This window comes from Aulonocara sp. 'chitande type north' Nkhata Bay, linkage group LG1 (genome assembly GCF_057382095.1).
Source record: "Aulonocara sp. 'chitande type north' Nkhata Bay isolate Kocher_YH1m ecotype deep benthic linkage group LG1, A_spYH_male_GT1.1, whole genome shotgun sequence".
Lineage (NCBI taxonomy): Eukaryota > Metazoa > Chordata > Actinopteri > Cichliformes > Cichlidae > Aulonocara > Aulonocara sp. 'chitande type north' Nkhata Bay.
The window spans coordinates 13,053,645-13,170,585 of record NC_141344.1 but is presented as its reverse complement, the minus strand read 5'-3'; the positions used below and the strand labels follow the sequence as shown (position 1 = coordinate 13,170,585).

Genomic DNA, 116,941 nt, shown 5'->3' with positions numbered 1-116,941 from the left:
TCCAGTGGGCTTGGCTTTGCTTCTCCGGTATGTATAAAATGACCTTTATAGTGACAGCAGAGGGGAAAGAAGCAGAACCAGAGACCCCAAGAGGGGAGGTAGGTGTGTGTGTTCACACAAAGGGGAGAGAGGTTATTCTGCTTGGTCTTGTTGGCACGGTTCTAATTCTTTAATAAAAGATGACCTTAAAAACTTTTTCAATTTAAAAAGAAAAAAAGCCCCTCTTGATCCTTATTTCTAGGATGCTTTTCTCAAAGTCAACATCTACAGGGTCAGTCTTCTTGTTAAGCTGCATATTGAATTGTTGTTGGTTAATGTTGTGAATTAGCGTTGGTGGTTTAGTGACACTGCTCATTCTTTTGTACTTGTAGAGTTTGTGTGTTAGAGTTATTTTATTTTAAATACTTTGAAATTACACATTAAAAATCTAGGCCTTGTTTAGTTGATTTATAGACACTTGGAGTTGTGTGAATAGTGACTTTTATATTGCTAAAATTTCTAACATTCAGGCAGTTTTGGAGCTCACCGAGTAACAAATTATACTTTGAAATGAAATGAAGAAAATCCTGCTCCCTTAAACCTTCCTCTGGTAAACAGCAATAGTTGAGATTAGGAATTACTTTGAAGTACAGAAACAATAATCAACTAAAGTGTAAAATTCACAGAATTGGTCTGAAGCAATATATTGTTTAGTTTTCTCTCATCTACTTATTACTTCATAACTTTTTTATGAAAGCAACATTAAAATTGCCTGGACATCAAAATTGATTCTCCCCAGACTTTTGAGGTCAGGCTTAGCTTTGCCTCTTATCTCATCGTCTTCTATCCAAATTATTTATCTGCTATCTTTCGACATCGGTCCCGTTATCTTTCAACAGAATCTCACGCTGATATTAATAACTCTCAACTTCCACCATGAAAATTAAATGATGCCCTCCAGCTGGTTGGTAGAGTCTGATGCCAGACTTATCACCATCACAGCTGTATGTTTATCCGTTTGAATGGAAGCTGAGACCTTAGCCAACCATTGCCTTGGTAACGGGTTTAGCATATTTAGCTTATTTCTTTTGCTCCAAATTGTAAAATCAATGCTGATGCTTGAGCACTGTTGACTTGCTGAAACTCGCGTACCATGCTGCTATTAAACAATCTCGGATTTTAAAGACTAGTTCCCCAGGATGAATTCTTTCTTGCAAAGTGTTGTTACACCCTGTGGAAAACATCACTTTCTAATAATTATGCAAATTGGCTGCTCTATTTAAATGGTGTCAGCAGTTGCCAACAGGCTGATGACAGCTGCAAACTGCACCGACTCGAAACCGGTTACTAACAACATTTTAACTCTGATTAATGCTCTTGGAGCACAAAATTAGTTTTGTTTTTGTCTGTGTGCTCGTGATATATTGGGTTGCAGTGACTTCTGCCAGTAGCATCAGTGAGGTTAAATATTTCTTTAATGACATGTGTTGTCATGCACACCTTCCTCTCTGTGTAGCTGCAGGTGATGCTCCCCATTAATTAACTTAATGGCAGAAGGCTGAGCTTTCTCTCCAACAGCAGGAGACGGGAAGGTGCGAGTACCCAGTAAACATGTACCGCTGTATGTATAAACAGGAAGATGGAAAAGCTTCTTGATATGAATAAACAACAGCTCCTGACATTTAGCCGTCTACAAAGAAATGATTGTTTGCATCAGGTTGAGCAGTGGGAAAGTCATTTTCAAAGATTTCTCGGGACTGGACGTTCTAAGATTATTTCTTCCTGCCTTGCCTATCTGTCATGTATAGGCTTATCTGTGTGTGTGTTCTCAGGGAGCAGCAGCCTACCCAGAAAATGAAGACCAGCAGCAGAGACTGAGGGAGGCTGCAGAGGGGCTGCGTGTGGCCACTAATGCTGCTGCTCAGAATGCCATCAAGAAGAAACTGATCAACAGACTGGAGGTCAGCAGAGCAAAATTAGCAGTTGCACATCGACCCAAGTGAATAAGCTACCACAGACAGATGATATTTCTTCCTGAATTTAGCCTGAGAGGTGATATCGTGCTATCTCCAGCACCAATTCTAAATGTCACCATCTCTAAAGTTGTATTAGTATTAGGATACTGTGTCACCGTCTACAAAGTTCAAATGAGGCACCAAAGATTAGGGAAGATGAGATTTTGATGTTTACTAAGCTGTTTTCACCATTTAAATGTCAGGTTTTAAATATTTGCTTCAGTTTGTTTATTTCTTTCTTTTTGCCTGAAATGGGAAAAGAAGTGCAATCGAAATGGATCGAAAGTTGCTCGTATGCCTTAAGGTTGCTTGACTCACAACTCAATATCGCCTCAAATAATAATGTTGAGCTCGTTCAGAAGGATTTCTAAAATTCACCTGATTTTGTTTATTTAATTTCATTTTTTAAATGCACTTTCCTTGTACATAGTCTTTTTACATAACGCCTTTTTTTTTTTTTTTTTAAATATAGGAAGAAAATGTATGGAAACACAAGTCCCACTCTTAATTATTAGTCTTTTATGCTGCATATTTAGCAGCATATTTACCATTTCAGCATCCAGAAGCAGAGGAGTGAAGAGAGTGTGACACCTGACTGCGAAACCATATTCTACATGTGACGTTTGTGTGGGTCTTGTCATTATTCCTCAGAATGCTGCCAAGCAAGCTGCAGCTGCAGCCACACAGACAATCGCCGCTGCTCAAAACGCCGCCGCCTCCAACAAGAACACAGCTGCTCACCAGCAGCTGGTGCAGAGTTGTAAGGTGAGGGATGTTGCTAACAGCAGGGTGCCATTTATTTTTGGTGGTTTTGGCTTCTTTTTTTTTTAATGTGAACTGCATTGAAACTTTGTGCTTCATACTATGTTTCTTTCATATCTTTATGGTAATGTGTCTCCATGTTTGTGTGTGTAGGCAGTTGCAGATCACATCCCACAGCTTGTCCAGGGAGTCCGTGGCAGTCAGGCCAAACCGGAGGACCTGAGTGCACAGTTGGCCCTCATTATTGCCAGCCAGAACTTCTTACAGGTGCAGCCCTTTATGATCTTTTGGTTTGCCTGTTTTGCTGGTGTGGGGATTGTTAAAAGTTTATGTGCCCGCACTCGTACTGGGTAACTTCAGTCCTACATTGGAAACCAGGCTAAAAGTATAAATAGTGCTTCTGTCATGTGGGGACGTTAAAAATAGGCCGGTAACCTCTTTTTGGTGTTAGCGGGCGGTTACAGAAATGCTGGTGTGATGGTATTATGTGTTAAATACCTAACTGGGGTTTCAGAGCCCCACATAATACCCTTTGAAGAAATATCAACAAGTCTGTGAACTACACAGTGCACTGGTTGCTTGATTCTCTAAGGGAACGCGTTCCGTTGAGCCCTATACGATTTAAATAAATACAATTTTATTAAAATTTAAATTAATGTTTTTTGGGGGGTTTTTTCCCCACATCTCTCTCTCTCTGCAGCCTGGCAGTAAGATGGTGACCTCGGCCAAGTCATCTGTTCCCACGGTGACTGATCAGGCTGCAGCCATGCAACTGGGTCAGTGTGCCAAGAACCTGGCCACCTGCCTGGCGGAGCTGAGGACGTCTGCACAGAAGGTAGAGCATAGACACGCACGGGAATTCTTGCATTCCCATGTGTGCATGTAGGAATTTATTCTTGCATGCATAGTATTCACAAAATGACTGGATTTTGGACATGCAGATCGCATGTGCAAGAAAATATTTTACCTTTGTGGTTCATATACAAATTTTAGACCTCATAGGAACAGACAAAAAGCCATATAGACATATGCCATATACTTGCTTTTGTTTCTAGGCTCATGAAGCTTGTGGCCCCATGGAGATAGACTCTGCCCTTACAGCCATCCAGACCCTAAGAAGTGAGCTACAAGATGCCAAGATGACTGCTGTGAATGCCCAACTAAAACCACTTCCTGGAGAATCAGTAAGAAACACTGTAGCCCCATAAAGCAGAGTCGGGACTCAGCTGCACTAGATTCAAGACATGCTCATGCTGCCAGTGCATGAGCATGTCAGAAGCGAGTTTGCAGACTAATATTTTGTTTTCAGTTACTAAAATACAAAGCCCCCCCCCCCCCCCCCCCCTTTCTCTAGCTGGAGAAGTGTGCTCAGGATCTGGGAAGCACCTCCAAGTCTGTGGGATCCTCTATGGCTCAGCTGCTCACCTGTGCTGCACAAGGAAATGAACACTACACAGGTTGGTACTGCTGACATCATTCTAGTAAAAAAACCGTCAAACCGAGGCAAGAGGAAGAAATCTTTATCGTTTTAGGAAACCACATACAACCTTTCATCTATTGCCTCAAGAAGGCCTACTTCTTTATTATAAACCAACTAGACCCGCAGCTTGATGTCGCACCTTAATGAGCTGAATTTATGGTCACTAGTTGTCTTGACCTTTCTCAAGTTCATCCTGTGCTATTTTCTCTTGCTTTGCTCTCCAGAATGTAGCACACACAAGGCTCGCTGGTGATTTCATTAGCTTTAACAGTATCCTCGGTTAGAGCACAGCCCAAAGAACCAGAGGAGAAATGCACCCATCGCCTGGAACCCGTTTTTCCTTTTTCCTCCCCCTTGAGTAATCTTGTTATCCGAACCATAATATGGCTTCATTCCATTTGTTTTATCCTATCCAGCTAATTTGTTGTGGATGAGATGTCACATTTCTCATGAGACTCTCATTGTCGGTTCCTGTCTGTGAGGGGAAAGAGCCTCATGGCACCTTGTTGCTTGTTGCTTCACATTTCTCGAGACAGAAGAATTACTTTTTGTGCCTTTAACAAATGCCATTACAAATTTTTATGACTCGAAGATGACAGTGAACACTGTCTTGTCACAAAGTGTCATAGCTTTAATAACGCACTGTGATGCCTCTGTGTCAGTTACATTTGTACTCTCTCTTACCTCTGATCATCGTGCGTGTAGGAATAGCAGCCAGAGAGACAGCTCAGGCTCTAAAAACACTCGCCCAAGCAGCCCGTGGCGTTGCTGCTTCCACCACGGAGCCCAAGGGCGCGGCTGCCATGTTGGACTCGGCCCGTGACGTTATGGAGGGCTCTGCGCTTCTCATACATGAGGCTAAGCAGGCACTGATTTCCCCCGGAGACGCTGAGAGCCAGCAGAGACTGGCACAGGTGAGATGGTTCAGAATTGCTCGAGGTTATGGAGTCCAACACTGCAGATGGCAGGAAGGCTCGGTGCAGCCCTCGGCTTCCTTTCAGATTATGGCACCTGTGCCTTAAAAGTAAAGTCATCAAAATAAACTCCTGAACAATCATGAACTAAATGAAATACACTGTTAAAAGTAATATTTTTCCCCTGGGACTCACGGAGGAATTGAACAGGAAGTTTAATAATAGATCTTACTGAATATGTTGTGAATTTACACGATGTGACTTTTAAAGATGAAACCAGGTTCTGTTTTTGTTTAATATATTTATTAATCAGCCTTTCTTTCTTTTGGTTAATATGTTTAGTTGAATATTTACGTTTAGAAGGATATCTACGTCTGCTTGGTGATGCAGTCAAGTGAACACCTGTCAAATTTAGCAAGTAGCTCTATAATAAACCAGGTGGCAATTTAATTATTTATACCTCGTTGCCCAGGTGTTTTCCACTCAAAATGAATAAATGATGTGGTATCAATGGAGAAAAATGAATATTAGAATAACCAAATAGTGTTATCTAAGACCTTTTGGAAATGTTTAGTAAAACAAATAAATTTTGGATGTGCGAGCCTCTCTGTTATCTTTGAACTGCTTCACTGAGATGTCATGTTGTTGTGTGCTTCAGGGGTCGCTATGTGATATTTATGATGGAAAAAAATTCTGTTATTTTCCATGAAGAAACATGACAGAATGAGACAGTTTCTTAAGACTCAGGTCTATGAAAATAAGTAATGGCTTAAATAAAATATACAAATAAAAGTAGTACAACAAATGAATGTAATAAAAAAATTCTATAAACTAATCAACTATACAATAAATGACCCTTTAAAATAAAAATAATGGCCTGCTCCATAAGTCTATTAAAAAGTGCAGCAGTTTGAAGTGAAAAATGTTTATTTTCAGAGGCGTGACAGCTGAACAGTCTCACTACATCTGACAAAAACCTTTTCAGCCTTATGGACAACTGGCACTTTTTGGGGATAATTGCTATGCTCATTAACGTTTTGAGTTTGGATTTCTAGATTAGCTTGTCCACCTGTGCCCACCCTCCTAACCCAGTTTGCTGTGTGTTTCAGGTGGCGAAGGCTGTGTCTCATTCCCTAAACAACTGCGTTAACTGTCTACCTGGCCAGAAGGATGTGGACATGGCTCTCAAGAGCATCGGAGAGGCCAGCAAGAAGCTACTGATTGAAACCGTGAGTCATCGGAGCTCTGCCGGCACAACATCGGCATCACAGATTGCTTTCCGTTCCCACGGCGGGAGGGAAAAAAAGAAACAACCTCGAGAAATATGTGATTAATGACGCGTACAAGTTAAGAGCAGGACTGACCTTTTAAATATCATTTCAAGCATTCTTTAGTGACCACTTTTAAATCATTCAGCAGCGTTGTTCATCTGACGGGAGTGTAAACCTGATTTCATTTAAGCATGCAAGTCAGGAAAGGGGCATGATTTACATTTCTATTGCTTTTTAGACATTTGTCAAGTTTCAAATTTAAGACTGAACATGTTTTGGTTTACAGACAGTTTTCAGTTTATAGGGTTAGCACTAAAGTGACATCATTATTGCTGATACACCTGCTGTAAATGCATTGGGGAACTGTTAGATATTACTCTGACGCTTACAAATAATTTAATTTCTTTCATCTTGAATCATTCTATTTTGTGCTGCCTTCAGATCCCACCCGCCTCAAAGTCATTCCAGGAGGCCCAGAGTGAGCTCAACCAAACAGCAGCTGAACTAAACCAGTCAGCGGGCGAGGTGGTCCACGCCTCCAGAGGCTCCAGCAGCCAGCTGGCTGTGGCCTCTGGAAAGTTCAGCCAAGACTTTGATGAGTTCCTGGATGCTGGCATCGAGATGGCTGGGCACACTCAGGTTGGTTTTGTATCTCAATTCCAACATCTGGTCATCAATATTAAGACAGTAGTAGCACGTATCACAACTCAGATATCCCAGTAAAGAGACAAAGACTTCAGACTCCTTTGAAATGTATTTTCACACGCTTGTGTGTGTGTGTCATTCTAGAAAAAGGACGACCAGGTGCAGGTGATTGGTAACCTGAAGAACATCTCCATGGCTTCTAGCAAACTGCTGTTGGCTGCTAAAAGTCTGTCTGTGGACCCAGCAGCAGCAAACGCCAAGAACCTGCTAGCTGCTGCAGCAAGGTACTACAACTGGCCCCTACACACACCCACAAACCATGATTTTTAATATTTACAGCAGATTTGATTGGTAGTATCTCATGATAGATCTTAAGATCAAAGAGTCGATATAAGGCTCAAGGTCCAGGGTTCGGTAATAAGACTAACAGCAAATAATTAGCTGTTCAAAGCTATGAACATAATAATTCTATTTTATTGCTATTGGTTTAGATCTGTTTTTTAAACTACCACTTTACTCATTCGGTAATGAGCATATGGTAAAAGCGTCTATCAAGGCAAGTGGGCTTTGTTATGATTTTCACATTATCAGCAAAATGCACTCAGAAATCTGCTTGCTATGATAACATACTCATTAATGGGTTTAATGGGGCCAATTTCAGCTGCCAACCAAAACGGGTCATTTAAAAAATTAAAAGCAAACAAAAAGAGAGATGCAAACAAAATGTTGAGACGATCAGATAAGGGGATGAAATTGATAAGCTTGCACAAACAAAAAAGACGTAGGTATTTGCAAGGGTGAGTGTATAAGCTGTGTTATTAGCACACAGAAACAAGCAGGAATAATTCTCACATTTCAAAAGCGACGCGCACAGAATAAAAGCCTGTTTCCCTTACGCTCTCGTGGACTGGAGTGTGATGTTTGTTCCTCTTCTCTATGCCAGAGCTGTGACTGACAGCATCAACCAGCTGATCACTCTGTGCACACAGCAGGCTCCAGGGCAGAAGGAGTGTGACAATGCCCTGAGAGAGTTGGAGGTAAATAAAACTTTTCCACCTTGCGATCAAGCATTCGCGATCAAGCATTCGCAATCATCAATGGTGTCAGCGAGTTTCAATACAAGCTGTGGATTATAAGACGCCTCTCTTTTCTGGCACTGACTAATGAGAATAAAGTGAAAATAAAAGCCTCTCAAACTTCTTTAAAACCTTTATTCATCTCCCAGGCTGTCAGAGGAATGCTTGACAACCCTAATGAACCGGTCAGTGACCTCTCCTACTTTGACTGTATCGAGAGTGTGATGGAGAACTCGAAGGTAGGCTTTTGACTAAAGCAGACAGACACAAAGCACACGGCACACTTCCAATTAGGCATCTTAAGCGTACCATTTCTTCTCTGCCGACTCTCTGTTCAGGTCCTGGGAGAGTCTATGGCTGGCATTTCTCAGAACTGCAAAACCGGGGATGTGTCTGCATTTGGCGACTGTGTGGGATCAGCGTCTAAAGCCCTGTGTGGCCTCACTGAAGCCGCAGGACAGGTACAGAGTGTTAGAGCAACGATTGTCACGCTCCCTGGGCAAATAAAGAAACAGCAGTCGGGGTGATTATGGGGAATGCTGTTTGATGAGTGTTATTTTTCCACAGGCTTCTTACTTGGTGGGTGTGTCAGACCCTAACAGTCAGGCGGGACACCAGGGTTTGGTGGATCCCATACAGTTTGCTAAAGCCAACCAAGCAATCCAGATGGCCTGTCAGAATCTTGTTGACCCAGAAAGCAGCCCCTCCCAGGTATATCCACTGTTCTGCTCATATACAACCAAAGCCAGTTAATTATATAAAAGTGTAATATACAGTGCCAACATAGCACTGTGGTTACGCTGTTCTGCAGAGATGTTATAGTATGATTCATTATCAGACCAGTGTGTTGGACTGATATGTGTTCAGAATAGCATTTCTAGAAAACAGAATTATTGAAGCAGACGGTTATCCGTTTGCTCAGAATTGCTTAATATTCTGTGCAGAAGCATCCAACTGTTTGGTAGCCAGATGCTTTCCCTGCAGATCTGGAAGTCTAATATTAATATTTGCTCTATTATTGCCTTTATTTCCATCAACAACTGTCTGCGTTGAAGATTAACATCTTTTTGTCTAATTATGCAACTTCTTAAGCACTCTCACATAAGTCACATTTCAGCTCATCGGTCTATACCAGAGATTTTAATGAAAATCTTTTATTAGTAAATGATTTTTAGTTCAAATAAATGGAAATGGCACAAAACTGCATACATACCACATGGGCGTCTGCAGGGAGTTCCTGAGTCAATTCCCTGCTAACCAGACCTTAACTGCATTCTCCTACTTTCTTTCATCTCATTTCTTCTTATCTCTGCGGAGACTGTCTGATGAAGCCAAAAGTTCCAGAAAACGTTCAAAACAAAAATAAATGCTGTACATTTGGGCCTCTTATATCAAATCTAGTATTTCCAGTAGTCAGCTTTGATCTGATCTATCGCTACAGATACTGTCCTGAATTTATGTTGTAAGATTGCCCATGCCTGCAGTATCACTGACAATTGACCATTTTACTGTTTTACAGGTTCTCTCAGCAGCCACCATCGTTGCTAAGCACACCTCGGCATTGTGCAATGCCTGTCGTCTCGCTTCTTCTAAGACAACCAATCCTGTTGCCAAGAGGCACTTTGTGCAGTCTGCCAAGGAGGTTGCCAACAGCACTGCCAACTTGGTCAAAACAATTAAGGTATGTTTCTATCTTGTCAAAAGTTTGATAACTTTAATACAGTCAGTTTTAATGCTATTTGTTTCATACACCCTTTTTAAAATTCCATTCTCTCACTTTCCAGGCTTTAGATGGTGATTTCTCAGAGGAAAACAGGAACAGGTGTCGAGTCGCCACGGCTCCACTAATTGAAGCTGTTGAAAACTTGACAACATTTGCTTCCAACCCAGAGTTTGCCAGCGTGCCCGCTAAAATCAGCACTGAGGTGTGGCTCTGTTAACATTAGTGCAGGACTGTTGCGCGTTTTTACAGTTTACCGGTTGAAGAAAAATTTGGAAAATTATGCAAAATTTAGATTGAGTTTGTTTTTTCTTTAGGGCTCTGCAGCACAGGAGCCCATCCTCCAGTCGGCACGGTCTATGCTTGATAGCTCCACCCATCTGCTCAAAACCGCACGCTCATTGGTTATCAACCCAAAAGACCCGCCCACGTGGTCCGTCCTGGCCGGTCATTCTCGTACTGTCTCCGACTCCATCAAGAGTCTCATCACAGCCATCCGGTTAGTTAACAATGATTCAGTGAGACTTGCAAAAGACAAACTACAGCAGGAGTGTTTATGCAAAGGTTTAAGGAACACTTTGACATTTTGGGTGATAGGTACATTCACTTTGTTGCTGATGGTTAGGTGAGGAGATCAATACTGCTCATGTCTGTTAGATAAATATGAAGTTGGTGCCATCATCTGTTCAGATTTAGGTTTGAAAATGGGCAAACAGCTAGGGCAGCAGAATTTAAACAAAAACAAAATAATATCATGATTTGGCAGGGATTGTGAAACCCTTTCAACCCAGGAAGACTCCAAATCACCAGTTTTTTTTTTTTGTTTTTTTTTTTTTAAATGACATCAGAAACAGCAGTATGCGACATTACGTGATGGCAGAGCTTCAGTTCATCCTTTGTCATTTTTTTTTTTTTTTTTTTTTTTTAATAAATAGGACAGGGGGAATGAATGAGAGAGAGAGGGGGAGAGAAAGAAAGAAAACCAAAGGGGAGAAGAGACGGTGAGAAGGGGGGGAAGAGAGACAAAAAAAAAAAAAAACTCCTGGGTCACCTGTATGGAGAAAAAAACAAACAAACAAACAAACAGAGGAGACAGCAAACAACAAAGAGCAACATAATAATAGAGAAAACAAAGCACCATCACAATAAACTAGCTAGTCATAGATATCAGTATTTACTAAGTAATAAACGATATTGTGCAGCACGCAAGATAGACAGCGCACAGTGTGCTTTGAGGCAGCAGCCAAGAAAGCTTTAGTCCGCGTCTGTGAATACCCATGTGTGCATACCTGTGTGGATCAGCATGCTTGCATTCCAAAGGTTTCTCCGTGTAATGATCTGCTAGGGAGTGTGGGGGGGCCACAGCCCCGTCCTCCTTGGCGGCCGCTTGTCGGGGCCTGGGGCCTGGGGCTCGCTCGGGCCCCTTTGGAGGTGGGGTGCCCCCGGCCTCTCGGCCTAGGGCTCGGTCACTCAGGCGCAGCTGGGGGCCGGCGGAGCTCACGGGCGCGTCACTGCAACTCCCCCTGACTTCTGCTCCGCGGCTGCTGGGCGAGCCCTCATCTGGGACTCTCCTCAGCTCTTACTGGGACAGTGGCGCGGCTGCCCCTCTGTTGGTCTTCCATGGTCTCTTGTGTTCTGGGGGCCTCTGGATGTCTGGAGTTTCAAATCACCAGTTTAATAATTTATCGCACTTCAACACCACTGTAGTCTATTTCCGTGCAGTGATGAATTGTGCGTAACACAGTTTGTGCTCCCTTTTTATCTGCTTGTATTGCTGTATAAAGCACCTTGAGAGGGGGCAGCCAAAAGCTGTAACCTGGGGTTACGTACACTTGTGTTTTGTGCAGCTCACATTTTTAATCTCCTCTTTCACACAGTTTTGTACCTGACCTTGATCAGAACAAAACTGATGCCCATGAGAGGCTAATTCCATGAGACCAAACACACTGAATGTTAAGGTTCTCATTCGTCTCAGAACATCTGCACATTAGCATTCATGCGTAGCCGGCTTAGCGTCGCTTTCAGTTCTGATGCCCTTATCGCCCGTCTTCCTTTTTAGACTGCAAATTCAGTACTGGGAGTGTAATAGAATTCAGTGATATATTTCAGGCCAAAGAATACACATAGCATCCTGCAGCAGCCGGGCTCATAACTTTGTCAGCCTCATTAAGCACAGAGACGAGGTTTTATTTTAGTCTTACTTTTGGTGTGCCACCGTGCATGGAAATGGATGTTTAACGAACTTAATCTGCCCATGAGGCCGGAGCCACAGACAAATCAAAGGCTTCAAAGCTAATTTTGCTGCCTGGCTTGATCTCCCTATGCAGAGACGAGACCCTACAGGCCACAGTTTGGCAGATGTGACCTGAGCATCAATGAGACGAGGAAGCCAGTAGAGAAAGGGGGGGGGGGGGGGATAGAAATCCTGCAATGTGTCTGTGTTTTAATAATTCCAATGTTAACATTTCTTCTTCTGGTCTTTTCCTTTCTTCATTACTCATTTTTGTCTTTCTGGTTCCCTTTTTCTCCTCTCCTGTTTGCAGGGACAAGGCCCCAGGCCAGCGGGAGTGCGATTCGTCAATTGATAACATCAACAAATGTATCCGGGACATTGAGCAGGCCTCTCTGGCCGCTGTCAGCCAGAACTTACCCAGCAGAGACGACATCTCACTGGAGGTAAGCGGCCATCGGAAGATGGCTCCGAATCTTTGCAGACACAAACTTTGTCTGTGTTTTCATTTGTTTTTTTGTTACTTGCGTAGATATTAATCTGCTCCTTTTGCCTTTTCTTTTTTCCCACTTCCACTTTTCCCACTTTTTTGTATGCTAAATCTGTCGGTTTTGAGTCTATTTTTAGTGGTATTAATGAGGTTTTCTGTCCTTGTCCTTCTCTCAGACCATTCAAGAGAGACTAGGGATTATTTCTTTCTTTTCCTTTTGTGTCTTTGAGTGTAACAAAACATTTGAATGGCAGTAGTTCTTCTTGCAGTAGTCCTTCAGCACAGTATGGGCAGAATGTGAGTCTTATGTTTAACACCCTGACACTGGCTTTAATGGGGAAGTTTTGGCACCTGCTAAATAATAAAAAGTTTAAGCTCGCATATTAAAAGTCAGAGTAGCTCAGGGCAGTTATCCTTCTGTTATGTTTCCTGCTTTTTAGCAGGTCCCAGCTGCCTTCTTTGAATGCACCTCTGTCTCCCATAAAAAGCAACACAAAAACCAATTTCTTTTTATTTCCTCTCTTCAGGCACTACAAGAGCAACTGACGTCCACCGTGCAGGAAATTGGCCACTTAATTGACCCCGTTTCCACTGCTGCCAGGGGCGAAGCTTCCCAACTAGGACACAAGGTATATAGGGCAGTGCCTTAATTATTATTATACTGCAACTGTGGAGCAACAAAGTTGTCTTTGTCAGCAGCAGGATTCAGTGGCAGGAGTGTTGCCTATATGTTTAGGTTAGCTGTGGGCTGTTATAATTATCTCAGCATTATCTATCATTAAATAATAGTGATTTTTGAAACAAAAAGTTGATGCATTGTTCAAGCAGCAGGGTTAGTTTGACTTTTATATGAGTAAACTTTCACATCCCACTAGAATGCTCTGTGTCACTGTCCATCTTTGCAAACTTATCAGCATTTCTTCACGTGTTGTAAAGAAGATTATTACTGCAACATATTCCTTTTTTATTCTGTCTGCACACCAAATAGTCTGCTTAATGGCCTGAAATTGTGCCCAGTAAGTGAAATGTATAAAAGGTTTAACACTTATATGACCGTACCATTTTGAAATAATTTGAGAAGCTGCTCATTTTCTGAAACCGTGCTTCTTCACGTGTGAATGTGACACTTAGCACTTCAGCCTACATATCGCTGACTCGTGCTGTTTCTCTGGACTCATTAAAAACTTTTCTTTTACCTCAGGTGACTCAGTTGGCTGGCTACTTTGAGCCACTGATCAAGGCCTCCGTGGGTGTGGCGTCCAAGCTGAAGGACCACCAGCAGCAGATGACTTTCCTGGACCAAACAAAGACGCTGGCTGAGTCGGCTCTGCAAATGCTCTATGCTGCCAAAGAGGGTGGAGGAAACCCAAAGGCACGACCATTTTATGCTTTATGCACCTTGTTTAAAGTGCTCCTTCGCTTCCTTTACACATATTGGAAAATGATCTCCATCATTAAGTTTTCCAGTGCATCAACAAGTATAATTAACTGTATTTATTGCACACTTATGATACACAGTGATGTGTCAAAAGGGTGGAGCAAAGGGTGTCACCATTTAGGCCTTTTTAACTCCTCCCAAACAACGGGAGCAAAAGAGTATCACACATGCGTGACGAGGGAGAGACGGGCCTGTGTGCCACCACAGTTTTAATCAGTTGATCAAAATACGATTAAAGTGGAGACTTTCAGCTTTAATTAAAAGGGTTTTACAAAATTTCTGCATTAACCATTTTGGAATTACAGATATTTGGTGGAAAAAACAAAATAAGTAAATAATCCCAGAAGAAATAATAATCTGCTAAATTCTTTAAAATAATGAATGCACACTGACCAGCTCGGCAGCACAAAAAGGTCTGATTACAGAATTATTTCCATGGTTAAGTAAAACAGTTTCACGGCATCTAACCAATTCTTGAAAACTTGGTAAGCACATAATTGTCTTCAAAAACTGTAATGAATGGAAATAAAGAGGGTTTACAATAAAGTGCAAACCACTGGTTACACTCAGAGACAAGATTTTGTATATCTCTAAATAAAAAAGAAAAATCTTTGGACAGATGAAACCAAATGGAGGAAAGAAACAAACTGTTATGTCAGTAACATCTGTTCCCTGAAGGGGTTGAAGAAGATATAACACATATAGGATGAGATATAACACTTCCTGGTTGAAGACACTTCTGTTCACGCCATTAATGCAAACGATATGTGACATATGTGAGGCCCTGCCTGCATATAATACACCCTTATCATCACAGTCATCCCTCAGTTTTGATAGCCGCTCTTCACCGAGCCCAGCTGCACAATGGCGGTGTATCTAATTCCTCTCCTTCAGGGAACAGAAGTTGAGGACAGAACAGTTTGTACCCTTTCAGGCAATTCACTCTGTACACACATAGTATCAAATATATATACATCTCACAAAGCAGCTGCTGAACCAGAGTCAGACCACCATCATCCGACTGCAGGGTAGATCCAGCCGAGAGGACACAATGAACCACTGACGGGACTGCCAGGTCCAAATGATAGAACCAAACAAAAGTGTGCAGTGATGATCAAGTAACTGCAGCACAAACATCATTCACAGGAATACCTGTAAAAAGACCCCATGAGGATGCCATTCCTCTGGTGCAATGTGCTTTCACACTTTGAGGAAAAAAGAGAGTCCCTTTGCCAGGGAGATGGACTCCATAATCCGGTAGGAGAGCCTCTGTTTAGACGGAGATCTACCTCTGGATGGATTAACTAAGCAGACCAACAATTCATCACACTGAGTATCGTCAATATAGGTAGGAAACACTGCACCAGACATAGAGAATACAGCCTACTCTGCTCCTCAGATGGAAAAGTGGGGTGACAAAAGCTCAGATTCATAGAGCTATAAGTTGTAGGAATAACCTCAGGTAAAAACGCAGTATTTGGCCATAATATGATGGGCAAATGGCGCTCGCCTCATGCTAGTCCACATCCAACAAATCTCATGATCCAAAGCATACCACATTATCTGTCAAACACGCTAGAGGCGATGTTATGACATGGACATGCATGGGTACTAGTATGTCATGGCTGCTAGTGTTTATAGTGTACAGAGCTATACTCTCTGCTCAGATTCAGCCAAACGCTGCAGAAGTGACTCGATTTCAGTGCAAATGGATAATGTTCCAAATACATATTGCAAAAACCTAAATGTTACTAAAGGCAAATAAATCCTGATATCCTGATATATGGGTTAGTTTGACAAGGTCATTTTTAAACCTCTGAAAATGGGGGTGCGTGTATTTCACATGTGCTTGTGCTATGTCACATTTCACAGGCATCCCATACCCATGATGCTATAGCAGAGGCAGCTCAGCTCATGAAGGAGGCGGTTGATGACATCATGGTGACACTTAATGAAGCTGCCAGTGAGGTGGGAATGGTGGGAGGAATGGTGGAGTCGATCGCAGATGCCATGGCCAAGGTGAGTGCAGCCGGTTACAGTGTGTCGTCATTTGGATCAGAAGCCACAGAATAACATCTACACCAATTTAAAGATATGTTTAGAGTTTTATTTGGTTAAATTAATTGCACTCTCTGGTTCATAAATAACAGACATTACTGCAGCTCTAAAAAAAAACAAACAAACCTCCACCTTTAAGCTCTTTGTCCGCATCAGCGATTGTCTGCTTTTCACCATCATCTATTTCAGCTCATCACCAACTATGTGGTGATTGACAGCTCTATTCTGTCTTCATTTGTGTTGCAAGACAGCATGGCTGCTAGTCAGATAATACATCATCCAACATTATCTTACAATGAGCAAAACCACCTGCTGTCCACCCTGTTCCCAACATCCAAAACAGGCATGGAAAATTAAACATAGACTAAAAACTAAAAATGCAGCAACTTGATATTTTATTCCACAGTTAGAGTCCATTTTAGTATGAATTTTTAAACCTGCGTAGTGGGAAACATCCTGTTTTGAAAGATTTCCCACCTACGGAAGCCAGAATGCTATAAAGAAACTGAGTGTGTGGTAAATGGATTAAAAGTTAATAGCCATAACAGAAGTTGTCTTATGGAAGCAAATGTTACAGAGCAATCAGCATCTAATTAAAGTTTTATTCTTTTCTTGTGTTCATTTGACCCATGACTTCCCGTTGCTCTGTGTAACATCTTGATTACAACCATAATGTTTCCCAGGCGTCATTTAAAAGTCACTGATTAACATATTAATACAAATCACGAGCAACTGAAGCAAAGGAACATTGACTGTGAACGCAGCCATTCTTACTCGGAGTCAGATAATTTGACCTATCTTTCCAATTAACAGTGAAACTATTGGCTTGAAAACCAAGAAAAAGCCTTTTATCTCGAGTACAGGCAGCAGCTAGCATCAGCTAATTATATTTCTCCTTACCGTGCTGAGTGAGGAGCATTGCAAAGGTGAAGAAGCGTCTCAGGAGTGTGGCTTCACCAGAGGGAACAGCATCTTTGCATCAACTTTGTGTGGCATGTCATGAATAATTTATGAAAACGGTTCATTTTTAGTACATGTTGAGCATGCAGGTGCGTGTTTTGTCTGCGTGTCAGTCAGTGCAGTTGATTAAATGGGGATAATCCTCCCCAATAATCCCATTGGCGTAATGGTCACCCTCCATTGTGGTTTTTAGCAGCGGCGATTTAAACAGCTTTTCTGATTAACTTTGAGTCACCTAGTCGAGGCTGCAGATTTTAACGTATTATTTCTATCAGCAGGAGGTGCAAACATCATGCACTTGCAGTATTATGCTATCTTGCAGTACCAGCATGTTTTTCTGGAATCTCTTTTGTCTTCTCTGCCTTTTCCGTGATATTACAAGTAGTCTAATTTGGCAGAAATGCTAGAAACGTATAATGTTTGAACTGCAAGCTGATGATCAAATGTTTTTGGGGTTGATGCGGTTTTAAAGCTGTAATTACAGAGTGCATAATTCATAATGAGTGTTTATCATTCATACAGAGGGTTTCCCTGAATAGAAAGCTGCATTAATGTCGGTTTGCTGATGCCTGCACACCTGACAAAATTGGTATAATTGAAGGGTAGATTAGATGTAACGTGCCATTACAAGTTAAAGAGCTGAAAAATTGATTTCCTTCACGTTTGAAGATGTTTGTTCCTTTCGCGAAGGACAAACCGATCGTGCCTAAAATGAAAAAATGCAGTGGCAATTTAACTGTGTGTTGATGCGTGTGTTTTTCCTTAGCTGGATGAAGGTACACCACCTGAACCTGAGGGCTCATTTGTGGATTACCAGACCAGTATGGTGAAATACTCTAAAGCCATTGCTGTCACTGCTCAGGAAATGGTAAGCTCTCAAAATAACTCTTAAGATTTTTGTTCCTGAAGTACACCTGTGACCTACGACTGGGTTATTGTTGATTATAAACGAAATACTTTGATTTACATGTCAATTCTGAAATCAAGCTTTTTTCTGATAATCCACGGTTTGATGTTGTAGTTTATCAGCCATCTGCGGTTAGTAGAAATTGTCCTGTCGTGTGGTCCTAATTCTCCATCTTTGTGAGATGACTAGTCGGTTAAATCGAAGCGAATCAAGCTCATTTATAAAAGAAAAATTGATTTTGACTTCACAGCATTTCATAGCGTAGTTAGTAAGTGAGACAGACTTAATGATTTTATCTACCTGGGAGAATCCAAAGATCTGATTAAAATTATTTATCCACCTGCAGTCCCTCGTTTATTTTAATGTTCTCCATTTGTCACATCTCTACTTTCGTCCTCTCATTTGATCACTTTGGTAACCTTGTGATCATAGCCTTGATTTTACTATGAGTTAATGATTTTTGATAGTTTGTTGAAGAAAAGTTAATCTGGGTTTTTTTAGTGCCGAATTTCTTTTTCCCTCCATTTATCAGATGACCAAATCAGTGACTTGTCCAGATGAGCTGGGAGCCCTGGCATCACAGGTGACTGTGGACTACAGCCAGCTCGCTGTTCAGGGACGACTGGCTGCTCACACAGCTGAACCAGAGGAGGTGAGGAGGACTCTGAAAACAGTTTTTACTTACAAAAGAGCTCTGCTCCTTCAATATGGGAATTTTCTTTTTGTGACCTTTAGGCTGCTGTGGATTTAAAGAGAACCTAATGTGCTCTTCCTTATTTTCTGTTATTCATATATAAATATATTTACTGTAGGTGAATTTTCATCAAAACTCTAGTTTCAGGCTTCTCTAAACACTCTGTTATGTTTTTTTTTTTTTTTTTCTTGGCTGTGTGCATTGTGAACACAGAAGCTCCATCCACCTGCTCAATTCTTATTTACAAAGGGCAGCCAGTCAGATGAAAGTTGGCTTGAAGGGCAGGGGAATGGAGCAAAAAAAGCTTGTTTCAAACAATACATGAACTGAGGGGCTGAACCATGACCTGTATAATCATGCAAAGCTTCTCTAGTCCAGGAACATAAATGTGGCATTTTTTTCATACATACATACTTTTTTTTTAAACTATTATTTTAATAATAATAAAAAAAAAAAAACTCCTTTATGTTCTTGCTTTGGTTTGTGTTTGTAGATTGGTTTCCAGATCAAAACCCGAGTGCAGGACCTTGGTCACGGCTGCATCTTTCTGGTACAAAAGGCCGGAGCTCTGCAGATCACCCCGTCTGACAGTTTTACTAAGCGGGAGCTCATTGATTGTGCCCGTGCAGTCACAGAGAAGGTATTGTTCTGTCAATAAAATGGGACCGCCTTATTTAATTAAAAACACACTGTGCTTTTTTAAAATTTTGTTCCGGTTTTGTTACAATAGTTCTGCCCACTACTGATCTTAGTTCCCCCATCCATTAACCCAAACCCATCGGGCTAATTGTTGTCGATTGTTTGTTTGCTTCATCTTTAGGCTGCAGATATTTCTGCTTGGCCGAGTATGTTCCGCTCTGAACTCTCTGTGTTGTTCTTTCATTGAATGTTAGAGTAAAATTGTTTTTAGCGATGTAGTTCACATGAAGTGATTCGGCTCTGGTGGGTTTTATCTGTGTGTGGTTTAATTATAGGATTCCAAAGCATGTATAATGTATATGTATTATACACATCATACTTTTCTTATCAAGTTTTCTCTTGTCTGAGCTTTTCACAGCTGTTATTTCTAATAATTCAAGCGTGCCAGTGTTTTTAATACCACTTACACATAAGAAGGAAATACTTCAAAAACATCACACATACTTATTTCAGTGACTTAGCACATTGCAACGTACTGACATTTTTTCCCCTCTTGCTCTTCTCTGTTTTGACCAGTAAAAATATACTTTACTCAAACTGAGCCAAAAGTAACACTACTTTGCTGCAAACTGCCAAAGTTGTTTGTCCTTATTAATGTGCATCATAAAATTTACCAACCTATCCTAGATGGGCGAAAAAAGCCTTCATCTGAGCATCCTCACCTGTGTGGTTAATGGTCTGCTCACGTCCCCAGGTGTCTTTGGTGCTTTCAGCCCTCCAGGCAGGCAATAAGGGCACTCAGGCTTGCATTACAGCAGCCACTGCTGTGTCTGGGATCATTGCTGATCTGGATACCACAATAATGTTTGCGTCCGCCGGCACACTCAACGCAGAGAACGAAGAGTCCTTTGCCGACCACAGGTTAGTGCTTGAAACGCACCCAGTGGTGCAAGACATTTCTACAAGACCCAACAGGAGTCTAAAATCCACCCTGTTGTTATCTTTCATCCCAGACTGACAGAGTGACATATTACCTGCTGAACGGGGAGGAAATCTCTGCTGATAGAAACAATAAATTATCCTAAGGCTTTGAAAAATGCACAGAGTGACACTTCTCTTATTGTCCTGCTCTCACACTTGTCCGCTCTAAGGCAGCACTTCCGCCGTTAAATACTAGTGCGTGAAGAAAAATACAGCAAAACGGGTAGAGAATAGACGTGTTCCATTACTTAATTATCATTGTAGTTCCTTACAGATGGTTGTTTGTGATGTTTCACTGTATCTCACTGAAGAATCTTTGAAGTGTAGATAAGCAGTCTCGGGACACGATGAAAGAAAACAGAATCACTTAATCTCCGAGCATAGCTCACACAGCTACCTCAGAATAATAGAAGAAACTCTGCAGCTGCTATAATCTCTTTTGTCAATTTTAGGAAAAGAATAACTGACATGACTTGTTATATAACCTTAGCAATCCTCCTAATGTTTGCACAAGCTTTCATGAAGAAATGCCTTTAATATTAAAAGAGATGTGCAGCAATATGTATGTCCTTTTCACAGCAGTTCTCACACAGTTGATTTTTTATGTCTTTTTCCCCCTTGTTTAATCTTTCCTTTTCTGTTTCAGGGAAAACATTTTGAAGACTGCTAAAGCTCTGGTTGAGGACACAAAGATGCTGGTGTCCGGCGCAGCTTCCGGTCAGGAGAAGTTGGCACAGGCTGCTCAGTCTTCTGCCAAGACCATTACCCAGCTCACAGATGTGGTCAAATTGGGTGCTGCCAGCATTGGCTCTGATGACCCTGAGACACAGGTTGACCATTATTGTGTTTGTAATCCTCTCATTTCTGTTTGTCCTTTGTCCAGTGTGCCTGTTTAATAGGAGGAATTATGGAATTATGAACTGCGACTGGCAATAACCTTTCAGTGTTTCTGCTTTCCTGGACTGCGCAGTGATTAGTCAGTGTCTTTCTGTCCTTTCTCTAGGTGGTGCTGATAAATGCTGTCAAAGATGTGGCCAAGGCATTGGGTGAGCTCATTAGTGCCACCAAGTGTGCCGCTGGCAAGGCAGCCGATGATCCATCTATGTACCAACTAAAGAGCGCTGCGAAGGTGAGGAGATCAGTCTGCAAGTGCTGAAACTGTCATCTAATTTAACATCCTCCAGTGGGCTCGAATATAGAAATCTGGATATTGGAATTTTCTTTATTTTACTCAACAAAAACAATCAGAGATCTATTTGATTTTTGTTGGTTTCTCTTATGTTCATATTTTCTGATTATACTAATGGAAAACTGAAACTGACATCAGTTTAAATTGATGACAATAATTCCACCGTCCTACATCCTGTATGCGCAGACATCCTCCTCTTACTCAGGCCGAGTCATTAATCAGTAAAATCACCCACAATAGTTAAACTGGAGACTTGGTAATGGAAATTGTCAGGCTGTTCGGGATAGCAGGAAGCGTCTAATACTTCTAACCAAGATGATTATGCTTAGTGCTTTGCTCCGGCACACATGCGCTGTAAATTTTCAGAGTCACGGCTCATAACTCACCGATGACACTGTCGACTGCTCATTATCACCTCAACCTGTAAAGCCTGGGAAAAAAAAAAGGTCAGTTCTCAGTCAGCAACACCACAGAGTGTCATGAAGTCTCTCTGAAGATCACAACATGCCTCACATACAATTTTAGGACCGGAGGTGGGGTGGTGGGGGGGTTAACTCTGACAAATCAGTCTTTCCTTTATGGGGCTTGTGTGCCCCCTATCTTTCAGTATGGTGCATTACAGCTGATTTTAACTGGATGTGTTCTGTTTTTATGTCCTCTCATTGTTCCAACATAAGTGTGAAATTACGGAGCTATAGAAATGTCATCTGAATTAAATTAGTTCAAACTATAAATGAAGACACGATGAGCCAAGGAAATATATATATTTAAAAAAGTGTGTCACCCATATATGATGATCGTCAGGGCTGTGTCCACCAGTGTAGTGAAATATCTTGATTGGGGATGTGTTTATATGCTCAATTACTTATAAAATAAACAGTCCTAGATGTTTTTTGTTTTTTTTTTAAATAAATTACAACTACATATACATTTATTACAAAAACACAACCAAATACTGAACCTCCTCGTTGGCAATATTATCATAGTAATAAGACTGTTGTCTTAAATATTCCATAATGTCAGTCATTTGCAGTTTGTTCTGTTGTCCTTCCTCTATTTCTAATTCAGAGCTTGGATGTGGCTGAACACGATGTTCTTTGTTTTCTCCAGGTGATGGTGACAAATGTGACATCCCTGCTGAAGACGGTCAAAGCTGTGGAAGACGAAGCTACTCGCGGTACCAGAGCGCTTGAGGCTACAATCGAGTGCATTAAACAGGAAATGTCGGTAAGGACGAGTCGAGAGGCTAAGCTTGTGAACGTTAGTTAGCAGTATGGTGGCATCACACATTTCAGAAAGGGGACTGATCAGTTTGGAAGTGTGATGAGTAATATTTTTGTAATTATTGAAAATGTCGCATGAGTGACAAAGTAAACATCTTTCGTTTTTTTTTTTCCACAGTTAGGAGTTATTGATTTTAATATTCCCTGAATTAAGTTTGTGATCTGAAATGTCCACAGGTGTTTCAATCCAGGGATGCTCCCAACAAGACAACCACACCTGAGGAGTTCATTCGCATGACTAAAGGAATCACCATGGCAACTGCTAAAGCGGTGGCTGCAGGGAACTCTGGCCGACAGGAGGACATCATCCATACTGCCAACGTCAGCCGCAAAGCCATGTCAGACATGCTCACTACCTGCAAGGTGCTCTATTGCCACAAACAAGTCATGCATGTCTAAATTTGATTTATTGTGGTACTTCCAAAATGTTGCAAAAAAAAAAAGAAAATGTGTCCATCTACCCATTATTTCCCACTTATCTGAATTTGGTTGTGGTAGCAAAGGCTAAGCAGGGTATTCCATCTTTAAGGCTGAGCCCAGCATCATCAGCATCAATCGTTTTTGCCACTACAAATGCAAACCAAAAACTGAAATTAGAATTCTGACCCACAAATGTCATCCCCACACAAATTTATAAGTGTGTGTTTGTGTCTTTCAGCAAGCAGCCTACCATCCCGAGGTCAGTGAGGAGGTGAAGAACAGAGCACTGATGTTCGGAGCAGAGTGTACAACTGCTTACATTGACCTACTGGAACATGTACTGCTGGTAGGTTGAATACTGCACCAGCAAGTCTGTAAAAATAAAAGACTTGTACAAACGCTAATCTCATTATTTGATACTTTAAGCATCTTTAATATAAGCATCCACCATTGCAACACTATTTATGTATCTATATATAAAAAATAATAAGGAAAAGTTTCTTTTAAGTTTACACTGTTGCACCCGTGTGTTTGTAGGTCCTGCAGAAGCCTACTGCAGAGCAGAAGCAGCATCTGGCAGCTTGTTCCAAGCGAGTAGCCGGAGCAGTAACAGAGCTCATCCAGACTGCTGAGGCCATGAAAGGTAATGCACACAGTGCATCACCACATGTTACACAAGGAGTCCTTTTGAGATGTCATGCAATAAACCCAAATACATATGAGTAAAGCTTTTATTTACTTTCTAATAAAGATCCCAACAAATATTATATTGCTATTAATAGTAGAATGTATTTTTAAAAAGCTCATGTAACAGAAAAAAATATTTATTTACTCAAACATTTGGTAATATTCCTGTCCTCCTTCTCTTGCTACAGATGGAGGTAAGTTAGGGCCGTTTTCTGTTCTGTGCCAGTTGTGAGCTCTTAAATAATTTCTCTCCTCAGCGCTAACATCGATTTTATTTAATCTCATCAAATCCAGCTGCTCTCAGGCTTCTCAGTTACATCCATCTGCTCTATCCATCATGCTTTCTTTTATGTTCCATTACTCTGTCTCCATCGCAGTGAATGATGGTTTGTTGTCAACTATGCATGGGATGTGAAGATACATGGCACACTTTCCTGTGTGTGGTCACGGTGTACTTGTTTTCTTTGGATCACAGCGTGAAGCATGTTCGGTCAAAACACTGCTTTGTGAAGCATTAATAAAATCCTGTTTGCAAATTCAAATCTTATTCATGAATATGGGTGTGCTTGCCTGCCTCAGGTTCAGAGTGGGTGGATCCCGAGGATCCAACAGTGATCGCAGAGACGGAGCTGCTCGGAGCAGCGGCGTCCATCGAAGCAGCAGCTAAGAAGCTCGAGCAACTCAAACCCAGAGCCAAGCCAAAGGTGGGTGACTGTATGGTGAATAAATGAGGAGAGAGGTGAAGGAGATAATCGTGTCAACATAATGTTAAAGAGAAAGACAACCTGTCAAAAGGCCTTTTTCCATTTTATTTACAGTTTAAAGCTTTCTAAGATATTGTTTCTGTCAGCAGTCTCTGGAAATAAAGAAGAAATATTCATCATGAAGCTCATAAAAGTCTTTCATCATGATAGATGATGTGCGGATAGAAATACTCTGTTACAAGAAAATGTCCTGACTTGAAAATTTAAAGAATGAATGGAAAATCATTCCTAAACAATCCATTTACTATTTATATAGCAAAAATTTAATGGTGACCAATAAAAGGTCAGGTCCTCTGCAAAGAGTCACAGGAGGCATCTGAAATGTTATTGGATGTGGTTGATAGTCTCACTGTAAAACACCTGATATTATGATGTTGCCCAGCAAGCACCTAACAACAAGCCAACCAGTGCTGTAATGTGGACATGTGTTAGTTTATTTAATGTAAAAACTAGTGATTTAGAGTAGAGTGCACTTTGATCGGAGCGCTAAATATTTCACCTTTTCAGATTACAGCTCATCCTTGTAACTGCCAAGTGATTTGTTGACTTTTAGATAAAACTTCTTATTTTGATCTTTGGACTGCAGAGTGTTTACAGCTCTGTACATTACATAAATGAGCTTTGTAGGAATACGTTCAAGTATATCCTAAACAGTGCTCTGTGCATGCCTGTAAACATCTTTTTGTGTGGTTTATATCCAAGTTTCAGTGTTATTATTGGAAGTTGTACAAGGAGCAATTTTACGGTAACAAAATAGCACATTTTGTTTTGTTGCATTACTGAAAGGGTGCTCTATCGCTTGTCCTGTCTGTAAAGCTGTTGTATTCAGAACTGTGCAAAAATCTTGAGCCATCCCTTATTTCTTTAAATTTTGCTTCAGAGAAGCAGCCTGGCTTATATTTTTCTTAACTGATCTTGAGCTATAGTTCTCCAGGTTTTCAAAGTTTTTCTTTGTTTATTTTCTGGCCAGTCTTGAAACCTGACAATTTTCAGAGGACTTTTTTAAGCTGCTTAACATTGACCTATGAATTAGACTCATTTTTTATGCTTGCATAAGTCAAATGATGAATCTGAATTGTGTCTACACATAACAGACACGAACCAATTTCTAGTTGTATCTTGAGGCACTTTATTATTTGCCGCTTATCACAAACTTGTAGTTTGTTCAATTCAATTTTATTTACATAGCACTAAATCACAACAGGTGTCGCCTCAAGGTGCGTTATAGAAATCCCAACAATCAAACAACCCAATTTGAGCAACCACTTGGCAACAGTGGAAAGGAAAAACTCCCTTTTAACAGGAAGAAACCTCTGGCAGAACAAGGCTCAGAGAAGTTTTTCTGCATCACTCTCAGACAGGATGTTTCCAATTTTAAAGAGATGAGGCCTCCAATTTTCCATTTGTCCCCATTTCTTTAGTTGAATCTACAAAAATGCCAAAGACAAATTTTGACAGGTATAAAATAGTATTTTTACAAAAACATGTTTCCCAAAACACTGGCACTGTTTTAAATTGAGGAAACTGGACAAGAGGAGGACAGAAGAATTGTCCTAAAAATTGTCTACAGCAGATGGAGAGTATCTGAAAGTAATGTCTTAAGTAATGAAGAGCAATCCAGCAAATACCTGACACAAAACCTGAGAGATGCATCTGGACCTTCAGTTGATTGATCTACTGATCACTGAAGCCTCAGCAGAAATGGTCTCAGTGGAAGGGTAGCTGTCAAGAAGCCATTCTTAACGAAGGGAAACCAGGATGAACGGCTGAGGTATGCCAAACTATGTATGTACAGAGGTCAGGAGAGAAATTCACAACAGTAAGCCACCTTGTCAAAACTCATGGAATTATGAATGCAGAATTGTGATCCATCATGCAATACCAGGAATAAAGCATGACAATGATTCCCGAAACGATGCCAATGCAGTGAAACCATACTTGGACAGAAACCACACAATGGGAAACTGCGTCATGGACTGGCCTCCCCAGAGCCCGGACCTCAACATTTTTGGAACAGTGTTGTCTCATCTGGACAGAAAACAAAAGGCAGCCAACATCCAAAGAAGAGACTGAAGAACTTTTCTTGAAGAGAATTTAAAGAAATTACAGAAAAGCTTACCTAAGAGAGTTCAGGCTGTGCTGAAGAATAAAGGCGGTCATAACCTCATTAGAACTGTCCAAACTAAATTACATAATTCAATAACCCGTTTCCACCCATTTTCTATTTTCGTGCAAGTTATGAAGAAATGAGGGATGGCTCAAGAGTCTTACACAGTACTGTGCGCATATGTGCATATATATATATATATATGTATATGTATATATATATAATTGCATATTCATGTTCATGGAAGTATTAATGTGATCTCTGTAGCTGACACTTGTTATATTGACAAACTCACTAAAATTCATGATACTATACATAATATTGTCTTCATTCAGATCGATTCAAACACCATCATGTTTACTGTGCCCTCCCTCCTGTTCATCCCACTCCTCCACCACCCACCCTGCCACCGATCCAGCCACCTGTGTTAGTTCATTGTAGTTCTAGCTTAAGCCTGTCCCAGTCTGTGTCTTCTAGCTCCCAGTTAACCCCCCGCCCTCCCTATTCCTTCCCTGCCTGCCCCCACCACCGGAGGCCTTCTCTGCAGGGCTCTGTCTGATATGTTTGATATATTAGGTTGTTATTCAGTCCCAACTATATATCAAACATATTCCTACAGTGTCCCGCTCTGTCTACAGACATGTAGTGTGAATGTGTTTGTGTGAAAAGTGTGTGTGCGTATGTGTTTAAAAGAAAAAGAAAAGAAAAAAGCAGATGAGTATAATAGGATGCTTTCTATAGAGTCTTGCTTGATGTTGTTGTATGTAGCTCCTTATCAGCTCTTGCAGTTTGAGAAGAAGCTCTGTATCTGGATGAATCATCATTTTGTTTCTCTTACCAAGTGTCCCAGCCTTGGTCACTGATGATCAATCAAGTCCTGTCTAAAAATGTGCATACAAAATGTTATTCAACAGAGTAATAAATCCAAAGTTCATCTGTTTCCAGTGATAAGTACTTCAGTTTGAGTAGAGGATTAATCAACTTTGATATTTCTTTAAATTTCACCCTGGCGAAAGACTTAATCATTTGAATGGTTCTCTTCTCCCTCAGCAAGCAGACGAGACCCTGAACTTTGAGGAGCAGATCCTAGAGGCAGCTAAATCCATTGCTGCAGCCACCAGTGCTTTGGTTAAATCAGCCTCAGCTGCCCAGAGAGAGCTGGTGGCTCAGGGGAAAGTGGGCTCTGTCCCTGCAAATGCTGTGGATGATGGACAGTGGTCCCAGGGGCTGATCTCTGCTGTAAGTGCTGGAGTGAAAAGTGTTGTTTTACACAGGTTACAATCACATCTGCCAGAAATTAACTTTAAATAAATTAACTTATTTTTTCATGAACAGGCACGTATGGTAGCAGCAGCAACTAGCAACCTGTGTGAGGCAGCTAATGCCTCGGTGCAGGGTCACGCCAGTGAGGAGAAACTCATCTCTTCAGCCAAACAGGTGGCAGCCTCTACTGCTCAGCTGCTGGTGGCCTGTAAGGTGAAGGCTGACCAAGACTCTGAGGCCATGAGGAGACTGCAGGTAAACACAGCAGGTTAATTTAAAAGCGTTGATATGAAGAGGATTAGCGATCATCTTCAATAGCTTTTTACTTTACAGGTGTGCATTTAATTAGAAAATGTTTATGCTCGTCTTTGCACCAGTTAAAAGGAACTGATTGCTTTTAGTCAAACACCGTAGTTTTCTCATCTTGAGCTGCTAGTACTTGTATATTTTTGTTTTTATGTTGTTGTTCTGTTCTGTAAATGATGTATTTGCCCTTTAGATCGCTGGAAATGCAGTGAAGAAAGCATCTGACAATTTGGTGCGGGCAGCTCAGAAGGCAGCATTTGAAAAATCCGATGAAGACAACGTGGTGGTGAAGACGAAGTTTGTGGGTGGAATTGCGCAGGTAATGCTTTTAAGCAGCATTTAATTTTGAAACCAGTTTCTGTTGCATTAAAAAAATTAATCTGTTCTGGTGTGTTTAGCAGTTTTATTGTTAGTGAAATTTGTCCTTCATATCCACTGGTTCACACATCTCTAGTCACCAGCTTTACAAATAATTTCAGTTTCTCATTCTTCAGCACTGCTGGGCAATTATTGATTTGATGCTGCTGAAAAATGCTGACAAGCTATTGAAATGCCCTCTACTTGTTAATTATTTCACGTCTCCTGATGGTTGTCAGTGTTCTCAGAAAAGATTTTTGTCTTCTTCAGTCAATACATGGAATTCAAATCCCCTGTTTTTGTACACAAGTGCATTCACACACATCTTAAGTTAGACCATACAACCAATAAACACACAGAAACATAAGGCATAAAGACACTGAGGTAGTAAATGTTCTAAAAATTGCGATTACATTGCGACAATTACATATTTTGCAGGTTTTGGGTCGTGTGTGTATTAAAAAAGGTTAAAATGATATATGCTCTGACATAAAAGTTTCCTCACTGTCTGTGTAGATCATTGCCGCCCAGGAAGAGATGCTGAGAAAGGAGAGAGAGCTGGAAGAAGCCAGAAAGAAACTGGCCCAAATAAGGCAGCAGCAGTACAAGTTCCTGCCCAGCGAACTGCGAGAGGACAGCAACTAGTTATTCAGCCTCACCTTTGCTGCTACGTACGCTTGCACCAGTGTGAAGAGCACATCTGTTTTTGTGTGCATATTTGTATCCTGCTAATGGCACACCTGGACCGGTACGCCGTCCTCCAGTGAATCCAGATAAGTTGTGACTGATTAACAAACCCAGGTCTGCATTGAACACCACTGACAACATGTAAGGTCATCTTCTAGCACGTATTAAAAACTACTGCGTGATACTGACTACTTTGTGAAAACAACAAAAAGATTGTGGTGATCGCCTGAAGAACTCCTTCATGTCCTAACGTATAACTACTTCAAACTGATGTGATCTAAACCAGAATGTGACATGCTTAGTTCAAACAGCACATGTGCTCTCACGTTTGTTCTTAAGCGCCATTTTTGTAATGTTTAACAATTTGCAGCTCTTGTGCATAAACTTTAAAGTGAAGAACTGATTGTATTGCTGTTCACGTCACATAGCCATTTAACTGCAACGACACCCTGAAAGCAAAAACATTTCTGCTTGGTACTCTGATATTGTATGAATGTTTGCCTGTATACCCCAATCTGGCACCTTAATGTCTGTCTGAATCGTGTAAATCACTGTGGCATGACTTGACTTTAATTCAGTGGCCATAAAACCTAATATGAAGGAAGGCCAGATTTTGCATATGGATGTTTCTTGGGCCATTTCAACAATGAAAGTGTTTTGGGGTTTGTTTTTTTTGTTTTTTTGGCAATCCTCTCTTCGTGTAGAGAGTTACAGTATATAAGCGTCTTTGTTTCCTTTCTTCTCATTTTTATACTCTTTGTTTGCTCCACGTGCAAAACTTCTTTAATGCAACTTGCAGGAAATTCTACGTTTGTCACAACCCTTGACTTTAGGACCTCATGTGCAGCCTCTAAGACTCAAATAGAATGTTTTACATTATGTTACCATGTAAATGCTTTCCTACGCAGGGCATGTTACCATAAAATGGATATTTATTACTCCTGAGTATTTTTAGCAGAGAGGGGTCTCTTTCAGGGTCGCAAACGGTCTCATTTATTTACTACCACTAGCAGAGTCCTGGGTGGCTTCTTGGCAAGATATCAAATATCTTCAAAGACCTTCAAAAGTCTTTTTTTTTTTTTTTCCCCAATTATTTGTCATTTCAGGTAATGGGACCTATATACAGTATAAACAGAATATGATCATGATGCAATAAGATGGATGGTGCTTTAGGGGGCAGTATTAGCTTCCCTTCTGCCATGTAAACTTAAAGTAATAATCCAGAGCTCTGCCTATACTTTTCGTGCAGAATGGAAAAGTTTGCGTAACCCTGCAGGCCGACTACTACGTAATGCATGTTTGGAATAACTGGAAAGATGCCAGGGATCAGTTGAATTAGCCGAATGCCATGCAGAGTGCCACTTCTATGCATGCACTTTTTCCTGATGATTAGTCCCAACAGATTTACTTTGGTCCTTATATGTTAGTATTTTTTTTTTTTCTTTCATTTTTTTCCAGCAAAATTCATCACTGCCAGGGACTGATGTTATTTATCTCCACATTTCTAAATTCGGGAAACAACAAAATTCAGAATCTAAAAGATGAATGAATAAATAAATAAATACACGAATAAATCTTTAACATGAATGGCCTGAAAGTGAAGAGCCTGCAACACTAATCCTTCTCCTGTTCTGGGTGCTCCGTTACTGAACTTGCTATTCGCTGCAATAGAACAACCTTTTGTTTGTAATGTGTTTTGTTCACATGTCTTACTATATGGACTCTGTTTCAATATTACAGTAGATTGTGAGAATAGGTCCTGCTGTGAAAATGCATGGCTTTGTGCTTCGGATGCAGATAGTTTCAGACCTCCACGTGAGACCATCACCTTTAAGTTTGTTTGTTTTGAAGCATTGGAACTGAATTCAGAGACATTTTCTGCCATTGTGTTTTTTTTTTTTTTTTTTTGTGTGAGCGTGAGAAGCGAGGGGTGGGTTCACTGCTTTATCAGTCAAGTCTGTAGTGTTTTTATTAGTGCCTTAGTCCGTAGCCCATACACTGTTTGGTCTGCTTATGTGACAGTTTCACCTCAGTGGTCAATAGAAGGTAGTGGACACGCTATTTTTTTTGGTTCTTTTTCTTTTAAATGTAGGTTCATGTCTGTGGATTGTTAACATTTGATTTCCCACTCGCTAGCGTACTGTTCCTCTAAGTGCTGAAAGCAACTGCACCCCCTTTATTTTCCTCTCTGCCACATGCAAGGCCTTTTAGGGATGATGGAGGAACTGTCTGCCAGTCAAAAAAAAAAAAAGTGTCGTCCTTTAAAATGTATTATCAGTATGCCGTAGATACTGAATATGTATATTACACGGATGAACACATTCCATGGGCATGTACCACAGTGCTTCTAAATGACGACAGACTGGACACGTGAGCCTGTCGACTGCTTTATTGTGTGTTATGAAGTCACTGAAATCTTATGGGTGGGCTTTCTTTCCTTGTGCTTTTAAAACTATGAACGAAACATGTGATAAGAACATTTCGATATATCTGTCACCATTAAGATGTTGTGATTCATTTTCAATGCTGTGGACAATTTGAAGTGTTCTGTATGTTTTGTTTTGGTTTTCGCCCCCTTCCCTTGACAGAAATAAAATTAGGAATTCGCTACAATAAAAGTAAATGATAACATACAATATAAAAGATATTTATCTGGCCTCGATAAAAACTATTTTTTGTATTCACTGAAAATAAAGCATTTCAATGTAATAAAAATGTGTGTGGTTGTTTTACTTGTAATGTGCACGCAGTCAGATCTGCAAGTTTCTGTATAGTTGCAAAACCAAAGAGCCAATATGTAACTGAAATGCAGACTTTATATAGACTATATATATAGAGAGATGTGTATATATAGAGTGATAGATATAATAAAACTCCACAATTCATGGGAGCGTGCAGCTATATCCAGAGTGCATGAGTGATTGTTACACCATGCAGGGCTTCTGACTTCTAAAATTGCATATAATTTCCAATATTCTTGTAAATAAAAAGAAACTTTTAATACTTAGAATTAACCTCAACTGCTAAAACCTCACATTCGAAACATCTTTTTCGCTGGTATGCTGAAAGTGCAGCTTCCTGGAGACAACTGACACCAAAGTCTGTCCTCAGAAACTGTCCATTTGGGCTTTTAGTGAGGACAAAATTGAAAGAAACTAAAACATTTTGTAAAATGCACTGGATCTCTATTCTCTGACTGTTTAAAGGAAGGTTCAGTAACAATAGAAACATTTGCATTATGAAACAAAAAAATATTTTTTGTGGGCTAAAGTTTACTCTAGTTTCAATTGTAAAGTACAAGATTATTGTGAAAAGAAACTGAAGTACTGAAGTTACTCCAATTTGTCATATAGCTTGTTGATGGTTTATCTCTGAATATATCTGAGAACTCTGATCACACGTAGATCATTACTGGCTGCCAAGATTGCACTTCTATTCTGGCAAAACCCTCTGCCAATAATAATAATATTTATCTGGAACACACATTGAATCAAAGGCGTCATAAATTAAAATATCTTTAACCAAATTAGGTGAGAATAAGATCGTACGTGTACTTCTTGACCATTAATAATAATTATAATAATAATTTCTAATTTAAACATATCACGTTCAACTTTGACCACGCAGTGTTTAATCCTGTGTGTCAAGAACTCGTTTTAGTGTGTAGTTAAAATGCACTGAGGTTCAGTATCATGCTATATAAGGACTCTACCAGAAGTTTATTACCAGCATACTGTAAGACTTTTATATTGGGATCTCATATTTACAGAAAGCAGAATTTAACAGTCTGCTGATAATGTAGAACATCAGATTCATCATGTCTGTTGCATCCATGTGTGATGTTGGAGCTGCAGAATGTGAAACCACTCTAAGTGAATAACAAGAGGGGTAACTTCTGGCGAACAAACAAGGTCTCTTTAAGTGTCTGTGTCAGGACAAGTTGGTATTTCTGAGTCAGCACTAAACCTGACTCTATATTGAGTCTGGACTATAAAATGAAGCCTATGCTAAATTTGTCCAGCACTAAAATTTGAGGAGGCAAAGTCAATTGCAGTGACACAGCTGCTCCTGGCACTGTTTTAAAGCCTGGAGTCCTTTTTTTCCCTGATATTTTCTCACTAAATCAGCTTTTAAAGCAAATACCTCGTGTTTTTCTATCTGGCACAAATCTGAAACTGTGTAGCTGCTAAAACATTTCTGTTAACAGTGGGTCTGACTTGTAACAAGAGGCCCTGTTGGCTGTGGACAAGACAGCAAAAACCCTGGCTGAAAGGACGAGGGCATTGCATTTAATGTGGACAAGCAGGTGATAGAAGACAGCTCATCCATTATTTTTATGTCCTAAATCTAATTATAATTGAAGTCAGCTACAGTTACTGATGACTACAGCATGCTATATAGCAAGTCTTGACGCTTCAGTTGTGCTCAATGTAAGATTACCCGTCGTTAGTTAGCGGTGCCTTGGGGACAAACGGCATCTTGATCTCCTTCTTCTCATCTGCTCTTTCATCCCATCTCTCTACATTCACTACCTCACGTTCACCTTTTCTTTTCAATAAAAAGATTAGGGTCAGATCAGCTGGTTTTTGTGGTGTTATTCCACCGATGCACTAAAATGGATTACCGTGATGAGAACGCTGCACACTCATACACACTCCTTCATTTGCACGGCCTCACATGTGAATCTGTCTAAACCCTTTTGATGAGCTTCATTAAGTTTGTCTCACCAGGTTTAAGTGAAACGCCAGCAGTATGTGTGGGTATCTTTTAATTATTGAGGAGGAAGTGAGAAATTCCAGTCTAGACATTCACAGTGATATCATCACCAGACTCCCATATTTTATTATTTTTGTTTGTCAGGGAGCTCCTTACACAGCTGTCTCAACAGATCTGTGACGAAGTTTATATTTGTGGTCTGACACCAAACTGTAAAAACACTGCTGAATACCTTTGGCGTTACAAAAGTACATAAATAAAAGAAGTCAATTACAAGATGGCGCATAAGCCCGGCTGATCTTTCAATCATAGTGCGTTTAGATTTATGAGCGCCTCGCAACAGCAAACAGGTCTTAAGCAATCACCACTTAATGAAATGAAATTGCAGCATTTAAAGTCAAAGGAGCTTGCAAAGAAAAGCGAGAAGCTTCTTCAGTTCTAAGGTCAAATGGTGGAGAGTCCCAGATATAAACCTAGTGGGAGTGACCCCCCACAGAGGGACAAAAGGACCCCCTGATGATCCTCTAATCGCCTGAGCCAAGGTGTGAAACTGGGTGTGGGTCCCAATCAGCCAGACTCTCCACCATTTGACCTTAGAACTGAAGAAGCTTCTTGGATGAGAGGTGAAACGTCTTCAAGCAACTTAAAGAAGTCCAGACGCTTTTCTTTGCAAGCTCCTTTGACTACGATGACCTGGATGACTGAGAACCTTCACAGACATGCAGCATTTAAAGTTCACATGCGGCTCTTCACAGGACTGCGACATAATGGTAACAAGGCCATGCACTTCTTTGCATGTAGGGACTTCTGGAAACACTGAGGTTTGATTCAGTTATCACACCTGTCTGCCTTAAAGCTTTAACAGGTTTGACAGCACTCATTTAATATATAATTTAACTAGTGACATTTTTTAAAAGTCTTTTTTGAACTGAAACTTTTCGGATTAATTATCTATGTGTGTCCTGGACCCAGACAGGAACCATTAACTGAGCATGCATCTTTTAGTGCATACCCATGCATACATGACAGAATGTACAAACCCCCACACAGAAGGTTCAAACCCAGGAACCTCTTGCTGTGAGGGAGTAGTGCTAAACACTGAGCCATGGTGCTGCTAATTTTAGGTCTGGTGGTAAAAACAAAAGGTCAAAAGGACCCAAGTGATTAAGAAAATGATCACTTTGGCTGATAGCAAAATGGCTGAAAATGTTGTCTGAGTATCAAGGCCATGGAGGAAAATAGCTATATTTGCTAAAATCAGAAGAAATAAAAAATACATCATTCTTAATTATCAAATTAATACATTTCTGTCTCATGATTCAAATTCCCTTAACCTAACCTGAAGAAATCATTATTTGTTGGACAGGTATAATGTGACGATGTTCGTCTCTCTATCTATCCAGGGTGCTAGGGTGACATGGATTGCACCCTGAGCCTCTCTGATCTCTGTGTATGACTGGTATGCCTGCCTGGCTGCTGAACTGTCCACAAACACATGGCAGAATGACAACACAGTGACAGCTGACTGCCTTAATAAAGCTCCACAGGAAGGATTTCAGGCCAGATCACCAACAAAATAAAATGCAAAGGTACATCACAGAGATAAAGGGAGAGAATTAAAAACATCAAGATTTTACCATAATTATTTAATGATCTTGTAATCTCTTCTTTAAGCATGTGAACTAACAATCATTCACATAATAAAATTGTGGTTGATCAAATACAGTATCAGTGAATCATTTGGTGAGCTTGTGCTTTGCTTGTTTAAAAAGTGTTTGATGCCTCTCTTCTGAAAGTCAGACTGTAAAGAGTATGGGGTCATGGACAGAGTCCAGCAGGTGCTGTCCAAGCACCAAGATTCCAAAATATGCACTCAACAAATAGCATAAGGGACAAGGCGAGTAGGAGATGACAAAATATTCTTAGAATGCTTTGTTATTTGTTACGATGTAAGACGAGGTCAATGATGTTCATACAGTATTACACAACTTTCTTTTTCGGGTCCAGTTCTTCTTACATGCAAATAATCAATCACTGTAGTCAACAGTAGGTTAAAATATCATTCCTCAACCGTCCTGACTGTATGTTGTGTGTGACAGCTGCAGCAGTGCCAGTGGCTGTGTGAACTCTCACTAAGGCGCAGGGAGGGGGTGATGTTGAAATTCCAGAGCTTCTGTATGTCCACACCACTGTACCCACTGTGGCAAATCTGAGCTGGAATTATCTTGCATGTATTAGCTCAGAGAAGAGTTGGACAGGCTTGATGATAGAACTCTACCGAAAGCAAAGCCTATCTGGTTGCTGCTTGGATGTTGAACTATGTTGTAAGGGAGCTGCTGAAATGATCCCTGAGCAGCAAACAAGCCATACTGGCTAATATGACAGCCCTCCAGGGGAGAAAAACTTTTGCAGGGGCTTAACCAATCAGATATATTTGTTTTGTGGGAATAGCTTTGATGCAAGAACTGGTACCATAATTCTTTAAGTGTTTATTTCTGGATACAGAACAAAATGTTTGATTAAGTAAGCAAGTAAGTAAAATTGATTTATATAGCAAATTTTAAGGCAAAAACAACCACAAAGTGCTTTGGAAAGGTATTAAAAATGTGGTTTTGGCCCAGTTTGGTGGATGCAGTTTGGCTCTGTTGTGTAAAAAGTAGGTTTTAAAATAATTATAGGATAAACGTCAGTTGATGTCTTAAATGTACATTTTCTCACATGTATTGTAGTTTGTGGCTTATCCTTCTGGGTGCTAACTGAGTCGTCATTACCAACGCATTTATTCCAAATAACCCCCCTCAGAGAACTACTCTTTGAGTCCTGACACTTTACTTCCACTTGGAAGGTGTTAGAAACAGGAGTGGACGTCTTGCTGTGAGAGGGTAGTGCCTTCCTGACGTCTGTACCCCATGTATAGTCATAGAAGTGGTCAAATGTCTCGGAAGAGCGAATCAGTGAAGAGATTTAGGAAAAAAAGAAGGGTCTCCACGTTGGCAAGCAGCTGTAGTTCATTCCGAAACTGTATTCGGTATCCAGTAACTGCCCAGCCAAAATACATATTTGACTCACTACAGACTAACCGAGCTCGCACTCCAGCTTGGCGTTCAGAGTGGTCCAGACGCTCCGATCCCTTCATTCAGTTTCTTTTGTTTGGTTTACGCAGAGACCGCCGACACTAACCAGCCATGGATGCCATCAAGAAGAAGATGCAGATGCTCAAGCTCGACAAGGAGAATGCCTTGGACAGAGCTGAGCAGGCCGAGTCAGATAAGAAAGCATCTGAGGACAGAAGCAAACAGGTCGGCATCCAGTGTGAAACTCGCTCTGATGCTTTTACGCAGCAGTGCCATTGGCACGTTGCGCAAGGCGCTGCATGATTCTTTCCGATGATCTCCCACTGAGGATTATTATTTGATTAAAAAAAAAAATCACTTTTAAATAATAACCTTAAAAATAGCTTTTCTTTTAGCGTTTCTTTACTCCATATGTTGACTGCATGAGGTTGGCACGATTGGAAACTGCACATTTCTAGTTGGATCCTTTATTCATTAGTTATGCTGTTAAGCAATGAGTTAAATATCAATTTCAAGGGCGACCTTGGCTCAGGGGGTTGGGAATCGCATCTGTAACCGGAAGGTCGCCGGTTCGATCCCTGGGCTCTCTGTCCTGGTCGTTGTGTCCTTGGGCAAGACACTTTACCTTACTGACAAGACACTTTACCTCCCACTTTACCTAGCCACAGCTACCCTGGGCCGATGCCCCAGGGCAGCTGTGGCTACAACTGTAGCTTGCCTCCACCAGTGTATGAATGGGAGAGTGAATGAATAGTGTTATTGTAAAGCGCTTTGGGTGCCTTGAAAAGCGCTATATAAATCCAATCCATTATTATTATCATTTAAGAAATCCTTAAATAATAGTAATTAATAGAATTAATAGAAATAATAGTCTTTTAATAGAAATTCATTCGTTTAGTAACAAATATATATGTGTGTGTCCCTTTTTTAATTAATAAAAGCGTGTTTTGATTCCGCGTTGTTTGTGTTGAGAATTAATCTGAGAAAATCATCCTCACGTAAATAAAAATCTTCTCGTTTCTCTGCGTACCAGCTTGAGGATGACCTGGTAGCACTGCAGAAGAAGCTGAAGGCAACTGAGGATGAGTTGGACAAATACTCTGAAGCCCTGAAGGAGGCCCAGGAGAAATTGGAGCTCGCAGAGAAGAAAGCCACAGATGTGAGTTTGGGCCGAAGGAACCCATTTGGCGCACCCACTGCCTAATGATATGACCTTGATACACTCCTTTTGAGTCCCGTCTGGAAACTAAGATCACCAGCCATGAAACAGACACCCTAATGCTTAAGTTATGCATTAATCAATTATAAGAGAGTTGTGGGCTTCATAAGAATATATGGATAGTTAAATTTAGCTCTTGTGCTGTATAAGGTAAAGTCACAGCTCACTGGCTTACCGTTGCGTTCCACCACCATTTGGACGAATCTGAGGGCCAGTGTCTGATTTCAGTCGTGTATTTTACAAGCATATTATGAAGTGCATTTTGACAGATTTGTGGCCCTGTTGGCCACAGAACGTACTCCGCGGTTATACTCAACCCAGATGAAATTACCAGTTTATTGGCAGCGTTCATTCTTACGCCAATAAAGCCTAATTGATGACGTCAGGAGCAGAGACGACGTCAGCAGCAGCAACAAAATTTTTAACATCCGTGAGATAGACTCATGTTGACTGATTTAATGACAGAGTATAAACATAGCAATATATTTGAATATTATAGACTACAATAGAGCATGGGTGTCTTCTGTGCTCTTTAAGCCAGTTTAGTGCAGGAAGACAAAGTTCTGCAGGTCTAATTAGCACAATTATGAATATCGAGAACATTAATAACACTGTCCGAATAATTAAACTTATAATGTGTGTATTATGTGTGTATAAGTGATTTAAGGCACTCTCTTGCTGTCTTTAGATTAAGTTGATGTTTGGAACTGTGATTTTGAAAGGCTTAGCTCAAATTAGCAGTAGGGGACGCACTTAAACTAACTGGTTCATAATGTAGTTTTGTCGTAGCCAAAAAGCATTAAAATGGCTTGATAAATATTTTAAAAGACCATTACTAATAATTATGATCCACATATTCAGTTCACTAAATTTATTCAACTATTTTCGAGTAAAATGAGTTACTTCCGGGGTTGGTGGCACGTCCCAATCCTCATCAGCGGTTGATTAAAGGCGGTGGGGGCAGGGATCAAACGCGCCGCATCTCCAAGTGTGCTTGTGTCTGCGTGTGGGGAAGCACGCAAAAAACGGAGAGAAAACTAGCTTAGCTGAGACAAACAGAGCAAAAAAATGGCCGGTGGGAGCTCCCTGGAAGCGGTGAAAAAGAAAATCAAGTCATTGCAGGAGCAGGCCGATGCGGCGGAGGACCGGGCGGCGTTACTACAGCGGGACCTGAACCAGGAGAGGAGTGCGAGGGAAGCAGTAAGCGGCTAATGACTCTATAAGGCAATTAGTCCCCGGGGAGCCCAGAGCATTAGGAGTAAATCTGGTCAAAAAGCATGGTTGCTAAGTAGGCCCAGACCGCCTCGGTATATGGTCGAAAACAGGTAGCAGGTTGGCGAGTTTGAAATTAGCCCACCGATGGATGTGAGTAAGGGATGGGTGGATGCGAAAGGACTCCACCCGGTAGATCCCGAATAAACAAAACGGTCCTTTTCAAGTAAGCTAACGGCACAGCAGCCCCGCAACACCGCAGGTCCAGTGAGATAAAGCCCTCCCTTGTGTGACTGGCTAGTTTAGGCACAGGGACCTCCATTTATCCACCTTGCGACATAACAAAACGTAGCCGTTTAGCTAATTTGTTTAAGACTAAATCACAGCGAGCCACGAAATTACAGGTTTGGCTGGGAAAACGCCAGAGAGGGTGGATAAGTTTGTCTCCTTTAAGAAATCCTGTTGTATTCTAACCAAAAAAAAGGTTAGAATAAAATGTGTTAGAAAAAGAGAAATGACGCACACTCTTTAACTGGTGTTGGAAAATGTACATAAACAACCTGCATCCCTCTATTGGACAAGCTGACCCAGGCCAATCTCTCCAGGGAGAGCATGAGTTATTTTATCTGCCTAAGATCTCACAGCAGCTGAAAGCCTGCAGAGCCAAACATAACACACGAATTTCAGTTAAATGAATAAACTTGTTGTGCCTGTAGATGACTGGTGTTGTGCTCTCCTAGGCTGAGGGTGATGTAGCTTCCCTGAACAGACGTATCCAGCTGGTTGAGGAGGAGTTGGACCGTGCTCAGGAGCGTCTGGCCACAGCTCTGACCAAGCTGGAGGAGGCTGAGAAGGCTGCTGATGAGAGCGAGAGGTGGGTATTTTGCATCTGGAAAACTGGCACTAAACGGGCACCGCTCTCCCACCCCTCTTATATTATTCATACTCATTTGCAGAGTACTGTAATGGAAAAAGGGTGACAAAGAAGGGTTAAGACAAGCTCGGAAAAGAAAATCCTGCGTTGAGTCTCTTGTTGTTGCTAACTTTTAAAAGGCAAGGCAAGTTTATTTATATAGCACAATTCAACAGCAAGGTGATTCAAAGTGCTTTACAGAGACATTAAAAAACAGAAAGCATGATTTAAACTGGAAAAAAGAGGAAGGAAAGGTAAATAAAATCAGTAGTTAAAATGTAAGTTTTGAAATTTAAGCTTAAAAGTTAAACAGTGTGGATTTGGTGCTTTATTCAAATGCAGCTGAGAACAGGTGAGTTAAAAGCATTAAACATAAATGGAAATTTAAGTATGAAGCGCTTTAATACTGGATTTTGCTAAACTTTATTATATTATAAAACCAAACATTTGCACATGACACATGCTCTTTGAGTGTCACTTAAGATTGGGCTCACTGCTGCCACCGGTGGCTTGAAGTTGTATTGTATCACTCTTCACAAATGTGCAGGTATTTAAATAATTGCATTTAATTTAATTGTTGCTTTGTGTAATATTATAATATTGAGATGGTTACTGTTTCTTTATGATCGAAAATGCATAGCTCCTGATCAGTGGCTAATCCACACCTGTGGAAATTTAATAGAACATTATTCCGGTTCATGCCCATGATTTTGTGTTGTGCTTCATTTGGTATTCAATTCATCCTTATCCTCTCAGACAGTTGCCATGTGCTTGGCAGAACATGACAGATGAGGATGTGTGTTAAGTATTTAGACACTTTGTCCATATAGTCATGTAGTGGTCTCTCTCTCTCTCTAATTTTATCTCTACTTCACTAATACAAGGTATTGGTATGATCCATATGCTTTGCACTAAATGTTTCTTTTAAGAGTGGAATTTCCTGTTCCTCTATGACGCATAGTGTAAACATTACTAAGACTCACCTTATACCACTTCCCTTCCCTCAGAGGCATGAAGGTCATTGAGAACAGGGCAATGAAGGACGAGGAGAAGATGGAGCTGCAGGAGATCCAGCTGAAGGAGGCCAAACACATCGCTGAGGAGGCTGACCGCAAATATGAGGAGGCGAGTTTCTCAGCTGTTCAGTGCACCCTGAACTTTGACAATTGTTCAGTTATTTACTTTGATGCAATGCTTGACATGTCTGACCAGTATAGGATGCACTAATGTGTTAAGCTAGTGTGGGACTAAACTTAAGGAGTTGTGACTTCAGGTTGCCCGTAAGCTGGTGATCATTGAGGGTGACTTGGAACGTACAGAAGAGCGTGCTGAGCTGTCTGAGAGGTAATGATCACATTTTCCTCACACCTCTCTTGCTTTCTGTGGTTTTTCTCTACGTGTTTAATCACACCATAACTCTGCAGCAAATGCTCTGAGCTTGAGGAGGAGCTGAAAACTGTGCAGAACAACCTGAAGTCTCTGGAGGCCCAGGCAGAAAAGGTAAGATTATTGACAAATATTCATAGTATAAACCTATAAAGTTTGTTTGAAACTTATTTTTGTTGCATTTTCATGTTTTGTATATTTGAGTGACTCTGCCCTGTGTATGTAACCACAGTACTCACAGAAGGAGGACAAGTACGAGGAGGAGATCAAGGTCCTGACAGACAGGCTAAAGGAGGTGAGTTAGAGTTATCAGTGAGTCATACGTTTATGTATCCTAAATTAAATTTTAAATAGAAGCTTCTCTTGAAACTGAAGATTGAATCGATTGCATTACTTAATTGAATAAATATGCTGTGTGTGTGTATATATTTTTTACTCATACTTAAGGGCTTCCTTTCCTCTGGGGCTGTGGTTATTAATTTCCATTAGGAGGTTTACATTACCAATGTTTTATTGCTGTCCTCCACATAGGCTGAGACCCGTGCCGAGTTCGCTGAGAGATCAGTTGCCAAGCTGGAGAAGACCATTGATGACCTTGAGGGTATGAATGTTTTACACTTGGTTTTTAGTCTTTGGTGCAGCGTTTCATGTTCATTTTCCATATAAGCAAACATCTGTTACTCTTATTACAAAATTTATTGATGCAAAAAGCAACCCAGTGACAAGTCTTCGTCTAAAGTAGAGTCCTGGTTTCTGAAAGGGAAACTAATAAAAGGCAAATCTCTCATGTGGGGCTGTTTGAGGTATTTATCTGGTCAGCAGGTTGTTAAATAATCCCCAGGACAAATATCTACACTGTCAGTTGTCTGCCAGAAGAAAAACAAAACTAATAAGCAGAACCTGCCATGATATGATTCATGTTAGCATCAACATTTCTCACTGCAGTACAGTTTGGCATGGTGGTGTATTGAGCGTTCAAGGCCAGCTAGCCCCGAGAAGTGTTCACAGGGTCACGGAACATGTGAGGCAGTTTCTCGGTGACTCCTCAGGAATTTGACACGGTGTCAGCAGCTGTTCATGTTCCTTCCTATTTCTGTCCTGCCTTTTTATTTCAGTTCCTCAGTTTGCATTTTCTTTTGGCTTTCATTTCTTGACGCTGTTATTTTTCTGTTCACTGCCCCCTCACTGCCACTCTATAATAATTACAACTCTATAGATGAGCTGTATGCCCAGAAACTGAAGTACAAGGCCATCAGCGAGGAGCTGGACCACGCCCTCAACGACATGACTTCCATGTAATTCACAACACGCTTGTTTCCGTGCTGTCTTAGAGCTTTATCTCCTTAACCACAGCAACAACATACAGTAGCGCCCTCTTGTGGCATGTGTGAGTGCCGTGACTTAACTCTGCTAAACTACAACTTTAAATCCTTCCGTGCTTGTCTAACACTAATTTATGAGTGACCTAATCATGTTTGATTTCTTTTTAAAAAAAATATATTTTAATACAATTTTTTTTGCAGACCTTTTAACATGAGTGCTTACTTAGTAGAGCTTGTTCCCTGTCTCAGTTCTCTTAGTTCTGCATCCATTTTTCTCTCTCATGTCATATGTTTTCATTCTTTTATTTCTCCCTCCAACATTTTTGTTCTTTTGTTTTTGTTCACAGCTAAATTCTCACACTCTTCACTCCAGAAGCTGCTTGAGCATCATCCTTTCTCTCCTGTGCAGCACAGCCCTACTTTCTGTCTCCTTTGTCTATTTATTTCTTTACTGCCCTGGCAGTACTGCACATTGGGCCTTGGCTGCTGGAGTACATTTGTCCATCTGTCTATCAGACCTTTGAGCCACATTGCTTTATATAAAATAAACATTTTTCCATCTATGTCATCCTTTTCTTTTTCTCTCGCAATGCTTCTTCATTTCCATTTGTCCTTTTTTGTTATTGTTTTACCTTCTTTGTGTTTTAATTTATACTGTTTAGTAGCTTTTGAATAAACTCCTGAGTTACTTGTAGTGGCAGTGAATTGTATTCAATTTTTTAATCAGCTGATTGGGGATTTTATCTTTAGTTATATTTTATTGTTTTAAGGCTTCCTCACACCTTCAGATTCAGCTGTAGTTAAATGCAGTTGATGTACTTTAGAAATAGCAAGTTAACATTTTCAATACTCATTGAGTGTTTGCAGATGTGAACGTAGCCAAAAAAATAAAACCAAAAAATAAACACTCCTCATATTGTAGGTCTAAATAGCAAATCAACTAGACTCCAAGCCAGTATTGGCAGACATGGTCACTAAAACTACTACTATAGATTTTTTTATTTTATTTTATTTATTTATTTATTTATTTATTTATTTTTAATTCTTTAATTTAAAGAATGCTAATACAGTCACAGGGGCTATTGCAGAGAAATGCGACTGTAAATTATAAACAATTGAGTAGGATAAGATTTGTTTAGTTTCACTTGCTAAATTAAATCTATTGAAACTCGAATGGGATTGACCACAAAATTGTAAGGCTGTTTGGGGTGGCCCAAATGTCTTATGTCATAGTCACAGTAGTTCACATGAACTAATTGCATGCAGATCGAACCTCATAGATTTAAAGTAGAAATAGAAAGTTCCCCACAAATGGTGACATAGTTGCTACAGAATGGCAATTTAACTGTAGAATTACATGCTCTGCAATGTTCCCTTTATATAGGAATATACACAGAGTTCAACTAGGTGCCAACCGGTTGAGTCAAGTCCACTGCTTCAATGAGGTGACATTGTTGCGCAGATAAGATGTGTTCATTGGTACAGGCTGCACAAACTGTCTGCAGTCAGAGTTGGACCAGGTTAACTCCCATCAGGTGACCTCTGCAGTTCTCTGGTGATTGAAAGTGGCTGCTGCAGCTAGATGCAAAAAGATCCAGTACAAACATGTGCATCATCATTATTTTTCTATTTGTGAGTGTGTTGTTTTGTCCCCTAACTAATCCCAAGGTGGTTGCAGTCTTATCATTCTAGTCTAAGTAATTAATAAGCAGTGAAAAGGAAACAGTGTTTGTAAAACCAGTAGTGTGTGTGAGTTTTCTGTGGTTAGCCAAGATGGCAGGCTTATGACTGTCTTTAAAAAAACAAAAACATATTTCTTGAGCCTTCTGTGTTCATTAGGTCAGGAAATCAACAAACTTATTTTGTGATTACCTTCAAAGCGTCACTCTTTATACTAACCTCCTTTCTTTGTCTTTCCTTTTTCTCCTACCTGCTTTCTGACTGTCAAGACCACCTATACAAGCAGCTTGAGAAAAATCGTCTTCTCACCAATGAACTGAGAGTAGCTCTAAACGAGGCATAAACTGGAAGGGAATCTTGTATGCTTTAATGTTTCTGAAATTCCAGTCACCAGGAATGTTGTTGTACTGTTTATTTAAATAACTATACACAGCAGCAGTTATGTCTTAAAAACAAAACAAGTTACGCTTTCAAAAAAGTGGGAATACAAGTGAGAGATTTTCACATGCATGTTCCAATAACTGCTTCAAGTGGAAGGTTACACAGGTTCAGGAGAGGGACGAAATTCAGTTGATATATTTTCTCAGTTATTGTCAGGGCTACATAATTGAAATCTGGTCTGCAATATGTGCTTCTATCCATGAAAAGGAGGCCTTGGAATATTGCAATGGACTGAACAAATATCATCACTTTTAAAATTACTTGGATTATACCCAGATTTTCCTTTTTGTACTTGGGTGAGATGGATGGTTGGACAGGTGTGTAGTTTTTACTTGTAGCATTTCAGCGAAGCATTCACATTTTAATTATGAATTGCAATAATTTAATAAATTCAATTATGTAGCACTAGTTTACAGCAGCAGTCACCTAAAGCACTAAATATTATAATGTAAAGGCCCTGAAGATTAGAGGGAAACCCCAACAATCAAACAATTCCCTTTGAGGAAGCACTCTGTGACAATAGGGAAAAGGAACTGTCTTTTAACAGGGAGATCTTGGGGAGGATGGCAGCATACTGTGATTGGTTGGGGTGTGAGGAGAAAGATGACTAAACGCACCAAGAGAGACTAGATGGAAAAATAATGGTATACAATAGTGGCATGTAAATGCATCAGGGGTGAAGAGGGAAGTGAAGAAATCCTGAGTGCGTCATTGGACGTCCTCCAGCAGCCTTAACTTGTAGCAGTATAAATAACTAAAGCTTTATTCAAAATAATTTTGTTTTTCAAATGTAATCTTAAAAGTAAAGAGTTTTTTTCCCAAACTTCAACTGGGAGCTCATTTGATAGGAGAGGAGCCAGATATCTGAAGGCTCTGTCTCCCATTCTACTTTTAGAAATTCTAGGAACAACAAGTAAGCCTGCAGTCTGAGAGCGAAGTGCTTTGTTGGGAACTGTTCCCACAAACCTCATAGTTATCTGTAGAGATGTCTGCCTTCTCCAAGAATATAATAAAACTACATGGTGCTCACCTTGCGATGCTAAAAGTGCCAAATAATTGGGTTGTGACTTCAGGAAAGAAACATTCCAGCTGAATTTTTCCCAATGTTTATTTTGGGGCGCTTTAAGCATCACAAGGCAAGATGTTGCTTGCCTTGTGATGCTTAAAGCAAGGCAAGCAACATTTAGTTTCATTATATATCCTCAGGAGATAGCAGCTTAAGCCAAAACAGTGTAGCTGGATAAAGAGAACTTCAAAGAAAAGGTGTGCAGTTTTATTTAGCGGCGAACTGTTTGTTAATCGTAGCACAGGAGGAGATTGATCATATGATTCACCTGTAGCAACAAGGAAGTGTTGGCGGTAAGGAAGATGTGAATAACAGATTTCACAGTACCCCCTGTATGATCTGTCAGTAATTTGTCTAAGTGAATGGGGAAGAAAAAAGGACGTGGAGTGTGCATATACAATAAAAGTAAAGTGATACTGGTCCAATAGTAAAAGGAGACAATTATTAGTGCTTAGAAGAGTTTTCAGTTTTTTCCTCAAAAGTGCTAGGGTTTTATACTTTGGTCAATTCCACTGCCAAATCATATATTACAAAAAAGGAAAGCTTTCCCCCCCCCCCTTGCATAAACTCACCACGTCCATTCTTGACCACAGCCCTGTCAATAGTGTGAGTTTTTACTATTTCTAGTATACTTTAAATAAAAGTTCAAATCTGATTAGTTATATCAGAAAATCTAAATAACTTGAGGATATCGACTCCGCTAATAAGTGCTGACCTCTTACTGGGAAAAAAAATATATACTGGGGTATGTAACGATATCCAGCATATGTTTGTCACTGTACCTGAGGTAAACCTTTGTCTGACTATATTCTGTGTCTCTTGCAACTGTTTTTCTTTCTTTTTTTTTGGATTTTAACTGATGCAATGCTATATTAACAGATAAACTCACACGTGCTAAAGAAGAGGGCCTGAGCATAAAGCAGATGCTGGATCATACTCTAATGGAGATGGTTAACCTTTGACCTAGCTCTGTTCCCCTCCTCACATTGCCTCATCTGCTCTGAATATGGCTGGCTCCCATATGACTATGACTGCTACACGCAAAGCTGGAGCTTGTGTTTGTCTCCTCTGACCGTGGCATCTTGAAGACACAAGCTCTGCGCAAGTTAGAAGCTCATCTACAGTTTCCTTTATGCACTGTAGTCAAAGGTCATTTAAAGTTTACTGTACATCTTTAATTGTTTACATGTACGTGTGGGGAATTTGCACTTTTTTGGGGAATATACTGCACATGATCGTCATGAATGAAGCCATAATTTAAGCCAAGGTTATGAAAGGGACTTTTATTATGTGTACTTTTGTAAAGTTGCTTATGTGTTAGTTTCTTTTTGTATTGTAAAAATGTATTCACTGTAAGTGATATTCTCTTCCAGTTTAGCAAGGAAGGAATTCTTAGCACAGTAGCGAAACTCATTATATTGTTTCAACTAAGCAAACTAAATACTTGTGGCGTACTTATCTATGTAGGTGTTTTCTTTTTGAAACACTCATTTTTGTTTTTTATCTTGGAGATGTACAAATCATAAATAAATATGCGAATCAACCTGGCTGTTGCAATTGTTAATTGTTCTTGGAAGAAAGAAGCTTGAGTTTCCCCCAAGACCTTGACTGCCTGCTTCCAAGGAGTCAAGGTCTTGGAGTGATGAATCCTCAGAACCTGGACTTGAACATTATTGAAGAAGTGTGGGATCATCAAGAAACCTGGAGAACTCTGAAAACCACTTCAAGAAAGTTTACATACAAGAGTTCAGGCTGTTTCTCATTTTCCTAGCAAAATTTAAAGAAATAAAGGGTTACTCAAGAAATTTGCATAGTAGTGTTAAAAAAAAAAGTTTTCTTGATGCCATCTCAACATGCAAAGGCAAACACAAGATTAAACTTTTCTAGCTTGGGGGGGAAAAAGGCAACTGGACCTCCCTAAACTTGTTGTTACAGCTCTCATCCAAAGGCATATGGGTCTAGAGATGAAAATGCCCGAATTGTACCTTTAATAAAAATAAATTAAATCATCTTTATCATCCAATTATTTAAGGTTTGATTATGTGTTGGATCAAAGTGAAAGATTTTCACATGCCTGTAGGGGTGCCTTAACTGCTATAGTTCCTCCTCGCCGCAGGGAGGCGCCAATAAACAGGCTATCCCTCTATAGCGGTGGGAGTGCAGGGGTCGAAGTTCGTAGTTGGAGTCTGTGTTGTGAGTCTCACGACTACTACAGAGCGAAACATGAGCGAGAACTCAGATTTTGTTGATTTTTTTCCGGATTCTAAGGCAGAGTACGTACTCAGCAATGTTGCGGAAGTGGTTGAGAGGATTCTTACGTTCATACCAACCAAATCGCTTCTCCAGCTCGCGAGGTAGGTGGTTGATCTTTGTACGCATCACTGTGAGCTAACGCTAATGGCCGCCGATAGAAGTGAAACTCCGACGCAAAAACTTACGGAAGAGCTAAAGCAGCAGCTAGCCTAGCGGTTGTTATTGTCTGTTGGACTCTAATCAAGGGCTTGCTTTCAGCTACTCTGCCTGGATATAAAGACGAGCTGAGTCTTTCTTTTTTTTAACTAAGCGATTGTACCTGGTCAGCAAGTGAGACAGAGTTTATCTTTTACCGTTTCAGTGTGTGCAGACTCTGGAGAAACTGTGCTCGCAGAGTGCTTAGGACTCAGCAACAGCTGACCTGGGTGTCGGCCTCTGGACATCCCAGCACGGAGTCCCATGCCCTCAATAGCATCTTAGCCGAAGAAGTGGAGGTAAACTTTAAAACTCTCATAGAATGGTATTTAAATAATTAGTGACACTAAATGAAAACGTTAAAGATAAATGTGAGTAGACAGCTCTTGGTTAATAGTTTTAAAACAGCATACCAGTACCCTATATGCTACCCACTCCTTGAGTAAGCTATCCATCGCGCAAAAAATTTGTTCAGCTTTATTTCAAACACTTCCCGAGAGTTCACCATGGGCCTCACACTTGTATAAAGGCCGTACATTAACATCTGTATCAAACTGACCCCACCCCCTCCTTTCTTGTCACATTGGTGCGAGCTAGATCTCCTGCTATAAGCAGGCACCAACCTGCTGTCCTCCCTGGAACACCCTGCTGTCTTCAAGCAAAAAGGTGTTGCATCAAGCCAGGAACCTTCCTTATTATGCATACCTCAGAGAATTTCTCTGTAACGTCCAGAGGTGTCTCAGGGAGAACATTTGCTCCAAACAATCTGAACTGTGGTCACCTTACCTGATAGATTTGGCTACTTACAACTTCATCCTCAGCCCCAACATAGAATTTAAGTTATAGGGTTGCATTTTTGACACAATGGAGAAAATCCAAAGAGCATCACAAATGCGCACGTGCAAGCAGTATTAAAGATTTCAAGTTGAAGTGGAGAATCTCAAAAGATATGTAGCCTTTATGCTACTAAGATTGCTATGATATGAACTTTGTGTTATACATATCCTCCTGAGACCCAGCCTATTCACTTATGTTCTCTGTAATGGAGGGTTGTTTTTGGTCTATATCTTTTGACTTATTTGAACTACCCTACTATGTCCTGATGTACTGAATAGAGGACATCGTGGCCTTTCCAATGATATCTCATGTGCTTGTGTAACCTCTTTTAGCTCCAAAGAGGCAGGATATCACACAAAAAAAAGTTAAGCTAAAAGAGACTTTATTGTTTGGTTCTCAGGAGGGTATGATCAGGAACTGTTTTTTTTCTAAAAACTCTAATTCAAATAATTTTACAGAAAGTATACCTGCTGCCTAAAACAGTTCTGGTAATGGCAGACTCTGAGATCCTCAATGGAGGAGCCTTTTGCTACAAACAGAACAAAGGTTGGTACAAAATGTATTTCTTTTGTAAACTGTATACTTCCCTTAAGGCACAACTCTCTCATACATTATTATTGACTTAACTGCAAGGTGCAAATAAGATAAGATAAGATAAGATAGAACTTTATTAATCCCTCGGGTGGGTTCCTCTGGGAAATTCGACTTCCAAAAAAAGCACAGCAACGACCGAAGTTACAGTTACAGAACTGTTATATATATATATACACACACACACACACACACACACACACACACACACACACACACACACATATATAAATACAGAGACAAATATAAATAAAATATACAAAGGGGATAAATAGAATAAATAGGAATAAAAAATAAAAATACAAGTGAATTGCACATTTCAAGTATTGAGTCTATTGCACTGTTGACTATTTACAAAAAGTATTGCACAAGGTATTGTACAGTGAGGTGCAGAGGCACTGCAGCTTAGTTGTTCCCCCCTCCTTTGTCCTCCTGTTTCCCCTCCCTCTCCCCTCCAGAGAGGAGTTAAACAGTCTGATGGCGTGTGGGACAAAGGAGTTTTTAAGTCTGTTAGTTCTTGTCTTGGGGAGAAGCAACCTGTCACTGAACAGACTCTTCTGATTGTTTATGGCCGTGTGCAGAGGATGCCCAGCATTGTCCATAATGTCCATCAGTTTCTTTAATGTCCTTTTCTCTGCCACTGTCACCAGAGTGTCCAGCTTCATGCCGACCACAGAGCTAGCCCTCCTGATCAGTTTCTCCAGCCTGGATGAGTCCTTCTTTGCTGTGCTGCTCCCCCAGCACACCACAGCATAGAAAAGTACTCCAGCAACCACTGACTGGTAAAACATCCTCAGGAGCTTCCTGCAGATGTTAAAAGACCTCAGCCTCCTGAGGAAGTACAGTCGGCTTTGGGCTTTTTTATACAGGTGCTCTGTGTTGCATGACCAGTCCAGTTTATTGTCCACCCACAGCCCGAGGTACTTGTACTTGTTGACCACCTCCACCTCCTCCCCCTCTATCTGAACTGGCAGTGGACCTTCTCTGGACCTCCCGAAGTCCACAACCAGTTCCTTAGTCTTTGAGGTGTTGAGTTGCAGGTGGTTTGTGTGACTCCATGCGACAAAGTTCCTCACCAAATGCATAATCCTCTAGGAAAGCAGAAGTGTCTTTACAACATATTCTATAAATAAGTACTTCTAATAAGAGCTTATTTTAGTGTCATTTTGTAACAGTAAGTCTGTTTGTATAAACATTTGCAGGCTAGTGTTTGTTTGGTATCTTTAATTACCTGCCATACTTCCTTGAAATGATATTTGAGGTGCACCTATTCTATCCATATAGACAACGTTGCACGTGTTTTTTAGAAGCGTTTGTTTGAAGAGAGCATACAGAGAACATTGTTATTTGAATTCTAGAAAACTTTAAAACTGTTGCACCCTGAACAGTTTTTGAAAGGTGAAAAACCTGCCCAGTTTCTCAAATGAAGCTGTTCAAAGCATCTTAGATAACTTAATTACAGTTCTTTTATGGATTTAGGTCCACTATCTTCTGTCTCCTCTCCCATTAGTCACACAGGCCTAGAGATCGCTTGATGCCAATGGCAACCTTTCCCGTCCATAGGGAAAAACTGTGTATTCCACAACAGGTTGGCGTGTGATTGCTTGCACTCACTGGGTGAAATTGCACCACAAACCTTGTTGTGATTGCCCTAGTTTGCATGGAAGTTGTGCATTACCCCTGAAACCAATGAAAATGGTGACTTTAACAGAGAAAAGCATTTCTTTTTATGGTTTGTGTTACAGTTTCACTACTGCCTGGTAAGTATTTTGGAAATTCTGACAGACAAGTCTTCGTCTTCTATGCAAACTACTACTACTGCGACTACAGTAACCTGCTAGTCACCAGAACAATTACAACAAGGTTTTTGGAGCAGAGCTGTTAACTTCTTTGTGGCCAATTTTATGATAGCGAGTGTCAAGAACTTTTAGCAACCATTCACCAACTAGTTGTGGAATACATTATTTCACTGGTGACTGCTGGTTATCAGGAGGGGGTCACTGACTGACTGGTCTCTGGGCCGCCATGAACAAGGCTTTAAAGACTTGATTTGTTTTTTTTGTTTTTTTAGCGACTGCTAGCAGTCTCCCATAACTACTTGCAACTGGTTGGGGAATACACATTTTTCATTAGCAGGTGGTGGTCACTAGGGGAAAAATGTGTGCTGTGTGACTGGATCTTAGAAAAAACTATTTTGATGCTTACTTATCTTTGTTAACCAAGGCTTTTTTCCTCAGGCTCCGTGCACACTCCTGTAAATGATAGTATATGATGTGTCACTTATATGGCATCCATAGTGTTTTCGTATTGTTTATTATTTAGTCAAATCAAAAATTCATTTTATGATGGGATATTCTAAATAATATTAATAGACTAGTCAGTTTATAATCTGTGTACTATTAAGGAGCAATTTCAGCGGTGTCAAACAAACTGGACACAAGTCAGGACTTGTTTACGATGAAGTACAAAAAATAAAAAGCCATATCAAAAACAATATAAAGCATAATAGAATAAAACATAAACCAGCGAGTCAAAATCTTATCTGTATAAATAAAAAATGTCTTCAGTTGCTTTTAAAAGAATAAGTAAAGTCTGTACAGTGTAAATATAGTGAAAGAAAATTCCAAAACCAAAACCCAGATCCCCAAAAGTTTTGAACAACAAGGTGGGCAAAGAGCCCTGCAGCAGAGCAGTTGGGGACATGGAGACTCTTAGTCCACTTTGTTGCTATGGCTAATGCTTTGTCATTCAGACTGTATGTTTGGAATCGTCATGCTATAAAACAAAATGGACATATATCACATGCTGCCCTAATGGTATTAATCACAACGTAATGTGTTTCCACAGTAGTACACTTGTGTGGCCTTTCTTCTCATTAACATGTTTTTTTCCCCACTGAAGCAAAAAAGAGTCGCAACAGTCTCGACGCAGAACTGAACGAGCTCTTCCCCAGAGGCTGTGATGTCATGGGCGTTGCTACACCAGGAATAGTCTGTAAGTGTTCCTTATTTCTGTCTCTCATATTTCTTCATTTATGAGGAAGAAAATAAAATTTCCCCCTCAAACCAAAATAAATCATGTGATTTGATATAAAACACTATTATTTTTAATGAGTTTCAAAGCTATCATGATACAAATGTGGCTTTTGGTTAATATACTACCATGCTCTAAATATGAAAGCTAACCACTTTTCAAGCATATTCAAGGAGAATACTTCATATATCAGCAGGGAGGACTCGCATTAATCCCCACCACTGCTGCCTAGTTAGAAAGTACCACTGGTGGCTTGCATCTCTGTGCCTCTCTCGCTGATAGATTGCCTAGTCTGCCTGATGCTGTGCTCCCCATTTCTCTATATAATCACAGTCCTCTGCAGAAGTGACACTCCATCAGCCATGTTCTCTTTCCTCAAGATGATGGCTTATCAGGCTCCCATCGTCTATCAGGTTTAATGGAAGCCTCAGCCGTTTGTGATAACACTCGCATTTTGTGATATAGTAGCCTAAGGTCACCACAGGGTCAACACGCCCAGCTAATTCAACTAAATTAGATCTTTAATCAGATAAGGCTGAGAGTTTGTGTAGTAACACTTAAACATTGGTTCTATGTTTAAAACTGTTCTCACCCCTGTAGCACACACCCAGTTCAGTGCTGAATCCACTACCAGCTGCAGTTCCTCTCATAGCCACTAGATGGTGACTCTTTGAAACTTTAGATACATTTGGTGAACTTCTTACTTCAAATGAAAAATGAAAGAGAATTTCCTTGAGGTGGCTTTAGTTAATTTCTTCTTTGGTTCTATTGATGGTAATATCAATTGTCAAAAACTGTAAAGCTTTAAGGGTTGTTTCCTTCATTAGTAGGTCACCACTGGTTTCCTCTTGTGTCATACCTCTGCTCAATATTTTTTTTCTTTTTTAAACATTTGAGTTTTCAGTACATCTATAACTAAGTATAAGGATAAACAATGCTGCTGATGCTGGTTAACAAATAATCCATTAAAACATGCATAAAAACGTATACTTTTATGGTGCTTCATGATTGGCTCTCTGTACAGTGACACCCAGCGGCTCTTGCGGCAACCCTCCCCAGGAGTACCAAGATGGGGGAGCTGGCTTTGCAATCATGCTTCCAGCTATTGAGGGTGTCCAGATCCAGCCTTTTCACTTTTGTAAGAGAACCATCTCCCCGACAGCCCTTAAAGAAGCAGGTAAGCATCGACTACCTGCTTGTTAGTTATTCAATAATATAAACTTCAATAAAATCTTTAATGTTTTGTTTTGTTATTTCTTTCCAGGACTAGTTGACAACCCAGAGCTACGTGTGATACTGATTTTCTTCTATGAGGCATATAAACCAGGAGGCGCACGCTTCCTTAACCAGATACTAGAGCCGCTTTCGAAGACCAAAGCTCTGATTGCTGGAGGCCTGGTAGAGAATGCCTTCGCTCCTTCCAGATACTGGTGAGTTAATTTCCCGAGTGTAAACTAGATATTTTATGGGGTAAATGTAGTAGTGGATTTCCTGCAAATATTTTTGGTCTGATCCTGTGGTAGTTTATCAAATGGTATTTCAGTCTGTATATGGAAAAATACAAGAGTATAATTGACTGCCCCCACTCAGAGACAACAATCACGATCTACTGCTACAGGGTAAATATTAGCTGTTCAAAACAGAAGTTTGACATCTATATTTCTCCATTGGGTATCTCCTTTATCTCACTACCAATAGGATGTAATTGATTTTGATAATTAACTGGTAGTGTCTGAGGTAAATTATGAATAGCCTTTTCAGTATGCACTCTACAATACTCACACTTTCCATGATCTCTCACTCTGTAGCTGTAGCCAGGGTTCATATGGTGTGATAGGCCTGGCCCTGAGTGGGCCTAAAGTTCAGGGGGCGTCTGTGCTGTTGGAGGAAGACGTCATCAGCGCAAAAGCGGCTGAAGCCACAATCCGACGACTAAAGGCAGCCAAAATTCCAGAGAAAAACACCCTGGGATTTATGTTTGCCTGCGTGGGGAGAGGGCAGAACTACTACAACAACCAGAGCAATGTCGAGGCAGATGCTTTCCGCAAGGTGTTCCCCAACACCCCGCTCTTTGGGCTGTTTGGAAACGGCGAGATTGGCTGCGACCGAATCATAAAAGATGACTACACACTGTGTGACACTGACACGGACAACCTGCAGCACGAGTACACTACTGTCATGACCCTGGTCCATCTAGGCTGAATGTCCCGCAGCAGCGGTCAACACACAGGATGAAAGATGACACGTCATGCTTTTGTTTGTAACAGCAGTCGAGAGCAACAAACATTGTGTACAGAGTAACGGTACAGCATAGAAGAATATCGCTGTCAGTATTCCTACTCATAAAGACGAACAGTAATCTTTTTAACCCTCAGTGTAATGGCAGCATGTGGCATAGTATCCCTTGGAGACTGTGTGGAAACCCAGGCTTTATATTAAAACCAGTGCATTCATACAGTTCAGACATAACAATACAAACTCGGAAGAATGTGATATAGCACATATAATAAAATGCAAGAAAAAGGGCCCCTATTATGCTCACTTAGGAACTGCAATGTTTACTTTGTATCTGAAGGAATTGGCTCACATGCACTATGAAGTGCTGCAGAACTGTTTCTTACCTCATATCTTTAATAGTTTGTTAGGAAAATCCCAGATGGTCCTGATTGGTCAGATGGCACTATGAACGTGAGGGCGTGCTTAGTACACACAGAGCAACATAAAGTATTAGCCACATTATGAAGAGGTTCTGACATTCTATGTGAATGATCATTTTATATGTAAATAACTGAAATCACAACACATCTGTTTTCTGTAACTTGCTTATGTAAATGCTTTTTTTTTTTTCTTTTTCTTTTTTTTTTTTAAATTGCTGCTATAGCATCAGTATTTTAGCAGTGCAGTACGACTAGCTGAAAATTACTTTGAGAATTCCTACTTTACTTGATGGGCTCTGTTTGCATCACACTTTCATAATATTCACTTTTGTTATATGGCAGCACAACCAGAAAAAATATGGAAAGGATTTAATCTTATTGGGATTTGTAGCCATCATTGGATCATTTGGTGCACTTTGCTCATGGTTAGCTTAGCTGGGTCAGACAGCCAGGCTGGTACTGTGTCACTGTGCTCCATAGTGATAGATAAGTCACTGAAGAAAGCCTGGCCTGCAAAGGAGAAGTTTCAGGAAGTTCAGTAGGAGTGTTTTCTATGGGAACGTGTAACTCCCGGTAACTTTGAAAACCATTATATACATAAAAAGACAAACAAACAAAAAAAACTTGGGGTATAATTGGGGCACTTTAATATTCATGATTCTGCAAATGCACTTTTAATTCATGTGATGACTCTGGGCCTTCCTCAAAACATCCAGCCAAGGTTTTACACATCTGTCTTACCAATGGATAATGTACACGCCACTGTAGCCTACAAGTTCATACTGATAGGATTCACAATTATTGAATTGGGTCCAGAAAATACAGTTTGTCTCCCCCCCACCCACCCACGCTAAGTTACATCTGCCACTACCTGCTCCCAACTGTTGGGCTTAAAGTCACATCAGCTAACTAAGCTCCTAGAGAATGGGACCAAATAGCTGCCCTGTTGGGTGTGCAAGTGACACCTACTTACTTTTAGTATTGGCTCTCCTGCACTTTCTGACTTTATAAAGCAGGTGTTGATGGTTGGAAATAATTGAAGAAATGTGAAAAGCTGTCAGAATTGTACAATACTTTAGGACGCTGTAATGTTATACACATCTTGGCTTTTTCCTCAGATGGCCCTGTCTTTTAATACATTCTCTGGTTGCTTTGAGAAAAAAAAAAAACTGAGATAAAGGTGCAATTTCCAAGTTATACTGTGTTTGTCAGGTAGTTGTATGTTGAAAAATGGCTTACGTTTTCTGTAAAAACTGCAATGATTGTAGCAAAAAGTGGATGTTTTCAAGAAATGTACATTATTTTTTACTTTTTGAAAGACTATTTGCAGCTTAGTTGATGTGTTTCTCTTTTTGTTCATTTTTCCCCATCTTTAATCGTTTTTGGAGAAGAAATTAAACTGAATCTAAATGGCTTAATGAACAAACTTGTTTTGGTGTTGAAGTTCTTTTCTAAATGTGCCAAATCATATCTCTTTTGCTCATCTCAATAAATTACACCCAAAAACAATATAAATAGATATCTGTTATCTTGTTTTCTTAAACCCACTATTTTTGAACGCACTGTGAATCTTTGAAAGACAGCCTTTGAGCCCACTGGGTGCTAAGCATCCGTCTTCGGTTGTAACTACAGGCTATCTACAGTTAATTTAGATCACCGGTTTTCGTTTTTTGCGCACACCCTGAAATTGCACCTCAGCCTATAACATCTCCAGCAGCCCACGTCCAGGCGTGTTTAAATAAAGGAAGAGACGCTTCAGTCTGATTGATGTGCGCTTTAACCATCGACTGGCTAATCCCGATGAATGACAAACGGTTAAGCCAATTGCTGTAAAGGCAATTTATATTCCCATAGTATCTTTATTTTGGGAAACCATAAAAAACGCTCATGACACGGAGAGGGACGACCAACCAGGCGTAAAGCTAATAAAATCATCTGTGGCGATAATCCGCTCTCAAATTGGCCTCATTCGGGAATTGAGAAAAATTACTCTCAGGCTTTCTTTTTCTCTCACACATACATACATACACACGCGCGCGCGCGCACACACACATCCACCCCACGGCCAACATTTTTAGACTGCTATGTCGTGACCGGAGCGATGCAAATGTCACACGATTCGCTGGCTACTGTCAGTCTACGGAACAAAAACGTCAATGTTTTGGTGGCCTTTGGATGAAATTCGCTTCGCGTTGCCCGGCTGCAGCTGTGGAAGGGGGTCGTTAGAGACCCGAGGCTTCATCGGGGCTCGCTTCAGCACCTGGACAGCTCCCCTCGCAGGGTTCCCCGCTGCGCTCGCCGGGGAAACCCTCGGCTGGGGAGCGGAACCTGGATCTGGATCTGGATCAAGCCTCATCAATCTCAGCGAGGAGGAGGCTGCACTTAAAGGGCCGTTATTTCACCGCTCTGATAACAATTACAGCTAATATGATCTTGCCGAGTGACGATGCTTCTTGCATTTGAGCTTCAGCCCCTCTTTGGTTTTGCACTGAAATCCGAGCAGCGGAAGCAGCAGCAGCAGCAACGGCGGCGGTGGTGGTGCTCGTCCAATGCAAAAGTGCTAAGGATAGCTGCAGCCTACACACCGTGCGAGCCTGCTGCTGCTTCACTTACATTGATCACCGCCGAGAGAGACATTTCTATCAGCAAGGGGGCAGCGGGAGGCACAATTACCCGTCAACAATGTAAATCTCACACAGGTAGGTCCTTTGTGCCACATAATTCATGTAAGTGCAGAGTGGATCTGTTAGTAGTTGCACACACAACTGTCATTTAGTTTCTCTCATGACAGCAAGTGAATCAGTGCAGGTTTATATCAGGTGCTATTATTACTCTGATGGAGCGTGGGAAGTCTGACATGCTTCCAACTCTGTTGGAGTGCTAAATATTTGAGAGAGAAGAGAAGATAAAAGCTTTATGACTGAGCAAAAGTTTACTTTTGCACAAGTTTTACTGTGTATTCTTTTGAGATTCTGCTAGTCTTTTTGTTTAAATAACCGCACAAAATGTAGACTTCAGATTATTAATATTTGTAAATATTATAATCTGATTGCCACTTTTGAAAACTTGCAGGGCTTGCACAACAGATATTTATCACTATGTTGTGAAGAAGCTTAATTTGGAAAGCCAGTTTGATACACTATCAAATGTCAGATCACTATAATAAAATGTGTTGGCCACGAGTTATGTGTTGGAAGCAAGCTGCCAAATTTCAAATTTTTCCAAGGCATTAAAGAAAGACGACAATTTAGAGTAAGTAAACGGTAAATAAATTAGTGCACTAAAATTGTGACAGTGTTAAAACTGGCATTATTAGAGTGTTTAACAGTGTGCGTGCACAATTTCGAAATTTGAGGTGTGGCTGATTTTACCTACATTTACACTTATATCCATAAGTTGTTAAAAAGGATACTTGTATACTTTATGTACTGTACTGTAATGAATGTATTCTTCTCAGGGTTCAGCATGAAAGCAGCATCTCTCAGGTGGGAAGTTGACCTGCAGCACTAAAACAGACAGAAGTGAGTGGAAACCTTTTGACAACCTCCACCACATCTCTATCTCCTCCATCACCCAGGATCATGGCTAATTCTGAGTAAGTACAGCGTACACACAATTTTGACCACTGATTGATTTTTTTAAAATTTTTTCCTCATTATCTGTTAAATTTGCAAACTGGTATACCAAAAAACTGAACTCCTACACATTTCCTGTCTTAGAAAAACCCCCAATCAAAGTGTCATTAAATGACAGAAAAATAATCACATAAACGCTACACTGTGTCAGCTGGACATAAGACTTTTTTTTAATCACTCTTCCTTTTTCTTCTTATTTTCCCAGTGTGCCCATTTTTTTTTTTTTTTTAGATTTCCTCTTTTGCCATTTCCCGGTTTTCCATCTCCATTTCTACAATAATGATCTTTATTCACTCAGACACTGCGCCCGTTGAGGTATCTCTGACCCTCCTCACTCTGAATGCACAGGCACATGCTGAAATGCAGATTCATGCAAACACACCTGCACAATGCTGACTGTAGAGCGTCTGTTCTACAACCTTAAACGCAGGTCACTATGTTAATATCTTCTGTGGAGCAACATCCGCTATATTCTTTATTGTGCCCCGTGACCATTACAAATGACCACAATTCTTTCAGCATACATCTCCACCCCCAGTTTTCTCCAAGCTTTCCCTTTTTAATCTTCCCTCTTCAACCTGTGTACTAAGAACAGCTGATGCATTACTGAGGGAACATGCTGTAGCCTGTGTGTATGTTTTGAATGTGTGAAGGCAAAGTAAGAGATATGGGAGAATGCTGAAAATCATTATTCTGTGTCACTTCATGATTCTGCTGGTAGTATGACTCTGTAATTTGTTTCATTGTAACCAACTGCATTTATTCTCTTGACCTAGATGAATAGCTCTAAAGCTTTGCTACATTTGCGCTTTTTTGAGAGAACCGGTTCTGCTGATGGTCCCATATGAAGCACAGCTCAGCAGCTCTCAGTAGCAGTGCTGTCTCATGTTGTGTTTAAGGTGAAACGCATCCTAAAACAGATGACTGTGGCCCACATTTGCACTCGAAACTAATGATTACGCAGTATGTTATAGGCAGAACGAAAAAAATTTAATATTTTTATTGCTCTTAACATCCAGCCACTTGTGCACTATTCACCACCTCATCTTGGTTTTTAAGGATGAGATGTCACCGGATTTATTTACATTTATGTTTCAGGCAAATTTGCAAGGCTGATTCTACATTAGCACATCTTTTCAGCTTCATAACAATTTGGTTTAAGTTAAAGCGAAATTTAAAGCAAGCAATAATTATAAAATACACAAATTCATATATAAAAAAGTAAACCCGATAAAAACCAAAAACTTACACCGAGAAAAGCACGGAGAAGGAGAGAGACAGCTCATGATCCAGAGCATACCACATCATCTGTCACATATGGTGGAGGCAATGTTATAGCATAGGCTTGTATGGCTGCCAGTGGATCAGGGTCACTATTGTTTACTGATGTTATGACTTAGGATAGAAGGAACAGGATGAATTCTGAAGTGTATAGGCTATACTCTCTGCTCAGATTCAGACAAATTAGGCTTGATTGGACTGATGGGATGCCACTTTGCAGTGCAGCTATATAATGACCCAAAGGATACTGCAAAAGCAACTCAAGGGTTTCTTAAGGCAAAGAAATGGGCTATTCTTTAATGGCAAAGTCAGTCACCTGATCTCAACCCAAGAAAGTAGCTTTTTCGTTATTAAATACAAAGCAGAGAGCAGAAAGACCCACAAACAAGCAGCAACTGAAGGTGGCTGCGTCATCCTAATGGAGGAGATCTGGTGGTGTCCATGTGTTCTTTCCTCAGGCGGTCATTAACTCTCTCTTAATCCGAGTGTAGAAACAATCCTAAATATTAAAATTATGTTAGTTTGTCTAACAAATATGTACATAAATGTACTAAAAGTTCCATAATTTCTAAAGACTTGCTGTATTTCGTTCTTACGCCCCTTGAATTGAAGCTAAAAGTGTAATCTAGTTACTTACTTTCCACCACAGCTTTATTTTTGCTGCAGTTCCATATTTTCTCACCTAACAATGCTCGAGGTTTGTAGCTTGACTGAAGCTTTAGAGAAAGATGTGCTCATGTTCACAGAGTCTCACTTTGTGGAAATAATTTATACAGTAAACTACATTTTAGTTTAGATTTTCCCTTTTGGAACTTTGAGGGTTCCTTGAAGCTCGACGGGACCATTCATCTTTCTCACCCCATTGCTGTTTACACTGATGTTAATGCAGTGCTAGTGGGAGGTTGGAGAGGCTGTACAGTTTTTCTTTTTTAGTTTGGAGGGTGGGAGTTTATATGCTCATCATATCTTTCTGGGCTATTGGAAGAAACACTGCCTTTGACCTTATAATCCCTTCATTCTACTATACTGATGTTATATGCACCTATGCACAATAACAAATCTGGGTCATGGAATCTCCATTCACATGGTGCATTAATTGTTCCTGTAAATATAGTTCACCCCTTGCAATTTAAATACAACACAATAAAAAGACACAAGTGTTTCTTCTGTTTTAGCTATACTTCATGTACAGGCGACACCTCAAATGCACTCCTATGATTTCTCTTACGTTTGGCAGTGGAGAAGAAACCACTGTTAAAATCAGCTTTACGAGTCTACAGAACTCCGTGTTTCCAGCCTTTAAAGCTTTCAAGACCAATTTTCCTTCAAGTGTCTGTAGAAATTAAAATAATCTATTATTGGATACTGACACAGTGTAAAAAGGTCCATGGACCTCTCCATTATGAGGGAGACATCTGCTGTCTTAGTCCTGCCCCACAAGGGTCTCTGTGTCTCCCGTGTCTTCTGCTGCTTGTATCTGTAAAGGTCAGATAAGAGACTGGTCACAGCAGGGCCAGAACAGTCCATTGTGCAGTCTTCCAATTCATCATAGGTTAATCTGCAATATTATTAATGAGCTAATGTGCCTGGCAGACTTCATTAATATCCACTGGCATGAAATTATGCAAGTTTTTCTGGAAGTTGAATTGGGTTTTCTAGGAAATTACCCAAGGCAGTTTGTAAATTCTGCAGAAGTGACAGGTACTACAAGCTCGACGTTTTGTTAAACACCAAGATTTGTTAGCAAAGTTGCTGCTTTGAAATGACTGGTGGCTGTTGGCATTGTTGTTTTGGAAAGGCTTGAATGATGCCAGAATCATAAATTCTGTCTTTCTTTTTCCTTATGCATATTACTTTGTCTGTGGGTCAACATTAAAAATCATCATTAGACTTTTGCTGTCTTGGAAGCAAAAGACTATATTGTGTTGTATTTAGTATGGAATATATTTTATGTAGACATATATATGGTTCAAGTATTGTGTCTTACTACAGGATATAACTTGTGAAATACTCTACAGCTGGCTGTTCCAGACTCATGTGAGATGATGAGTCTGTAACACTAATACACAATGATGCCCAGCTTCTCCAAAGTTCTCCACAGCAGCTGGTGAGAGCAGTGAACATCTGCTTTTTCTTCAGTGTTCTGGCCAAGTTTGGGAGTATTTTAGATCCTCAGGCGTTGGCCTCAAACAACCCAGTCTAACATGTGTGTGTTGATCTTGTAGTCCACCGAGGCCATAAACTGAGTGGAGTGTGGTTCTGTATAAAATGCGCCTGGATGTTTATATATTTTCTCTACACCCCCAGACTGTGTATTTGCAAAGCTGCCACTGGGCCTTTGGAGGGGAGGTGATAGGCAGCGTAGCACCTGTGCTTGATGTAATGTTTGCGCTGAAATGATGGCTTACAGTTTTTATGTTTCATTTTACTGATAGATGCGTATGTTTACACTGTATATCAACACAGTAAAGCACAGCAATGTTGGACATATATTTCACAAATTCCCATTTTTATGGCAACATTTTTCTCCGTACTACATACATACTACCTGTGCACATGTCGAATCCAATAACACCACAACACTTTATCACTGCTAATGTAGTGGTGGTTTTTCAGAACAGAGTAGATTGTATTTCTTATAATTCAGAGTTTGTAGTTGGACTTTATGATTTATTGAAGTTGCAAAAAAGTAAATGCAATTATGAAGCGAGTTTAAAGTCAAATTGATTCTAAGTGTAGGCTTCCATACATTTTAAAGCTTTTTTTTTTTTTGCAGAGAAACCCCAAAGTCCCTCAAGCCCAGAGGTGTCCCATCTTCTATAAATCGAATTGAGTCTATTTATCTGTTTATTTTTCAAAACTTTTATGGAAGGGAAGCTCTTGAGGAACGGGACAAAGATATTTCAACAAGAGCAATTTATCTACAGCTGCATTAGCGCTTCAGTTTATGCTTTGAGCTAAATGCTGACTTCTGTATGTTATTATATGCTCACAATGCTAACATGGCATCTTAGTTTGGTGTAATAAAATGCTAACATTTGCTAATGAGCAAACTGAGGCTCATGAGTGAGACGCTTTCACATGTTTGAGGAACAACACTCTTCGGTGCCGCCGGCCCACAGTTACTTAACATGACCTTATGTTTTGCTCAGTGAAATCCCTTGAGCAGCTTTTGTCACACAACGACCTTTCATACCTGGCCCACAACACCACAATCCACTATTTAATTTTATCTGCCACCCTCAGGGAGACCTGCTCCCCTGAATATCACTCCTTTCCTGTGGGTACTCTTCTGCAGTTTGCAGTCGTGTTAGTCTTTCCATGAAATAATTTCAGAATTTTGCATTTGCCCCTTTCTGTTAGATAAGAGCGTCATGGTTATCTGGAAAGGTCAGTATTTGTATTAAAGACAGCAGAATTTTTTTTATTTTTTGCACTTGGATAGAAACAGAGGTATATTTGCCTTTTAGGTTTTCGGGTTCATTGGATTTCATGTTAATACACTGAAGACATTACCATCTTTAATATTAAACAATTATAATAAAGCTGCAGCAAAGCGACATTTTACGCAAGGAGATAAATAAATTCTTTATGTAATATGTGTAATTATTAAAGCTGTTAAAGTCTATGATGTAAACTTAATTGGTCCACTTTTTCACTCTTCCAGTCCAGATAAATATAATAAAATGGGCATACACTATAATAGATGACATGCACAGGAAGGTTTTAAGTTTCACAAAGTGAAGCAGGAAAAACTAAGATGAAAAGATTTCTCAAAAAAAATCTTAAAATTCACGATAAAGCCCTTTCCCTTAGATAGGAAAATTGCTGAACATTGTGGAAATCCATAGCCTGGGTCAGCACCTTTTCCTGATATCTTGACTGCCAGCCAGGCAGAGCACCAGACACATGGGCTGCTAGGCTCTGGACAGCTTGTGTCTGTCATGAGTAGTTATGTGTATGGTCCTGATTGTTTGGGAAAACAGCCAAACCTGCTGCTGTACTGTGGATGAGAGGTGGTATGGATGAGATGTTGTTTGCAGGAAAAGAGTGGAGAAAACAACTATCAGACCTACACACTACGGTATCATATTGAACATATCCAGCCTCAAAGTAAAATATGCCTGCAGGATTTTGTCACTGAGGCATATAGATACATTTTTACAGTACAACAGTATACTCCATCTCATGTGCTATAATGGAAGATAACCCCCCCCCCACAATGCATCTCATTGGGGTTTAGTGCAACACTGGTCACAGAGCAGTAACGATGATGTTGCATTACAAATGTTCTCCTTTAAAAAAAAGTAAACACCCAAAACCCAGCGTGTAATCTCTGGTCTTCAGGCAAACATCTGCTAACTTCTCCCAGGTTTACAATTATGGATATGGATTATGGATAATTATAGATATTTGTGCTTTTTTTCCAACTTTTGGAAAACTTTGTTTACATAAAAAACTACTCTCCATTTTTGAAACTTAATGAATGTTCAGATTTTAACGCATCTGCTGCTTCACAGTTATTCCTTTAAGTTGTTCATTATTTTATGTCCCTACACGTGTACTGTACCTTGTCTTTAGCAAAGTCATGCCATGTTATGAACAGGGCAGAAAGAGCTATTGTCTGTTATTCATTTTTAATGATGTAATATCCATATATTTCACTCATATAAAACATATTGCATTATTGAACACGAGTCAACAAAATAACAGAATAACCTCTAGTCCATATATTCATAACTATAAAGAATAAATATCGTCAAAGTAATGCAAGGCCCTCTTGCCAAGGGAAATCATCCCTTCAAATTGGGATGAGGACAGCTGCTTTGAGACTAGACGGCAATAACACTTCTAGAAAGTGAAGCCTTTTAATAATGAAAAACCAAAGACACTGTTCTCAGAAACTCCCAGAAACTCTGGTCTTTATTTATTTATTTATTTATTTATTTTTTATTAAAGAAGGCTTCACCATTATTTATATCAGTATCAACATAAAAACTTGTCTGTGCATTATTCTGGTATCTATTAGCTCCTGGTTGTAACTTCTCATCAGTCAAACAAACTACTTCTGCTTGAACAGCTGCTTGGAAAATTCATCTGGTTGTGGTTTACTGACTTCCTGCCTACATCAAAAGAATTTGGCAAAAGTTTTTGTTCTTTCTTCTCTCCTCTAATTTGGTTTGATTAAATGAAAAAAAAGGAGATTCAAAGATTCACTTATTCCTTAAGTAATTTATATTCAGGCCTTGTGGAAAAAACACATCATGATCTATTCCGAGTGACTGGTGTCTATTTCTGTCTTTCCCAGAACCTCAGTTTACACAGACAAAGCGTTTTGGGGTCACTGATCACATCCCCCATAAATAATCCTTGTAGAATACACCTCCTGACGAGAAATGTAACTCATTCAACTTCTGTGTGAGTGGTTGAGTTTCCAAACGTTCTCGTTACTCTCTTGTTACGTTTATGTGTCAAAAAACACTCCAGTTTGGTGCTTTTTTAATGTTACAGTTACATAATTTAAGAAGCAACAAACTGATAACAGCTTGGTGTAGCACTGTAATCCAGTTGGATTTGTACTGGCGATACAAATATAACCCTATTTAATATTATTTTTTATAAATCAGAAAGTGGGTTTGGGCATTACATCTGCATACCTTTCAGTATGTAGGAAATGTATATGTCTTCACCAAACCTTATAGCAAAGAGCTATTGTTTAAAACTACATTAAAGTAGTTCTCTAATAATTAGCTTTGGTGTATTATGCTAGCATTGATTAATGATGGTGTTGGTCTTATGCAGATATGCGGAAGGCCCTAAAGAATGCTGATAAGCTACTAACTCGACAGCCAGAGATTTATTACCAACTACCCATGTATGCTTATCCACGGGGAAACAAGTGGACAGATTTGTTCTTTTGCAGACTTATCAAGTTCATTTCTTGCAGTTCCTTCTTTCCCCCTACACATGAAATAGAACTTCAAATACAGGAAACTGATTGAAAAGTTGATTTAGAGCATGGTTTTCTAAGTTCTGGGTGCTGAATGGCAGTTTAGAGAGAGCTATTTTGGCCTGCTGCCCTCTCACAAGGGTTCGCCACAGCAGCCACAGCCTCATGTTAGATTTGGCAAATGTTTTATGCCAGATTTCTTTCTCTGATCGAACCCTAAAGTGATTTGTGGATCCTCCTGGAATCAAACCAAAGACCTTTCGCTTGTTTGTCAAATATGTAAACCACTACACTACGGAGCCACTGAGTCACATAACACAGAGAGGCAGAAAAAAAATGCATCAGTCACTTTTAGTTAGTGTTTGTAATGTTCCTGTTTATACAATGGTGGTTTATGTTGGCAGGTGTAATTGTTGTGCTACATTGTGGTTTTTCAGCTTTTAGTTGAGTGGCTGTTTTTTTTCTGACTCCAGCTGTATTTGTGTATGTTGGCACTGTTGAGTCTGCAATGATGGCGTGAACAGAAGTGTTAATACTGAAGAGACATGATCCGTTGGCTTCATTCTGTGCTGTTATAATATGACATGACTGTTGAATGAATTAAATACACAGTGGTGGAGTCTTTCCTTGTCGTGCTTGCAGGCCACACAACATGTTACCAGAGACTGCCACTGAGAACCCAGGCTTAGAAAGATGCAAGAAAGTTTCAAGTTTTCTTCTGAAAAACTTTCATGTATTATCTGACTAAAAATACACTTAACAAAAGCCACGGCTTATGTTAAAAAAAGGAGCAGGACATTTGATTTAAGTTGTTAACTAAATTGACCCAGTTCACACCGCAAATCTTGAACTTCTTATTTTGAAATTTGCAACTGACAAAAACAGAGGTCAATGATATCCTAGCTTGCCACTATTAACAGTGGTAAATGGCCTGTATTTATATAGCGCTTTACTAGTCCCTAAGGACCCCAAAGCGCTTTACATATCCTGTCATCCACCCATTCACACACACATTCACACACTGGTGATGGCAAGCTACGTTGTAGCCACAGCCACCCTGGGCGCACTGACAGAGGCGAGGCTGCCGGACACTGGCGCCACCAGGCCCTCTGACCACCACCAGTAGGCAACGGGTGAAGTGTCTTGCCCAAGGACACAACGACCGAGACTGTCCAAGCCGGGGCTCGAACCGGCAACCTTCCGATTACAAGGCGAACTCCCAACTCTTGAGCCACGATCGCCCCAAGCAGTGCTGCCAGTATGATTCAGTAGTAAAAAAATCTAGGTAGAAAAAAACAGACAATTAAAAAATATAAAACCATCCTCCTGCAGCTCTCCCCTCTCTGTTTTACACCCCTCCCACCAATAAATAAAAGAATAAAATAAGGATTTGTGTTCATGCACTGTTCTCTGCTTAACCACTCTACAACACCACTTATTATCTACTTTGTGGACTTTTTAAGTCTCTTGTACTACTTTGTAAAGTGTTTAAAAAGGAACTGTGAGTCTCTACAGTATGAAATCCGAGTCCAGGCCACACAACCATTATCAACAATTAATTTTTTTTGAGTGCCTCAGCCATGATGTAAATAGAGAGTAGGCGGAAATATTGCGTGACCATGACATACGATGGTTTATGTTTGTTAGTATCACATGCTTCTGCAGCAAAATTTTGAGAATTCAGTGTCGGTCCTGTGCTTAGTGGCCAAATTTCTCACGTCGCTACCAGCTTGAGAGCCTAAAAAGATGGATGTCATTTTCCCTCAGTTTGTTCCTGCTCTGTCCTCATTTCTCTTCCTTGGTGAAATAGAGCACAGGGGCCTTTACTTTTACCACATTGTTTCTTTTCCTCATCAACTTATCAGCTCTACATTACCATTTCCTTTTTCACTTTGCCCTTTCTGTTGTCAGGCTTCCTTCCCCGCGTCTCCATCCTGACCCCTTTCTCTCTACCTCGCTTCCTTTTTATCGCTTTTACTTTTGTGTTGCATCTGCTTCGACACTTCTAGTTCTCCTCCTGAGCCTTTTTAGTCTTCCATCCTCATTTGTCACTTTTTCTTGTGCCTGTCTGGTTCCAGCCGTAATTGAGGTTTTTTTTTTTTTTAATAACCCCTGGTTTCTTTACACTCACACCACTCCTCTATTTCCCCCTTGCCTTTCACCTTTTTTTCTGACTTCCTTTGACGTTTGAAGGAGAGTGGGGATCCACTCAGCTGACAAAGAGAGAGGCAGTGACGTCACAGCAGACATGATACACCAGCATCTGCTCTGGTCTAAAAATACACACCACAGGGCACACACAGTCAGTCTGCAGCTGCACTCAGCGTTTGTTTTCACCTACACGCTCTGCTGAGATGGCCCAGCTTTTACACAACTGGGGCTTGTGGGCACGCTGGGCTACATGCTGCTGGCCTTAAACCGAACACCCAAGATGTGTTCAGATATTAAGACTCCGGGTTGATGCGGGTGCTGAAATGAACCCCGTGGAGGCTGCAAGGAATGTCAAATTGTTCAAAGCCCTTACTGCTGACTGATAAAATCTGTGGCACTTAGATATCTTAGAAAGTGTTCAAGATTTTTTTGGGGGGGAGTTTCATTTATAGTAATTGTTTATTCAGTTGTCACACCAATTGTCTGAATGTTTTCCTTGTGAAGCTGCTGGGCAGCATAATAATAATAATAATAATTATTATTATTTTAATTGCACCACTTTTTTGATACATACATATAGGTCTTCAACAAACCTTGCCTATTTTCTCTGTAAATTTTTCTTTGCCATCAATGATAAAATTATGAGTTTGATAAAGGTATCTGAAAAATGTGATCATTTCTCAAATAATGCTTGTCTTTTTCTGTTTTTCTCCACTGCGTGCTTGTCTGTGTGCATGTCATTTGTCTGTTTGTTGTTGCTGGCATGTAACTAGCGAAGTGGAGCAGGCAGGTCTGTCAGATTTGGAGATCATCTCCCAGCCGGTGGAGGATGAGAACCAGTGCTTGGCTCCTCCAGTCCAGCTGGTGAGTTTTGGCTACAGAGATCTGCCCCTTGCAGCTCTGGACCTCTCCCTGGCTGGCTCACAGCTGCTCTCCAATGCAGATGAAGATGAAAACAGGGAAGGGTGAGTGAAACTTGTGTTTTATATGTATATATGTAAAATTTGTTTCTCTAAACTCTGTGCTGTCCTATAAAAAACTGCATGAAACATTATTACTTGTATTGGAATTAACAGGGTAAGATTCACCGAGGTACTGCTAATCAAATGTGCTTGATTAACTGATTATCAGCAATTGTGTCCACCTCTGTGAAAGCAGATGTTTGGGCAGTTTGCTAGTTGAGAGCAGCAGGTGTGTGTTAATACAATGGAAAAAAAAAAATCGCCAGTAAAATTTAAGAAGCATGATAGTAAATTAAGAAAAAAGACTGAACAAGTGTAGCTTGTTTGGATGGGTTCCCAGGAGGAAGCCTCTTCTCTCTAAAAAGAACATGGCACCATATCTCGGGTCTGTAAAGATGCATCTGAACAAATCACAAGACTTCTGGAACAACGTCCTTTGGACAGACATGACCAAAGTGAAAATATTTGGCCATAATGCATAAACGTGAATCAGTTGTGGTGAAAATCAAACACAGCATATCAACACAAATACGTCATACCTCAAGCACAGAGGTACTGGGGAGATGATTTGGGTTTTCTTTGCAGCTGCAGGACCTGGGCACCTTGCAGTCACTGAGTGAGCCACGAACTCCTCTGTTTACCAAAGTATTCTTGAGTCAAATGTGAGGCCATCTGTCTGACAGCTAAAGCCTGGCCTAAATTGGGTCATGCAATGATAATGGCTGAAACAGAACAAAATCAAGGCATTGCAATGGCCCACTGAAAGTCCAGACCTCCACTTATTTGAGGTCTAGACTGCTGTGGTCCTGCTGTGGTGGGACCTTAAGGGATCTGAGCACAAACTAATGTCCACAAACCTGAATGAACTGAAGCAATGTTCTAAAGAAGAGTCATACAGAAAACCATTACTTCACGTTATTGCTGCTAAATGTGGTTCTAAAAGCTACTGAATCATGTGGTATACTTTTTCATAGCACTGCATGCCTCATACCTCAGTCCCAGTTCTTCTATACTGTTTAGGTACAGAAAGTAGGTATGTATTAGTACATTTTGCAGTCCTATATTTATATGCACTTATGCTGTTATATATTTTTATTTCATGTGTACTGTACATGTATGCATGTGTCTAAATTTTATATTTAGAGGCATGCAACCTTCCAGTGTTAAGACCATTAACACAGCCATTGTGGAACAGGCACTTAAATCTGCTGTCTGCGGTTATCGCAGCCAACAATGTAGATTTTAAGTTTACATAAAACAGCAGCCACTGTTTGTAGACTTACACACCAACACACACATGCACACGACCCATCACACTTGCATAAATGCCACATGGTATGCAAGATTATCATCCATCATGTGTTAAATCTCCCGCCCCAAGTCCTTGACTTGCTGTCCCCGTTGCTCAGTATTACGTCCATTTATCATTAAGTGACAACCTCTGGGTTGTCCTGCGTCCATAAGTTAACTGAGATCAATTCATCATTTCACGCTAAATATCTGCCCTCCTCGCCTGCCTGCTGACAATAGGAGCCTTTATTGTAAGTGACATTTTACAGTACATGAGCCAGAAGCCGATAGTATCACACACTTAATTTCTTTTACTGTCTAACTATACATGCTGTCACGTTTAATTACTTTATTGAGTCCGCAGTTGATCAAAAGTTGGCAGTTAAAGGTTGTACGCCTCCACGCTTCCAAGTTTTCCTTAGTCTTTGATGTTTAAGTAATTTAAATCCTGAAAATGATCAAAAGCTGTTCCATAATGATTTGTGCTTTGTATCCATATTATACAGTAACTAGTCATTATTATCTTGTGTTTTTTTTTCTTTTATTCATACTTTTCCCTATGACTGGGAATCCTGGACTTTTCCATGATTCTCAGGTAAACTTTACGAAAATGGGACTCAAGTTTAATCAGAATCAGAATACTTTAAGGAAATCGTGTGGCTACAGTTGTTCCAAGACAAAGTACTAGAAGTAGCACTTTGTAGTAGTAGTAGTACTTTACACTCTAGTACTTTATTATAAAGTACTAGAGTGTAAAATGTTAAACATATCTCAGTTACTGTGAGCGAGACAATAATTTTGTCTCAGTAATTGTGTGATACTTACGAACTGCTTATCACAGTCCTTGTTATTCTATCCTTTCACATGATTGTGCAAATTTTAGGTTTGACATATGGATATGAGGTCAGATCACAGCTGTCTTTGAGATTAGTCACAACATTAACAACCTTTTTTTTCACCATGCAAAATCTGCCCACCGTCCAGTCTTTGCATTCTGTCCAGCAACTGTGACTCAAACCTGGCTCTTAGCGTGAGATCTCACTAGGATGCACATAAACACCATAAGCTGTACTACAGGATCCAAAACATGCACACATACACAAACACACACAACATATCCATACATGCTGCCTCATCCAAGTACTCCGTTTGACACCAAATCAGGTCTCACTCCATTGGTTCGCTTCAGTTAGCCTCTCATGGCCAGAAACAGATGGATTTCACAGACGCATCGTGCTGACACTCACACTGCGCCAGTATTACAACCAGTACAGTCCTTGTGTGTCCTATTCCAGATCAGGGTCACTGGTACCATGCATTTCCTTCCCTATACTTAATGGTTAGATGTTTCAGTGTTTGTTGTGAATGTGCTGTGACACCACCAGCTCAGTGTCTGGATTTGGTGTTGTTAGGAAACACTTTAGTGTACAGATATGAATTATGAATGCAGCATTTCCTATTGTAGCTCAACCTGTGACATATACCTGGAAGGCATTTCTTAAACCAAGAGTTATCCGGTAAATGGGTCACGTCCCTGCCGTTGTAATCACAAAAATGAGAACAGCAATCTCTCCAAATGAGCTTGGGTTTGAGGGCATGAGACTAAATTTCTCCTTCTGGTCCAGATGCTGAAAAACTTTAAGAAGCCCTGCTGTAAGAGGCTAGAACAACAGATTTAGCAGACACCGTTTTAAAGGTTATTTTACCAGTGGGCTCAATTTACTCAAAACGAGCTTAGCGTGATGGGGTCACTATTTCATATTCAAGCCATTAGTGTAAAACGTCTGCCTGTAAAAACGCTGCCAGTGGGAGTTGTAAAAGTCATCATTCTTTCTTTTAGCTTTAATGAAATTCCATTTAAATCCACCAGGCATGAGCTTCAGTAACGTGTACTTTGCATCTTCTCTAAACCTTAAACGATGTACTAATCTTTCAAATTAATCACTGTTACCGGTCCTTGTCGCTGGCCTTTGGTTTGTCCGGTTTGTTAGGATGTTCCCATATCTCCTCCTTTGTGGCTAATGTGTAGAAATTTCAAAAACCTTTGCTGTTTATAGGTCTCGTGTCAGATCACATTTTTTTTTCTAAACTATGAGATTTTGAGATTTAACAAAAGCCCTCTGAAGTAGTCATAAGCAAGCACTGGATGTGAAAATCGTAAAATATTTAAAAAAAACAAAGTGCCTACTGACATTAAGGCCATTAGAAAATGCAAGATGTTGCAAGTGTGTCCAAATGAACGCGTCACTCAGCCTGATGCCCTCCAAGACCCGAATCTATTTTATTCTGTGGGTTTCAGCACCGCTGGGCTTTCGGTGATTACGCCTGTGCCTCCGTCTCCTCATTACCGTATCGATCTACCTTTCAAAGAGACAGCAGCCATTAGCCCTCCTTAAATGACATTCACAAACATCACGCCCCATGCCCCATCATCATGTTTTACTATGTTCCCCTGCGGCAGTGGGCAGCTTTCTTAAATCAGCGCTTTAACATCACCTCCCAGTGAGTTGACTTTGTTGGGTCGTAACAGTGTGTACGCACCATCCTGCCCGTATCTGTCTTCGCCTTCAGAATGCAAATGGGAAACACTGGAGTGCATCTACCAGAGTGACTGATGGGTAAACTCACCTTTAGGGAAATGGGGCAGGGGAAATGAACCTTTCTTATGGGCGTGAGGAATGATGAAGTGAAGTTGAGAGGAGGCAAGACAGCGGCAGCGCGATGGCAATCCACAGTCATCAAAATGAAAATGTATGCCGGAGAGAAATCTGTTGGCTGCTCCGCTGACTTTACCTGGGAAAGTCGATTGCCACCGACACCACACCCCCGCAGACCCCGCCACTTTCAGTCTGCATTAGATGGCTCATTGGCTTTCTGAGAGTGAAAGAGCGTCATGAAGAAAACAGTGCATGGGAAATGTTTAGGCATGCTCTGTAGCGATGTTTGGCAAAACGAGAGTGCACGCCCATGAAAGTGAGAATGTCACAAGCATGGTAGAGGTGTTTCATCAACAAGGTGATGGTTCATTGGATGAGGGGCTGAAGTTATTTTCAGTGGCAGTTTGGGAATGTGTTACTGTCAGCTAAACTTTTCTCGTCTACTCATTCCAGAGAGAAAGTGGGTGTAAATGAAAAATATGCAAATTCAAAACAGATATGTTTTCTCTTTAAAGACACAGTTTACAGTAAATTTAATGTACCAGCTTGCAGCATATTTTAAAGTTATTGAACTAATCACTTTTGTTGATGAGATCCTGAAATGAAAATCTGCATGGAAAATAAATCACACATTTATATGTTGGGAGTGGAAGACAAGGCACAAGCTGTTTTTCTTTTTTCCTCTCACAGATTTACAGATTAATTGCAAAATGAAAAGCAGTTTGTGTTATTATGGTTTGCCAATACTATAAAGATGCAGCGTGTTTCATAGCAGGATGCAAGCAGAGGGGATTAATCAAGAGAAAAGGCTCCTGTGTCAAGCTGCCACTGTGTGATGAAGCACCTACTGTCAGGCATGTTCGCATATCATAGCCTTTAGCATTGTGAAGGTGGAGCTGACCTTACTGCTATCTCTCTCGTATAGTGTGCTGCCCTCACTTCACACAGTGGGAAAGTAGTCACTCACAGATCGCCGCTCATTTATTTACTTTTCCTCTCTCTTCCTTACACACACACACACACACACACACACACACACACACACACACACACACACACACACACATACATATGTATATGCATGCATGAACAGAAGGAGAGTACGTAGAGGATATATAGACTGAGAACAGAAAGGAAACAAGGCCAGGCCTGAAAAGCTTTCTCACTGCATTGCGTAGTGGTTGTTATCTAACCCTCTGTAATCATGGTTCACTTCATATTCCAGTTTATACTGGGCTGTCACACCTCATTAGGAACAATAGTGCTCCTTCATTGATGCTTCTGCACATTTAGATAGGCTCTTCTTTCTCTCTCTTTCACCACCTTTTTACATATTTCCATTGTTTCTCTGTATTCTTGCTTCTTCTCTTATTCCCTCAGCTTCTTGCTTCTTTTCACATTCACCGTCTCATCTTTTTCTGCCGAATTTCACACAAAGTACACCTTCCCATACTGAATACCAATCTCGACTGTAACTAGACTAAATGCCAAAAAAGCTCTCTTTTTTTGCATTGCTGTACCACCAGTACAGAAGCCCCTTCACAATCCTGCAGGAACATCCAGGATTGTCATTCGGTGGTGATGTTGAAGAAAGGTGGACAGGTTGGAGATTTCCACCACCAGCTTTCTGTACTGTTGCCTAACAGAATGTTCCTATCAGGAGAGAAGTGGGCGACATTGTGGGAGGTGGTTGTTCTAGCTAGCATCAGGGGGCAGTTGCAGTGTTAGCAGTTTTGGCGCCATGGTAAGTGGAGTGTAGTTATTATTAGAGTTGGGCCCATCCATCTTCCTGTCTAGGAAAAATGCTGGGAGGACCAAGGTGGCGTGGGCTTGTGTTCAGCACTTTCATGGCCGCCCACTCTCCCCATAGTCATCAAGCTGCTTTTGTTTGTTTGCTCACTTTTTTTTATGTTGAAGGGTTCTTTTGGTGCATTTCAGCTTGTATTTGTGTTGGCTGCTGCTAGTGTGCGACTTCATCGGAAAAAGATTTTTGGGCGTAACAAAGAACGACAGAGAAGAAGATCTGCAGGTACGGCATTAATCAAAGGCTCCGTTTTTGGTTTAAACTGAACATAAGACTGATGATGACAATATGATGATGATGACTTCTTAACAAAATTACATATTTTTTGAAAGAATTTCCAGCTTTACCGTATTTTCTCTTATTTTAAACTTGAAAAACACATTTTGAGCCAAATGGACTATCCCTATAATCAGCCAGACAGAAAGTAGACCAGCTTTTTGTAAGCCAACTGCTTGATAAAGCCTATCGTGATGATTAGAACTCTGCGTATAGTGCAAACATTATATAGAATAAAATTTAACCTTCAACTAAAATAAAAAAATTGCAGCAGCTGCTCAGCCTGCTCTGTACCTGAACTTATATCACTTCCAGCCTCCGAGGTCTGATGTGCACATAAAAAGGTATGAAAAGCTGGTCATGGTATGGGGTATGATGCTGACATTGTGCTAAGGGATAAGGGGAACTAGCTGATCTTATTATTGTCTGAGCTCAAGGGATCTAGATAAAAAGTGCAGTGTAAAATTATATTAAAATTCAAGTTGCCAGACCAGTCCAGCCCCTGCTCCTGGACTGCAATTACAAGTGCACACCTGAGCAGTGGAATGATGTCACCTCCCATCGTTGTGATGGGCGCATGGTTGCCAGACACGGAGACAGAAGCATATGTTGCTGATACGGCTGGTCCAAATGTGCAAGGAGTCCAGGGTTAGGTACCAACACCAGATGGTTCATCTAAATCTGTAGTGAGCAGGGGTGGGGGGGAGGAAAAAAAAAAGGACTCCTACCCTTTACCACCCAACAGCTTTAGGCCAGGGTTCCAAATGTTCTATTTTGGAAATAACTACTGGCCCATTTGCAAGTCTTAGAAAGTGGTTGATGAAGGAAAATAAACACTTCCCTCTTTATACAATCACAAACAACTCTGGAGTGATTTTGTCATCAAATTGGTTCTGAGATTAGACTTTTTAAAAACGTGGGCATGAACGAAACTGTTACTGTTTTGAATAGTGGGACTTTTAAACCTTTCTTGTTAAAACATCTCAGAGCAATCTTGATTTCATGAATATGTCAAATAAGAAAGACGTTTGTTAACCTGAATTTGGAGGTGTGAGATCTGTGCTGCTAGTTAGTATTTTTGTTGATAGCACACTATTTTTACTCAACCTGCTTTAACTTTGTTAGAGAGCAAAGATTAAATATTGAAGTCTTACTTTTTGGAATAATGCATTCTCTGAAGGCTTTCACCCGGTCGAGCCAATTTGGCCTGATTTAATTAGAGAGAACGGGAAGTTGTCTGAGACGGCGACCAGGGAGTGACCGTCCTTCTCGTTATCTCCCAGACTTCTTAATTCCTCTGCCAATGGGACAGCTGTAGGCCTGTATAGTGTAGGAGTTCACTGTTTGCCAAATCACAATTATCCATAACTTTTGAGGAAAAATAAACATGGTGAACCTTTACTGCCAGGGATGGCCTGAAATATAAACCAAAATTTTTAGATTTTGAAACGATAACTGTATAGATGATAGATTCTGTAGTTTGCCACCCTGCCATTACTGTTCCTCCTGCAAAGCAGTTAATTTAACACTAAATCACTATGTGTACATTGTTTTATTGAAACTGGTTTTCATACAATAATTGGCCTGCTCATTTACCATAAGATGCAATATTTTTGTCACAAAAAATGGTAATTTTGATGCACAAAACGACCAGTTTCTAGTAGAAAGCCATGCCATATATACCACATATAACCATGTTCACATTGCACATGGCACAAAGGAGAAGAGTTGAAGTGTCTGAGTAAAAGTCGAGACCACTTTGAAAGTTTTGTTGCAGATTTCTGTGTGTTTACATCTGTATTTAAAGCATAATTTATCTAACAAACTGATATCTTACTCCCCAAAACAAAATAATTATATGTGATCTGTGTTCATTAAAAACAAAGGTTAGCTAATAACTGTGCATGAAACACACTGATACTCAGAAAGTTTTGCTGGCTGAAGAGTTTTACTCATTTACTATAACAAAAGTGGTTGCTAGGGAAATGGTAGTTTACTTAAATTTTGATCTTAAATGCTTTCCTGATTAGTTTATGGTCTAATTTGCTAGTTTTTAGTTGTACTGACTACAGCCTGATGTTCATTTTTTAAGTCATGGTCCCCATTAGATTTAAAAAAGATCTCAGTCAGATCTACCCCCTTTCTCACCAGTTTTGGGTTCAAAACATCACAACAACCAAAATGCTAAGTTCGACACATCATGACAAGGCTTCTCTATCCAAGTGTTGATATAATAGTGGCTTTGTCCAGTCTAAGAGTATATTTCTATACATACATACACACACACACACACTAATCAATGTGTGGGACTCAAGTCATCTAAAGAAATCTCTTAAATGTTGACACCTGGCTTTTTAAAAAACATTTTTTTAAATATATTTTAGCCTTTTTTAAGAGGGAATAGTAAGGAAAGCTTACAGTAAATCAAAGATAATGTGTGCTCCTACTAACCTTTGGTATATGGGTTGCCTGCTGAACCAGCTACAGTAGTGTGCTTATTTTAATCTATCTCATAATAATTAAGACACAATTGACATCTTTTATTATGAATTTACTTTTCTTTTGGTCAGTGAAAATTCGTATTGTATTGTGTATTTTTTTTACTCTGTACTAAAGCAGTAGTGACATGGCACATGTTAAGATCTAAAGAAACACATGGAGATTTCAGTTTCTGATGTAAAGTGTAATAATATTGATCCTTAAAAACCAATTTATTAGAGTGTTTTGCTCAGCTGCATCCTAAGGTGCATGGTCATTTAGCTCTGTTATCAGGGATATGTGAAAGTGTTGTTTTGAAAGCACCATGCACAGTCTCATTAGTCTTTCTTGTCCATGAAGTCAAAACCTGTCAGGTTTTGTTTCCTGCATCTTAAATAAGCAGCAAAATGGTTTGAGATTTACTCAATTCTGAACTGACATCCATAACGATCTGCAGTCGTGACGCTATACTGATTAAAGCTTGCTGTGATTGGGTGCATGCACCCTTATCAGTGCACATATACAGTATGCGATATACACACGGAATACAGAATACATCAAATGCAGGCATACACACACAGAGACACACACGCGCACATACTGACCTTCCAGTCCCCTTGTAACATACAAATGAGTCTTTCCTCAGCGCTCCCACGGGACTCAGGGGGGAAGCTGAACACCAGTTGCCCTTGTTCGTTGTGTTTTGCACTACTCACGGTAAACTTAAGCCTCTAGCTGCTGCAGGTTCAGCGTAATCTAAAATCTTTCTTGTAGCCTACACATAACATCAATGTGATGTCTTTTAGCATCAAGCTTAAAGGCTTGTAATTATGCAGCTCTGGGAAGTATGGCATAAAATGCATCTATAACCATATAAAAGTAGTATGGTGGCATTCTCTGTATGACTCAGTCTCAGATTCAAAGATGTGTAGTGAGTGAAAATTGGAAATGAAATGTAAAGCCCTGGTTCCTAGCAATAATAATTTAATATAATTTAATATAAACGACACTAGTTAAGACTTTTGAATGTAAAATTAAATTAAGAAACAGCTGCTACTGGCAGTTCTAAAAAAACTACAGTCTCCAGCTTTGTAGTTGCTTTGTGCCTCTTATAGGTCTTTCTTTGTAGGTTGGCTTCACTTTGTAACAACGAGTGATATCAGACCTTTGATGCAGAGGTTGTGTCCCTGGCTTCTATTAGAGTTGCACAGTCATTACTATTTGTTACTTTTAAAAACATGTAATACTTTATGTTACTTGAGAACTCTGTGGAGAAAGTAATGTGCTTCACTACCCATTACATTAGCTTTGCATTGCTCCACAACACTGACAGATGGCCTCTGATCTCTGATTCACTGTAAGAAAATCAACACCTGTACTGGTATAAAATATTAAAAATCCTTATCCTAATAAGAACACACACAATATTTCTTTTAGTCTGTAAATTTGTAAATTTTCAGGTTTGCTTTTGTGTACACTGGCTGTCACCATTTAGACAGTAATCATTTAAACTTGAATCCTTTTGCCTCTACCGGCGCTGTGCAAATAAGTGAACGATTAGTATAAATAATTTGCCCGTCTGGAGATGTTGTTTATGTAAGAAGGTAAATGCGGTACTAAAAATGCAGTCGCTATATTTACTTTTAGATTGCAAAAGTCAAAGAAAAAAAAGGAGTCAGTGCTTTTCTGGTGTTTTGGGGCTTACCTTCTCATTGCTGATGTGTTGTGATGAATGGCACACAGGCATTGGTAATGGGGAAACTTTCAAATGTAAAATTAATTACCTGCAATCTGACAGCATCGGGAAAACTCAGCATGTATTTTATGCTTAGCTGGTACGCCTTCTTTTCCAGGCTTGCCTGCTGTCAAGCTCTGTCTGTTTCTATGCTTCCTATCTGGTTCACCATTTTTATTTGCTGGGACTAAATTTGTCATTGGCGGGTAGAGACTTTGCCTAAGGGATGCACATAATCATTACTTCAGAATAAGGCTTTTATCCCTTGTCTTCTTTTTTGTTAAAATCAAATTATGTAATTCTAGCAGTGCCTTTTCACAGTATGCTTTATCACACTCTGTAGCGGTTTCTGGTTTGGTACTAACGAACTGTGCTTTTGTCTTACACTTGTAGAGTTTCCTCCAATTGTTTTAATGATATACTGTACACCATGCTAAGATATGTCAAGTTTTTGGCTAATAACTCTTTGTAAATCACCTTTTTGTTGTGAAAATTATATTTATATGTCTATGAAACTCTGTTGTATTAGCATTTAAAAAAAAATTAACTAAAGAAGTGGGAACAAGTTATTTGTTTTATGACAGGCTGTGTGTAACAAACTGCCAAAAGATGCAATTTGCAAGTTGTCTGTTATATGTAGACACAACAATGGCTCATCCTTTGTGTCAGGTGTTCCACATATTTATTGGAAAAGGTCAGGTACGAGGACTGGAATGAAAATGAGTAAAAAAAGCAGTTGAAGTCCAAAGAAAAATGTTTAAAGAGCTGGAAAAGCATGAAAACTACCATAAAAAATAAATTACAAGAAAATCTGGCTCCTCTGAATGCACCTACGTGGACCTCAGGGCAGCAGCGCATGTGCATGAAAATGGCTCAGGATGATAAAGATTAAGCAAAGAAACAAACAAGACAATAAATGCTAAATTAAATGAACACAGTGCAGCAGTTTTTGTTCTCTGTCTCTGTATGGGTATAAATGTGTTTGTTCCACCGGGGTCACATTTCTAGCATAGCACTGCAATATAAATAAGTGTTGAGATGATCTCACTTAACTTCTAAATTCACACTCACACTTCTCTTCCCAGGATTAGCTGTCATCGCTATTTTCAAAGCTCCTTGGGCACCTAGCCAATAATAGAACTCAAGTCAAAGAATTTTTTTTTTTTTAGTAGTTTTGGCTAAAAATAAAAATTACAGCAGGTTTTGCCCCAATTCATTACATCAGATATCACTAATGCATTGCCAAGATTCAGCTGAATTTATTACATCATGGAAATGCAGTCCAGTCCATCAGGTCACTATAATGTGATACCACCATTAGCTGTAAACTAGTTTGAACAATTGACCATTAACTTGGCTCTCATCCCATGTTTAAATCCAATGATTATGAATCAAACCAATAAAAAAAGGAGAATTTGTTCTATTATTAATAATTATGAATTTAAGTCTTCACATCTCCTAAATAATAATTTTAGATATTTATACATCCATAAAGAAATTAACAACAACGGTTCATCAATCAAGCCTCGTCTTTCCTTAAGCACAATAAAAAGTCTTGAGTTTATTGTGTTGCCATTGCTGATAATCTGCCAATATGGCAGAATAAAAGGAAGGATAAAATAAGGAGACGCAGAAGTATAGCACTTGAACTCTAATATGTACAAAGAGTAAACGTTTAAGAAGCATCTCTGCAGTGGAGTACTTTATCTGATGAGACCATCAGGTGCTGTTAGTCTGACAGTCCCAGTGTTTGGTGGCTCACTCGACATGCTCGTATTGATCACTTTGCCTGATTTAATCTCCCTCCTCTATTTCCCTGTCGAGCTTCTCTCAGTCTCACCAGTAGAGGGGAACACTGACAGCTATATCAACCTGCTAAATGTGCACTGATATCAGAAGGGATGCAGAGCCAAGGGAAGGAGCGCAGAGAATAGCGAGATAATAGCAGACATAAAGCAGAAGTGTAGAGAGACAGAAATGCAGAAATATCTTTGTGTTTGTGTTCAAATAGTCTGTCGTGCAAGTTGACCAAAAATTACAAAGGCACTATAACTGTTATTTGGTAAATCAATATTAGGTTGTGAAAAAGCCAAAGACAGTCTGAAAACAACCGGTTTGAGGGGTGACCTTGTCCACTAAATGTGCTTGTCTGCTACTGATTTGGGCCAGGTGGTTCTGTCAGACTGTCAGGGCCGACGGGGTCAGAGAAACAACATTTGCCACTGTTCTGTTGCTTTAATAAGACTCATTAATATACTGCATGTGTCACCAGCAGCGTCTGACTGCGTCCCCTCTGGGCTGGGCTAGTTTTGGCATGACATGAAGTTAAGGACACACACAGTCGCTGAATTCAGCCTATTTGTCATACATATCAAGGATGAGTCTTCAAACCGCCTGTGAACTCTCACCTCTTATTTATCTGTGTTGTGTTGTATCGACTTGCGTGGTCCTTTATCCTGTATAAAGCAGGTGGATGTTATTGATTTTGGACAGATTGTTCCACAGATTTATTGCTTTGCTGACTCATTTTAATATCCTCACATAATAGATTCGATCTTGAATATCTTTTGAGGCACTATAAACACATGAGTTTACAGGGACTATTTAGGGCTTGTGTGTGTGTGTGGGGAATTGTGCATATATACTAAACTATAATAAATGACCTATTAATTTCACCTGGTTGGGTAAACCTTCTCATGTTTATTGCACATATGTGCATGGTTTATCCTTGTCTTCGAGTTTGAGATATAATATGACTGTCCAGTGCCTCTTAATGGCCCATGGGAGTAATACATTTTATCTTGCTCCATGAGCAAGTTTAGATTTGTGCTTAATGATTCAGTTTTAGCCTGCTATCCATCAGAAAAGGAGCTAGCTTCTCATTTAACTCAATGTATGCCTAGTTCTTTTTGATGTTACTTTATATTTCAAGCTTTGATTTCTTGTTTGAAGAAACTCAAATCTGTCAATTTTGCTTGGTTCCCCTCTGACTACACAATGTGTTGTTTGCCAGCTTACTGGAGATCAGTACAAGCAGTTTTCTTAAACGATGATAATGACTTCATTAGAAGGCAGTATTTGTAAAGGTGAGTTGGTCATTTATTATGAGCATCAATTTTTAAAATATAATAATCATACTGTAAAAAAAATATATATATATTTAGTAGGGGTGCAACGATATTCGTATCGATATTGAACCGTTTGATACAGTGCTTTCGGTTCGGTAGGCATATGTATCGAACAATACAACATTTGTAATTTATCAACTTTCCTTCTGACGATGCTGTCTGTGTTGAGCGCTCAGTGAATCTGCGTTCGACTACTCCGCCTAGGCTGCACTGTCGAGCGCAGATCCACAGACAGCATAGTCAGGAGGAAGAGCGCAGGGCAAGCTAGCGAGACAGAAGTTAAGCTCTCCTTGCAAGATGGACCTCCCCCACCCTCATTCAGATCTGGCGTTTGGAATTATTTTGGTTTTCATGTGACGTATGACCCTGAAGGTAAGTGAGTCATGGACTAAAGTAAAACAGTATGTTGGATGTGCCATACAATGCTTAATTACATTGGTGTGAACTAGTGTGTTAGCGCAGTTAGCTCGTTAACGTGTTGGCTGTCTAGCCCCATGCACTGGGCGATCGGCGGTAGCTCGTTAACGGAGATTTGCCGTGTTGTGGCGTTAAGGTCATTTCAACGAGATTAACCTGAAAGCACTAGTGGGAACACAACGAATATGACTGCACATTTACGCCGACATCATCCTAGTGCAAAGACAAAAACAACAAGCATGCTACTAACTTTACCCGAGTCATTTAGACAGCTGTTAGCACGTGATTCTCCTTATGCTGCTGAGAATATAGCCCAGAAGAAGCGGATAGTATAGCTTTTATTTTGGAAAGAGACATTTCTCTGTAATAAACTCTCTTTTCCAAAGATGAGTGATTCCTCAATCAGATACAGGGCTTGCAAAATCGCTAGCCCGACGTCCCGAAGCTAGCGATCTTTCCAGTCGGGCTACAAAAATCTATCTCTTCCCTGCCCGTCGGGCTATTGTAGGAAAAATATATGTCAATGCTTTTGCATTCTTTCAGAAATGTAGCTGGGTAATTATGTCATTGGCATCGGTGAGCCACTGTCAATATGTGACATATTGAAATCGCGTTTGAATTTGCGCTTGTTTTTTTGCTTTCACTTTGCAATGACAGCACTGATCTGTGAGTGATGATAATTTGTGCACCAATTCCTCTGACATCGTCTTATTAATCGTTAGCTTACTATGCAAACATGACAAGTGAAATCTCCCGCAGCAAGCTTAAACATGTGAGAGGTTGATCGCGCAGAGAATCGCTGAGCTTATGTGAGTCCGTGTGTAAAAGTAGCAGTATATATATTTTAGTTCTGCTGAGCCAAATAAGACAGGTCGGGGTGAAGAAGTGACAGCCAAAGAAAAGCTTACCACAAAACGGAGAAGTTATGACAAATGAGACTATAAGGCAAAAAGAAAGTGCAGCTTTATGGTTTCATGGACAAAATAATTTCTGTGGCTGCAATATGATGAGCTAAATAACCAGGGGTGCACATAAGTGGTCCGCAGGTGCGCATTCGCTGTCAAAATAAAAAACGTGCACAAGGGTTAGGGTTAAATTTAAAAACTGTACTTTTGAGTTAAAATATATATTTATAATTTTAATAAATGACAAATTAAAAAGGCATGAACATTTTTTTGTATCGAAAAAATATCGAACCGTGACACCAAAGTATCGAACCGAACCGTGAATTTTGTGTATCGTTGCACCCCTAATAAATAAATATAAATATATATAAATATATATATATATATATATATATATATATATATATATATATATATATATATATATATATATATATAAGCAATGAAACAAAAAAACAATGACAATAAATCTGCAGCAGATTTTGCAATTAAATTTTTTTTAAAAGCTTCTCTTCTTTTATGAGTCAGAGATGTATCTCTTGTTTGTATGGGGGGTTTTTGCAGTTCCTCTGGGCAGTCTGGCCTTGAGGTGAATTTGCTGGGATATTTACTGAAAATTGTGGCATTGTGTTAACACACATCTGGTCCAACAGCAGCAGCAAGGGTATATATAGTTTGCACGAAACTTTCCTTTCACATGACTGTATCGTTATGCAACTTCTTTACCATGATTTGCTGAAGCTGAATTTATCCAAACTTGTTTCATTTAAAGTAATTATTAAATAATTATAAGTACAATAGATTCTTGTCAATTCAAGTAATGCAAGTAAGGTATAGTTTTGAAAGGATAAACAAGGCCTTGTCAAATCTAAAAACAGAAATAAATGAAAATATACCAAAGTAAAGCAGTCTCTCTCCTTTCATCTCAGACAGTGCTGTCATAAAGCTCCTCACCTGTCAATATGTGCATCCAGCCACTACATTACTGCCGTCTTGTGGCTGGAGTCAGTTATTGGCTGAAAGCTGTGCTTATTTTAATCTCGTAAGAGACTGCAGCTCTCTCTGTTTTGAGTGTGTGTCTGTCTTCCTTTGACAATGACAATGATATAATGTTGTTATATCATTAACAACATTAACGTAAGAGCCTTCTTTTTTCTGCACATGCAAGGCAAGTTGTCGCTGGGTCTGCTCTCAGTGCTGTGAGATCAGTTACGATCTGCACTTTTTGTAGAAACACAGCTAGCATAGCATAGCTAGTAAACCAGTTTCAGTGATTTTTCTTTGTAACAGATGATTGTAACAGCTTTGCCCTGCTAACCACCATGGCCAACTTGTATGATGTATACAAGATTAAATTTAACTCATTTAGTACATTAGTAAGGACAGCTTTGACAATGAATGGCGAGGGGATGGTACCTCTGATTATGTCCAGTCTAATAAACAGGCAAGGTGACCAAGTGTAGGGTCAGATTAGCATCTATGAGAATCTCTAAGTGTAATAAGTTTAGCAAGCTGCTTTGCCAACACTCCACGTTTGTTTTTCATTCATATTTTAATCCACCCGTACATACTGACAATTAACCATGTCACACACTACAGCAGGTTTTTTGTTGTCAATATTTCAATATACTTTGTTTAAAATCGAGATGAACAACTGATCTTTTTCAGTGATCCAATTTATCTTATTAAATAGGTAAATAGTAGATGCTTGTGTGTACGGGGGGGGGGGGGGGGTTCTGGTTTCCTGTCTGTGAAAGTCACCGTCGTAAGCCATAGTTTGAAAAACTACTCCATGCCTTCAAGTCAATCCAGACATGTCTCTGGTGGAAACAAACTCGATTTCCGGACGTGAAACTTTTACCATAGGATCTGACGGTCCATAAAAGTGCATCAAATGATTTCATGCTTCATCAAACCTCTGCAAGGGGGTAAAAATAATAATAAGAAAAACATTACAAGTACTATAAAACTCTTTGAGGGGGAGTAGTAAAATGAAGTGCAGAAAAATGAAATATTATCCTCACAACAATTTTAAAGGGTACAGTCTTCTCAAGCTTTAATGGATCACAGCAATTATGCCAAAGTCAAGCCAATTACAAAGAAGAGTATTAAAAGCAATTTTTAAAGGCAAGGTCCACATCTTGGTAAATTTTACTGTATATCCCTTCATGGCAGTGGTGATCACTTTTAGATACCATAGAAAGCCTGCTTTCCTCATAAATTGGCATATTTTTCTTTAAAAACTTTTTTTCCAATCTTGCCATGTATATTATACAATTTTATACAATTTTTATAGAGACCCTGTCCTCTATTCCAGCCGCCACCACGCATGGCCAATAAATGCTTGGGGTCCCAGGCCAGTGGAGGTGCACCAAGGACTAATAAACTTTAAACTACAGCAGGGTACAGTGCAAAGTTTGCAATGACAGTGGAGGATACCTAACATTATTAACATTATTAAATTTACAATAACATAATGGAGATGACCCACTGGTTGGAGGGAGGCACATGCTCCCAACAGACCCTAGTAACACCACCGTCAGGGGCGTGCTGGGTGTTTTTTTTTTTTTTTATATATATATTTTCTTCATTTTTTAACAAATATAGTGATGAAAAGTAAGATCAACCTTCAAACTTTAAAAGAATAGTTGCTTTGCATTGTATACACCTAACATGAGCAGCAGTGCACAGGTTGCTAGAAGAAAAACTTGCATTGCATGGAAGAAACTAACACACAAGGATCAGTGTTTTGGAGATAATATTTGTTTGCTACAAGAGCAAGTTCTGTTTGTCTGTTTTGGTCTTAACTGCAAACAGACCAAGTAAAAAACAGTTCTGTCAACTCAGCTTTCTCTTTTAGCGTCTAGCTCAGTTTCATTATGTTACTTTAGGTTTAACACTTTTTGGGAAGCCTTTTTTGTTCTTATTGTAGTGTACTTAATTGCTATTACATTCACTTCTCTTGTATTCTATTCAGTTCAATTCTTATTTATACAGCGCCAAATGACAACAACCATCACCTCAAGGCGCTTTATACTGTAAGGTAGACCCTACAAAAATAATAATAATATAATAATAAGACTTCTGGAACAACTTACTTAGGACAGATGAGACCAAAGTGAAAATATTTCATATATATAAGGCACAGTGTCATGTTTGGCAAAAACCAAACACAGCATATCAGCTCATACACCTTATACTAGCTGTCAAGCACGGTGGTGCAGGGGTGGTAATGTGAAATTTGAGGCCATTTGTCCACCAGTTGAAGGTTGGCCAAAGTTAGGTCGTGTAACAGGACAATAATCCCAAACACAGCAGCAAAGCTACAACAGAATGGATATAGGTGTAATAGGGCCTTAAGAGAACTGTACATAAATGAATGTCCACCAGCCTCAATGAACTGAAGCAATGTTGTAAAGAAGAGCGAGCAGGAATTCCTCCATAACAATGTAAGAAATGTATAAATTCATGTAGAAAATGATTGCTAACTAATGGTGGTGCTACAGGATATTGAATAATGAAATGTACTTGGCTGTTCACATGTCTGCACAGAATTTTGTTAAAACTTTCTTTCTCTCGTAACTGCATATTTAGCCATGGTAAGTAACAAGGATCAAATCAGTTACACAGGATAAGTGAAATCAACTGTGGGTCCCTGATTGAGTTTGGTCAAGACTGCACAAAAATTTTCTTTAGATAATTTGCTCAGCGTGTCAGATTATGATGTATATTTATGCAAAATCTCCAAAAGCTTAATCAGTTTGTCAATTTCCTATTTTGCACATTGTGATTTGAGCTCTCTAACTCTGAGAAACTTTATGGCCTTGAAGGTGTTAACACTAACTCCAAAACAACTGAAAGCACATGTATTAAAAATATGCATCACAAATACATCAATATTTTCTTATCGCAGGATGCCCAGGTGTTCTGGAATATAGGCTGATACACATAATGGCATCATACCTGGCATCCACAGAGTCTCTGCAAGACTGGTGGTGCAGATTTTATACCATCTGGAGCTTGCACACTTGTGCCACCCCACCCAGTGCCAAGAAGATGATTGCTATCAGCATGATTATGCCTTTATTACATTAGCCGTGCATTGTTTACAGACTTGTGGCTCTACCCATGCCAGGCTGTAAGGAATACTTTTATGTGAGAAAGCAGTGGGGGGGTGGAGTGATCAGCTCGACAGCTGCTAAAAACATTTTCCTCATTGCTACGTAAACATGCCACTGCGGGAGGAAATTATAAAGAGGGGCCCTCTGAAAATGCTTTTGTTAGGATTTCCTTCTTAAGGGATATTCTTGATTTTACTGTGAATAATAATTTTGCAGGTTCTGTTTCAACACTTGCACTTGATCGGATAATCAAAAATACGTGTGAAGTGAGTATATAGTATACACTATATACTTGCCTCAAAGATTTCTGGTAGTAGATGATAAAAATGGACTTTTATGCTTCAAGTACTCCTAGAGTTCATTAATATCATCCCTTCCAACACAGCATTTAAAAGAAGTAATTTCAAGGATAGACAGAAATTCCTCCAACATTTTAAAACAGGGAACGTGGAGAGTTTAGATATGACTTCTGTGATGAATATAGCAAATTCATTTTGAAGCTATGGTGAAAATGGAGCCATTTTGCCACCGTTGCAGCTCATATTAGTGGCATGCCAAGGAATGAAGACATGATCAGAGGAGGGAAATGCTCTGCCAATGTCTGCCTCTTCTATGCCAGAGCATGGGGAGAAGGGAAAGGTGGTGGGCAGTGCCAACTTTCCATACCAGCTGGAGAGCCGGTGAAAGGCATTGTTTCTCTCAGCTCCTGTCAGCCCTTGTAGTAGCTGATCTGTATGACCATCCCACTATTTCAAAATAGAATTAGGCTATCTCGCCAGACACACTAGTGGCCTAAATGCTGATTTCTTACAGTGAAAATAAAGCTTAGTCTGAAATGTATTGAAATGTTAATCTGTCATTTTATCTTAAACATAAACCAGTCTGTCTGTTTTTAAATTATATGACAGACTATCATTTTCTATACAGTAACATTGATGTTTTATTTAAACCTGTATGCCGTAGCCAAAGAAATAGGCCACAGACACTGGGTTATTAAAATTAATTACATTTTTTTCCCTTCATTCCACACCACATTTAACTTATGTCCCAAGCTAAACATGTGAAATCATTCCTTCTTAGCAGCATCCTCTACAGTGACTCCCTTCATCCCCATATAAAAAAGAGGCCATCAGTATTCCACTCACACTGCTGATGGTCAGAACACTAGTTCACAGAGCTTCACTGTCTTTTTCTCTGTCAATGCTCCCTCTGAGTACACTTTTCTTTGGCCATCACTACCAAACTTTGGCCAGATTTAAACAGACATCACCTTTCATAAGTGTAAACTACCACCCTCTCTTGGCCATGTCGGGGAGTTCAGCTGTTCATATTCATATACCTACTGAAATATAATTACTGGGGTCATGCAATCAGTCACAGAGAGTTCTGCAGTCAGAAATGCAATTCTAAATGGTATATATAAACATGATATGTACACATATCAGTACTTTATTTTGTGCTATTTTTTTAACCGAAATTTTCATTTCTACCGTGTACATTAAACAGTTAAAGTAGATAAAAGGATAAATCTACACAGTCAAAAAGTCAGTGGTTTTGGATCCTGGTTTAGCTCAGTGCATTGAGCGGGTGCCCATGGGCCTGGGTTCGAGACCGACCTGTGGCCCTTTGCCTCTTGTCTTCCCCCTTTTCTCTCTGACCCCGCTTTCCTGTCATTTCTTCACTGAATCTAACAATAAAGTTGATAAAGACCCAAAAAAAAGGCAGTGGTTTTTATTAAGGGTTCGGTTGTGGTTTTACAAGCTTCTGACTCTGCTTTGGTATTTAAATTAAAATCGTAAATGCTGGTTGAAATTTACGTTGCATTAAAATATCCCCCCCTTCCTTGTCCCTTTAGGTCCAACTGGCTGAAGCCGTGCTGTGGGCATCGAGTGGCCCTGTGGCAGGTCTGTCTGCTCAGTGCTGGCTTCAATTGCATCCTGGTGGCCTGCGTTATCCTGGTGGTGCTTTTCCTGTCTTTGGAGCTGCTCATAGACACCAAACTCTTACAATGTAAACAGTGTGCTTTTATTTGTCCCGTTTTAGCCGGTACTATTATGTAAGGAAAAATCTGCTGAGCATGCATATTCTTATCCATTAATACACAGTGTGACGTTCATAAAACACTTGGGAGGCATATAGTAGCAGCTCCACTGGAGCAGTGGGGAGTTAAACAGTTTAGTGTCCTCGAGAATTAAACACTGATGCTGTGTCTGCACTGTGCCCTACCTTCTGCTAGGATCACATTAAGGAAATATAGTTTCAGAAATATATAAGGTGTGCCATTATTTTTTTTCATTATTGTTTACACTGGACTTTCTCTATACATCAACCTGGGCAGTCATCGCTGCTTTGCAGCCTAAATGTCTTTAAAGGGAACCCTTTTAAGGTCAAGCAGAAGTATAAGTAATGTAAATAATGCATTTAAAGAAGCTGAAACTATCTTCACTTTACTGAGCTTCAAAAGAAAAGGGCTTCTTCCATATTACTATAAACAGCTATGATATTATAATAGGAGTTATTTTTCTACAGAATAAGTACCTGTACCAGATACTTGATATTTTTACTTATATTGAACTTTCGCTTGTTGTATCTGTGCTTTTGATCAAATAAAGCCTCTCAATATATCTTCCAATAATGCCATTATGAAAATACATGCTGCTGTTTACAAAGACCTAATTTTCCATTAAAATAAATGCATATGACTTAGATTGTGTTTACAGTCATGGTCACATATTGTAGAGTTTACAGTTACACAATACGTGCAACTCCGAAATCTGGCTCTTATACTATTTCACCTCAGTATGTATAGTAATTTATTTAAAAAAAACAAACAAAAACAACAAAAATAACCCCTGTAAAGATCCATTACATTTATTGTAGGTGCCATTGAAACTATTAGTAATTTTCTGTTGAACTTCTTGTGATAATGTCCACATTTAACTGTATTTTGTGCGCATTTTTGCTGTTTGTGTAGTCCTACTACACAAACAACTTGTGGAGCTGGACAATAAATGGTTATGATGGAGAGTGATGGATAGAGGTGATAATGAACCAAGATTCTTGTCAGTGGCAGCAGGCAGCCATCCTCATCGATTACTGGCCAGCGTCCAGCTCTGTTGATACTCGAGTCTCGCTGTGGGGACTGCAGGACTCTAGTCACTTTAGATCTATTGTAATCTAGTTCTCAAGTCCACTACCTGCCCCACAAGAGAAATAGCAGATGGGCAATAACATGGGATTGGGCAAGAGAGTGCAGAAACATATTAGTAGTATAGGAAGTGGGTATGCTGGTAGCACAGTGAGTTAATGGATGGACATGATTACACCAATTAGTTTTCTTACACTGTGCACCTTAAGGACAGTGCAAATAAACATTTATTCTGTTTCCTCTCTAAATAGTTTCCAATGCGTTCCAATTTGCCAGCATTATCCACTGGATCAGCCTTATCATTCTGTCACTCTTCTTCTCAGAGGTAAGATCTGTATATTATTCTCAATTACGTCACATTTTGGTTCCATCATTAACATAATCTCTTTTACTTTCCGAAATCTTTGCTCTTGGGCCAACGTAATAATCACAGAACGTTTAAATTGCAAAGATTCACTAAGATCTCACTTTTCTTGTTCATTTGCAATTAAATTAAACCAGCTAAACTATGTAACACCTCCATATCTGCAAACCAGGTTCAAACCTAAGGGAACTAGAGTAGGTAGTTGCTACCATTTATATTCCAATATTGTCTAGTCTTGATTAAGCTATAGCTTAAAAATGCTACCTGGAAGCAGAATCAGAATTAAATTTAAGCCATTGTTTGATAAAGTAATGTCTTTTCATTACTTTGTGATTATGAAAATAACATAAAGAGGAGAATATGGCCTAGAGGCCTCCACTCCAGTGCAAACCAATTACCCTGACAGCCTCAGCCCCAATGCCCTAACCCAAACTTTAATTACCGGTGAGCCAGCATGAGCAATAATTAAAGCTGAGCTTACAGAGCAGTGGGGATGGGGTTACAGTGATGTGATCCATGCACACAGGGCACCCACTGGCATCACAGAAGAAGAGGTGCACCAGCCAGTCCCCCTGCACCAATCAGAAAACACAATTCTTACATGTGGGCGGAGCAGCTGCTCGTCTCACCTGATACCAGCATTATTGTCTAACATGTGCTCCAGATGATGGATTAGCAGGACCACCTCTAGCTAATTAGAGTGTAAATCAATGTCCCTGCTTAACAGTGTACTGCAGCTAGCCACATTTTCCAGAGCATAAGTAGAATTTGATATGTGTGTATGTGTTTTCGCAAATTTCATGCCATATTTCCATCAACAGAAATAATTATGCAATAACAGATTTACCACAGAGTATTATCAGTGGAAGGTATCATGTAGAAGTGCAGTAACTAAATACCTCCACTGAGATATTTAATGTAAATGTAATTTATATATTTATTTTTGGATACTTTTCTATTAAGAAGAAAATACTTTCTTTCCCATATATTAGAAAATTAGCAATTTTTGGATGTAAACATGACTTAAAGGAGTCTTTCACATCTATCAGCTTGCTGCCTCAATTATTCATTTCAAAATATCCCTTTATCTCTCTGTGTGCCTCAGACTGTCTTCAGAATTGTTGTTCTTGGGATCTGGGACTACATAGAAAACAAAGTTGAGGTTAGTACTGCTATACCGACAAATCTTCATGTCAGATTTTAGTATATTATGTTTAATTCAGTTTAATCTGAATATTTATTTTTAACGTTTTCTATTTTTATTATTTTTAATTTAGCCTCCGGTTCTTGCATGGTATGACCATACTGACCTTTCCCACTTAAACACTCTTATTGACCTTCTTGATGAAGGTTGATGGAAAGATTGTATAAATAATAACATCAAGGTAAACATGACATTTCTACATGCTAAAAACTCACTAGCTGGAGGTTAACAGAAACACTGGAAACATTTGAAAATAGCTGGTTGTGCCCAAGGTAAGAAAACTATACCAACCATACAAAAATAAATGAGATATAAAAAGGTTGTTAGCAGCACTGACTCATGCTTATGTGACAACTTTTGAACCTTTTGACAGGGCCACAGCCTGCTATCTGTTTTCACCAGTAGTGCTAAGCTGTGTCAGCCAGTTTCTGGTAGACAGATGAGAAGTATGATCAGAACGTTAAATTAAATACATTAAAAACGAAAAATTGATAGCGTGTGGTTATTCTCTTTAATGCAATCTTCTTGTGGAGCAATGCGTCATTTGCGACAGATCAAAATATAGCATCCTTTGCTATTACTAATCTCTCACTGGATGCCCTATTCCAGTTATTTGCTGTCGTGTGTTTGCAGCTGCTGGTATTCCTGCATTAAAATCGATAACCTTTAACTCAGTTTAAATTTTTGGGAAAAAAAGGAGTCACAGGGAATTGGTTTTAGTGAATAAAGTGGGTGATATACAATGATTATGTTGGTGTGTCCCAAAAAATTGGGTGCCCTTTATTGCAATCTTACTGAACTTAATGCTGGCAGTATGACACTGGAGGAGGAGTTCATGGGGCACAATTCCATTAATTTTGAAGAAAATGAAGTGCACATTTCTGGCTGTTCTGGGACTTTTTTCATTGAAATCTGCAGCTTCCACATTACACTGAAGGTAGTTTGTTGGAGCCACAGTTTCCTTTCTGTTTGTTTGTTGAGGTCCATGGTGAAAATGCAAGTGCACTGAAAGTAGTTAGAAGTGACTTACGGGGAGCGATCTAAAAGTAGTCGAGAGTCGTAAGAGGTCGCTTTAAGGCATGGTATTTTTATTTTTGTTTGTGATCGCATCTGTTCATGTCAACTGAACCTCAGATAGAATTCAATTAGGTAAATAAGGACTTTACCAAAATGTTAAAATATTCCTCTGAAGCAAAAAACTACATACGTCCATGAATAAAATCCACATATAAATATTATATTTGAGTCTCGCTAAATCAAGACCATAGAACTGGGGTCAGGGGTTGAGGGTTAACGGAATGGAGTTATGGCTCGTACGCTGAACTTGTTTTAATTCTGTATTTACTTTTGTCCCAAAAAGGTGTTTGATGGTGCAGTTATTGTGCTGTCCCTGGCCCCAATGGTGGCATCCACAGTGGCCAATGGGCCCAGCAGCCCCTGGGACGCCATCAGCCTCATCATCACACTACGCATTTGGAGGGTCAAGAGGATCATCGATGGTAAGGCAGACAAAAACTCTTTTTCCATCAAAATCCAGACTCAATTTCCAGAAATTTGAAAGTGACACATAAAATTCACACAGCATGCCAGTGGTCTTCTTCTTTTTTTTTTTTCAAAGGGGTCACACAGATGCAGCTAAGTGACCCCATTCTTTCCATGATTATACAAATTATTTGTGATTCAGAACAATACAGCTATTGATCATTCCTCAGAGTAAATTGCTTCCACTCTGCTACTCTAACTTGTATTGATTGCAAGCGTCTAGCTAAGTAGATTCACAGAAGCCATAATGAATATAGTGGTTGTTCTCTCCTATGCTAATATAGACTGGTTCGATATCCGCTCAGAGGTCACCCTCATGACGGATCTCTGAATGCATACAGGATGAGGTGCATGCAGAGCACATAGGAATTCAGTGTACAGTTCGTCCACGTCCAGTATTTTAATGTAAATATGTGTCTGTTGTTTTCTACAAAGCTTTAATACAGAGTTTAGGGAAACACACACCCACACATTCTATTTCTTTTTTTTTTTGTTAACATTAACGTGCAGCTGCTCACGTGATTTCTAGGGAGGGAACATGTGATTTTCCTGGCGCACCTCAAACTACTAGGGAAAAAAAGTGAACACAACCCAAAAAATATAAAGTTAAAGGACTGGCTCAGTTATCACATGACAGTCATCAAATCTTTGGAAAAAAGAGTTTGAGATATAAAGTGGCAAAGTTTGTGCAAGAGTGAATTTCACCACAATTTGTCATGATCATCAGGTAATGTTAATCTCTCAAACTTTGAAATTAGTTCTCTAGAAACAAAACAACCAAAAAACAGAAAAAAATCTCCATCATTATCAGTTTGACTCACCAGCGCTTGAACACTGCTTAACAATGAACCAGGAAGGTTAAGTTGCTATTTTTTCATGCTGAATGTAAGCTAGAGGTTGGTCTAAATCACTGAATATGAATTATCTATACTTTATTATAAATGCCTAATAAGATGTTTTTGATTTTCTGCATTGACCTCTGATACCAAAATTTGTAGTACAGATAAACGTCTGTAAAATACAAATCCAACAAGCTATTATGCAACACCTTGAGCAAAGCATATGTATATAGTGTGTACACAATATATAATGAAATGTAATTAAAAAAAAGAAATGTAACTTTTGGGTGTAGCAGATTGGAGAGAGAGTTGATTTTATGGCTTCAATACACAAGGGATCTGTGAAACATGTGAGTGGAGAAAGTGCAGCAAGGAATCTGTGAGGATTGTGGATGTTTTCATGCACTGATTGTGTTAAAATGCACTTATTCTACATCATGTAACCTGACATACAGTCTAGAAAAGTCTAGAAAATGTGTTTATTTTTCATGCATTCACCAATTCCATGCAAGGCACTGGCCTGCCTTTAGGTTCAGTGCCTGGGACACTGGGACAGAGGCCAGGGCAATCAAACCACCACCAACACTGGACTCTGAGAAGTTGTTGGATTAATTGTGGTGTGAATTACACTGTTGTGCAAGTGCTGGCAGAAACTGTCACCGCAGCTGTGGCACACACATGCACGCACAGACACTATAATCACATAACCAACCCTGCTAAACTTGTAAATGCACAGTGCCACACAAATGTATTGCATTGTGTAGCTAAATAATTGAAGCTCTGATTGAGCTTTTCATGCTGGTTTGATTTCTGACTGAACTGACCCCATCTAATGTCTTCTCCTGTTTGATGTGTGTGCGCGTGCGCAACATTACTATAAATAGATACAAGGAGCATGTGGCGATGGCTGTGTGCTTTGCTCAGCTACTCTCTGTAGCAAAAGGCCTAGTTTCATTGTCATCTCAGCATGTTCAGAAAAATCCTAGTGTGTCCTTGTGACTAGGACCCATAGAATTAATGATTATATTTGACAAGTTTATGCCACTCATTGCAGGATACGCAGCATTAGCATGTGTGATATCATGTGGCAGACTTACAAATGTGACAAAAAAAGGTGTAAAAGACTGATTGTCTTCCAACTGTGTTGACAGCAGCAGTCCACAATTATTCTCACCATTCTTTTTTTAGGTTCCTTCATGTCCTACTCCACAAAGTGTGTCATGTATAAATAAAATACAAATTATAGGAAGAGCTGTTACTGACTGACAGAAAAGCAAGAGTTATTAAAGGTCAAATAAAGTATTCTAGCAACACTCCAGCAATAAACTCTTATTAGATGAAGATGAAGTAGAAGGTGATCGTCTGCTGGCCATGCAAAAGTACACATTCAGAAAATTCTATCAGAAAAACATTGAAACATACCACACATGCCACAATAGCAGCATTTATTTAAAGAATCTTAAAGCTTCACATTTCTGTTTTTATCACATTAAGTGATATCAGCATGCAAACAGACTGAGTATTCATGTCTGTGACATTTTTACAATATATGTGCGCTTGATTCATTTTCTAATTACTGCTCACTGTTCTGCTCAGGATAAGTTGGAGAAGGGTAGATTGATGCAAGACATTAACCACAAGTGTCTGAATGTCAGGCCAAAATACCTGTGTTTTTTGGTGTTCTTTGAAGACCCTCGCATCTAAAGTGGTTTCCAGGACCACAATGGAGTTGTGTCTTCACTTTAAGGTGCTGTTTTTGTAAAGGTCCAGTGACATGTTTGCACTGAATATAGGCTGAGAATGTACTTACACTTTATGACTCATTAAGTCAGATCAAAATCTTTTGCATCTAGTTTCATTCTTTAGTATTCAGTATAGTGTTACTAATTGCATTAATAAAGGTTGTGTGTGTGATGACAGAGTTCTTAGGAACAAATGACACAGGGTCAAGAAATATCTCTGCCCTCTGACCTTGATGTGCTTGATGTAAATTGCCTTAACTAACTGAACCAGCTCTGTTACCTGTGACACTTTTGTTAGTAAGTCTTAATGCCTCTTTATACATTACAAATATTTTCAGCCCATTCTCGTTCTCACCCTTCTCTCCAATTTTAGCGTATGTGTTACAAGTCAAAGTTGAAATGGAACTGGAGATCCAGCAGTGTGAGAAGACCAAGGCTGTGAGAGAGGAGCAGCTGGAGCGTCTCACTCAGATTTGTCAGGAGCAGGCTGTGAGTACCAACACATCTGAGATTTACTTTGCATTACTTACTTTTAATTGATGTGGAAAGGTTTTCTAATGGCGACTTTACAGTACAAAACTTTGATGGTCTCATTTTCTGTAGTAGTGCCTGTGTAAAACTCGAAGGACATTAACTGACAAGAATAGAGCTTTAAAAGCACCTTGGATGCAGGCACAATAATTTGTGTTAGCTAATAGTGCATGTAGTCATACTGCATTGTATTGCAATGAAGAACATTTATTTTAACTTTAGACGCCATGGATCTAGCTGTCCTTATTAAACTCTTTACTGCACTAAAGGACTGATTAAGGATACACGTTGTTCTTGGTCACATAAGCGACTGTAAGTTGATCTCTCACCAGAAGAGGGCAGCAAAACATCACAAACATGTTTCCTGCTTACCTGATTCGGATCAGCGGAAGAAAATGGAAACACACTCTGACACTCCCACAATTATGATGAAGACAGTTACCAAATTCTGGTTCTTTAAAAAAAAGGAGACAGTATTTCACAGTATCTGTATAAAAAATGTTTGCTTGTTTCTACTTTGTGTATTCCAGAAACATGCTTTCTTTTCCTGTTTTTTCTCTTATTCCTGCACCACCTCATCCTTCCCTGTCCTCTCTCTTCCCTTTCTTCTATTTTGTTTTTGTCTCGTTTTGCTGTTCTCCAAATTTTTTATCGGGCTTCAATTTTCACGTTCCTGCACTTTCTCAAACTACTTGCTCACCCTTTTCTACAACCCCCTGTGACTTTCCATATTTATTTGTGTTTTTCCTCTTCATATTTATTCTTAAGTTTGAGATCAGGCAACTGAGGGCACATCTGGCCCAGCAGGACCTGGACCTTGCAGCAGAGCGTGAAGCAGCCATGCAGATCCACCATGTTTGGGACAAACAGGGCAGGAATTTTCAGGTTGTGGAAGGTTTGCCTCCTGGGGAGTCTGACGATGAGGGTGGTCAGAGAAACCCCAGGGAGCCACATGTCACTTCAGGTATAGTATAGCTTTTAAAACTGAGCTTATATCAACTGAAGGGTGTTTGAATTGGTTATAAAAGATGAATTAAAAAACTGAAAATGACTAAAATCTGTAACTTCAAAAAATAGCACAGTGGTTAGCACTGTTGCTTCATAGCAAAAAGATCTGAAATCACAGGCTGGCTGGTGAATTTTTGTGTGGACCTTGTTCTCCCCGTGCCAGCATGGCTCTGGCTTCTTCCCACAGTCCAAAGATATGTATATTAGGATAATTGGGACTTCTAAATTGGCTTTAGGTATGAATGCTAGTGTCAATGGTTGTATCTTCATCTGCCCTGCAACAGACTGGTGAACATTCCATGCTGTGTAGTCAAATGTTTGTGCATGCTGGAGGTATTTTCCCTCTTTGTTTTGATCAGTTTTGAGGGTCATTACTCGAAAAAAGTAAAATAAAGTAAAATAAAGTAAAAAAAATTGTTATGCATATTATAAAGAACACTCCTCTTAAAGTTGTGCAGTATGTTACTTAATTACACCCAAGAGAAAGACTTACGTTAACGTTACTTTCATCTTATTCTGTAAAATGACCTGAAACTCATTGTCTTATAATTATCAATTAACAATATAAACCTTTAGCACTCACCAAGCTTTAAAATCACTCTGGGTTCTTGGCTAGCTTAGAGTTAGCACGCTGCGCTTGTGAAGATCTGAAGTTGTGTTAACAGTATGATGCAGTTGTTTTTATCCTGGAGCAGTCTCCACTTTACCATCATTCTCTCATACTTTTGTGCAATAAAATTAAAAGTAATGTCCATTCCATGATGTAGACTGCTCCAATATTTTTCATCTCTACTACGAACTGAAATCAGCTGATCGTTGCGAGAATGCAAGAACCGATAAGTGGGATCAATAGGCAGGCAGACTAACGATTCCAAGGAATTGGACTGCTGGGAACCAGTTCTCTACAAAAACCAGTTCTTGATTCTCATCCATGCTTAGACTCTGAACTGGACATGCATGGATGGATGAATGGATTGATTGGTTATATACCCTACCAGGTGCAAATTTTGTTTGAGGAAACAGTGTAACAAACCAGAAGAGAGGTGCAACATAAAGTATGTACATAATTATGTGGAACAAAAAGTCTGTTACACGGTAGCATCAGGTGAACTGAATGCCAGAGCAGTGTACACTTAATCTGGAGCAGTACCCCTGGAGCATCTTTGAGGCCAAGCTCTTAGCCCTTCCATGCTCACATGCAATACCCATCTGACCGCAGGCGCTCTGGGATCAATGCGGGGGCAAAAAAGCTTTTAGCATCTGGTGAATCCTGGAGAAAACAAGTATGTTCACTGACACTACGTCAGGTTGCATGGCTTCTGTCATGCCCCAACTATCTCTCTTACTGCCCCCCTCATGGCAAGGCCAGCGGAGCAATCCCAAACTGACTGGGCTGTTTCAGGTACAGAGTGTTCTGTGCATTGGGCCTTGTTAGTAGGGAGTCGGCTCCTGTCAACATCTGTTCCCCTTCACCTGCAAACCACAATAGGGCACCAAGAGGCTCCATGGTGGCCACAATATTACCCCGAGGGCATAGTGGGAAATCTGGCACACAGAAACAAGTGGGGCTTTTTACAGAAACATGGTCACTGGGATGAGCACTTAGACCACAAAGCTCAAGTCAAGTCAGGTGAACTCAATTCAAGCTTATTTGTTTTACACACAATGTTTCAGCTGGCTTCTCACCCTCCACATGGAGAGCCATTAAACCTCCAAGCGCTCATAAAAGGCAAGAATAAGCTATATATCAGGAGTGTGATGATTTTGACACCTACATGTACTCTGAATGCTGCAATAGTACAGAAACAGTAAAACAAAAGGTGGATCAACATTCTTGATTGTAGTGAGCATTTTTAAAAAACCCTACTGTGACTATTAAAAGAAATGCTTAAGTTAGATATTACACTAAAAGAGCACAGGTCTTTCTATTTCAAACCCAATTTTGTTACCTAATCTTAACCAAACCGAGACTGAAAGACAAACATTCAAAGAATAAGTCTAATGCAGTTTCATTCACTACATGTCCTTCCTTATAAAGACCTGCCTTAATTTCAGGATGAAATGCATGAAGGCATATTTTTTCCTATCATAGGATAGGTGGGCATCTTGTGGTCGAGTTGAGTATTGCAAAAAAAAAAACTGAAAATGGGTGGAAATGGGAACAAAATGACACACAAGCTGGAAAAACCTTTACTCAACTCTTCTTAAGTCAAGAACTTATAACGTTACAATTCAGTTTTTGCCTCCCAGAGTTACCATAAGGTTACAATAAGAGGCTGGCGAACATTACAAACAAATTGATATCAGTGATGACATTAGATAAAAACTCATGGGATCACCATATAGTATTGTACATTGTATAGAGAGACCACTAATGTCTCTAAAGAATTTTGAGCACAAAAAATGCACAAAATATCAGATATTCTGTTGTTGAGTCCAGATGACAGACTGACACTTTTAAATTCTTCTTGTACTTCTTTCGGGTGTTCTGCTTTGGGGTCACTGGAGCAGCTCATCTGCTTCCATCTCAGTCTTTCCCTAGCATCCTCTTCTGTCACACCAACCCTCTGGATGTTCTCCGTCACTGCATCCTTGAATCTTCTCAGTGGTCTTCGACTGATCTTCGCCGTCCTTTGTCTGTTATATACACTTTATTTAGCCTTACCTCTCTGACTTTGTCTTTAATGCAATCAACCTAAGCTGTCCCTCTAATGACACTTTTAGTTAGCGTGGCTAAAAGGTCTCTATAGACAGGTGTTGGACACTAACTCTTCAGAAACATTGTGTTATAAAATCAAAAGTCATATGTTCCAAATCTAAAGTTATCTTTAATTTTTATATGTCACCATTAGTTTCCATAATTGTTCTGTTTCCCAGGATCTGTCCCAACTATTTCACCTGTGGTTTATTGCTTGGTGTGCTAAAATAATTTTATAGTTGTAGTTTGAACTAAAAGAACCTCGGCATGTCACCTCTCCTTTTCCACAGAGATGACGACTTGGTAACTTGACTGTCACAGAAAGAAGAGGAGAGTCTTTATGTATGCTGGACTGCGCATTCTTTTTTCTTAAGACTCATGTGTTATTAATTGTGGAGTGATTGTCTCAGCCTTGTTTTAGTGAGTGCAATGCTTCCTCTCCAGGGGTGGCTCAGGGATTAATATTTTAGACTGAAAAATAAATGAAATTACCCATCAGAGTCTGCAGCATGTCCCGCGGGACAGGGGCTAGCACTCAGGGTACTCTGGGTTCGCACTCAGCCAGCGGACAGTGAGCTTAAGACCAATCAAGCGAACAGAAGAGCACAGCAGATCACAGTTATTCACCATGCACACTGAGGCAGGCTAGACTGGAGGGCTCAGAGCCTGAACAAAGAGCTCCTAGACTCTCTCACTCTCCCCCATTTCTCTAATCCCTGAAACCAACCCCACCCTGTCTCTGTCCCAGTTTATTCCTAGTACACTAAGGTTTGGCTAATGCACAAATGTAGCAGTGCGTGATCCAGGCCACTTGTCTATAAAGCACCTGTGGCCTGGGGCAGAAGTCATCTCTGTCAATATTCTGTTGTAAACATACAAGATATTTTCCATTTGGACTAGTTTGCACTATGAACATTGACATGGACCAAGGTTTGGACAAATAGGTGTGTAATCCAAACCCAGTGACTTACACATGATTATTAGGTTGTGTCCGTTAAAGTGTATTTAATCCTAATCTCACACTACTGTAAGATAATTATACTTTTGATTCCATTTTATATTCATAATAGTTAAAAAGTGTTTACAGTACTGTTAGTAACAACAGTAATTAGATTTGTTTAGTTTGTTTAGTTATCATGTCAACTATACATGAGAGGATACAAAACACTGTATGACAGGCAAGAAAAACTGGGCCTGGCATCTTTTAGCAAATAGATTATATATACTTGCCCTAACATATACTGGACGTGTCCATGCCCCAGCATCCAATTGGTTGGTTTAGTGCTATGCAGAGGTTTGCAGACACACATGCACATGCTGTAGTTGTGATATACATTCACTGGCATTTCATTCGCCTGTTTGTGACATAGATTTAATAAGGTGTTGGAAACATTTCTCGGAAATGTTTTTCCATAGGGATATGACAGCATCACATAGTTAACCATCCACGATGTGAATCTCCTGTTGCACAGCAAGCCAAAGAAACAAATAAAGAGGATGGTTAAAAAGTACGGATGAGTTTAAGTAAGAATGCAACCAGAAAAATTGATTCTGAAAAAAATATTCTTGCATGTTTCAGTATTTTAATTTAGAAATCAGCTGAAACAAAAATAACTGTCATTGTTTTATTCTCTATTTTTAACTCAGATCCAGTTGTACGTGATGACATGAACAACTACATCAGCCAATATTACAGTGAAGCAAGCAGTGGTAAGTGACAGTAGCAAATAAAAAAAGCCATATTTGTATGGATGTCTTTATCTGCATATACTTTTTCTAAACACGTGTCTGTCAAGATGCTGGGGCTTCTGGCTTAGGTGCGCGGGTCATCACAACAGCAGCCATTGACGTTCACCTACCCACCAGTACAAACGTCATCCAGTCAAATCCTATGCTTGCTATGGAGCGGGTGGGCAGCGCTGTAAGTGATGCCTCCACCAGCATATCACGGTCCAGTGGCAGCCTCACAGCCCGCCCCCACAGCCTGAGTAGCCATACTCCGGGTTCATCAATGACAGACTGCAGCAGCAGCGCAGCTCAGGACTTCAGTCTGAGCTACAGCTCCCATCGCTGCTGCCCCCCTTCCTTCTCAGGCCAGGACCCCTGCAAGGACCCCAGCATGGTGGTGCAGGAGCTACTCTCCTCCCTCTCTGAGGACTCCTGCCTTGCTCAAAAGGGCCTAGTAGTAGACCCTGTCAACCTCAAGCTTCCCAGTCCAACTGGCTCAGAAAATGCCAGCCCCGAACTGGACAACAGAATAAACATTTTCAATCGCAGGAACCAAGAGGAGAGACGGGGCCGGGGAAGGGGTTGTGTGCTGTTGCAGACCAAGCCACTGATCCACCTGCAGGGCAGCAGCACTGAGCCGTCACTGGAGGAGAAGTACCGGCTACTGGGACCAGCTGACTCACCTCTAGGGCATATGTCTGATACATAAGCAAGCGTTATTTACACAGGAACAGAAGCTTTTACTCTTTTTATTTTTTACTGCCATCCCATTTGGCATATATCTGAACTTTTGTGACAGATCAAACCTCATGAGAGGGACCACACAAGATTTGAAAATTGGATTCATCTGTTACTGAGTAAATCGAGACTTAGCCAATTCAGAGCAAGCTCAAGCCTTAGCTTCTAGCTAACAGCGATGCTCCTTGAGTTGTTGTTTTCAGCTGTCATTAGTAGAAATTAAAAATGATCATTTTTAGGCCCTTTGGCATCCTGTCTAACCTCCCCTGTTTCTCCTTAATAGATTTTTGAAATCCAAAAAACCCCAGATATAGCACAACAAAGACAATACCACCCTATCAAAGGGGCATGTGTTTTTGGACACATTCTTCATCAGGAATTCTCACTTTGAATAGGTCCTAAATGCACTGAACTTTACGTGAATTAAAACCAGCAAAGGGCCATTCAAGCCTATACTGAACAAAAACATAAATGCTGAGCAGTGTTGCCATCTTAGACACTGCTCTTGAGAATTTCAAGCAGTAAAAGGAGTGTTTTCTATTGCTTTTTGTTGTTGTTCTGTTTCTTTTCAGTTTTATTTTCAAGTTTAAACATTAATTATGCTGTTCTTTGTTTAAACAGCCACAGGGTAAATACTGTAAGACTGGCTAAACTATTGAAAAGCCAATTTTCTACCTTTGCCTTTTTGTCACCTGTTTGATTTAAAGACCATGGACCATCATCAAAATTTATTAAATAGCAGTTTTGTTTTCAGAAGTTGTTAGTAGGGTATATTTGTGTGGTTGAAATGAAACGGTAACTGACTGGGCTCTTCACATGGAACTAGACTGGAGTGCTTGTAGCATGAACCTTTAAAAGAAATGTGCCATAAACGGTGAGCAAATTCTTTGCACTTTAATGTTTACAGACACTTTTGTAAACTTCATATGGAGGAAGTCATTGCCAAATGAAGGTGTTGTCAATTGAATGAAAATAGCAAAAAATAAAAGATAGTATTTCTTTAACTGCTCTTAGATCACTGACTCTTGTGAATTTATGATGTTAAATGATTTAAAGGTGTACCAAAGATACTTCACCAGGATAAAACATAATTGAACCGTGTGATTACTCTTATCAAAGATGTTCTTTTCACACGCTTCTTGCTGCACACGCCACTGTCACGTTGTTTCATTAGCGTCATCTTCTTATTTGCATATGATTTTGAAAAATTTTAATTATTTAAGGTTATTAACATTGGACCTGTCACAACAACCACTAATTGGTGAAGTCACTGTAAGTGTGTCGTGAGAGGAGACATCCCCCCTAATTACCCTCCCGTATCATTAATTCAGAAGATAAACTGCTGTTACATTTTGTTGCTTGTCAAATGTTTACAAGTATCCAGAGAATGTTTTAATTGTTAATAACGATTATGGTTGTAGTTACACTATCGACACAAGTTTTCAGAGTTCAGTATTTAATTTGCAAAACGGACTTTGAGGATTGGTATTACTATTCTTTTTTAATTAATTCATAAATGAGACCGTATCTATCTATTACACATTACAATATATTATTACAATAATAAGATAATAAGGTTAATATCAGTTTTAATTTCTAAGAAATCTCGATCTTTCTCTCTTTTTGAAGAGCAAAGAATACAGAGTAACAAAACCACAGACCAGTCTTATGGACATAGATGGTAGAAAAGTGTTCATCTTAGACCAAATAAGTGTCGATGTAGTGAGTAGGGCGCATTCAAAATGTGAAATTTAGAAATAAATAGAATAACTTTATTGTCTTAAAGCTGGAATCATTAATTCAGAAGATAAACTATCGAACTATTTGAAAGCTATATGTAGCTATTAAGTAACTATAACTGTAACTATAAGTAACAAAGAAGTTACTTTATACATTTCTTAAGTTCATATATATATTTAAAAAAAGCTATTTTGCAATAGTTGCTCCATGTAGCCATAACTGTTTCAATTTCTTAAATAAGACTCACACATTAAATAATCATGGATACATTGTACCTAAACAATAAACAATACAGAGCTGCACAATTCAAGCATTGTCACTTGAGAAAAAAATGGCATGAATTGAGCTTAGTAAGAAAAAAATGTCTGGTAAAAAAAAAAGCTTCAGCAGCCAACTGTGTTTTTTTTTAAACAGCTGACATGTAATGTGATAACCTGAATCTGCAACTTATTAGACATTACCAGACTCATCACATCAGTCTACTTCACAAAAACAACAATGCCTATCGCATGCCGGGGAACAAGTAAATAAATAATGATCCGCTTGGCTCCTGACACACACAAAGGAATCCAGTTGAATATGGGTGCCAAACCCTGCCAAACCCTGGTACTCTGCCTCTAACCTAAACTCCTTCCAGCTCAACCAGCCATGTAAAAGAAGCGATAACTCATATGGTTCAATTTCCAACTCAACCCTGAACAGCACTGTCCAGTGATGAAACTAAAGTACTAGTATAGGCATCCGTGAGAAAGTACATTTACCTAGTTAATTAGACTGTCTGTAAGTGTCCCATCACTTTCAGAAGACATCCTAAGAAGTAAATTGCTTTTGGGATCTCTCCAATGAAACCACTGGGTAGGTCTTGTCACACTCACAGGAGGTACATTTACAGTGACCATTAGACACTTAATAATTGAAATGTTTTAATAATGGCACAGAGGGAGTCCCTTTAGCTACATTAACATTACATGATCATTGTTTTCATTCTCGTTAACAAAGGAAAACCAATGGATTAGATTTGCATTATCGAGCCCTTTGGTACTGTAAGACTAAGGAGCATATATCTGTGTTTCTTCTTTCCTTTAATATGCAAGTTCCTAATCTATAGTAACATTAAGGCTCCTATTACTAAAATATAAACTAAACTAATAACTAAACAAATTCTGTAAATGATAGACGAAGAACTTTGAACAGTCACTGCAGATTTTCATGTGTATTAATGGAATTATCTGTGGACCCTTGAGATCAAGAGGACCCCACCTCTGAAAGTTTGAAAGTCATTGTGGAAAAGATAAGCTATTTGTTTTAGAAAATCAAAAAACAGCTTTATTACTATTTTATTAGCTAATGTATCTTTAGCTAAAAGAAAGCTGCTATACAACAAAAAGAGCGTACTTTGTAGCAGAATATATCTTTTTTAATAATGTCTAACTTAAGGTGTCTTTGTCATCCTGGTTCTACCATGATCAGAGTATGAAGTGCATGATCACATCAGCCAATCACATGGGAGCAGCTCAGTTCATTTAGGCATGTATTATAGACATTGTGAACATCCTGCTTAACTTTTAACAGGTAAAGACCTTAAAGAGTTACTAGAGTCTTTAGACAAAAACTGACTCCGTATTAGATATTTGCTAGGCAACACAGTTGCTTAAAGTTTTAAAGCAACTGTTAGTTATCAAGGTATTTGCATTCATTTTAAAGGTCAATAATGTCAGTGTTTATGACTTCAGAAGGACAGCGAAGCAAAGTAAATCCAAAATATGATGGAAATTGGGCTGAATCTTATTCTGGACTGTTGCGGATTCTTGAGGTATGCTTGCTCTATGTTCACTGTAAAATTTGGGTTAAAATAAATCTTTTGAGATAAGTAATAATAATAATAACTAATAACTGGTAGTTCACATGAAATCTAAAATAATCTGGACTGGTTGTGTTCTTATCTATGGCTAAACTTTAGCGTACTAATAAAGTTATCATTCAAGCTTAGCTTACTTAAAAACAAATCAAACTTCATAGTATTAAATAAGGATATAGGTTTTATAACCTACACTGAGCCACAGGGATGTCTGAAATTTTTGGCTTCACTTCTGGAGAATCTTGTCATTGATCTTTATTCATAATTTGTACAGTATTTCTCTACAGACACATTTCTTTTTTCTTTTTTTACTTCCGCCTTCTTACTTTTTTTGACACCCTAGTTACCAGCATCTAACAGTGCACTTGACTAAAACGGGGTTTGTTGGTGGTGATGCAAGAGCAGGGAATCCTGCCGTGTGCTGCCAGCTTTATAACAAAAAAGTTAAAAATAGGTTACATTTCATGACTTCTTATAAAGGCTCAAATTAATTGCAGTTATGTTTAAAAAGCGTTAGTCTGCCATTTAGAAGATGTGCACTGACTGTGATGTAAAATGAACTGGAATATGAAGAATGTTTACACCATTAAAACCAACAGGTATACAGGAAAAAAAAAGTGTTCTTCCGAGGGACCTTACTGATGCAACTCCAAAGAGCTCTTGCTTGTCAATGTGACTTTTTATAAAGTGCATGTAAGAGATTTTGAATACGGTCCTGTGACACAGAACAGCTGGGTATATATTAAATAGAGTAAAGCTCATTGAGAACAAATAGATGTGGGGAACACAGCTGCTGTGGCCTGACAGATTGAGAACACATCTCACACAGGACACTCCTTCAAGAGGCTCTGATGTAGGAGAAAAATACAAATAAATTATAAATCATTCTTTAAAAAGCTTCTCAGGTTTTCTTTTTGAAACATACTTCTTAAGTGCACAGGATCCAGAGGTTTGCCTGGTGGAAAAAATCCACTCGGGAGACTGTTGTCATGGCTACAGAAGATTTTTTTTCTCTGCATTTACATAAAACAGTTTCTTGTGGTACCCTCCCCTCAGATTCTTCCTTTGCTTCTTTGGGTAAAAGTGGGTCAACAGCAGAAAAAAAGAGAACTCGAAACAAGACCCTGTGAGTGACTAAGCTCAATCACTTCAGTTCTCTGGAGGAATAATATCAATTATTAAACCTGTTTGTAGTAAAGTATGAAGATAAATAAAGTCAGAAACTACGTTTGCCTGAGTCTGATTTTGCAAAGTTTTTGTAATTTTTTTGTAAACTTTACAAATTTTGTAAAATTATTAAAATTCTTTGGCTTTTTTTTCACTTATTTTCGAAAAAAAAACAAAAAACCAACAAAACAACAAAATATTGTGCATTGCTCCTTCATATGTTAACGTAATCAAAAGAAGTTGTACACTATCATGTGAAAATCACAAGGGCGCTACTCACTTAGCCCTTTGGGATAAGGAACATCAGCTTGTGCTCCAAGAACCTCAATAAAATACTGAACATCTAAATGTATTCAGCAATCCAGCATGTAAGAAGACAGCTATGCTTGACTGGATACATAAAGAATAAATTAACAAACATTTTTTAAAGGAAAACTTTTGGGAAATGGTTTTTCTGCAGTTAACATATTTTTTAAAAATCCTGATGAAGTACATTTACATATTCAGCATTCTACTTTTGCAACAAATGCACAATCAGTCTAAACACACATTTACACACATGGTTTTAGGAGATGTGAGCACACTCAGTGAAAATGTTAACTGCAAACTGCAAACTTTATAAAATGAATAAAAAACACAAGTTTTGTCAACTGCAAAGCCTATACTGTGTTTCCTACAATATGAATATGTAATAATAATACTGTAGGTACAAATATGGGTTAAAATAACATGCAAATTACACTCAGTGTACAGAAGGTCAACTAAAAATTCAAAAAATAAAAATAAATTCTATTCTCTCCTTAAAATGTTTCAGAACAAGAAGCAGGGTTTCTATCAGATTGACCCGATCTTTCATTTTTGTACTAATTACTTATTTGTTCAGAATGAGTAGAAAAGTAATTCACCAATAAATCATTCAGTTGTTTTCTTAATGATTTTTCTTGCCTTAAAAGTCTAGATAGTCTTTAATTTTTCAACTGCGCATGAGTGATTCGATATTTTACTGTATCTCTGGACACTAGTGCAGTCACTGACATCCTGACTTCAGTAGCCTTTAATTTGGCCTTACTTTGTAGCCTCAGCTAAATCACAATCACTGTCCCGACTAGAGCTCAGGGTGTCTGCCAGCGCGTGCTGGGGCCCTGCAGCATTTCCATCTGGCCTCTGGGGAGTCGCACATCAATTGCTCTCAGCTAAATGCACTCACATATGAATATTTTAGTACAATTTAATGTTTCAGCTACAGCCCCAGAGGAGCAGAGCATCAATTTGTGAACACAGTTCTCCTGGAGTTAAAAGCCAGGCCGGATAATACAGTATGAAAGGCGCTGTCAATCTAGAGGGCCTTTTTTCACTTGAGAAAAAAACAAACAAAAAAAAGCCCCAAGAAAAGCAGACCCTTTGCCTTCAGTATCCAACTGGAAACAAACAGCTTTTTCAGGAGAAAAAATGACTGAGGCAGCAGTCGGCAGGTTTTTGGTTCACCAGAGTCACCAGTAGTTTTGCCAGGTCAGTCAGTTTTCCCAGAGCTCTGGCTGTCTGCCATTTAGTTTCGCCATGCTCATAAACATACACGCACTCTCCCACACACACCATGTGCACACACACACACACACACTCACACAGCTGGTGGAGGCAGCAGGTCAGGGAATCTTGCACCTGCTGTCCTGTTAATAAAATACCCCAAAGTGATGCTGAAACCTCTTCCTTCACACAGAAAAGCTCCCCTCAGGTGTAAGGACATGAGTGCTTTACAAAACCGGGAAATCCTGACACATCTAAGATTATCAGCTGGTCTGTAAGCAGACTCTCTTTTTTTTGTTAGGAAAAAAAAATAGAAAAATGTCTATTTAAAAGCCCCCATCACAGTGTGAGTGTGGTAAAAAATAAACACATGGAGATCACAATAAAAACGACTTACTTTCTGCCACCACTCCAAAACTCATTTCAGTTAGGTCCATAAATTTTTGGACAATTTCCCAATTTTTGTAAATTTAAGAGTGCAGAATTTCAGCTTTATAGCCAGCTGTTAACTTGTTTTTTCATGACAATAGAAGCAGATAGAAGATGTGACGTTGATTCCAAGTGTGGCTGCTTTTCACTGGAACTCTCAATATGAGAGCCAAAGACCAAAATAAACCCATCAGAGAAATAAAAAAAGAAAATGAATCAACATTCTTAAAAAGAACGAATGTGCCGGCCAGCTCAGCTACACCAAAAAACCAGACAACTAAACATAGTGAAGAACAACAAGTTCACAACATCTAACCAAGTCAAACACACAGTCAGGCAGCAGGTATATCATGGTCAAAGTCTACAATCAAGACAGCACTTTACAAATTAAAACATACTAAGTGTTTACAACAAGAGAAAAGTATGGAGAAAGAGAGAAACAGCTTGTGATCAGAACATGGTGGAGGCATCAGGATGTAGTGGAACCACGCCAGTATTGTTAAAAAGATGATGTGACTACTGATAGAAGTGATAATGATAGAAGTACCATTTATTCTGAAGAGTACAGCACTCAGATTCGATTAGATGCTGCAAATGGTCACAGTCTAAATTGGCCACCTGATTTCAGCCCCAACAAAGAATGTGTTTCATCCTTTTCAGTTACTGAAGACCAAATTAAGAGCCAAAAAACCTCAAATTAAAGCTGAAAGACTGCATTTCAGTTGCACATCGATCTAAAATCTATTGTGATGGTGTACAGAGGCAAAAAATAAAAAACATTTTATTGTCCAAAAACCTTATGAATCCATCTGTACTAAAACTAGACAAAATGCAGATACAATGCTACAGTAAACTTAACAAAATTACTTAATCAATAAACAATTAGTAAAATGAATTTGTTAATAGTAAAACATAAACATAAAACTGAACATTAGAAGTATATACATGATATGATTCATTGTGGTGAGGCCCTCACACTAACTGATGGTCTTGTTTTGACTGGTCCGAACAAAGATATTTCTTTGCTCATTTAAGTGACATCCTGTTGGTAAAGTCACTGATAAGCGATAACAAGATGCCTGCTCTGTGCTGATGAGAGCAGCTGATAAGAAAAATACAAGATGTGCATTTGTAAAATAAAACAGGCGGCTGACAGTTACACTAATAAGGTAATAATGGTGCAGGTTTTTCAGTCCAACAATGCAGAGCTGCCCTGAGGCACCAATCAAAAATTAATACTAATTATCACGTGAATACTGCATTAACTCTGAAGAATGATGAATTATAAATCTGCAACATGGTTACCCTCTCAGAACGACCTCACTTGCATAAAGGAAGTGTTTTTGTGCTCTTTTTTTTTTTCTAGCACAGGCATTTTTGAGGACATATAACACTGAAAAACACACAACAATAAAACAATGTTATGTATTGAAATAATTACAGTGACTTCAGAAGATTTTGATCAGATCTTAGAATCTGGATGTTTGAATGAATTTTTTTTTAGCGGAAATATTTAAATGAGCATGTCAAAACAAAAAATCTTATGCAGGGGTAAAATGTGTTACACTAATAGTAGAAGTCTTGGTTATTATGTATCAGTTATGTTTATTTTTATTTGAATAAACAGGTGTATTTAAATCAGATAAAAGTAATCTTCAATTAAAAGTGAATTTTAAGTGATTATTAAAAATATTCCAGTTCATGATTTTTGTGTTTGGTTTTTATAAAAAAAAAATTAAAATGACACTGCATAAAAAAATGCATTGAGTCATTGGTTTGAGACAGATAAACAGTGTGTCCATTACAATTTTCGGCTTATGGCAAATCTGCACATCACAGGGGAGAAAGACAGCAGTTATGTCACAACACACATGCAGCGAAAAAGACACACACAGCCATACACAAAGGAATGCACACACATCACAAAACCTCACATTTGCATATACAAAAAATTAGCATAACATCCAAAATTCAGTTCATTCACCAGGTCACACAGTAGTATGATGTTATCTCTGCTGTTCAGCCCCTTAATTAATGTGAAAATATAAATGTAAACTGACTTGAGGTGTGAGATTTTTTCCCCTCTGAGACTGTATATATTAAAACTTCATTTACTTTTTGAATACATACCAAGCTTCATTTAAACCAGCAATGACAGACAATTCATGAGCAAATCACACATGTACACACTGTGGCCTGGCAAATACGACAGACATGATGAATAAACAAAAAAACATGTTCTCAGTTGTTCTAACTTTTCATGAACAAGTCCAACATGTCCAAAATGAAAAATGCTTTTGGAAAAATGACACATATCTTTTTAATTATAACAATGTGTGTCGATATGAAAGAAAAAAAGATGCTCCAGCAGAGATATACAAACTGGCACAATGTCAACTGAATCCAGCTTGTGGAGGGTTTGAACGGATGGGCGTTGTAAATAACTTATAGGTCTGACAATGGAGGCAAAGTGCCATCGAACCCAAAACATTCAAGAGCAAACGAGTCACTGTGAAAAGTTCAGTAATGCGGAGCGGGAATGCCCAACTGAATTCCAAACAAGAACATTTGGCTCTTGCCAAAGTTTAAGTGGATGAGTTCAGTCACACATATATATTTCATGAGGTTAATGGGCCCCATCAAACAGTGATTAGAGATTCTTCTGGGAGGCTTTTATTCCAGAGTGACAACTAGGTTGGCTGGGCCAGATCAAGTCAGTAACAGGTCACAAACAATGTTGCTGTGTGTGATATTTCCTGACACTGCAGACTGAATATATAAATAAAACACACGCAACCCTTGACCCCACAGTATTAGCCACACAGTGACGGTACCTGATACTTTTTATTCAGAGTTTTATTCTTTAGACTACACATTCTGGCTAAAACACTGCCCAAAAAAAGTTGAATGATTAAGAGCACCAAACGTAATGGATGTTTCTACAGAATCGACCAGGCCTTGTCAATTCTTTATTAATATTATGATATATTTCCATGATATCGCTTTATAATTCTTCCTCAGGAGGAAAGGTAGCAATGACAGAGACATAAATTTCCTTCATTTTATTTATAGTACTTAACTTTTAGCCTAGCACAAACCTGATCAGGATACACGGCCCTGACAAACGTTTCTTGAGATTTGAACTCAATTAGATCTGAAATAGTTCAACAGCCAGGTGAGTAGACACTCGGGGAGGATTAAAAAGGAAGTTCTCGGCTGTAAAGAGAACCATAACATTTTAGGCTTACAAAGCCATCAAAGATCTTCAGTGACCATGACTGAGCCCATGAAAGTTAAAGTAATGGTTATAATGAGCCCACTTAAGGTTGGGCGAAAAGGTCATGTGAAAGCATACACCATTCTGTCTGGTTTCAAAAACATCAGCAACAACTTTCTTTATTATTTAAACCCCTTCTGAAATGGTAAAAACAGTGGCTTTAATATCATACTGCTTTCTGAAATATATTTTATATTTAATGCAACCTAAAGTGACCGATGCTGGTGAATCAGACATATTGAATCAGTCACACACAACATATTGTTTTAATACTAAACAGACTAAAGCCTAGTCTAGAAATAAAGATCAATATGAGTTGAATTGGAATACCTATGATGTAGTCTAATGCAACCTAATTCAATTGAAATACCATTAGATCTGCAAGCTGACAGTTCTATTGAACAATCACAGGTTACAAAATTAGGTCACTGATCTAAAAGAAAGACATTTTATATGCACGAGAACATTGTGATGAAAAATCCAATATGCATAATAAAATATATATCTGGACATCTGGCTCTTTCATGTCTATCCAAGCACTTCACTATATAAATGTATCAATATTATAATATTATAATAGAGAATACGCTATAGAGTGAGCCTGGGTTTACCAGATATGACGTTATTGTATGATTCCTTGTGTGCATTCTTATTACTTGGAATATTAAGGCAAAAATAAAAGCGAAAGTAAAGTAAACAAGAAAAAAGTGCTTTTTAAAAAAAAAGTAAACAAGAAAAAAGTGCTTTTTTTAAAAAAAAAAAAAAATTCTGTTTGGAGCTAAACTGCTAACCATGTTTCTTGTTGATATTAAGTAAAAGATACAATGTTTAATATTAGGCATTGCACATAGACTGTATAATAGGAAGTGGCTTACATGTGACTTAACGTACTCAAGAAAGTGGATTTCATTTTTCTAAAGCAGAACAGCAGAGAGATATTGACCATTAGCATACATAATTATATGTATGCTAATGGTAAAAAATCACAATTTTTTACCATTAGCATTTTTGCTTATAAATGTAGATTTCATTTAATAAAATTCAATTCTCTCTAGAAAACTAAACACCATCAAAACCTACATGTATTTCTCAAAGCTACACTTTATAAATCAGCTACTTCTGCTAATTTTGGTAATTTTGAGTGGTAAAAACTGGATTACTCTGGTGATTAGGCATGACAGCCCTCTTCCCACCTCGCTGATGGCACCACTGGCAGCAGTGCAATTTGATTTGCTTTTTATGAGTTAAAATCTCAAAGAATCTGCTGTAACTCTTTACAGAACTTTGGACACATTTTTTTTACCCTTAGCATGAACCAGAGTTGAAGGATATTATCAACACTTATTTGGGAGCCCTTCTGTCAGTTGTTGTGCTTGTTAAACCCGTGCAAACAAGAGAGAATATAGAGGAGGAAGATGCAGAAAAATATCTAGAGTTGAAAATAAACTGACAAAGAGAAACAAAAATATCAACAGAAACATCACAAGATAACATTCAACGATTATTATTGCCTAAGGAGAAACTCAGACGTCCAAATCGAGAACAAAAAGCTTCTAATTGTTTGGTTTAACTAATTCTATGGAACATATAGAAAAAGACAGAGAGAGAGGGGAGAGAAAAAATTGAGTGTTTTGCAATTATTTCAATATTTATTTCTTATCAAATTTTTGCATATGGACTTGACCCTGACAGAGTGTGGAAATGACTGTCACAATGGTTCCGAATGCAATTGCTGAGCCGACAATTTTCATTTTCCCATGCAGAGATCCTTTTAATATAATTAAACTGGGAAAAGTGACCTTACATGTAAAAATCAACATCTCGGACTGTTGAGAATGCTTTCATTAGTTGTTTCCATCTACTCACAAAGACCAGTAAACTTTAATTGTATGATTAATTAAAGTAGACCTGTGGAAATTCATAGATCTGTAGTTCTCTTTAGTTAGCTTTAGTTTTCTTGTAGATTGACTAACTGATTTATTTGATGCCAGTCCTAATTGCTATGCTCAGCCCCACGCTCAATTCTGCCCTTTAACACGCAGTTCTGGTTTTCCTCCAGTAGGTGGCCTTGTTCTCATAGATGAGCAGACCGAACAGAGCAGAAGACTTTGACTGTGCTCAGAAACACTGAATTTATTTATAAAAGTACTTATAACTGAACTAATGTCTTATTTTGGGTTCAAAGACACTTAAAAGAAGATATGGGCGGTAATATGCACGGACTTTTCTTCCAGGCTTGCAAATGTGATATGGAAGAAAGCAGCAACATATTTTGCCATGGCAGATTTAGTTTGCTCTATCTGATATTTAAGATAGTTTATTTGATTAATCAATAATTCATTGGAAGCAATATGGAAATGCTGCACCTCTTGAATCTATGCAGTACAGCTGAACCGAGCTGAACACTGACGAGTAATTCCCAAGGTGCTCTAAATAATATCATCTTTAATAATCAGGCTCATTTCATTGAGTAAAGAAGGATTTTAATCTTAAGAGTAGTTTTAGTAAAAACATAAGGATCATTTAGATGTTTTTTTTTTATTTTAATGGTAAATGATTCAACAGGATTTTGATAATGAACATATTTTTCTTACCAACACGAGTCAAAATGATTCGTTGCCTTTATACGGTTTTATTTTATCTTTGTTAAAAAACAAACAAAATATGAACATCTTTACTCCGACGCTTTTGTCAGTC

General features: G+C 39.4%; 4 protein-coding genes across 12 annotated transcripts in view; all 4 read left to right on the top strand.

Moving 5' to 3' along the window:
* Window positions 1-32,037, top strand: part of LOC147338775 (talin-2) — a 103,922-nt gene extending 71,885 nt beyond the window's left edge. For all 3 annotated transcript variants that reach the window (XM_086277172.1, XM_086277256.1, XM_086277335.1), the window contains exons 23-58: window positions 1,812-1,940; window positions 2,646-2,759; window positions 2,910-3,023; window positions 3,457-3,591; window positions 3,812-3,940; window positions 4,111-4,213; window positions 4,942-5,150; window positions 6,260-6,379; window positions 6,863-7,060; window positions 7,211-7,350; window positions 8,010-8,103; window positions 8,292-8,381; window positions 8,481-8,603; window positions 8,710-8,853; window positions 9,662-9,823; window positions 9,927-10,067; window positions 10,180-10,361; window positions 12,406-12,538; window positions 13,110-13,211; window positions 13,784-13,954; window positions 15,893-16,039; window positions 17,805-17,906; window positions 18,478-18,597; window positions 19,133-19,279; window positions 20,033-20,199; window positions 20,906-21,089; window positions 21,263-21,388; window positions 22,559-22,675; window positions 22,909-23,094; window positions 23,390-23,497; window positions 23,689-23,794; window positions 24,418-24,542; window positions 27,760-27,948; window positions 28,045-28,227; window positions 28,472-28,597; window positions 29,152-32,037. In XM_086277172.1, the coding sequence (XP_086133298.1) occupies window positions 1,812-1,940; window positions 2,646-2,759; window positions 2,910-3,023; window positions 3,457-3,591; window positions 3,812-3,940; window positions 4,111-4,213; window positions 4,942-5,150; window positions 6,260-6,379; window positions 6,863-7,060; window positions 7,211-7,350; window positions 8,010-8,103; window positions 8,292-8,381; window positions 8,481-8,603; window positions 8,710-8,853; window positions 9,662-9,823; window positions 9,927-10,067; window positions 10,180-10,361; window positions 12,406-12,538; window positions 13,110-13,211; window positions 13,784-13,954; window positions 15,893-16,039; window positions 17,805-17,906; window positions 18,478-18,597; window positions 19,133-19,279; window positions 20,033-20,199; window positions 20,906-21,089; window positions 21,263-21,388; window positions 22,559-22,675; window positions 22,909-23,094; window positions 23,390-23,497; window positions 23,689-23,794; window positions 24,418-24,542; window positions 27,760-27,948; window positions 28,045-28,227; window positions 28,472-28,597; window positions 29,152-29,280 (4,995 nt within the window). In that variant the 3' untranslated portion in view covers window positions 29,281-32,037. The remainder of the gene's footprint in view (window positions 1-1,811; window positions 1,941-2,645; window positions 2,760-2,909; window positions 3,024-3,456; window positions 3,592-3,811; window positions 3,941-4,110; window positions 4,214-4,941; window positions 5,151-6,259; window positions 6,380-6,862; window positions 7,061-7,210; window positions 7,351-8,009; window positions 8,104-8,291; window positions 8,382-8,480; window positions 8,604-8,709; window positions 8,854-9,661; window positions 9,824-9,926; window positions 10,068-10,179; window positions 10,362-12,405; window positions 12,539-13,109; window positions 13,212-13,783; window positions 13,955-15,892; window positions 16,040-17,804; window positions 17,907-18,477; window positions 18,598-19,132; window positions 19,280-20,032; window positions 20,200-20,905; window positions 21,090-21,262; window positions 21,389-22,558; window positions 22,676-22,908; window positions 23,095-23,389; window positions 23,498-23,688; window positions 23,795-24,417; window positions 24,543-27,759; window positions 27,949-28,044; window positions 28,228-28,471; window positions 28,598-29,151) is intronic.
* Window positions 32,038-37,094: 5,057 nt separating this feature from the next.
* Window positions 37,095-47,894, top strand: LOC147338774 (tropomyosin alpha-1 chain-like). 7 transcript variants are annotated; one of them, XM_086276530.1, is made up of 10 exons: window positions 37,100-37,337; window positions 38,146-38,271; window positions 40,284-40,417; window positions 41,464-41,581; window positions 41,730-41,800; window positions 41,881-41,956; window positions 42,075-42,137; window positions 42,374-42,443; window positions 43,059-43,137; window positions 43,512-43,732. In XM_086276530.1, exons 1-10 carry the CDS (start codon window positions 37,224-37,226, stop codon window positions 43,513-43,515), a joined length of 855 nt encoding a protein of 284 aa, XP_086132656.1. In that variant the 5' UTR covers window positions 37,100-37,223; the 3' UTR covers window positions 43,516-43,732. The 7 variants fall into 7 exon arrangements, with proteins under 7 accessions (XP_086132920.1, XP_086132832.1, XP_086132745.1 ...); XM_086276794.1 differs by lacking the exons at window positions 43,059-43,137; window positions 43,512-43,732 and adding an exon at window positions 45,114-47,216 and having other exon boundaries at window positions 37,095-37,337; XM_086276706.1 differs by lacking the exons at window positions 43,059-43,137; window positions 43,512-43,732 and adding an exon at window positions 47,231-47,894 and having other exon boundaries at window positions 37,096-37,337.
* Window positions 47,895-48,516: 622 nt separating this feature from the next.
* fbxo22 (F-box protein 22) lies at window positions 48,517-57,432 on the top strand. Its single transcript, XM_086276407.1, has 7 exons — window positions 48,517-48,705; window positions 48,966-49,098; window positions 50,095-50,182; window positions 53,129-53,221; window positions 54,285-54,437; window positions 54,525-54,690; window positions 55,069-57,432. Exons 1-7 carry the CDS (start codon window positions 48,575-48,577, stop codon window positions 55,460-55,462), a joined length of 1,158 nt encoding a protein of 385 aa, XP_086132533.1. The 5' UTR covers window positions 48,517-48,574; the 3' UTR covers window positions 55,463-57,432.
* A 391-nt stretch (window positions 57,433-57,823) lies between these two features.
* LOC147338772 (transmembrane protein 266-like) lies at window positions 57,824-105,256 on the top strand. The gene is made up of 11 exons (XM_086276269.1): window positions 57,824-58,616; window positions 59,375-59,512; window positions 69,708-69,899; window positions 90,563-90,717; window positions 92,107-92,180; window positions 93,325-93,381; window positions 94,784-94,922; window positions 97,920-98,035; window positions 98,846-99,041; window positions 103,431-103,493; window positions 103,580-105,256. Exons 2-11 carry the CDS (start codon window positions 59,499-59,501, stop codon window positions 104,218-104,220), a joined length of 1,647 nt encoding a protein of 548 aa, XP_086132395.1. The 5' UTR covers window positions 57,824-58,616; window positions 59,375-59,498; the 3' UTR covers window positions 104,221-105,256.
* Window positions 105,257-116,941: the final 11,685 nt, after the last annotated feature.

Bases quoted from the DNA above. Each gene is read 5' to 3' on its own strand.
- LOC147338774 (XM_086276706.1), top strand. From the start codon at position 37,224: ATGGATGCCATCAAGAAGAAGATGCAGATGCTCAAGCTCGACAAGGAG. The intron at 38,272-40,283 runs GTGAGTTTGGGC...GTGCTCTCCTAG, and splicing joins CAGAGAAGAAAGCCACAGAT to GCTGAGGGTGATGTAGCTTC. The intron at 41,801-41,880 runs GTAATGATCACA...ATAACTCTGCAG, and splicing joins CGTGCTGAGCTGTCTGAGAG to CAAATGCTCTGAGCTTGAGG.
- fbxo22 (XM_086276407.1), top strand. From the start codon at position 48,575: ATGAGCGAGAACTCAGATTTTGTTGATTTTTTTCCGGATTCTAAGGCA. The intron at 53,222-54,284 runs GTAAGTGTTCCT...CTCTCTGTACAG, and splicing joins TGCTACACCAGGAATAGTCT to TGACACCCAGCGGCTCTTGC. The intron at 54,691-55,068 runs GTGAGTTAATTT...CTCACTCTGTAG, and splicing joins TTCGCTCCTTCCAGATACTG to CTGTAGCCAGGGTTCATATG.
- LOC147338772 (XM_086276269.1), top strand. The intron at 69,900-90,562 runs GTGAGTGAAACT...TTGTCCCTTTAG, and splicing joins GAAGATGAAAACAGGGAAGG to GTCCAACTGGCTGAAGCCGT. The intron at 92,181-93,324 runs GTAAGATCTGTA...TGTGTGCCTCAG, and splicing joins TGTCACTCTTCTTCTCAGAG to ACTGTCTTCAGAATTGTTGT.